Consider the following 144,179-nt stretch of genomic DNA (forward strand, 5'->3'; position numbering starts at 1 on the left):
GCCACTTGATTTCTTGATGTTAGTCATCCCTACTGGAGTGTGAATGAATCTCAAAGTAGTTTTAGTTTTCCTTTCTCTGGTGGATAATGATGTTGAACACTTAAAAATAATCACTTTAGTCATTTATGATTCTTCTTTGGGATTTCCCTGTTCAAATCTATAACTAATTTTTGGATTGCATTGTTAGTTTTTTTCATGTGTTGTTATTTGAGTCCTTTGTGTATTCTTGACTTTAATCTTCTGTTGGATGAATAGCTGGCAAAGATTTTTTGTTTCCTTCTGTAGGCTGCCTCTTCACTTGAATGAGTGTTTTGCTATACAGAAGTGTGTTTTAGTTTCATGAAGTCCCATTTGTACATTGTTAGCCTTATTGAGAGTGACCAGAGTCCTATCTAGAAAGCCTTCACATTTTCCTGTATCTGAAAGCTTTTCTCCACCACCCTTTCTTCCACTGGTTTCAGAGTTACAAGTTTAACAGTGAAATCTTTGATTCAGTGGAAGCTGCAGGTTTGTGTGTGTGTGTGTGTGTGTGTGTGTGTGTGTGTGTGTGTGTGCAAAATGAGAGAGAAAGATCTAGTTTCATTCTTCTGCTTGTGGACATCAGTCTCCTGTCACTAGCCTGGCCTTGAAATCTCTGCCTAGCTAAAGATGACCTTGAGCTTTGGATCCTCTACCTCTTCAGTACTGAGATTACACCACCATGCCCAGTTTTATGTGATACTGAGGAGAAAACCCAAGGTCTGTGTATGATACGTAAGCACTTTAATGCTTGTCTACACTCTCAGCCATTTATTTATTTATTTAAAAATTTCCCCCCAAGATAGAGCTGTGTAACAGCTCTGGCTCTCCTGGAACTCATTTTGTAGACCAGGCTGGCCCCAAACTCACAGAGATCTGCCTCTGCCTCCTAAGTGCTGGGATTAAAGGCATGAGCCGCCACCACCCAGCTTATTTTTTATTTTTTTAAGGAGAGAAGATTACATTATGTTAAAGATCTCCAGTTGGTACCCACAGATGATTTTGCTTGGCTCTCAGAGGGTTTTAAATATTCAACTTAGTCATCAGCCTTTAAAGCTTGGAAGGGTTCACAGATCTCCAGATACCATTTTGTGTTTATGGAAATCATAGGCCCCTCATTGCAGTACAGTTATCCCTATCTGATGCACATTCTTTTGGGGGTCCTGCATTCCCTTGGCCTTTCTTACCACCTTCCCACTTAGCTCATTGCCCTCAGCTGCCTGGATCACAGGGGCATGGAGATCTGCTTAACATAGGCTTGTTTCTGCATGAGGACAATGGGGCCTGGAAGGCTTACAACCTCTTTTCAGCCAGAGAGGAAGTAGACATATTGGCATTTGGCACACACACAGGTGGATAACAGTGAGGAAACTAGGAGATAGGTCTTGACTCTTTCTCCATCATTTTCTTCTTTGTCTTGTACCTTGCCCTCTCCCAGACCTACAGCAATCTATTCCCTCTTTTGATGACAATGACACAAAGGACAGCTATTATTTAGTGAGTGTTTAAGTCAGGCATCCCCAGCTACGTAATTATTCTGAGTTCTATATATTATCACTGTAATTTTCTTTAGAAGAGGAAGTTAATAGTTTGTGGCTACGTATTCATTATGCAGCAAGGCCAAGATCTGAACTCAGATCTACCTGCCACCAAATCCCCTGTTCAGAACCATCAGAGCCAGACAGGGGTCAGCTCCTTGTCCCATTAAGTAACCCTGATGTGTGGATGGGGAAAGATGAATCTTTTATCTGAAATGGATGCTCATTTCACATTCTGTAGGCACGAGACCCCAGTGAACAAACACATCATTAACTGGGATGCTTCAAGCAATGCCCTTACCGAGGAGTAGTGCCAGCCCTCTGGAGAGGTCAGGGGGCAGCATTGTTATGAGACAGGAAGCTCCAGCTGTCATGATGGATGAGGTGAGGAAGCGATATGGATCTCAATGTCAAGGAGAGGTGAGGAAATAGCTGGCCTGTGCCCTCTGCTGAGTCCCATGGCTGCTCCTCTTGGTGCAGTTTGATTCAGTGAGATCAGGCTGGCTGAAACATGACGCACTTGTATGATTTCAGGTTGACAGACACCATAGAGATCACTTGGACCCTTTGTTACAGGGGCAATCATTCCTCTGAAAGCCCCAATAGGCAGTTTCTACCCTATGCTTAGATGTCTAGAGATGGCCAACTCAGTGCTCCAGGAAACAAACCTTTTCACACTTTTCTATGTATATGTATATAGGTATGCCTTAGTGTCTATATGCAGGTACATGTGTGTGTGCTAGTGCATGTGCATGTATAGGCATGTATATGCACGTTGAGGTCATAGATCAACCTTGACTGTGGTTTCTCAGGTGCCACCCGTTTTGTTTTGGAAGACAGGGTCTCTTATTGGTCAAGAACTCTCCAAGTAAGCTAGACTGGCTGGCCATGGAGCCCCAGTGACCCAACTGTCACTGTCTCCTCAGTCCTGGGATTATACACTCATGACACTAGGTTGGATTTCTTCATTACGTGGGTTCTAGGGACCAAACGCAGGTCCTTATGCTTACAAAGCAGACACCATGCTAACTGAGCTGCCATTCTCAGCCCCTCTTTTCCATTTTTAAAGGAAGTTCTTTGGATCAGAATCAAACTCACCTACACATTTAATCTTCTTTTCATTGTGCTGCTTGTTAGACCCATGTGGACTGTCTCCCCTCTTCTGCAGATGTCAACCCTTCAAGTTGCATTGTGGTAAATGTCTTCACACCAGGTTGTCACTCCTTGGCCATAAATATCCACACTTGATTAACTGCCCTACATAAAAGAGTTTGCAGGTTCCTAGCCATCTGTGCTGATTTTTCTGTTTGCTCCTCCCACACACATCCATTTCTTCTTTCCTTTGCCCTTATCCCTACTCCAGGAGACTGACCCTCCAGGATGGTTCTCTTGAGTGCTTTTGCAGGTTGGTGCCATGTGGAGCTAAGTTAATACAGTTCAGGAAGGCATGCAGGAGGTAGGTAAACAAAGGGCGTGGGGGCTCTCTTTCCTCCTTTTCTTCTTTAGGGAGACCCTGTGTGACCACGCCCTCTATCTCTGTGGTCCCCGATGGACAGCCTAGTGGATATAAACATGGCTCATGGCTCTCCTTGGGTTCTCGTCATCCTTTTCCTGTGCTGACTGCCCTTTTGGCTCTGTGATGGCAAAGGTTTTCCTCTGTTGCTTTTCTCTAAGTGCCTCAGTTTTGGTTATCTGTCCTTTAACATGGCCTGTGCATCTACCAGTGGATTTTCTACCTTGGTTATCTGTCCTTTAACCTCATCTATGCATCTACCAGTGAATCTTCTACCTCAATTTCCTCGTTTTTACCACTGTCTCTGTTGTCTACTGTTGAATTTGTTCATGTGTTATTTTTATTTCTCAGCTCCCCAAGCCCTGAGCCAAGATCACTGCATTTGATGTTAGCCACTGGCTCACACAGCATGTTCTGGGCTTGTGGTACACTGGAACTGTTCTTTAATCTTCTTATGAGACCAGATGTCCGGCACATCTTTAGGGTATCACTTGGTTTAGGATAGCACTTGGTTTTAAGTGCTGCTTATGCATTAAATAACAACCATGTGCAAGTTTGTTTCCTTCTTTTGGTCTCAATTTTCAGCATCTGTAAAATGGTATAATAATTCAAAAATCATTATTATGAAGATCAAGTAATTCATATCATTATCATTTAGTGCTGAACACTTGGTAAACCTTTGGTAAATGTGGTCTTTATCATCAAAACATCATGCTTTACATCCCCACATGAGCTTTTTGATCTAAATGCCTCTTTTTTTTTGGGCTTTTTGCATTGTCCTAAAACCTGTACATGACTGAGGATGCTGCTGTTGCTGCTGCTGTAACCCTGATAGATATTGTCCTCTGAACCTTGATGCTTTAAGTGTGAGTCATAGACTCATGGCAGGAGTGTCACTGGAGAGTTTGTTTGGGATTTGGAGCTCCAGACCCTGTTCTGAACTTGCTGAGTCAGGGTCTGTGCGCTAACCTAGCAATTCCTGTGTGCTTTGATGTTTAAAGTCCCAAGATGGTAACATCTGCAGGCTCTGAATCACAGCTGTCAGCTGGCGTGGAGAGCCTTTCCCACCAATCACTCACTTTCAAGGTCACCAGAGCCTCTGGTATTGCAGCTCAGCTAAGTACCACTGTGTTTCCAAGTGTTCTGGGTGGGATGTGGGGAATGGTGGTTTTCCCTGCTGGGTTTGGAGAGGGATCAGCCATGTTTTGAACCTGTATCTGACTGTAAAGGTTTGCTGTGAGAACAAGGTCAGCTAACCTCCCTACAGCATTTGGAACAGGGTCGGACACAAAAAGTCCTATTTTCCTCCTTTCCATGGGCCCCAGGAACCCAATCTCTGAAGGAGAAGCCTTTGATGTTCCAGGAAGATTCACTTCAAACAGGAGTGGACGTTAGGGTTTCTTTGAAAGCTGATATCAGCATCAGTTCTGGGCATGATGGCACGCAGCTGTGATCTTTGAATTTGGGAGGATGAGGAAGGAGTGTTACTATGAGTTTGAGGCTAGTTTGGGCCATGTAGAGAAACAGGGTCTTCAGTCTCAAAAGCAAAAAGTAAACAAAAGTAAACAAACAAACGTCATCACCAGCAACAAAGCTACACTCATGTTTCATGGTGCCCTGAGTGCTTGGCCTCATCACTCTGACTGTACACTTCTGAATATAGGCTATGTTTGACCAGATAATTGTAAATGGAAGTATGGCATCATCAAGAAATAAAGATTATTGACATATAAATTTGAATTAGATACCACTGGCACACATTGTATAGACACAAATATTTCTAATACGGCTGATGTCCAGGTAAGGATAAGGCTGAGGCTATACCAATAATAGCAAGAGAGATGGCATTCTCTGCTCAGTAGCTGGACACTTCATCTCAGCCACTCAAAACCACATCAGATGACACTGGAGATCCAGCCCTTCCTTCCTCCAGAGGTGTAGATCTGGAGTCCAGCTGTCTAGTCAGATGCCAGGGGTGGCTTTGCAGCTGCCATAGCTCTTAAAAATATTATTATGTTTACTTGTCGTTTTATGCATGCATGCATATGGGTGTGTGTGGCATGGCGTACATGTGAAGGTCAGAAGACAACCTTCAGGAGTCTCTCTCTCTACCACGTGGACCCTGTAGGGGGAGAGAGTCAGACTCAGGACACCAGGTTTGGTAGCAAGTGCCTTTCTCAACTGGCTCATCTTGTGATCCACTACTGCGACTCTTGAGAAGTTACCCCACATTTCTCTGTGCCCCCATTTTCTCTGTGAAAAGCTTCAGGGAATCATGATGGTATGCAGATAATAATGGAATCTGAGAATAGATTTCTAACAGACCATGCCTGCTTCAGACTTCACACATTTAAAACCCATTCTCCCTCAGGACCAGCACTGCTGATATTGTAAGAACTAAGATCATATGGATAATGTATAAATCCTTTAGTTTATAAGCTTTAAAATGATGTGATATTTGCCCATCAAGGGGGTCAGTGGCAGATTAACATGATTTTACAGTTTGCAAATAAAATGAGATTTTAGGATTCTATCACAGTAAGGCAAATTTATTCAAAGTTTACTTGTCCCACATTGGGCACTTAGGGCTTTGAAAAATACATGCATCATGCAGGTGAAACACATTTCATATCTCCTTGTCTCCAATATCAGCAACTGTTTATTTGTTATTTATGAAGTATACTGTGGTATTTAATTTTTGCAACTCTTCAATGAGGTCAGTCTATCAGTAATTTATTTAAATGTGACAAATTACTCCCAAGCCCAGAAGCTTAAAACAGTACATACTTGTGATGTCATATTTTTTAGGGCTCAAGGATTTTAAAAATGAGGACCTGGATGATGTTTCCAGCTGTGAGAGTTTTGTAAGGGTGCAGTTACAGTTGGACTGTCATCTAAGGCTCAGACAAGGCTGGAAAGTTCTTCTGAAATCTCTTATGTAGTTTGTGGAAGGTCTCCACTTTTACTGGCTATCAACAGGAGACTTCTGTTCCTCACCACTTGGGCATCTCCATGTGACCATGGTAACCCACATCAGGATCCCCTGCCTAGGGAATGGTACCAACCACAATTGGTTGTGTCTTCCCATATCAATTACCTTAGTTAAGACACTCTCCTACAGACATGCCCATGGGCTAACTTATTGCATGCATTCCTCCATCGAGATTCTTTCACTTCCAGTGGGCTTGGACTGCATGTCATACCCCTTCTTAAGAGCAAGAATTCCACAGTGGACCTCAAGCTGGGGTATGTGTAGATGCTTCTTGATGTATGAGGCTGTGATGATCATTATTCATAGAAAATATTCTAAGAGGAAGTACATTTATTTCCACCTACCAGGCGTCTTCACTTTACAGCTCTGTACTGGAGCAGGCCCATTGGTTGCTTTGGGTCATGTGACTAATGCCTTAACACTGCTGCCCAGCAACATGAGACAGCATTATACTGCTTATCACTAGCCTGGGAAAAGACCCACACTTGAAGTCCCAAGTACCATTTCGACTGAGTGTTGATAGTTGTGCCACCATCTGTTGCCATGGGAACATGAGAACTGAAAAGCAGGAACTAGGACTTCAAATGAAGTATGTGGTCTTATAAGAGTAGCAGAGATTTCTGCAGTCTCAACTCTTATGGCACCTGTTGCCTTCTGTGAGGGTTATTTTTGAATGTCAATTTGACTGGATTAAGAAATACCCAGGGACTGAGCTGGAAAGACAACTTGGTAGTTAAAAACAGCGGCTGCTCATTCTGCTCATTCAGAGAACCTGGGTTCGATTCCAAGCACCCACATGGTGGCTTGAAACTGTCTGGAACTCTACTTCCAGGGAATATGATGCCTCTTCTGTGGGTACCAGATATGTATGTGTTGCATATACACACATGTAGGCAAAACACCCATACACATGAAAAGTTTAAAAAATGAATATCTAGGGTTTTAATGAAGTTCACCTATGGATGTGTCTTTAGGAGTGATTCTAGAGAGGACTACCTGAGGAGTGGGGTCCCATCCTTACTGAGTGATGGAGGTGTCATACATAGGCTACATGAAAAAAAATAAAAGGAGAAAGCAAGCTGAGGACTGATTCACCTGGCGGGTGCCGTAGACCAAGCTACGGTCATTATCATGTGTGCCGGCTAGTTCTGTCAACCTGACGCAGGCAGGAGTCATTTGGGAAGAGAGAGCCTCAGTTAGGAAAGTGCCCCCACCAGACTGGCCTGTGGTTCATTTTTTTTTTTGATTGATAATTGATGTAGGAGGGCCCAACTCATTGTGGGCCATGCCACTTCTGGGTTGGTGGTCTTGGGTTCTATAAGAAAGTGGGCTGAGAAAGCTATGAAGAGCCAACTAGTAAGCAGCAGCACTCCTCCACGGCCTCTGCTCCAGTTCCTGCCTCCAGGTTCTTGCCCTGAATTCTTGTCCTGGTTTCCTTCAATGATGACTTATGTAAGCTGTAAGGCAAAACAAACCCTTTCATCCTCAAGTTTCTTTTGGCCATAATAGAAATCCTAGCTAAGATGCCATGCCTTCTTACCATGATGGACTGTATCCCTCTGAACTGTGAGCCAAAATACCCCCTTAAGTTATGTATTCTCTCTCTCTCTCTCTCTCTCTCTCTCTCTCTCTCTCTCTCTCTCTCTCTCCCTCCTCCACTTCATATACATTTCCCCCCATGATTTCTTTTTCCCTCATTTATTTTTCTGGCAGACCAAATGGTCAACTTATAACCTCCGGGGTTGATTTCTGCCCGCTCTTTTGTTGGGCCCCACTGAGGATCAAGCAATTTGTCTTCACAGAGGGAGATCCTCCACGATGTTCATCAGAGGAGGCCACATGGAGTATTAGACAATCTGGGTGGGGTGTGACAACCAGGCAGAGCCTGTGGCAGACACTGGCTGTCTTTCATGTTCAAAAATGGAGAGCTTGGCTTTCCCTCTTCCTGAACTGTGTCCCTTTGTGGCGAGCTATGTCTCAGTTGCCTCTGAAGCGGCCCTTCTTTTATCTATAACATAGCACCCTCCTCTGTGAAAATGTTCCCATCCCTGACCCCCAATTCACCCCTTCCCACAATAGCATTCTTCCGAGTCCACTCCACCCATAGGATGGCCTCCAGCATGGGTCTCTCCTTGGTGGCTCCCAGAGGGGGCCTTCTTGTTTTAAGGTCTGCAGGGTCATGGAGAGACCAATGTCACCTCCTTCCCTGGAGGAAAATGAGCACCATGTCTGCTAACAAAGGGCTGTCCTTTCTGTTTGTACATCACACTGCCAGGCAGATATATCTCCCGTTCTCTTCTATTTCAAAGCCAAGTTTCGCCCGCTTTCTGCCTTTGATGCCCGGCTTTTCTCCAGTGCCGTGTTCCAAGTACAGCCATGGGGTGAAGGTCTCTGGAATCATGACTTCCTCATTGCCCTCCCTCCTGGTCATCACTCCCAGCCAGATCAGCCTGCTTGCTCTATTTTCATTGCCACCTTAGTCTCTGTCTCCTTCAGTACCTCCACAGTGTCACTGTGGCCTGTCAAATCGAAAGTGTCTGGGGGAGTTGAGGAGCTGGTTCAGTGGCTAAAGTGCTTGCTATATAAGCATGAGACCTCGAGTTCAGATCCCCAGCACCCACATAAAAAGGCAGGTGTGGTAGTGCCCATGCCTATAACCCCAGCACTTGGAGAGGAGGCAGAGGTAGGAAGATCACTGGGGCTTGCTGGTGGCCAGTCTAGCTAAAAATATGTGACTTCCAGGCTCACTGAGAGAGCCTGGCTCATGGAGAGAAGGCAGCGAGCAATACAGGAGGACAGCTGATGTCCCCTCCAGCCTTCAGATGCGTACATGAGCTGTGTCCATGCACACACATGCCAACATCAAGGAAGCTAGCTGAGCAGGAGCAGAAGCAAGCGTGCAAGGATGCCTTTATTCTCTCGCTGCTCTTGACCATGGATGTGGTGTGACTAACTGCTTGAGTTTCTGCATTGACTCCCCTCAGTAATGGACAGTAACTTGGTGGTGTCGGCTGAGCAAATCCTTTCTTCCCTTGGCTGCTTTTGGTCAGGGTATTTTATCACAGCAACAGAAATGAAACTAGAACGCATTTTGTTCTGAAAACCCTTTCTTGTTCCCAAATTTGTATTATAGCATCTCTCTTTTCCTTTTTTTTTTCGTTTTGTAGTACTAGGTTGAATCTTGGGCTCTCCTCTTGCTAGCTAGCTAGATATTCAGCCATTGAACTCTAGCCTCAGCCCTCTCTTTACTTTAAAAATCATTTATTTTTATTTTATGTTGTACGAGTGTTTTGCCTTCATATATGTTTGAGCACCAAATGCATGAAGCACTCATGGAGGCCAGAAGTAGGTGTCAGATTCCCTGGAACCTGAGTTACAGATAGCTGTGAGCCACCGTGTGGGTTCTGGGTAGTAAACCAGGTCCTCTGGCAAAGTAGCCAGTGCTCTTAACTGCTAAGCCATTTCTCCAGCTCTCTCTTTTTACTACTTAAGGCTGTGTTTTATTCAGTTGTCCAGGATAACCTGGAACTCTGTGTGATCCAAGTTGGCCTTGAACTTGTGACCCTTCTATCTCAGCCCCTATATGTGTCTGGATGGTAGATATGTGTCAGGGCTATCTGGCATTTGAGCTCCGTGCTTTACACCACTCCTATGTTGTGTCATTGGTCTCGCTATTATTTCTAGACATGGGACAATAGGTCTTATTTTGACATTTTCAGCCCTAACAAGGACGCTGATTATAGCTAATTTTTACTGATTGCATATTTGGTCATGAGTTTTGTGTTGGTAGGTCCATGCCTGCAACCCGTATTAGAACACAACCCTCTGAGGTAAGAACTGTGTTTGCTACACCTTGGGTGGAAGGACAGAGGCCTAGAGTGATATATAGTTCCCACAAGTCTCTTAGCTAGAAAGAGACACTGGGACTCACATAGCCAGTGTAGAACTGGGTCTTCTCAGGAGGTCTAGTTCCACCACAATTAGGTGCTGAATGACTGAATCTTTCCCTGAGCTTTAGAGATGCAGCAGCATTGACTCTGGGTTTGAGAAACATGTTGGGGAAGGGTAGGGAGAGAAGGCTCAGTCAGTAAATTGTTCGCCTCACAGTCATGAAGACCTGAGGTCAGATCCCAGTCACTAATGTAAAAGGCTGGACTTGGTGGCACATGGAATCCCTGTAGCCCCATAACACTGTAACATAGGTAGCACTGAAACCCCTGTGCTGAGAGCGCAGAGACAGGTGGATCTCAAGTACTTGCTGGCCCATCAGTCCAGCCAAGATGCTATGCTCCAGGTTCAGTGAGAGATCATGTCTGAAACAATAAGGGAGAGAAGTGATGGAGGAAAGCAACATGACACCAGCCTCTGGCCTTTACATATGTGTGACTGGGTGAGTACACAGCTCCCACACACAAAATGCATGGCCAAAGACAGAGGAGGAAGAGGAAACTTTAGAGGTGATGAGTACGGCTGAATAGAAAGACAGAAAAATGATGGGGCCACGTGAAGAGACAGGAGGCCCTCGCCCTGGGATGTAGTTTACCTTTCCTGCCTGCTGAGAATTCACAAACCTTCCTTCAACACAACCAGCAAAGCCAAGGTCACCTACAGAGGCAGTGCCTGCCTTCCTGAAGACATTTCAACCAGGAGGCCCAAGACAGCTGACGCTTAGTCGGGGCCAGACCATTTGTAGCCTTGAGTTTAACTGACTAACACTCCTCTCTCACCCCTGAACCTAAACAGAACTCCTCATAAACCACCATACAAAGTCATGTATGAACATTTTTTTTAAATAATAAGATAGACACAATGGCCAGCTCATGTATTTTTACTTAATTTTTGAACTCTGCTTTGTTGTAAATGGCATTCTCTGAGCACTGTAACCTACAGAACCACATTGCTGGTCTTTGTGAAGACATCTAAGCTCAGCTCCCTCTTGAGAAGTGATACCTGTGTTTTGGATGCATGCTCTATTTTTCCTAGATGCTCTCTCCAAATGCCTATGCTTTAGTGCACCTTATCTCTCATCTCCAGTTAATAAGCCTTTTAATTTTGCTTTGTCCTATCTTGTCTTTAAATTATTCCTGCAGAGAAGTCAAGGGCCTAGTTTTACCTAGTGGAGGTCCCTGAAGAAGACCTCAGGCTACTAGTGACAAAGGCTGATTCTCTTTACCACCGGTGACAGTGGATTTGTTCATAGCCTTGGTCATAATAATGCCATTCTAGAAATATGGTTGTTGTGGTTAGTGAGGGATTATCTAGCTTAGGTTGGCCTCTGAGCATGTTCGTGGGATTGCCTTAACTGATATGTGAAGACCCAGTCTGAAAGTGTGTAGCAATATTCTCAGGGCCTTCTCACAGGAATTCCCCTGCGTCATATTGCCTATTCCCAGCAGCTCTCTGAGACTGTGCAGGAAGAGTCCAAAACCCCTTCATGCTTGCATATTTTATTCCTCAAAGCCAGTACCACCTGGATGACACCGGGATCGGGCCCTGGACTGTATAAAAGTAGAGAGATGTATCTGGGCAGTAGGCAGACAAGTGTTCACCCTTTCTGTTCTGCGTGGTGGAATTGTGAGCTCTTGACTGTGGGTGTAACTAACTGTTCATCCCTGCCTTGACTTCCCCACAAAACCTGGAACTCTACACTGTAAACCCTTTCTTCCACAGAGTTGCTCTGTCAGGATGTTTTATCACAGGGACAGAAACAGAAGTAGGACAGCGGTGATCCCCAAATCCATCAAGTTGTATAGATGGATAGATAGCTTTTTAATGTCACCCATACTTCAGTAAAGAATTTAAACAGAAGTAGATGATCCAAATGGGAGATGAACAGGCATACACACCATCTCAGCAATGGCAGGACCTGGTTGGTCATCTTTAGAGCTCACGATCCAGCTTGACACCTGATGTCATGGCATTCTTGCACACCCCACTCCACAGGGCTGCTATGTTTCCCGAGGCTTTCCATTTCTAGCTTTTCAGAAGAGATGCCTCACTCAGTCCGTCAAAGCACTTCTCCAGCAAGGACCAAGAGGGGCATGCTCTGAGCATCCATAGGCTGTCTTCACTTGAGGTTCCCCATTCTTCTCGCCAATGGGCCTTTGGGGAAGCTGGTGCCATCCAGACCTTAGAGACAAGGATGTGGAAGCTCTTCAAAGAAAATTAACTTGTGTGAATACTGCCAGCCATCAGAGGACAGTATCTGTTTGTCTATAAGTTTGGATTCCTCTGATTGCCAAGTTGGTTTTCTGTTGTAGAGCAGTCATCAGGTTGTAGAGATTCTGATGCCCCCATTTCTGCAGGGGTGTAGCCTGAAGTTCTTACCACTCGCTACTTGTTTGCACTTGGAAATATGTTTATTAAATAATTATTTCTAGGTTTTCATACAATTGTATGTTGCATGTAGAGTGTATCCTCCCACTTTGCTGTTTACTCTCTGTGTTCTCTTCACCCTACTCTTCCCCTCTGCAGTTTTGTTTCTCTCTCTCTCTCTCTCTTTCTGTCTCTCTGTCTCTGTCTCTGTCTCTGTCTCTGTCTCTGTGTCTCTCTCTCTCTCTCACACACACACACACACACCTTTATGTGTCCATGTAAAAATCTAGGAACCACATACGAGACTGGCTTAACTCAATATGATTATCTCCTTTGTAGTTATTTTCCTACAAATGACATAACTTGCATTTTTATAGCTGAAAAAAATTAATCTACATGCCACATTTGTGTTATCTACCCTCTGTGGATGGACACCTAAGCTGGTTCCGCAACACTGTTATGAATCATGCTGCAGTAAACACTGATGTGCAGTGACCTGTGACATATTGACCAGGGTCTTTTGAGAAAGTGCCGAGGAGTGGCATAGCTGGGCCATATGGCAGACTGGATTTTATTTTTTATTAGCCTGCGTACTGATATAGTGGATAGACTAGTTTACCCCCTCTTCTCTGTATCCTCACCAACATTTATTATTTCCTTTTAAAAAAATGACTGTCATTTTAAGTGGTGTGAGATAGAATCTCAATGTAGTTTTGATTTGTATTTCTATACTGGTGAGTGAGGTCAAACTTTTTTTCATATTTACTAGCTATTTATATTTCATCTCTTGAGAACTGTTCATTTTATTAGCCCTTTTACTGATTTGCTCTGGGAGGTCTTTTTGTATGCTGTGAGAATGTGTTGCTACGATTGATTAGTAAAGAAGCTGCTCTGGCCTATGGTGAGTCAGGTTATATCCAGGCAGGAAATTCAAGAGAGAAACAGGAAGAAAAAAGGCACAGGAGAAGAGATGCCAGCCTGCTGCCGAAGGAGCAACATGCCAGCAGACCAGTAACGCCACAGCCAGGTGGCAATACATAGATTAATAGAAATGGGTTAATTTAAGATGAAATCTAGCTAGCAAGAATTCTTAGCCATTGGTCATACAGTTTGTAATTAATATTAAGCCTCTGAGTGATTATTTTATAAGCAGCTGCAGGTCTGGGGGTGAGAGAGATTTGTCCCTTCTGTGAGCCAGGTAGGACACAGGAAATCTTTCGACTACACTGACTGAGTTGTTTGATTTTTTTTTTTGAGACAGGGTTTCTCTGTGTAGCTTTGCACCTTTCCTGAAACTCACTTGGTAGCCCAGGCTGGCCTTGAACTCACAGAGATCCACCTGGCTCTGCCTCCCGAGTGCTGGGATTTAAGGCATGCACCACCACCACCCAGCTTTGATTTTGTTGTTTGTACATTATAGATATTAAACCTCTGTCAGATGTAAAAAATGACAGCCTAATTTATTTGGCATAGGAAATTTCAAGACAGCACAACATTGAGTCTGTGGAATGGTTATTAATGATAACTCTTATGCAGGTCTCCAATGAAAAAGAGTAAGGAAGAAATGTAAAATGTTAAATTTAGAGAGAAAAACAGCACATTATAGTCAAGGCATGTGTTGGGAGAGGCTAAAAGTGTGAGATTAGTGCCACCAAGGAAGGATGGGCCTCCTGGTCTGTACTGGGACAAGGGCAAGGGAACCCCTAGGACAAGAACCTGCTTGGTTAATCTCCCAACTTATGAAAGAAAAAATGCCTAAGGAGTTTCGTGCTCCCAAGAAGCAACTGCAAACAAAAGCTTTTGCTAACGTGGTGTGAGGGGGTCAAGGTCTATCCCAAGCTGGCAGCTGAATTTGGCAGTGCCATCCAGGTGGTGCTGGCTTTGAGGCATGAAATATGCAAACATGAAGAGGTTTCAGAGAGCCACTGAGGCCAGGGAGCATGATGCAGGGGAATTGCTGTGAGAAGAAGGCCCTGAGAGGCATTGAGTGAAGCTGATAAGTGGAATTTGGGTTACAGTGGAGATCCTAAGATGTTGGAGAAGCCCAAACAATGGACATTACCAAGCAGAGATGCAGACAGGCTGAGGAGCCAGCCTGAGAGAGGAGTGTGTTGCAGGCAGCAGAGCTAGAGGCAGAATTATCAAAGCCTTTTGAAATGAATATTCCAGACACCAAACATGGAGCTACAGGATTTAGTGTTTTTATTGCTGTGTTTTGGTTCAGTATTTCCCCACTGTGACTCAATTCCTCCCCTTCAGAGTGAGAACATGTATATTCTGTACAATTATATGTCAGAAAGATATAATTTGCTTTTGAATTTTATAAGGGTTTACAGTTAAGAGAGTACCTTAAGTCTTAAAAGAGATTTTGGACTTAGGAAAGATTTGAGGCTGTGATATGGGGACTTTTGAAGATATATTTTGCACGATGTGGCCAGATTATAGGGGCCAGGGAGGAGAATGTGGTGATTTGAATGGTCAGTGTCTCCCACAGACTCCCGTATTTGAACACCCTCAGTTGGTGGTGCTTTTTGGGAAGGTTATGGAATGTTTGGAATGTGTAGCCTTGCTGGGGGAAGTGTCACTGGGGGGGGAGATTTGAGGGTTTGTAGCCCCTCACTCACTTCTGCTTTACTTTCTGCTCTGTGTTCATGGCTGAAGACAGTATCTCTCAGTTCCCTACCTTTGCTTCCATGTTTCCTCACCCCCACCCCCACTCTGGAACCATAAACCAGTATAAACTGTTTGTCTGTAAGTTGCTTTGGGTCATGGTGTTTTATCGTAGCACCAAAATGTAACTAATAGAGATATATTTACAGCAAAGATTTTCCCCCATTCTTTAGCGCTTGATTCATGCTTTTCTTTGCTAAAAAATAAGCCTTTAGGTTTCATGAGGTTCCATTTGTCCACTGCTCACCTTATATCTTGAGTGACAGGAGTCTAGCAGACAGTTCTTGCCTGTGTCTGTATGGTGATGTGTCCCCCACTTCTTTCTCTAGCAGTTTCAGATTTTACTTTGAGGTCTTTGATTCTTTTAGAGTTGATTTGTGCACAAGGTGAGAGATAGGGATCTAGTTTCATTCTGGTACATTCGGACATCCAGTTTTTGCAGCATCATTTGTTGAAGAGGCTGACTTTTCTTCAGTTTGTATACCATTTCTTCTAGTTAGTTTTTCTGTTTCTCTGATAAAATATTCCAATGTCAACTTGGGGATGAAAGAGTTTATTTCATCTTACAGTTTATATTCCATCATTGAGAGAAGTCAGGGCAGGAACTCCAGCAAGAACTTGAAGCAGGAACCATGGAGCAAAACTGCTTGCTGGTTCATTCCAAGGCCCATACCTACCTAGCTTTCTTCTGCTTAGGGAATGATGTTGTTGGGTCTGGGAGTCGAACAAATATTGAGGATGAGGTCACCAATGTTAGATGAGCAGAAGCAACTCTGTTCCATCACTGTGAGTACCAGAACTTCGGCCACAGGCAGGTTGGATTCTGATACTGTGACCCAGAACAGAGGGAGTAGGTCCTTTTCAAAGCAAAAGCCACAAGGCATAAGGGTCAGGGATGATAAAAGAAAAATAATTTTACAATTTGAGGTTAAGTGCTGGGTGACAGTACATTCCAGGAATTTATAATTTGTGATAACAAAGTGTTTGTAGGGGTTTTTCTTATACAAGTCTGTGGTTATCTTAGCACAACTCTTAACACAATTGGGATCTTGTCTTAATTTTTAACCTACTGGTCTCCCTGTGACAGAGAATATAGGACAAGGGTCAAGCAATAGAAGAAGCTGAGTAGGTGGGCTAATATTCAGACTTACTCTGGGCCCACATTGGACTGGGCCTTCCTACATCTGAGAATAAACAAGACAGTTCCTCATAGACATGACCACAGGCCAGTCTGAGCCGGACAATCCCTCAAATGAGACTTCCTTCTTAGATAACTCTAGGCGGTGTTAAGTTGACAGCTAAAGCTAATTAGGACAGGGAAGTTACATCAGCCCATCCTGAAAGCACGGGCTCCACTTCAGTGTTTGGAGGTGGAAGAGTGAACTGAGTTGGGGAGATGTGGGTGGGTTCAGGGATACTGAAGAAGAGCTAATCAGAGATGTCTACATGGGCAAGTGAAGGTTCCAGTGTGGGCAGGGTGAATCTTTTTGATCTCCGAAGCTTTGTGAGCAACCTCAGAGTTATTTTCATGAAAAGACAAGGAGCTAGAAGGAATCCCAGAGTGCACTCAGTTGGGCTGTGAGAACATGCAAGTCTGGTTTGCAGGATTTTAGACTCAGTAACAGTGAATTCATGTTGGGAAAGGCATTTTTTCTTTATCCTTTTAAAAGCATCTTTCAATTTGGTACTGAACTTCACCTCATTAATGCTTGCTGCTCTCGGCTCCAAGCAGAGAGAGTAAGGAGACCAAGCTAGACTTTCTCAATGGCTTGTTTTTGCTGTGTATTTTTCTTTGCTCTTTCTAGTGAATTTGTATCAGAGATGTAATTGAAGTTTCCAATTTTGTGACTTGCCAAAAATCCCTTCTTTTACAATATGCATAATTAAGGATAAACGATTGGTTTCCTTTGTAAAAGGGGGCAGAAGTCATAGTAAATGTGATATGAGTATGACTAAACACTGGTCAGATGGGCAGGGATGGGTAAAAGTTGATTGATAAGAGTCTAATTCACGCTCTTTTTAAAGATTTGTTTTTAAATATTTCTCACGTGCACCTTATTCTCATCCAGACTCTGTGTTTGCCATGGGTGTGCAGGGAAGTATCTAGGGAAGACAGAAGAGTGTCTAAAGTTACAGGCAATAATGAGGTGCCTGATGTAGGTGCTGGGAGCTGAACTGGGGTCCTCTGAAAGAGCAGTACAGGCTTTTAACTGCTGAGCTGTCTCTTTAGTTCCATGGCTAGGGGGTTAAGGGGTTGGACTTATTTTTTGACAAGGTTGGAAATCAGAGTTATGTGGGAAACACTTGAGAAGCCCTTGCTGGTCTGTGCAGGGCTCTCAGCACAGTGAGAAAAATGTGGGGGGCTCCAGTATGGAGCATGTTGCTTAGGGGAGGAATGACAGCTGTAGCCCTGAGCTCCCCATGTGTAAAGGAGATGGAGAGATTCCCTGGAGCACTTTAGAAGAGCTTCCACTCACTACACTGGTGATGCTGCAGGAGCCTGCGGCAGCATGTTGTTAGCCTAGAACAGAGGAGGTGGAGGAGGGTGTCTCAGCGACACACACTGTAGTCTTTGCTCAGCTCCTGCAGAGCCTTTTCTTCTTCTAAGATAGATGCGGTCAAATGAATCTTTATGTACTACATATTGTGAAATCAAGTGCTCAGGAAGAAAGGAGCCATGCCTATGTTAAGGATTCTAGAATGCTGATGGACTGATTCCAACTTCACTGTAGAGAGACAGTGTGTTCCTGACCCAGAGTCAAATCACCTTGGGCTGTCTTTGGTCTCATTAATAACCAGTCATTGCCTCACTCTGTGACCTAGTAGCCCCCTGACTAGCAGGTAAAACCTTGTGGAATGTGTTGATAGATATCCACCTTCCCGAGACTCCGAAGCTAAGTTTGTCATCTAAGTTTGTCGCTTTACTAGACCCACCCACCTGATGATTCCATGGCTGTATTTGGAAAGTGTTTTCATTTCTGACTTTCTTTGCTCTGTTACTACAAAAACTTCATGAAACTGTTAGTCCATTGGAACATGGCATTTGAAGCACACTGAACCATGGTTCTTGGGCTATGGCCACTCTTGTTTGGCTCTAGACTATCCCATCTCTTACATCCTTTGTGGTAGGAGCTGTGTTTATTGGCATTCTTTATCCATGGTTGTTAAGGCTCAAACATCTGCAGTGTTGATGGCCCAATTATTCCAGTGTCACATCTGGCTGAATATGTGTCAGTTGTGGTTTTCTGTGTGTGTGTGTGTGTGTGTGTGTGTGTGTATGTGTGTGTGTGTGTGTGTGTGTGTGTGTGTGTGTGTGTAGACAAAATCTGGATATGTAGCCCTGGCTGGTCCCAAATTCACAGTAATCCCTCTTCCTCAGCCTCCAAAATTCCTTTTTTAGCATTTCTCCCATTAACCTCCCTGACATCACCCTGAACTATGTATCTTCCCAAGGAAGCTCCTTGCAGGCCTCTATCCCCCAGTCCTTTCTATAGTCCCTCTTTATGTAATACTGTTCCTTCCCCTGGCCATCTACACCCTACTGAGTGCTGCTGACCACCTCATCCATACTCTTTCAGGATTCCTCTAACTCTGTGTGGTTTCTTGGCCTCTGCATGGCTTGAGGACTCCAAAGCTTGATGACTGATACACCCTGAGCACATTATTCCCAGCAGCAGCCTGCCTTATCATAAGTGAGATGGATCATAGGTGCTCTACACAACCAATCTTGAACTCTTGAAGAGACCTAGCATATCTGAAGTGAAATTAGACATGGGAATGTCTTTCCATCACTGCCTGGGCTGTGGGAAACTGAGTTTGGCTATGATATTTTGACACAGCCATATCTGAATGGAATGGCAGAAGTCATAGAGCCAGCACATCTGCTTGACAAAGATCCAGCAGAGCTGAGCCACATGATGGCTGCCATGACACCTTTGGTTTTCATCTCCACCTGTTACATACTTGGGGCACTTTTAATACTTGTGCTATTTGGAGATGTTGGGTTGATGGAAAATTCCTTATGAATCATTTACGCCTTCTCCCAGGAATGCTGCTTCTAACATACTATTCCTCCTACACACACACAGTTTGAGGGAGATATCCTTATCTACTTGAAGGTCTTCTTATGCCTTTGGAGGTTGTGTCACATAAAGAACATAAAGAAGAAGCCAGAGGTCTCTTTATGAGGCTGTGAGACATTCTTGAAACATCTGTTCCTCTGCTTACACAGGAACAAGATATTCAAAACAAAGTAAATTTAAAAAGGTCAATAAGATTCAGTGAGCTAGAGGAATTGTCCACAGTTTAGATTACAAGCCTCTTCCCACTCACTGTACACTCAGACAATTATGTGGCATACAACTCTGCCCTACATAGAGACATTTTGATAAGTAAAGTGTGGAGTGGAAAGATGATAAAAGTATGAGATGTTAGGACCTCCCTTTCTTAGAAGTTAGCTCATGTAGAGCCACTATAATGCCATATGACCAAGGAACAACAGAATGCCAGGATTAGACATATAGACACATTCTATAAAGATATAAATGTGAACAGTGATTGTATTATGCCAGAATTTGAATAATTACTGCATCAGCTTTAGCCTGAGGATTTTTCCTGGGCACTCTGACCACTAAGAGTTAATAACACATTGCTTGGGACATGGCAAAATGCCCAGGGTGATTGAAGATTTTGTTTTGGTCTAATGTCCTTGAAGCAACCAAAACAACTAGCCTGAGCACAGGCTGTCATATGCCTCTAGATTCTCAAAAATTGGGTTATGGGTTTATGAGTAAGAATGATGACTCTGTTTATTAATGATGTCAAAACTTGAGGGAAAATGATTGGAAATGATAACTCTTTTCTGTCATAGTTTATTAATGATGACTAAAAGATGAGCAAAAGGAAGTGAAACAAATGTCCAAAACCAAAAATGATATGATCTATGTTTTGGAACATCATGAATGTATCCCTGCTAACTAAATTCTGTATAAATAAAGAAACACTCTGGCTGCTAGTCAGTCAGGCTGCAAGATTCTCCCGACCACCATGGCCTTCTCCCATGGGCTCAGTATACTCTTTGCAGGACCCATCCACCGCCGGGGAATGGCTCCCGGCAATATTTGGATTGGCCATGGAGCCCCTTCTGTAGTAGCTGTGGGTGGCCATGAGACAGCACCAAAGGGGAGGAACACCTGGGTGAGTTTTCATGCTTTGATGCAGGAAGCATGATGAGGCAGAGCAGGAATAGTCTCAAGCTTCAAGGACAATAGGAACTTGGCTCCCAACCCTTCGTGACTGGAAGAGCTGCCTTGTATAAACTGCTCCTACAGTGACACCATAAATTGCAGGACCATGGGCTTGACAGCCAGCCACAATGTGATTGAAAAGCTGACAGCAGCCCCTGTGGAACCTCTGTTGGCTCCTTGCTGCATGGCCCTCTCATCCATCATACTGGACAGAGGAGCCACACAAAGACTGTCACTTTCTCTTCCAGGGAGGACTCCAGTGGGACATTTAGATTCCAACTGTCCAGAGGCATTCACTTTCTGAGCATCACTAGGATTTGCCCAGGGTGTGTGTCACAGAGGACCTGACTGCTGATGTCACAGACAGGACCTCACTGAACTCCATTCATTCCCAGGAGCTCCTTCCTGAATGAGCAAGTTACAGTGTCTTCTTTATTCTTGTTCCACCCCACCCCCACCATATATTGAACATCGTTGTACCTCTCCTGCTGAGGTACATCCCCCATCAGCCTCTCTCCACTTGGTGACTATGAGCCTGTGATATCTGGGTTTAGCAATACTCATAGTCAGCTTGCTCCAGGAATTCCCTGTCTCTGCTTCCCCACCTCTGGCATTCTGGGAAGGGTGTCGCACCTGCCCAGCTTTATATGTGAGCACTGGGGATCTGAACTCAGGCCTTCATATTTGCTTGTAGAGCAATTGTTTCATCTGCTGAGTCAACTGCGTTTTCTCCTTGTTTTTATGAAGTCAACAGCATATCTTGGCTGCAACAGTGGCAAGACATCCCTGAGTCACTCTTTTTGGAGGTTGCCCCTGGTGGCCTTGTAGGGGGCATCATACTTGGTGGTGATCTGATCTATTTGCAACCATCAAACACGTTGTTGTAATTTTTCTTCTTTTCACGGCTTTGTAAACAACGCTGAGATGGATTTTCTTGTACATACCTCTTGGCATACTTCCCGGTAAATTTTTACCAAGAAACTGTTGAGTTGAAGGGAAGGTGACTTTTACTGTCTGATCACTGCTCTGGTGTTTCCTTGTAGGGTTTGAAGATTAACATTCAAACCTCTAGTGCAGGAGAGTCACTTTGCTCACAGGTCTCCTTCTTGTATTTTGGTTGTCTGGGAACACCTGTTTTCAAGGAAGTGGACTGAACACTATCATCTCCAAATCCCACTTTGAACTTGCTTCTTTACAAACCCTTTGGAATTATATATGCTCCAGTTATGAGGTCTGTGTTGTCTCCCCTCCCCTATCAGCTGTGAGCCTGGAAGCTCTAGCTGTTCGGATTGTTTAGTAAAGGTTTCTTACTTTAACATTATCTAAAAAGGAAAGGAAAGGGCAACCCTGTATATCTCCAGTTAATCAAAGCTGCCAAAGCTAAAATCTATGAGGAGGATATGAGAGAAAGGGAGAAGAAGCAGGAGGAGAAGAAGAAGAGGAAGAAGACGAGGAGGAGGAAGAGAGATCAGAATGAGATGACTCTTAAGGAATTTGCCTTATTTACAAGGGCTAGGCCCATTCTGGTCTCATTTCTTTATAAGCCCCTGAACAGAGGTTCAGGTCTTCTTGTTTGTGGTGCTTGTCTCTACAGTACACAGTCAAAAGCAATTGTCTTCTGGACTGAATGAAAAGAGAAAAAGGAAAAAGTGAACTGCATGCCAGCACTCCCAGGTCCCTGCTCCCTGATTGTCTCAGATGTGCGCAGCTGGCCCTACACTCCAGCCATCACACCCTCCCTGCCATGATGGACTGCACTCCTCTGCACAGACAATTCCTCATTGAAGTTGCTTTTTGTCTGGTTCCGGGTCATGGGGACAAGAAAAGTCACTGATACTGATGTCTTGCCCTATAGGACGATAAAACTATGTTAATAGTAACAAAACAGCCACAAGAACAGCCACAGGTGCCACTCACTGAGCCATCTTATGCAGATGGCATCTGGAGGCTCAGGACCGATTTATAAGGTGGGATATGGATGGATAAAGCAGACGACACTCAGGTTAGAGAGCTATTCAGGGTCACACACAAACTAAATCTGACTCTTGGATACAGTTCAATTCCCATGACAGCCAGTTAGACCAGGTGCAAGCTCCCTTAAAGCTGCCACCCGTCACTGAGTCCCTCACTGTTTGTCTGTCCTCCAGCCACAGGCTATTTTCTTCTTCTCATTGTTTTCAGGGTGCTACTATTTTGTCTCCCAGACTGGGTCATCATTGAGTTCCCTTCTCCATGGTTACAACGTTGCCTGCCCTCTTCTGCTAATTCTTCCTACTCCTCTCATTGTATAATAGTTTCTCTTCTGCTGCTGTGAAAAAAATATCTGACAAGAAATTTCAAGAAAGTATGGTTTGTTTTTGCTCACAGTTCCAGGCTACATACAGTTCATAATGGTGAGGAAGTCATGGTGGCAGACTCAGGCAGTGTCTAGTCATGTTGCATCTGCGTCCACGAAGCAGAGAGCAATGCATGGGGTCCTCAGCTCCCTTTCTACTTTTTATGCAGTCCAGGATCTCAGGCCATGGCATGGCACCACTCACAATCAAGGTGGGTCTTCTTAGCTTAAATATCTAGATAATCCTTCACAGACATGCCCAGAGGTTTGTTTCCATGGTGATTATAAATAATATCAAGTTGGCAATCAAGATTAGCCATCACAAGCTGTTACCTCCCAAGAGTTTTAAAATAGGGCCATGATTTCACTTATGCAGTTCCCATTCCCAAGAGGCTACATCCTTGCTCTTGAATCTGCACACGACCTCTCTGACTGAGCATCTGATGGAAGTGATGCTGTGTGGTGACTTCTGAGACAGGGTACAATTACCATGCAGTTGCCACCTTCATCATTGGGGCATCAGTGCTTCGAGCCCCGAGCTGTGGTCTAGGGAAGTCATCTTTGTGCAGAAGAGGCCATATGCAGGTGCTCTGGCCAGCAGCTGTGCTACTAACAGTATCTATGGCTGGCCATGTCTTCCCTGCCATGATGGACTATATTCCCTGGAATGTTAAGTCAAAATAAACTTTTCCTCCCTTTAAGGTGCTTCTGCTCAGATATTTGGTAACAGAAAAGATAGGAGTATGTGGAGTGCTTTTGGAAGGGCTGTGTAGAAGGCTTTTTTAAAGGACAGTCACTTTCTCTTTATTCCCATGCAAATAGGCACTTTTCCTGTTTTCTGCATGCAGCGTACACAGAAAATGTATTTTTTTTCCACTTGGAAAGTGGGTAACCCAGCACCTGCTTCTTACCCATCTGGTGTTATGTCTGCAGTATATATTATATTCTAAATCTCTTGGGTTGATTTGAGTAGAAATTGTAGTCTTTTTTGAAGATGGTTTCCGCATTAAGACAATATCATATTATGTGGAGAATCTTTACATTCATTGTTCTTAATTTCACATAAGTGGTTCTTCACCAGGGAAAATCAGGGGCTCACAGACAATATTCCTTTCCTTGAGATTGCTGGGAAGTTGCCCAGTGAGGCTCAATGAGAAGATGGAGTGCAGGTCAGGCTGCACGATGCTGAGATGGGAGGGGCTCCTATGAGTGAAAACTGCTCTTTTGATTGAACCCTAGACACAACACACAGCATTCTGGAGGTTTACACTGGCTTTTCATTAAATTTCTTGTGGCCTCCAATAGCAACAACAAATTGTTTTTGGTGTGTGTGAGCAAAATGATCTTATCATTTTGATTCATTGAATATCAATTCCAAGAACAACCTTGGATTTCAATCAACCTGACACCTTAGTTTACAGGTAATGTGAGATCCTCAAGGGAAAGGCTGACCAGGGTTACAGGGGACATTAGCACCCATCTGAGTTGGCTTCAACTGTTAACTTGGCACAGCCTAGAGTCATCTGAGAAGGATGTCCCGATATCAGTATTTGCCCATATCAGAGTACTCCATGGGCATATTTTTTGGGACTTGTCTTGATTGATGATTAATGTAGGAGGGCCCAGCCCACTATAGGCAGCACCATTCCCTAGGCAGGTGGTCCTGGGCTGTACAAGAAAGCTGAGCATGGGTCTGTGAGTGAGTAGGCAAGCAGTGTTCCTCTCCGGTTTTTGCTTCAAGTTCCTGCTCAGACTTTCTTCAGTGATGGACTGTGACCCAGAAGTGTAAGCCTATAAATTCTTACCTCCCATAAACTGCTTTTCGTTAGCAAGCGAAGAGAAAAAAGAGCAGTACCCGATTTGGGATTTGGAGCCAGGTCTGCTGACTCTTAGCTGCACGCCTTCTCTGTCATCAGCAGAGGGGTCAAGTTTGCTCCTTTTTACTCTTCAAGGCATTTTTAGAGGCATGCTTGCATTATGATCTTAAAGGGACACCTCCAGGGGGTTAAGGAGAGTGATTAGGATCTGAGCCCAGTAACCTTAACTGAAATTTTGCTTTCTGTACTACTGTGGGCAGTGAGGATTTTAGCCATGGCAATGACTGTCCCTGTTAGTCTCATACACTCAGCTTTTGCCCATCGTGGGCAGAATGCTTACAAAGACTTGGCGAATGGTGAGGCTTTATGAGCAATGTGGGACGTGAACATTGTCAGTGTCAATGAATTTGACAACTTAATGAGATAATCAGAGATACCAGTGTAGATACCAAAAGCCTAAAATGAAAGCTTTAACAATCAGGTCAGGACCATTTGGATCCTGACCCCTAGGGACCTATGGTGTCTTACACAGACATCTGGAGCCGACACCTAATGACCCACGGTGCCTAACACCATGGCTGTGCTCAAGAAAAATGACATAAGCTGTAAAATTTATTACTCAACAAGTTAATGGGAGATCTGCCTGTCCCTCAGACCCAGGCCCACACATGAGATCTGTGATGTAAGAGCTAATAACTTCCCACCTAACAACCATCAGAGAACTTCCAACCCCTTAGTGGTGCCAGCACATCTTGCAGAACTTGCTGGCTGCTTCTTTCCAGTTTATTCCAATAAATTCTGATTTGTGTCTTGGGTAAATTTGTCCTGGTGCCTGGGTCGCTGGCTTTCCCTGTTCTGTTTCCTGAGGCAGTCAGCTCCTTTAGTGGTTTTACTAACACTGTCAGCAGGGTTTCCTTTATGATCACACCAAGGCTTAAGTGAACAAGATGGCTGTGATGACCAAAAGGCACATACGCACCTTCTTATTTATTTATCATTTATCAATTATAAAACCAAGAAGTTACCCAGAAAAAAAAACAACCCTTTTTCAGTCTCAATGGCCAGGGCTGGGTCACCTGACTACTCTTGAGCAATTACTGGTAAGCTGAACTGACTACCTGCTCTCCTGAGACCCATTAAGATATACTTCTGGGACAGAAGTCTGCTGAGAAACATGGTCAGAATGTTGTAACCAGTCTGACTGGAGGAAGGAATATATTCTAAAGGGACACTTGTGCCTCTCTCTTTGGTCATCAGACTATTTAAATAATGGACTCCAAGAATTAGAATTTTCCTGGGACTCTCCTATTGGAAGAAGGAAGAGTTGAAGTTCTGGGGGCAGCCAGAGGAGGAACTTGTCTATGGGACAGACATCTATCTTGTCAGATGACCTGGTGGGAGAGACATGAAGCTAAGACAATGGTGGGCAGATGTATTAGTTACTTTTCTGTTGCTGTGATAAAACACCATGACCAACGCAACTTATGGAATGAGGCACTTATTTGGGCTTACAGTTCCAGAGTCCACGATAGCAGAGTGAAGGTATGGATGAAAGCTAAAAGCTCACACAGCTTAAGCCCTGAGCAGGAAGCAGAGAAAATGAACAGGAAATAATGCATGGCTCTAAAACCTCAAAGCTATCCCTCAATGACATGCTTCCTCCAGCAAGGCCACACCTCCTCAATCTATCCAAACGGTTCAACCAACTAGGACCAAGTTTTCAAATATCTGAGCCTATGGGGTGGGGCTTTCTCATTCAAAGCACTGCTGTTTCAGGCCACACCTTTCTAGGACTGTTTAGATAAGCTTATTCCTTGCCTTCTCTGTAACCATACCCTCATGTCAGCATGCCTGAAGATGGGTTTAGGGGGTCGTTAGATCTCTTTGCCCTCTCACCAATGTAGGCAGATTGACTAAATCTTCTTCTGTTTTTCACCATTTACTTGGCTGTCTTAATTGGATTATGGAGGATGGATGGTTGAATCTGGCTTCTCGGGGCATAGACTGTGACCCCAGTTGAAGTAACTTGTCCCAAGTTCATGGGCTGAAAAATGACAAAAGAGCTGGAACCTAGACCTCGACCTGCCAGACTCCACGGTCAGTGCAATTCAGCATTGCACAGACCACCTCCCTCCCTCCCTTACTTTTCACACTCTATCTCCCCTCCCAAATCCTAACCCCTCAGGTACCACTTGCCAGATTCTCAGGGAGTGTGCCTAAGTCTCTGGCTGGAGATTGTCGGATCCTTTCCCAGCCCGGTCAGTGTCAGCAATCAATCTGAATCTCCTGGGCGTGAAAACCAGCCGATTAGAGCTGTAAGTAGGTTTAACAACACAACACACAGGCAGCCCGAGCATGTCAGCAATTTTTCCCCTGGTGGCTGGGCATTAGCGAAAACGCTGAGAGAGGCACCCCTGTTCCATGACTGCTGAGGGAGAAATTCTCACCATGGCACATGATCTGATAAAATAGCACACTCATGTGTCAAGACTGGGAGGACCCAGGATGAGGAAAACAGGGCACAGAGATGGAAGAGGATGGCTTAGGGAGACATAATGCAATCATCACTAGGGCTGGTAAGATAGCTCAGCAGGTAAAGGTGCTTGCTTCCAAGCCTGATTACCCCAGTTCAATCTCTGATACCTACACAGTAGAACTAACACCTACAAGTTGTCCTCTGATCTCTATACATGCGCTATGGTAACCTGCCCCCCACAAATAAACAGATAAACATCATCATTGGAAATATAAGTAGACACCAGAGCAAGATTTATTCAATCCGATTTCTAAGACTCTTCCAAGTCAAATTCTTAATAGAATCCTCTTGTAGTTGGCTCCTTCTTGAGGTAACATCAGAACAAACAAAAAAACAACAGAGACCTCCTGCACTCTGTGCTCTTAGGCATCTCCTGACAACCTCCTAGGAGAAATGGCTATTGATATAACATTTGCATGAGCCAATTGCTTCATGGGAAATCTGACCAGCTCTCCATTCACAGATAGGAGGGTCACTTCTAGCAAAGCCCTGGTCTTCTGCAATTCCCTTCTTTTCCCTGTTGGCCTTTCTGGTTTGATTAGGCAGAACATATCCTAGTAGATTCTAAAGGTCTTAAGTCATGTGAACCTTGCAACTTCAAAGTTTAAAAAAATACTGTGGCTCCACTTGAGGAGAACAAGTCTACCCACAGATAGAGATGGGGTGGTTTGACTGTGGACTGTCACCCAAAAGCTCATGTGTTTGAACACTTGGTCCCCAACTGGAACCTTTAGGAAGTGGAATGTTGCTAGAGGAATTGGTTGTGTCACTGAGGGTGAGCTTGGAGATTTTCTAGCCTAACCATACTTCCTGTCTCTTCTCTGCTTCCTGACCATGCAATCAGTGGCCTCATGCTGGGCCACTGTGCCTTTGATGATGGATTGTATCTCTCAAACTGTGAGCCAGAATAAGCCCTTCCACCCTTAAGTTGCTTCTTGTCAGGTATTTGGTCATAGCAATGAGGATAGTAATTACTATAGCAGCCAAAGATTGCTTGTGACATTAACAGATGGCTTGGGATCTTCATATTTATTTTTGAAAAGATTTATTGCATTTTTACTAATGGGTATGAGCATTTCTTAGTTAACTTTGCACAAAACATCATGACCAAGGTAACTTATAAAAGAAAACATTTAATGGGGCCTACAGTTTCAGAGGGTGAGTCCGTGACCATCATGGCTGGGAGCATGACATCAGGCAGGCAGGCATGACACTTGAGTAGTAGTAGCTAAGGCAAAAGCACAAGAGAGAGAGAGAGAGAGAGAGAGAGAGAGAGAGAGAGAGAGAGAGAGAGAGAGAGAGAGAGAGAGAATGCTAACAGGGAATGGCATGGGCTTTTTGAAACCTAAAATCTTATCATCAGTGACAGACCTCATCTATCAGGGCCACACCTCCTAATCCTTCCCAAACAGTTCCACCATGTAGAAATCAAAATCTTTTCTTCCTTCTTTGTACTTGTAGCCTCAGACCTTCAACATGGCTATGATCTGAAGTGCTGGCTCCTGACATCAAGTTGAAGTTCAGGTAAGGGAATGAGAATGATGTGGCCACAGCCACACATGTCTTTTTGTTACTAGAGTTTTTAGGGTCAGAGGCTGGGCCCTGGCAGACCTAATAAGCCAGGTCAGCCACCTGTCACCAATATGTCAATTAAAGAAGGCATGTAATAGTGACAATTTAAAAGCAGAGAGAGGAGATTTATCCAATGTGGTCACATTGGCAACAGGAACAAATAAAGAGATCTGATATACTCCAAGTTCATCTCTGAGGTACTGATTAAGGCTGTAACAGTCAGGGTACAGTCCCGCCCATCACTGATCCATCATTGTCTTGGTATCACTCTCTCCTGAAAGTTGTTTTGGCACATTGCTAGATTTGTGGGAAATCCCTGCTTGGGAGACAAGCTTCCCCTCTGGCTGACACCAGGCTTCAGCCTTGTCCTTCTCCCTAAATGAGATTCTTGGGGAAAATTCCAGTTCCTTGGGGCCTATTTAAGTTTTTTATTTTTTATTTTCTGTTTCTGTGGTGAGATACCTTGACCAAAAGTGACTTAACAGAGGGAAGGTTTATATGACTTACAATTTCAGGTATAGGTCATTATTGTTGAGAAATCAGCATAAGAAATTGAAGCAGCTAGCCATGTCTGTAGCCAAGAGTGCAGAGAAAATGAATGCATACATACCTGTTAGTATTCAACTCATTCCCTACAGTTACATAGTCCATGATTCTCTGCCTAGGGAATGTTTGGGTCAATTAGCATAATAAAGATAACCCTCTACATTAATGTCCGCATGCCAACCTTATCTAGACAAATCCTCATTGAGACTCTCTTCCCAGGTGAGTCTAGATTATGTCAGGTTGACAAAACCAACTGTCACATTTTAACCATTTAAATAGCCAAAGGAAAGTGTTGTTGGTTGTTTTTACTCTTTTGAGGGGCCTGCCATCCAGCTCCTAAATAAATCACTCACAGAGGCTTATTCTCACTTATAAATGCCTGGCCTTAGCTTGGCTTGTTGCTATCCAGCTTTTCTTAAAATTATTTCATCTATCTTTGGCTTCAGGGCTTTTATATTTCTCTATTCCTGTATACCTTTTCTTTCCTTCTTACTCCATTGCTGGTTGTGTGGCTGGGTTGCTGGCCCCTGAAGTCCTCTTCCTTCCTCTCTCATTCCTATATCTTTTTCTCCCAGATTTCTTCTTCTTTTAATTCAGCTCTTTATTAGACCAAGCAGGTGTTTTAGACAGGCAAAGTAACACAGCTTCACAGAGTTAAACAAATGCAACATACACAAAAGTAACACACCTTAAAATAATATTCTACATCATTTCCCTCTTTTTGTCTAAATAAAAAGAAAGGCCTTAACTTTAACATAGTACAACTATATACAACAAAAACAATTATTAAGGGAGAATTAATTTACAATATTCAGTCCATTACATTTAGCAAATTTAGAGAAAGCACTCCACCATCCATCCATCTTCATGACTCCAAAGTTTAATATATAATTTACTTTCCATCATAATTAAGGAAAACTACAACTATAACTAGTTTTCAACTCCTTCAAAGACACCCAGAAGGATGTAATATTACCTGAGTATATAGGAAGTACATTGCAAGCAACTTCCAAGACTCTAGAAATGACAGAGACTTCTGACTGCTTGGACAGTTACTCAAAGTTCCTCTGCAATGTTGGGGCATCTATATTTAGCCTATAGGCCTAGAGTATCTGGTAGACTTTCAGTGAAGCAGGAAATTTGAAGGACTGTCCTGCCCTGTATTGGCAGAGTTCCTTTGTCACTTTCCTCTGTGTCCTGCAGAATATCTGGCAGACTCTTCTCTGAAGCAAGAATTTTGAAGTACTGTCATATTTTGTTTTGGCAATGTTCAATAGTCTTTTTCCTCTGTGTCCTGCATGTCCAGTCTGCCCAACATATTGCCAGTAGTCAAAGGCAAGAACAGTTTTCTTGCTCAGTGTCTAACCTTGCCACAATGAAAGCAAACTCCTATGAAGTTTCTTCAATGCCCATCATCTCTGAAATAAATTGGTGCTGTTAGGAGCAGATGTGTCTCCTTATCACGAAAAGCCCTAAGTTAACAAAAAATTTTAAATGCCATATTCTGTAGGTCTTTGAAGTGTTTGAAGACCATTTGTCTATCTACAATATACCTATTTAACCTAGAAACCATACCTAACATATTTACAAATTTGATTGTTATAAATGACTATTTATAAAAACTACTAGCCTATGTTTCTTCATTATCCTATATAATTTATAATAATAGCTTTTAAAAACTAGAATTTTATCTTATATTTTAAATGAACTGCATAGGTGTAATATCTCAAACAAAAATATAAACATACACACAATATGTTATAACAAAAATAACCTTAAATTTGTATCAATATACAAAATACTTAATAAGAGTAGAAACATATATGCAGTTTGTTATAACAAAAGTTACCTTGATTTTGTATCACTATACTATATTTTCCTAAATGATAACAAACATCCATAACTCATCAAATAACAAAAGACCACCCACCTCATCTCTTGGGAATGTGGTGTAGTATTCTCCAAACTGCTTTCTTCTGTCTGTTGATGAAGTATCTTTTGGGTCCCTGAGAAAATTTGAGATAATGACCAAGTCCTGGAAAGACCAGCAGTAACCTTTGCTGATAGACATCATCTGTCCAGTTTCAGGAGGTCTCTCTTGATCAAACCTAATTCATATTATTCCTGAAGGAATCCACAACCTCTCATCTCCTGTGGGAACAAAGCTCAAAAGCAGTTTTGATTTCCATTTGACAAATATATTTTTTGACTTCTTTTTTAAAGTTAATGCATTCTTAAAATATTTAGGCTGGTTTATCTCATCAGTCCCTCTTTCAATCCCATGTCTCTTAGCAGCCATTGTTTGCTTATTAACAATAAAAAAAATTTCAGAATCAACAGAGTAACATACAGGATCCAGACTCCCTGTGCATTTCTCATCTTACATGAAATTTTCTTTTTTAGTAACTTCTTTCTTTAAAGTCTTTATTTTTGAACTCTTCATTTTCCTATGACTATACCATTTTTCTTTTCTTTTTAAAAATTTTTAAAATTTTTAAAAGTATTTTTATTTTAAAATTAATTTAATTTTACATATCAGCCACGATTCCCCCATCCACCCTCCTCCCACCCCCAGCCTTCCCCCCCAATCCATCCCCTATTCCCACTTCCTCCAAGGCAAGGTCTCCCATGGGGAGTCAGCCCAGCCTTGTAGACCCAGCTAAGGCAAGTCCAGTCCCCTCCTCCCTATACCAAGGCTGAGCAAAGTGTCCCAGCATAGGACCTAGGTTCCAAAAATCCAGCTCATGCACTAAGGACAGGTCCTGGTCCCACTGCCTGGTGGCCTCCCAAATAGTTCAAGCTAATCAAATGTCTCAGTTATCCAGAGGGCCTGGTCCTATTCCATGGGGGCTCCTCAGCCATTGGTTCACAGTTCATGTGTCTCCACTAGTTTGGCTATTTATCCCTGTGCTTTTTCCAATCATGCTCTCGATATCTCTTGCCCATATAATCCCTTCTCTCTCTCGCTGATTGGACTCTTGGAGCTTCACCTGGGGTTTGGCCCTGGATCTCTGCATCTGCCTCCATCAGTCACTAGATGAGAGTTCCATCATGACAATTAGGGTGTTCGGCCATCCAATCACCAGAATAGGTCAGCTCGGGCATTCTCTCAACCATTGTCAGTAGTCTATCATGGAGGTATCTTTATGGATTTCTGGGGACCTCTCTAGCACTCTGCTTCTTCCTATTCCCATGGGGTCTTCATTTATCATGGTATCTCTTTCCTTGTTCTCCCACTCTGTTCCTGATCCAGCTAGGACCTCCCGCTCTCCTAAGTTCTCTTTCCCCCCGACCCTTGCCCTCCATTACCCCCTCTCACCTCCAGTTTGTTCATGTAGATCTCATCCTTTTCTCTGTCATTGGGTGATCTCTGTGTTTTTCTTAGGGTCCTCTTTACTATGTAGCCTCCCTGGAATCGTGAATTGCAGTCTGGTTATCCTTTGGTTTACATCTAGTATCCACTTATGAATGAGTACATACCATGTTTGTCTTTCTGAGTCTGGGTTACCTCACTTAGAATGATATTTTCTAGTTCCATCCATTTGCCTGCAAACCTCATGATGCCATTGTTTTTCTCTGCTGAGTAGTACTCCATTGTATATATATATATACACACACATTGTTAAATACTCTGTTGCCCATTTAGAGGTTTTTCTGTCTGGACCTCTTTTACTGCATCTTCTAGCCTGTTTTGACTGAAGGAGCAAAAATCTATTAAGCCTAAGCTAAGGCTTGGGACCTCTGACCTTTGGCTTTGGCAGCTGGCTTTGTCCATTTTTCCAGCTGTGAAAGCCAAGCTAAGGTGTATCTGACCAGGAACTGCATTCAAACTTTCTAGAGCTCTAAAATTCCAATGCTTGCACTATGGCAGGAATTTTTACTTAGTTTTTTGTTCGTATTTTATGTATTGGCTGCTCAAGGGCTCACCAGCAGGCAGAAACTCTTAAAGGAGTCTTGTATAATATTAGAGGGACCAGCCTTAATATTATACATCCCAGGGGCTCAAGAGAGAGAACTACTAATGGCAAGGACTATTTTCAGGAAATAGAATCTCAGCACACCGAGCTCTGTAGTCCACTTGTTTTAATTCCTCTGGCATAACATCCTGTGTACACAGCTTCAGTTCCATTCTCGTGCCTAGCTCCTATCTTGCCTGATTTCTCTCTGTTTATCTACTGCTCCCTCTAAGTTCTATCTTAATTCTCTTGTCTTAATTCTGCCTCATCTAGGTCCTTTTCACCTTGTTCTTACCCAGCTAGGACTTTCCCATTTGGCTCTTCCTCATCTTCCATCTCATTCCTCTAGTACTCTCTTCTAGCCCTTCAGTCTAGTTCTTCCCCATCTCAGTTTGTTCCTCTCAAGTTCTTACCCATCTAATTCTTCCATTCTCTTTTCTCTTCTCCATCCCCCTGTGCCCTGGAAGTCCTGGTATATATACACTTACAAGCAGTAGTCCCTTAGCAGTGCAAAGCCAGGCTTCCAGGGTCAAACGGAGGGGTGATAAGAATCACATAGGGAGGCAATAACCGTTAATTATCATTTGCAACCCCAAAGGGAAGTGACCAATGGGGAAATGAATTAACTAAAGGCTAGATTCAGGTAATATCTAAGAAGAGGGCTCTTATGTGCTCAACTATAATCTTAAACGTGATTGGTAGAAAATGTTAAGAATCTATAAGTTGCTAGATATAAATAAAATTTATTTATTTTAAATAATAATACTGTCTTCTTTTTTCCTGTGGCTCCTATCTGTCCAAGCTATCTGTCATTTTTATGCAGAGTGGGGGAAAGTGTGCTCAGTCACTAGGCAACCTATGTACAGCTAGATGCCTCTGGTGATAGTTAAAGGGAGATCTGGAACTGGAGGTAAGGTTTGGGAAAGGAGGAAGTAAAGCTTAATTGGCACATCTGCCAGGCTTCTCAAATGGGTAGTCTGTTCTTAGAGAGTACAGAGGTATCTCTGATAAGGTACTTTCCTCCATCTGGGGATGGACCTGGCCGGATGCTGCCAATGATGATAATTACAGGGAGGCTTGAACTGGGGTTCTGGCTGAGCATAGCTGTCAGTGCAGAAGGTTATCTAAATATTCCTAGAAGTGGTTAGGTAAGGAGTTAAAGGTCGAAAGTTAGTAAGGCTGTAAGAAAGGAGGGTCCGAGCTGAATTGTGTAAAGCTATTACTTAACATCCACCTGACCTAGGTGGTGTCTCCTTGTGGAATTTACCTTAAATCAGGAGACTTGCATATGGACTGTTATTACTGCTAGTCCTTGAAAGTGGCCAAGGGAGATATCTGATTCCAGAGAAAGCCTTTCCTGAGGTTGTTCTCCAAATACCTGGAATGTGTATGTCCAGAGAGTGATCAGTCCATACTGTAAGCCCTTCTCAGGGAAAAGTCAATTGGGAAAACTATGAAGGCACACATGATTTTCATAACAGAAGACAGCTGATATATAACAAGCCAAGTAACACCAAAAACACCTTGGGATTTGCCTTCCTCTGGAGTAATTCCCTGATCCCTCCAGGTAGTGATTTAGCCATAACCAGCTGAGTTCTTATGATATATTCCTGTGGCCTGCAGCAAAGGAGCTCTATCTCCCCCCCCACCTTTTTAAGCTTTCACAGGCACTATGGAAAACTGAGCACCACATTGGTACCACAAAATGTTGTTGGTTGTTTTTACTCTTTTGAGGGGCCCACCATCCAGCTCCCAAATAAATCACACACAGAGGCTTATTCTCACTTATAAATGCCTAGCCTTAGCTTGGCTTGTTGCTAGCCAGCTTTTCTCAACTTAAATTACCCCATCTATCTTTGGCCTCAGGGTTTTTATCTTTCTCTATTCCTGTATATCTTTTCTTTCCTTCTTACTCCATTGCTGGTTGTGTAGCTGGGTGGCGGGAACCCCAAAAGAACAAAAATAGAGAATGACACAGGGGTCTCTAGAATACTTTCTGTCCTGTAAGGATTTCTATATCTTTCCACAGAATTCCATAGATGGTTTCCATTTTGTCTCATTGGCCAGAGTTGTGTCAAGGACTACTCCTAGTTACAGTGGAGTCTGGGAAAATGAGTATTTGGTTTTCTGTGCTTCAATAGAGGGGCATGACAGGAAAAATGGGGTTAGCAATAAGTGTGTGTTATCCTACAAATGTGTCTGCTGCAGAGAGTGTTTCTATTTGACTGAGGTCACAGCCTGTGTCCCAACCACCCAAGTTCAGCCACCCATCCTCAACAGGCCAATTAAAGGAGCCACATTAATAGTGGAAAGCAGAAAAGGCAGATCAATTCAATATGGGAACATTGAGAACAGGGACAAAGAGATCCAGTAACCCCCCCCCCCCCCAGTCCATCTTCTGGGGGCCTGACATGAGGGTGGGATTTAAGTAGAAGGCAAGACATGTGCATAACTAAATGGTCCCAGCAAGGTGTGGACCTTGCCCACCACTGTCTCAGCCCCATGTCTCTCTTGCAAGGCCATTCCTCACAAGTTGTAAATCTTCCTCTTCTAGCTGTCCCGGGAGGTTCAGCCCTTTTTTCTTCAGTAAGAGATTCCTAGGGAAGTTCTTATTTCTTGGGGTCCATTGTTTTAGTAATCTGATGGCCAAAGAGAGGGGCATAGTGTCTCTTAGAACATCTTTCCCTCCAGGCAGGTTGCTGGAGTAGCAGAGGAGCCAAGATGGCAACTTGGGTTTGCTTGCTTCTTAAGTCCATGCTCTTAGCTCCCAAGAATGAGCTGATCCCGCTGCTTTTACTCTCTATCTCCACTGAAACCGGGCAACTTGAGGATGTCTGTTGGTAGTGACTGTGGGTTTCTTTGTGCACAAAACAAAGGGATGGTTTAAATGAGGTCTTCTCCCTGCCAGCCTGAGGTTGTATGACTTCATGTCTTCATCTGGCCGGTAGCATTTTAAGTCTCATTCAAAACCAAACCAACACAAAAATGACTATCTTGGGCAAGTGATACATTTCCCAAGATCCAAGTGCATAAAACAGGATTGATTTTTTTTTTTGGAGTTTGTTTTCACGGAAGGTGGTGTGCGTGTTTATGGGTGTCCCTTTGAGATGTCTGATTTGGTTTCAGATGGTGAATGGAGATTGATTTTTGTCTGCTGTGATCTGTAAATCTCAATTGTTGAGGCTCCTGCTCAAAGTCTCCTTCCTCCACTCCCTCCTTTTCAGCTTGCTTAGGAGCACATTCCACTGGAGCCTTTACATTTCAGGGTGTAATCTGATTTTCTTCTGCTTTTTGGCTAATAGTTGTTCCTCTTCTATAGTGAGAACTGGGTTGGGGGGGATATGATTTTTTTTGTGTCTGTCTCCAGGGATTGAGCTTTCTTTTCCAATAGGAGATTCATTGGGAAATTGTGTGTGTGTGTGTGTATAATATTTTATTTATTCCTTGAGAATTTCATACATACACAAAATGTATTCTAATCACACTCACCTCTTCCTCCCCCCCTCCACTTACTCCCAGGTTCTCCCTCTCATCTCCCTCCCAAGTTTACATGTCTTACTTTTGTCTTTTAATAGGAAACTCTCTACATGTTTTTTTTTTTTTGAAGAAGAAGAAAAGTGATACCACTGGGATTGGAAAATGTTAAGAACATCCTTTTTTTTTTAATAAAAAACTTACTTATTTTACATCCCAATTGCAATTTCTCCTCCCTCTTCTCCTCCCAGTCTCTCCCCCAACCTCCCCATCTGCCTCACTCATTCATTCCTCCTCCATTTCTTTATTTTTTAACATAATGGTTTTATGATTCTTTGGGACTTTACATCATGTACCCCAATCCCACCCTTATCCAGTCTCTCTGTATCTGCCCCTCACCCTTGTAGTGTCCCCCAAAGGAAAACATTAAGACAAATAATAAGAATAAAATAAGAAATAAAAGTAAAAATAGAAATAAGACTATTAATAGAAAACATAAAGAAACAAACAAACAAAAAGCAAACAAGCACACAACAAACAAAACCACTTCGCTCCTCCATCTTTCCCACCTCTCCACCATCTCTTCATTCATCTTGGTGACATTGGGAGCTGCAGTGTGTCACGCAGTAGACCATTTTCTCCAAACAGCTTTACTTGCAAACATTCATTGTGTAATGTGGTGTCGGTCAGGTCCAAGGCCTCTGGCTTCAGGTACACCATCAATACTGGACCCTCACCAAATCTCCTGTTGGATACTCTGCTGTTGGATGAATCATGGAGATCCTATGTCTATGGTTCTACAGGACCAGTCCCTTCACACACTCCAGCAGGTTACAGATGGGGTAGATGATAAAGAGTGCCAACTCAAAGCCCTGGACATGTGCCTGGGTGGTAGCTGAGTTGGTCAGTCCCGGGCTACTGGAACAAGCCACCTCAGGTGAGGGGTGGGGCCAGCTCTCCCATGCCGGGGTCATGGGATCCACTATCCCAGGACTGGCAGGGGATGAGCTCTATGGTGGGGGGTTGGCAGCTCTTTCTGGGCCAGTGAGGGGCAGGGTCAGCTCAGCACAGGCCTTGTACTTCAACATGTAGTTCAACATATAGTTCAACACATGGTTTGCATGGGCCCCTATGGTAATGTGGGCAATGGCCATCAACACAGACCCCAGGTGCAGCAGGACCCCTGATTCAGACATGGCCATCATTAGCAGCATGGGTCTGAATGTCACCATAGCCCCTGGTGGTAGCACAAGCCTCCCATATTGGCATGGGCATAGCAGCAGCATAGTCCCCAGACTCCCACATGACCCCAGGTAGCAGCCCAGCCCAAAAGTCACATGGCTTTTGATGGTAACAGGAGCCGTGGACATCAACATAGCCCCCCATAGACCTCACTGTGATAGGATCACAGACCCAGACATGGCCCTTGGCTGCAGGTCAGGCCCTGATGTCTCCATGGCCCTGGGTGGCAAACAGGTCACTTACATAGCCCATTCCTCACTACCCTTGTCTCTTCAGATCTGCCTCTCTCCACAGGACATGAACAATTTTGCCTTTCTCTCTCCCTCATATCCCACCATATATTTGCTCACCATAATGGAGCCTTGTGGTTCCAAGTGGGCCTGAGGATACTTCTACTTGACTAAGGCAGGAGGACCCAGGCAGGCTTGTGGGTATTCATCCCCTGCTTGGACCTAAGGGCACCAAATGGGCCATGGATTCTTCTACTCGCCTAGGGCCTCTTTTTTTTTTTTTTTTTTTTTTTTTTTTTTTTTTTTTTAGCATACTCAGTCCAATTAGGCACATGGTTTGGGGCCATCCATTGGGCATAGGAAGCTTTTAAGGCCACTTTCCTGAAGAAAATTGACTCTCCCTCTATGTTGGATAGTATTATGTCAACTTGATACAAATAGAAGTCATTGGAGAGGAGGGAACCTCAACTGAGAAAATGCCTCCATAGATCAAGTTGTGAGCAAACCTGTATGGCATTTTCTTAATTGGTGTTTGATGGTGGAAGGCCCAGCCCACTGTGGGTGGTGCCATCCCTGGACTGGTGGTCTTGGGTTCTATAAGAAAGCAGACTGAGCAAGCCATGAGGAGCAAGACAGTAATTAGCACTCTTCCATGGCCTTTGTATTAGCTCCCTGCCTCCAGGTTCATTCCATGTTTGAGTTCCCATCATGAATTCCTTCAGTGATGGGCTACAGTGTGGCAGTGTAAGCCGAATAAACCTTTTCCCCCAGCTTGCTTTTGGCCATGATGTTTCATCATAACATTAGTAACCTTAAATAAGATATCCTCCTACAGGGGGCTGGAGAGATGGCTCAGCAGTTAAGAGCACTGACTGCTCTTCCAGAGGTCCTGAGTTCAAATCCTAGCAACCACAGGGTGGCTCACGACCATCTGTAATGAGATATGGTGCCCTCTTCTGGCTGCCGGCAAACACGCAGCCAGAACACTGTATACATAATATAAATAAATAAATAAATAAATAAATAAATAAATAAATAAAATATTTTGCCGGGCGGTGGTGGCGCACGCCTTTAATCCCAGCACTCGGGAGGCAGAGCCAGGTGGATCTCTGTGAGTTTGAGGCCAGCCTGGGCTACAGAGTGAGTTCCAGGAAAGGCGCAAAGCTACACAGAGAAACCCTGTCTCGAAAAACAAAACAAAACAAAAAACAAACAAACAAACAAAAAGATATCCTCCTACAGTAACCATCAACTGCCATTAGCTCCTCAGCTAGGGGTGGGGGCTCCTGAGCTCCACACTTACCCATGTCAGGATGTTGACTGTCTTGATCTACTACAGGTCCTGTGCAGGCCACCACAGCTGCTGGGAGCTCTTGAGGGCAGCAGTCCTGTCACATTCTGTCACATCCAGAAGACACTGTTTCACAGAGGTCCTCCCCAAAGCTCTGGCTCTCATCATGTTTCTGTCCCATCTTCTGCAAAATTCCCTATGGTCCCAAGTCTTTTGTTAGCCATGGGACCGGAAGAAGACCCTCTGGGTCTCTAGGTTTGTTTCCTCATCTATGAAATGAGCGGGATGCGATGAACTGGGTCTCAGCATCCTCCAAACTCTCATGTTCCTGAATGTGACAATCTGTGAGAGCAAAATAAATTGGGCTTGATGAACATGACTTACTTCCTTTAAGCTATAAGATGATTCAATGCTCAGTGGAAGGGATAACAATATGGCTCAATGGGGAAAGATGCTTGCCACCAAGTCTGATAAACTGTATTCATGGTGGAAGGAGAAATGACCCCTGAGAGTTGCTCTCTGACCTCTGCACAAGCACACTCACATACTACCCTCCCTCCATGTCTTGTAAACACATATATATACACATACAATAATAATAATAATAATAATAATAATAATAAACAATGAAAAATATCAAAAGAAGAAAGAATTAAGAGAAACAGAAACTACTATTTTTATAAACATTCTTAAAATTCCAGACCATTTTTCCCCCTAAAAACAGCCCACTAGAATTTAGGCATTAAAAGGTAATACATTAGTAATCTTATCAAAACAAAGACCATAGTGATGTGGAGTGACCCTTGGCTCCTAGAGCAGTCTATGGGATGCCTCATGGCTGTTCTGGTGGGGTGAAGAGTGAGTGAGTCTTAACGACCGAGGGTTACTTCTGTTTTGTTCTCTTTTGCTTCTGAAGCTCATACATTGGAATCCCACTTCATTTCTCTAGTCTCCAGTTAGAAAATGTTAGCCCTCCTTTCAGGGAATGGACATGAGCCCTCTAACAGTTTGACAGTGTTTAGTACTGTGGCAGGAGATGTGGAGGAAAAGATGTGTGTGTGTGGGGGGTGGGGTCATAACTAACATTTGAGAGTAGGTGAGGTATTTCAGCAGGTAAGGGTGCTTGCTCTCAAGCCTCAAGACCTGAGTTCAATCTCCAGGACTTGCATGGTGGAAGGAGAGAACCAACTCCTGCAAATTCTTCTGCTTCCACACACGTGCTCAGGCATGTACACATGCACATGTGTGCACGTGCACACAATAAACAGTGAATGTCAGCTGTGTTAATCTCTCTGTTTTTAGTTTTACTGATTTTCATTTAGGGACAAGATGTTTTTATTTGAATTTTTTTCTTTCTTAGGGGCAGAAGTAATACCTACTCCATGGCTCCCAATTCTAAAGGTCTAAAGAATGTGCTTCTGTGGGACACCCTCATTCCCATCCCATGTCTGTCCTCAGGTTACTTATCAGAGGCAACAGAAACCCTACTGGCTCATTGATGATCCTAGCCAGATATGGTCCATGGATTCCCATTTCCCAATATGTGTTCTTTTTTGTGTATCTCTGTTGCTTCACTTGATGTACTGAGCATACCTATCCAGTATCTTTCTTCTCAGCAAAAAAAAAAAAAAAAAAAAAAACCCAGTAGCTTCTTTTTGATATTTTATAGTTTATTTAAATAATCTCTTCTTAATTAAAACATCAGTGAGATGATAATAGAATCACAGCATTTGTCATAAGTAGCAGAGAGCTGACATGGAACCTTAATCTAATTTGTGTGCTTTAGCCAGCAGCCTTTGCAAACTGTGCCACATCTGGGAAAGGAATGCTGGTACATACACTGTGTTATTCCCATTTCCACAGTGTACTTGTATGCACTTGTGTATGTAAATGTCCATGCATTTAATTTGTGTGTTTAAATTTGTGTGCATGTATATTTAGCTCTTTGCAATTTCATCACATGTATAGGTTCGTGTGTTCCTTTCTATAGACCCATGGGCTGGAGAGATGGCTCTGCAGTTAAGAATATGTACTTGTTTTGCAGAGGACCAAAATTCAGTTTCAACACTCACATGGTGCTTGCAACTGCCTGTCACCGCACCCCAGAGGATCTGTACTCCTCTTCTGGTCTCTACAGATACTGCACTCATGTGCACATGCCCACACACAGACGCACATGCATATAGGTAACCAGAAATAAAACCATTAAAAGAAAAGACCCATTTTCCTCTCCATTTCTAAACTTCTGTCATTTAAAATGCTCTGTGAGAATAGACCTGTATGGTGTGTTCCCTTGGGGGTTGGCTTTTCTCACTGAGTGTGATTCTCCGGATGCTCCTTCTGGGTAGTTTGTCCTTTCTCAGAACATACTTCTGTGACTGTGGCTCATGTCACCAGGCCTCTTCTAAGAACACCTCCCATTTGCACGTTGTTTTAGTTATCAGGAGCAAAGTCGCTACAAGTGTGTGGTGGTTTGCATCGGGAATGTTTCCCAAAGGCCCGTGTGTTTAAGGTGTGTTCCTTTGGGAGCTGATGTGGACTGTAACAGGTGAGGTCTGAGGCTGGAGAGGTGGCTCACCAGTTATGAGCACTTGCTGCTCTTATAGAGGACCTGAGTTTGGTTCCTAGTACCCACATTGGGTGGTTCACACTGCCTCTCATTCTAGCTCCAAGGGATCTTAGGCTCTCTTCTGGACTGCGTAGACATTGCACTCACATCATACATACACACAGACACAGACACAGACACACAGACACACACACACACCATAAAAATAAACCAAGAGGCCTGGCCTATGGGAGGCCTTCCCAGCATTAGGGGTGGCCTCTTGAAGGGGAACCCCTGTCATTTCTCTCTCTCCTAACCCTCACCATGATATGAGTTGCTCCACTCCCATGTTCTCTCAACATGCTGCCTCACCAGAGGTTCAAAGGCAATCTGCTGGATCAACCGTGGGCTGGAAACTTCAAGTCTGGGTGCCAAACTAAACCTCTCCACACCTCAGGCAGTTGCTATAGAGTGGGAAGCTGAGTGACACAGGGTGTTTGTGAATATAAGTTTACTGTGACAAATGCTGTGTGTGACTTCTGGCTTCTATGATGATTGTTTGTTTGGTTTTAGAGGAAACTACCTAGCTCTATCCATAGTAGCCACAGCGTGCTGCACTCCCACCAGCAATGTAGGAATGATTTCAGCTTTGAGTCTGTGCCAGCTGTTGGTGACGTCACCATTTCTGTTGTAGCTGTTCTGATTGTCATACAATGATGCAGAATTGTGATTTTAATTTTCATTTCCTTGGTGGGCATCTTGAATATCTTTTCATGGGCTACTGTCATCTGTCAATCTTTTTCATTGAAGTATCTGTCATATCTTTTGCCACATTCTAACAGGGTTGTTTTTAGCTGTTGGACTCACTTCGAGCAGCCTTCGTGTATGGTAGATGCTGGTCTGGAATTGGATGCATTTGTTATAGATGTTTCTTTCTAGTCTATAAATTGGCTCTTTTTAAGTCTGAGTAGCTGGGGCATCTCTATGGAGTGTTTAGTATGAATAAGGAGTGTTTGCCATGTATTTAACTATTCTTTGATTTTATTCATCAGCATTAGATAATTCTCAGCATATACATACTGTTTTCTGTAAGTTCATAACTTTGTTTTTGAGTGGTTATATATATATATATTAGCTTTTAAAAATTCTTTTCTCTTTCTTTTTTTCACAAATGTGTGAATACATGATGTATATGTATAGGCATGTACACACCACAGCACACATGTAGATGTCAGAGGACAACTTGTGGGAGTTGGTTCTCTCCTCCCATCATGTGGGTCTTGGGAATCAAACTCAGGTTGCCATGCTTGGCAGCGAGGATCTTACCTTCTGAGTCATCTTGCCTGTGTGATGCTGCTGTTTTTAACTTAAGTCTTGGCAGGTTTACTGTTTGTTTATTAAAATACATTTAATTTTTGTGCTTTCATCTTATTTCATGTGAGTTTACTGGCCTCACTGCAGAAGTAGTGCTAGTAATTATTTTTAACAGACACCCTGGGATTTCTGCAAAGGTAATAATGCACCTATTGTGAGGATAATTTTATTCCTGCTTCCTTAATCTCCTTGCCATTTGTTCTTTTCCTTGTCTTGGTGCCCTATCTAAAACTCTGCCCTGGCTGACTGAGAATGGCTAGAGTGGAGATCCATCCTCATTCTGGGTCTTAGGTGAAGAGCATCCCACCTTTCTCCATAAGTGCTCTGTTAGCAGGAGTCAGCCTCACTTCCTAGCAGACTGCGAGTTGACATCTCGCTGTAAGACCTTCCTAGAACTGACTGCTTCCTCCACTCCTTACTGATGCTTTTTAAAGCTTTTTCCAGTTTTCACTTATTCACAAATACATAGGTAAGAAAAAAAATCCCTAAAATATGACCTTCTCTATGCCATCTAGGCCCATTTCCTACGTGACTTAAGCATGGTTTTTGTGGTTTGAAACCAAATATGATAACAAATCCCAAGTGCATATTTCCAGTCTCATTTCTGCCCTGAATCCAGACCCACGTATTCATCTACCCACTTAACAGCTTGGGCATCAGACATACTTGCAAACTGAACACAGCCAAAGCTGGACTTTAATTTGCTTATATGCATGGCTTTAGCCTGTTCCTTTTAGTAGAGGACATTCCTGCCTTCCGGTGGCATAGGGCTGAACCTTGTACTCCTCCTTGCCATCCATCCCAGCCTTGCACATACAAATCTGAACTGCCAGCAAAGCCCATCTTTTCCCTGTTCCAAGAGCATTCCTGGTGCAGATGTCCAGACTGTTGCACTTGCCTCCTGTATCAGACGAGAGCAGAACCAGTAGTGTGTATGTGTGTGAGTGTGCATTTAAAGAGGACTCCTTAGATGACTTACGTGGTAGGGGCTGGTTAGTCCAATAATCCTTCCACATCCTGAGGGGTTAAAATACCAGTAGCTTCTCAGCCCCTACACATGGGTGGCTCAGCCTCCCAGTCTTGCACTGAAGCTGGCAGCTACCTGAAAAGTCACTGATACTCAGTTAATGTTGAAGCTGAAGAAGCCAGAGTCTGACGTGAGCACAGGATGGTTGTGGCTGCAGCAACAGGAAGTGTGATGGGGAGATGGCCAATGAGAAGAGAAGGCAGACAACGCCCTTTGACCTCATACCTCTTTATATCTGGAGTGATGAGGTGGCTCAGTGGGTAAGATAGCTTGCTGTGTAGTGTGAGCCTGATGAACTTAGTTTAGTTTCCAGACTATATAGTGGGAAGAATGAATGACTCCCTAAAGTCCTCTGACACACACACACACACACACACACACACACACACACACACACACAGGCTCATGCACACAAGTACATTTGGGCCACCTACTAGAAGGTGTTGCTCACTCTGAGGGAGTTACCCTCAAGTTGATTATCTGGGAACACCCTCACAGACACACCCTCACCTGAGTCTCCTAGCCCCTTCCAGATCGGATGAAGCTGACAATCCAGACTGACCATCACTCCTAACTACTTCCCTCACTGACTGTTGCCCTTTTAGTTCTAGCCCACATAGGGAACCACAATGGTTCACTGAGATGCTGTCATGCTTCCATGCTCATCTCTGCTCGCAACCGAGCTGCCCAGTGGCTCCCCCTCCCCCTTACAATGGCAGTCATATGCCTTCTTCTGGCTTTGGAACATTTTGCTGTAGCCACATGACCTCATTTCCTTAAGATGAATGTTCACTCTGGCCTCAAAGCACACACTGCCCTGTGACTGTCACACCTACTCCTGGCTGCCACAGAGCTCCTTCCTCTAGTCCTTTTGGGCTACTGTTTAATGTTAGCTGAGGCCATCATCCTACTTTGGAATTCTTCCTTCCCTTAAAGATGACTGGTTCTAGATTCTAGATTAACTTTTTAATTAGCTTATCAGATGCTTTTCCCAACAGAATGTCAGCAACCTGAGGGAGAAGACTTCTTTTTATTTTTTAGCCACAAGCATGGAAGACCAGAGGACAACTTTGTATGTCATCCTCAGAAATGCTATCTGTCTTCTTTGACACAAGGTTTCTCATTGGCTTTACTCTCACTACTTAGGCCAGGGTGGCTAGCCAGTGAGTGAATCTCAGAGATCTTCCTGTCTCAACCACCCCAGTTCTGGGACTATAAATACACCACTGTGCTTAGCATTTGACACGGGTTCTGGGGATCGAACTCTGCTCCTTGTTCTTGCAAGGCAGGTGCTTTGTCAACTGAACCAACCTCCTCCCAACTGCCTAGACTCTGCTTTTGATGTTGTATCCTCAGCATCTCCAGCATCCCCAGAATATCTCTGTGGGTGGTGACTGAGCTAATGGATATTATGTAGGTCAAATGCTATATAAGTCTAACATTTTCTAGACAGCATCACATCATGAAGAGGGTGTACTGGCTGTATAGAATCACATATTCTTGCATCCTAAGAGGGAACACCTTCATCTCGCACCTCAGTGGTTAAGGAGAGTTCATCCTGACTCTGAGTTTTACCCCAGTCAACCCCTGCACGCTTAGTTGGCCTCTGGGACAGATTTCAGAAGTACTCCCTGTAGTTCTGGTTGTTTTGACAATAGAACAACTTAAATAAGCAGGCATCCAAGGTTTGCATGTACACAGGATTTCTTAGACGGGATGAATCTGGTAAATTGCTGCCTTTTTTTTTTTTAATGCTGAAATGACAACAGAGAGACTCTGTCTTTCTCTGCAGACTTTCTGTTGCATTCTGCCTGGGAGAACCTGATGAATTTGCTTTTTAGGGAGGGCACTACTTGCTCAGCAGAGAGAATATCCTGGGCTTCCTGGACCTCTCAAAGATGTGCTTCTGAAGACTCACCCCTCAGGGATCAGAACAGGGACCAGAGCCTTGGTGCTTGCTGAATGCTCTGTTCCTTCTGCTGCACTCCAGAAGGTGTTGTGAAAAAGGGTTTAATGTCAAAATTTGTCTTTTATTTTTAATTATATGTCTGTATGCGACTATCTGCATGGGGGTGCAGGAGCCTGCTGATGCCAAGAGCGTTGGATCTCCCAGTGCTTGACTTGCAGGTGGCCATGCCACCTGACATGGGTGCTGGGATCTGAACTCAGGTCCTCTCCAGGAGCAGCACATGCTCCTAACCTCTGAGCTGTCTCTCCAGCCCAGTGAAAGATTTTTAAATGAAATATATTTTAACTTATTCTTTGACAATTTCATACATGTAAACAATGTATTTTGATCATATATACCCTAACCCTCTCTTCCCACTTCTCCCTCCAGGCACCCCAAACTCTTCCTTCCCATTCCTCTCAGGTACCCCAATACGTCCCTTCCCTTTTCATGTCTTTCTTTGTAGTCTACTAACTCCAGTTAGTGTTGCCTGCTGGAATACTGACTGAGCTTGTTAATTTGATCTTGTGCAGGTAACCATAGCTGCTGGTAGTTCATGAGTGCAGTGGGCATATCCTATCCGGAAGACAGCCATTTACAGCTCTCCTCATCATCCGGTTCTTGCATTCTTTCCACACTCTCTCTTGTAATGTTCCCCGAGCCTTGTGCGGGTGTTTTTATGGATGTTCCACTTAGGGCCAAGCACTCAGCGGTTGCTTACCCTCAGCACTTTGGGCATTGAGTCTCTGCACTCACTTCCCACTACAGAGAGAAGCGTCTCTTTCAGAGGCAGCAGGATTTAGTATGAACTTAGTGTCCATGCACTAAAACTCCTGCAACAAGTCAGTCCCACATAGCAGTGTCACACTTTGTACCACCTTGACCAGAGCTGCAGGGCTTAGGGCAGGAAGAGCATGGTGGTGGCCATGGCTGTGTTTTCCCCAGTGACTCACTTGGAACATCAGTATCTTAAGCAGGTTTCTTAGCAACGGGAAGCCTCTGAAAACCTCTTTGGAGACACCAGGTTGCAACTGTGCTCTGTGAATACTAAAGACGGAATGAAATGTGTGGCACTTGCTGACTTGTTTGAACCAATCATTCACTCTAAAGTGCCTCTGGAGTTTGGCCTTCCAGGGGACAGCTTCCAGGAAGTTTTCTGTCCAGGGTGATCCCCGGATGGATGATCACTTATTCCAGTCCTGAGGCTTGACTGTGCACGTTGTCAGAGCTTTCATCTTCAAAGAGAGGAGGGGGAGGCAGACATGCCACTTTGATGTTCAAGACCTGTGTATAAGAAAGACCACAGACATGAGGCCCATGGTTTCTGCAGGGCATGAGGGCAGTGTACCATCTCTATGAAGTCTGAATTCTTCCTGTCTGTGAGTTGTTTTATTTTCTAATGAGCTGTCCTTCTTACTCATCTTTTCCTGTCTGGCACAGCCACCAAGTTGCCCGTTTAGCTGGACCTATTCAGGTGACAGCGATAGAAAACAGGAGCCAGAGAGGAGCCAAAGTTCTGGAGTCTTCCCTTCACACTCTTATTCCTCACACCCAGCATTCCTGTCCCAGGAGAGGATCCTAGCCAGGCCCGCCCCCCCATACACTCACATACACTCACACACATACTCAAGCACACTCACACTCATACACACTCACATGTACATACTTATACACTCACATGCACACTTATACACTCACACATACACACTCACACTCATGCATTCACACATACACACTCACACACGTTTATAGGTTCTTGTCACCAGGAAAATAGAAGTTGACTCGAAAGTGAGTGTGTCACTGGTGAGAGAGAGAACTGGAGAGCATTTGGAAGGGAGGTAATGATTCTAGGATGAGAGTGTATCTCCAAGTTGAAGATCAGGGCTTGCTTCAAGGAGAAAGTGGCCACCTAGGATGTTCATTTGGGAGGAGCTCAAATTGGACATTGCTACTTGAGGTTTTTGATTATCAAATTTTAAGTACACATTTCTGTGGGGAGGGAAGGGTTTGTTTGGCTTACACTTCCGGGTTACAATTCATCATTGATGCAAGTCAGGGCAGGAGCCTGGAGACAGGAACCATGGAAAAATTCTGCTTGCTGGCTCCCTCTCTGGCTTTCTGGCTCATGCTTTAGCCAGCTGTATTATATATCCCAAGACCACCTGCCCAGGGAATTGTGCTGTCCATGGTGGACTGGGGTCTCCTACATCAATTACTAATCAAGAACCTCCCCACAGACATGCCCACAGGCCAATTTGAAATAGGATGATCACTCAATTGAGAGTCTTTTTGTAGGTGATTTTAGGCTGTGGTAAATTGACAGTTACTGCTAGCTAGGACAGCATCCTGCTGAATAATTCTATAGAACTACACTACTATCTTTCTTTTATGAGTTAGTACATGGAAGTGTACAGGAAGGAAATGCCTACTAATGATGAGTGAATCATGATAAAAACACAATAGGATGGTGTGTAGGTGAAAAGGACAGACTACCCTGGTATAGAGTGGAAATACATCAGTGAAAAATCAAGATCCCATTTTGTGTACCTACTATATTTTTGGAAAAAAACATAAAGTTAAATCTTTAATAGCTTATGTTGTACACTAATACTAGAACTTAGAATTGGAAGTAGTTTAAATAGCTAATAACAGTTATCTTAGAAGTGTAGAAAAATGTTATGTTCTGCATTTTTCAATGATGCCCCTTTTAAAGTAATAACAGTGCCTTCCCTTTCTGGCTAGAGAATAATGGCACTTGTGTGTGTGTGGTGTGTTTGTTCATGTTGACTTGTATGTGCATGCACATATGTATGGAGGCCAGAGGTTCAAGGTGAGTGTTAGTTTCTTCCTCCTTTGCTCTCCACCTTATATATCCAGGCAATGTCTCTCACTTGAACCCAGAGCTTACTAATTCAGCTTGTCTAATAGGACAGCTTGCTCTGGGGGTCCCCTGTCCCTGCTTCCTCCGAGCTTGGATTGGATTATGTGGGTACATGCCTGGCAGTTTTGGGGTACTAGAGATCCAAACTGGACCTCATGCTTCTGCCGCAAGCACTCCATTATTGAGCCATCGTCTCATTGCAGTATATTTTCAGAAATCTACTTTGAGTTTAGTGTATATAACTGAGTATCTTTCACACTCACAGGTACAGGCAGGGCTGGAAAGATGTACTTTTATTGGTTAAAAAATACAGAGGACCCAGGTTCTATTCTTAGAACCCATGTGGAAGTTCACAACTGTTTGTTTATAACTCAAGTTCCAGTGGATCCAATGTCCTCTACTGGCCTCTGTGGGCACTTCACACATGTAGTGCACAGACATGCATGCAGGCAAAACACCCATACAGGTAAAATAACAAAAATAAAATAAGGTAAAATAAAAACATGCATGGATCTGGGGAGGTGGCTCAGTGGGTAAGAGCACCAGCTGTGGCCAGCTTCTGGATCAGTGAGAAACTCTGCGTCAAGGGAATAAGGTATGGGGGGTGATAGAGGAAGATGTTCAGTATTACACTTGAGCTCCTGCAATGTGGTGTGCATGTACTCTTGGACACTCACATCTGTGCACTGTACACACAGACACAGACACACACACACACAGACACAGACACATACACACACAGACAGACAGACACACACACACACACACACACACACACACACAGACATGCACATTCCAAATAAACAAAAACCTTTGTTCATACTGACCACCCTACAGATCTTCTCTGGTTCCAAGGCCAATAGTTTGTTCCCATGACACTGGAAGGAACATGGTTCAGGATATGCTTTCTCAATGTGCCTACGTGGAGGCATAGGTGTTTGTTTATTTCTTATCTTTGAGAACAGAATCATCTTTGAGATTCTTTCCCAAGCGAATGTTCTAGCCCACTTAAAGAGGAAAAGTTTATTTATTACTATGAGCTTTTCTCTCTGTCTACCTCACACATTAGCTTCAGAGAAGACCTTTTCTTTCATTTCCTGTAAATGTGCTGACAGTGATTGAACCTGGGTGGTAGAAAGCTCCTCATCTTCATGTCCTCATATCTTCATTTTATAGCCTTGGGGCATTTTATTTAAGTTCCTGGGCTCAGTGTTTCCAACTTCACAGGAAGGGCATCGTTTCTATCCATTCTCATTATCAGGAGAAGGTTGGGCATGAATATGCCCAAATGTCGGCCTGGTTTTTATCCTCAGGGTATCACGAAAATCAAATGGCAAACCAATGTGGTCAGCGCAGAGCTGCATCCTAATTTTGGTACTGTTGGCTTTTGAGGCCAGGCAGTGCCTTGTTAGAGGCTAACCTACATACCACAGGATGCCTAGGATCTACTCACTCCACTCTGGGAGCATCAACCCCCACCCCAACTGTGCCAACCAGAAATGTCCCCAGATGTTGCCACATGTCCCTAGGGGACCAAACCAACTCCGACTGGTACACATGTAGACATCAGGGCTTGTTAATTATGTAGTTGCTTTGCCAGGAAACAAATGAAAAAGAGAAAAAAAAATCCCCAGATGGAATTCCAGAATGATGACTCTGGTGAGGAACAAAAAAAAAAAAAAAAGACATAAAAGGGGCATTGAGCCAAGTTCAGTGTCATTTATGGACAGTCACATTTCTCCTGGGAAAGATTGAGAGAGAGATACAGACAGACAGAGACAGAGACAGAGATGGATAGACAGACAGAGATGGACAGACAGACAGAGACAAAGAGACAAAGAGCTTTCTGAAGGCTCTTCCCGAAGACCCACAGAGTGAGTTTTATGGGTTTTGCTACTTTCTAGTTATACATAATGACAGGGAGGATCTCAAAGTGTCAAGGATGAGCTGACTCCTCAGAGTCTGAGGCACTCACATTTAGGGGAATGTATCATCCAGGTGCTGTGCTGATCTGAGTATGATGCTTATTATGTTTTTGCTTATCGCTTCCTTTTATCTTCGCCTGTGGAATATGCATTTTCCCAGCACTATTCTAACCGTGAGCCCCAGTAACAACACTACATTGTTCCCTGTGCTTTGTACTCGGGGCTGCAGTGAAGCTCTTAGAAAACCCCATACATTTTATTGTCGTCCCATGTTATAGATGAAAACGCTGAGATTGAAAAAGGCTTTAAATCCATCTCTCCCTGTCTCCAGAGCCCGTGTGCCTATCTGCCATTCCATACACCACCATCATGCAGAGAAGGAGCACACAGGACAGGAGCTGTTCATCTGTTCTATCTCAGCTGCTGGACTTGAGCTCAAACTCAAGGACATCATGCTGTGCTCAAGCCACTTTGCCTTGATTGTAAAGAATAAAGAACTAATGGTAGAATTTTCCAAACCAGGACTGATAGGGCTACAGGGAGGTAAGGGGGGCGGAATCCTGGATACGTCAGAAATATCAAACTCTCCAGGCAGAATGTTGACACCAGCTATTTATAAATGTGTGAGTGGAAATGGAGACATCATCTTTTTCCAATGCCTTGGGTTTATTTAAAGATTTACTTTAATTCTCTCTTTCTCTCTCTCTGTCTCTCTGTCTCTGTCTCTGTCTCTGTCTCTCTCTCTCTCTGTGTGTGTGTGTATGTGTGTGTGTGTGTGTGTGTGTGTGTGTGTGTGTGTGTTCTTGAGTACATGAGCACATGAGTGCAGACATTTGTGGAGGCCAGAAGAAGGCATCAGATCCCTTGGAACTGGAGTTAGAGGTGGTTGTGAACTTTCTGACATGAGTACTAGGAGCTGCACTCAGTTCTTCTGCAAGAGCAGGATGCAGCTACGGATCCACCTCTCCAGCCCCCAGTGTCTTGGATTCAAATCAATAAAAGCAAAGAAATGTTAGGTATTTTTTTTCACAGTCACACTCTGTGTCAGTAACAGACCAGGATGAGTCTGCATCCCACTAACAATGTGAGTCTACAATGTTTCCCAAAAGCTTGCATGTTGAAGGCTTGGTCCCCAGTGCAGCAGTGTTCAGAAATGATAGATGATTGGTTCATGAAGGTTCTGACTTCCTGAATGTATTGATCTATTAGTGGAATCATGGCTTAATGGGCTATTGGAGGTGGTGGGAATATCAAGAATGAGGTCCTGGTTGGAAGAAGCAGATCACTTGGAGTGTCCCCTGGAAAGAATGTCTTATCTCTAGTCCTTTTTTTCCCTCTTTCTTTGTTTCTGGACTGCATGAAGCAAATGGGGTTCTTCTGCCATTAGATAGTGTCATGATGTTCAGCCTTTCAACAGTCCCAGAAACAATGTTGCCATGGACTGAAGACTCTAAAACCAGGAGACCAAACAAATCTTCCTAAGTTGATGTTCCCCAAGTTGTTTTATCATCGCAACAGAAAAATAACTGATATAGGTTCTACCTTCTGGGCCAGCATCCCATCAATATATCCTTGGGTACCAAGCAGCTCTATAGAGCAGATCACAGTATCTACAGTCGTTACAAGGACTGTGCTCTGAAGACAGAGGGGAGACAACATCTACCACCTTCCTTCTCCTTGTGTGCAGAAGAATAATAGTTCCCATTTCACAATGTGGTTGTGAGGGTTGGGATGTGGCTCAGCTGGTAGAGCACTTATCTAGCTTGTATGAAACCCTGGGTTTCATCTGAAGCACAGAACACACTGGACATGGTGTACACACTTGTAATCCCAACAGCAAGGAGGAGGATCCAAAGTTCCAGGTTGTCCCCAGCTAAATATCCAGTATGAGATAAGTCAGGACTACATGAGATCCTGCCAACCCTCTTGAATATGGTTATGAAAATTACAAGGAGGCTGAAAGCCCACAGCACACACAGTGCCTGTTGTGTGGTAAGGATTCAACAGTGTTATGGACTGTTATCATTTTAATGAGCATTTTTAGAATTCTAGAAATATGTGTTTATATTTTTTTTCTGTGAATGGAACATGTATTTCAAATTTTTTATGTGCAATGAGATGTACTTCTCTGAACATAGTTTTAATGAGTTCTGAGAAATTTGTGCAGTCGCTCACCCACCAACACAGTCATGATGCAGGACAGCTTTGTCATCTCAAGAGCCTGCCCTTTTTGTGCTTCTAGTCAGTGGCTACAGTTACTCCAAGACCGGCCTGAAAGCTGCAGATCTGTGCTCAGCTTCCAATTTTGCCTTTTCCAGAATGTTACTTGTAGTCTTTTGAGTCTGTCTTTTTCACTTTGCTTAATGTGTGGGGCTGGCTTATTTACATAAACACACACACATACTACATATCAGTATTTCTTTTCACTGCTAAGTGATACTCCATTATACAGATAGATCACAATTAGTTTATTTGTCAGTGGGAAGGTGTCTGTGATGTTTTCATGGTGGCCTCGTTATGAATAAAGTTGCTTATGCATCTGTGTGGAAGACTTCAGATTTAGAGTGAATGTCAGTTATCATTTCTGTTGAGTGTATGCCTGAGCCTGGTTTCTGGGACTTATGGTGAGTATGTACTTCTCTGTGTAAGGAAATGCTGAACTGTTTTCAAAAACATGTTCTTCCTCCCAGCGTGGCAACTGACAGTTCTGTCTTCAGTGTAGGGGTTCTCTGCTTCTCCCCCTTTCTCTGTAACTCAGTGGTTGCTCTTTCTAATTTTAACCACAGCAGTAGGTGTGCCCCCTTAACTCACCATTGTCTCATTTTGAATCCCCCTAATGATCTCATTATTAAGAATTTGTGTCTTTCAGCTCCAGAGAAGCTAGGTAACAAGGAAGACCCTAAGAAGGATGCATAGATTGCTCTGGGAAGGGGAAATAGATGAGATCTCCATGAGTAAACTGGGGGTGAGGAGGGTAATGGAGGGTACGGAATGGGAGATGAGAACATAAGAGAACGGGATGGTTGAGCTGGAACAGGGATGGAGTGGGAGAGCAATTAAAGAGCTATCTTGATAGAGGGAAACATCATGGGGATAGGGAGAAACTGGGTGCTAGGGAAGTTCCCAGGAATCCACAAGGATGACCCCAGCTTAGACTACTAGCAATAGTGGAGAAGGTGCCTGAACTGGCTTACCCCAGTAATCAGATCAGTGAATACCCTAACTGTCATCATAGAGCCTTCATCCAGTAATTGATGGAAATAGATGCAGAGATCCACAGCCAAGCACCAGGCCAAGCTCTAGGAGTCCCGTTGAAGAGAGTGAAGAGAGATTCTATGAGCAAGGGGCATCAAGATCATGATAGAGAAACCTACAGAGACAACCAAACCAAGCCAGTGAGAATTCATGAATTTTAGACCAACAGCTGTGGAGCCCTCCATGGGACTGGACTAGGCCCTCTGCATAAGCAAAACAGTTGTGTAGCTTGATCTGCTTAAGGGGCCCCTGGCAGCAGGATCAGGATCCATCCCTGGTGATGAGCTGGCTTTTTGGAGCCCACTGTCTGTGGTGGGACACCTTGCACTTCCTTGATGCAGGGGGAGGGGCTTGGACCTGCCTCAACTGAGTGTACCAGGCTCTGCTGACTCCCCATGGGAGGCCTTACTTTGTTGGAGCAGGAATGGGGGGTGGGTTGGGGGTGAAGGCTGGGGGAACGGGAAGAGGGAAGGGGGGATCTGTGATTGGTATGTAAAATGAATAAAAAAATTTCTTAATAAAAAAATAAAAAATAAATAAACCTGCCTTACTAGGAGCCCCTCCCCCCAACCAAAAAGAATTTGTGTCTTTGATGAAGTCTCTCTGAATCTTTGGCCTGTTTGGACATCTGCTTGTTCATTCACTTAGTGTTGAGTTCTGAGTCTTTGCTATGTATTCTGGAGCCCTTTCTCAGATGAGTTCTGCTCACATTTTATCCCAGCCCGTGGTTTATCTTTCATTCTCTGAACAGAATCTCTTGCAATGCAGATGTCTACAATCTATATGAAGTCCAATTGATTGGGTTTTCTTTTTTAACTGGTATTTTTATTTCTTTCCTGAAATTTTCATATATATATGTAATGTGTCTTGGTCATATCTCCTAACCCCACCCCTCCAACTCTCTCTAAAACCCACACAACACACTTCCCTCTAACTACATATTTTCTTATTCATTAATCCATTGAGTTAAATTAATGCTGCATATTGGTGTGGAGTCATTCACTGGGGCATGGACAACCTACCAGGGGCCACCTTCCCTTAAATAAAGGTGACTCTTCCTCCACTCAACAGCCACCTGCAGATGTTCCAACCTGAAAACACAGCTTCTCCTGTGTATTCTGGAAGCATTTGTTTGAAGCTTAGCATCTTGGTCTGTCACATGCTTGAGTCAATTGTTGTCGTGTGAGGTGTGTGTAGAAGCTTCCTTTTTGTATCAGGATGCCCTATGTGGTGGCATGGTAGACACACATCTCTTTCCTCTGTGCAGTCTTCAGTGTGAAAAGCAACATGCTGCTTACAGTGGGTGTTGAGCAATGGACAATGTATTACCCACCCATGTCTTCGGACCGTTAATGATTTCTGCCACCATGATTGTGACCATAATTACAATTATCCGTCTCTCTGTCCATCGTCTTCCCCTTGATAAATGGCATCTACCATGTAGAAGTTACTCCATTAGGCAAGGAATTAACAGCATTACTGTCTCTGTCCTCAAGCAGCCCTGGCTAATTAAGAAGGGTGATTACAGAGGGGCACACATTTATAGCGATGACAACCCAGGTGCAATGTCTATTTGTCAGTCTGATGAGGAGTTAATTTCTTGGGTCGGAAAAGGGAGGAAACATGAAGCCTGACAGAGTCAATTCTCTTAATTTCATAGTTCACTTCAGATCCCAGGGACAAAATCAGGCTTAATTGAGCTGGAGACATCTCCGGGGACTCAGAAAGTGTCTTGTGAACAATCTTGCTGGTGGACCAAGTGCTTGAGGGCAGAGGGAAATTGTCCATTTGGAGTTCCACTCTTATTAGCAGTGAGTCTTCTCCTTCCTTTGAGCATCTCTAAACAGAACTTGTTAAATTTAGTAAACCTAGTTGGAGTCTTCAGGTTCCTATCACACCAAGCACTTTCCCTGTGTGGGACCATGGACAGCAGCACCTGGGGGTGAGTCCCTGCTCTGCTTCTCTCTCAATACACAGGGTCCAATTTCCTGTCTCCTTACCATATTTTATTGACCCAAGGGAATTGGACCTTCATGGGTTTAAAAAATAAAGCAAAAAAAAAAAAAAAAAAAAGGACACAAAGTTGGATGGATAGAGAAGTCAGGGGTGGGTCTCAGAGGAGTTGGGGTGTGGATATGATCAAAATATACTGCACAAGACTCTCAAAGGACTAATAAAATAAAAGACTAAATTTAAAAGAATGAAACAATAATATGAAAAAGGAAAAAGAACATTCAGCATTCACTGCTGTCTATTGTCATGGTTATGTAGTGAAGAGATCAAAATGATGACGATTTTCAGAGTGTCACACTATTATGGCCATATTATGGGTGGGCTGCTCCCCTGGCACTAATTAACAATGGCACATATGCAGCAGGTAGTTTTTCTGTTCTGGTACTTCCCTGGGCTTCAGAAGGAAAACAGTCCTTGTCTGTGTAGAGGCCATGAGTTCACATCACACCCACAGTCAAGAGCAAAGAGCAATGCCGATGCTCAGACTACTTTCTCCACTCCTCCTATACAATTAGATTCCCTGCCCAGAAAAGCAGTGTTTCCCACAGTGGAGAAGTCTTCCCACCTCAGTTAATGTCATCAAAAACAAATCCCCTAGACATGCCCACAGGCCAGTCTAACCTAGACAATCTCTCATGGAGAATCTGTCCCAAGTGATTCTAGATGGTGGTAAGTTGATCATTCAAGCTAACCATCATAGCAGCCTGGCCACCTCAGTTGGGACTTGTGGCATTGTATGATGGCGTGTAGATGCTGCAGGAAAGTTTAGGAAATTTTTTCTGACTATGCAAGGACCTCAAAATTCAAAATCCAAACAGTAATAAACAGAGGTATTGCTGGATGCTCTCGCCTGTGTTGTGCCACCGAAATGTGGGTCCTGAACACATGGCACACACACTGCATCGCAGGTGCTGGTGTCCCATGGAACATCAGAGCACTCTGCCTGAAACACATTGGCTCTGGCTCAAGACCATTGTATGTTATGAATAACAGTGTTTTTTATTGCACACACAAATTGTTCTACTCTTAAATAGCTTAATTATGGAAAACAAAAGCTCTTAGTATTTTCTGCCATTCTTCCCAGTGTGTCAAATCAGTTTCCCTCAAGATGGTATTATGTTAGAAGCCCTGGTTTTAAAAAAAATGCTCTTGGAGTTGCTGATTTGAATTTTAAAAAACCATTAAATGAATGCTGGCTTGGGATTAATGCAGAATTTCCAGTGATTTCTGAAACAGCCCTGAAGACACTTCTGCCATATTGTTCCACGTAGTTATGGATGATTGCAATATCAATGAACTCTGAGAAATATTGAAGATGTGTCATGTCCTGGGGAATCAAACATTCAGTCAGGATTTTATTCTTTGTGTACAAATAAACAAAGACAGTCATCTCATTAATATCCAAATACTAATATTGGTCTTAAATAAATGTTAAAATTATATGTGTGCCAAATAATCATTTTAGAATATATTTCTTTATGATTTATCACCAGTAAATGTTTGATTTGTGTGCTAATTAGCTTTACCTGTCAACTTGACACAATGTGAGGTTGTCTGAGAGAAACACTTGGACTGAGGGATTGCCCAGATCAGCTTGGCCTGTGGGCACGACTGCGGGGAACTGTCTGGATTAGTGACGTCGAAGGGCCAAGCTTGCTGTGAGCACCACCTTGGGCATGTGTGCCCGGGCTGTGTAAGAAATTGACTAAGCATCAGCCAGTGAGTGAACCAGGGAAAGTGCCAACAGCTGTGTTGCTCCATGGTTTCTTTTCAAGCTCTTCCTTGAGTTCCTGCCCCCACTTCCTGCAATGATGAACTATGACCTGGAAGAGCAAGCCAAATAAATTGCTCCTCTGCTAAGTTGCTTTTGGTCAGAGTGTTTCATTAGAGCAGCAGAGAGGGAACTAGAGTGATTCTTAACCTTTTCTTCCTACCTAAATACCTAAATACTGGCATTGCATAAGAGTTTCTTAGGTAGAGGGGGTTGAAAGTGGAAGAAGTTTAAGTAGCTCCTGTCTATATCTTTTTACTTTTATTTTGCTGTGGTGTGAGAGGTGATGAAACTGTGCTCCTCAGGGTTATTTGTGAAATAAGAGAAAAAAAAATCTGAGAAAAAGCAAAGATCTCTTTAGGTAAGGTACACTGGCTTTGGGCATGAACCATATGCTGGAATATCTAATGATGGATAACACCAACAGTTTACTTCATCACAAAAGTGCCTTTAAAAAGTGAGGTAATCAATGCAAATAAGAGAAACTGATAGCCAATTAAAATATATCACATTTTTATAGTGTGCTGGTTTGCTTTAATTGACAACTTGACAGAATCTAGACTTACCTGGGAGGAAGAACCTCTGGGCAAGTCAGTGGGAGATTGTCTGAACTGCTTTAATTAACATGGGGAGACACATCCACTGTGGGCGGTGCCATTCCCTGGACTGTATAGATGGAGGGAAAAAAAGCTGAACATTAGCATGTAGTCATTGTTCTCTGGCTGTGGATGCAATGTGACCACCTACTTCAAGCTCCTGCTGCCTGGTATCCCCACTACAGTGGACTGTACCCTTGAACAGCAAGGCAGAACAAACCCCTTCTCCCAGCCTCTGAGTATTTTGTCTCAGCACCAGGATAAGACATCAAGACATGTGTTCTTTTCACATTTTGTCATGCAGCTTACTTCTGAATCTCTAAGTCAGAGCAGGGATAGACAAGCTGGAATCTATGAGATGACTCCAGCTCAGAGACACAAAGTGGTTCACCCTGGGTCACTTAGCTGTTGGCATAATTATGGCTAAAGCACAGGCCTCCTTCCATTCTGCCTAAAAAACTTAGGAAAAATAAATAAAAGAGCCAGAGAGGGTACCTCCTTTGGAGAATCAGTTGCAGGGATCTGAAGTGACTGGGGAAAGCTTAACTTTGGGGGAAATTTGCTTCTAGATATGCTGGAGTTACCCATGAGTGCCCAGCATCAGTTCGCTTGGCCCTTACGATGGTTTAAAGTCTTATTTTTTCTTTGTGAGAATAAAGCCTTCATAGCTGCCATGTGGGGAAGTAGGTGAAATATCAAAAAGTGGATGGAGAGTGTGAATGGAAAGGAGAGTGTCATTGTTAGGCTTCTGTATTTGACGTAACGATTCCAGCATTTCACAGATCTGATGTTGCTTTTTATCTTTCATTTATTTATTGTTTGTTCAGCCAATATTTATTTCAGGATAGACAGTGTGCTGTAATTTCATAGACAGGGGCCAGGGACGTGGCTCAGTTGGTAGAGTGCTTGCTCACCAGGCACAGAGCCCAGAGTTCAGTCCTTACCATTGCATAAACTACGTCAATGGTGAACGCCTGTAATCCCAGCACTCCAGGAGGAGAGGCAGGAGGTCAGGAGTTCAAGGCCATCCTTTCCTACATAATGAATTTGAGGACAGCCTGGGCTACATAAGACCCTGTTTCAAAAAATAAAAGAATCCCATCTTCTTCAAATTGTTTACATACTAAGCAGTATGGTGATGGCCATCTCTACAACTTACATCATGAATTTTGTTCTACAACTGTAAACATAATTAAATTGTGTATTCATAATGGATGGATTTTATGATTATATAACATATTTTTAGTGGGACCTGTAATTTTATTTATTTATTTAAAAATTATATGTGTTTGTAGATGCATAAGAGTGTAGTTCCTCCAGAGGCCAGAGGGGGGTGTTGTATCTCCCAGAGCTGAAATTAGAGGTGACTATGAGCCACCCAACATGGGTGCTAGGGACGGAACTTAGTCTTCTGAAAGAACAGCAAGTGCTCTTAACTGCTGAGCTATCTCTCCAGCCCTGTAATTGTATTCATTTTAGTTAGCACACATCAATATACAAAATATTCATCTCACAGTGACACTTTCCCACCACTGTAAAACATACATCAATCACATTCAGCCCTCTCCTGCTTTCTCTCCCTCATCTCTCATAGAATACACTGTCTCTTTGAAAATAGTCCTCCTTATATGTTTTTTTTTTTTAACCTGGATTCTGCATTTGAAAGCAAACGTAATGTCTGTCTCTTTGAGCCTGACTTTCCCTCTTAAAGCTGATGATCACTATTTCCTTCTACTTTCCTTCCTTCTACTTTCCGGGGGTGGGGGTGGGGATGGCATGTCTTTGATCTTCTTTACAGTTGAGTAAAACTCCACTGCATTTCCTTAAAAAAAAAAATTATGGTGTGTGTGTGTGTGTGTGTGTGTGTGTGTGTGTGTGTGTGTATAGGTGCCTACACAGTCCAGAGAGCTTGTTGGATCCCCTGGAACTGGAGTTACAGACAGCTGTGAGCTGCCTGAACTAGGTGTGGGAACTGAACTTGGGTCTTCTGCAAGAGCAGCAAGCTCCCATGAATGTGGAGTCATCTCTCCAGCTCTGCCCCACACTGTGTTTTCTTTGTCCAGTTGTCTATTTCTGGGCACTTCCACAGTGTGGCTATTGTGAGAGTGCACAGTCAGTGTGTATGCAGGTTCTTCTAATGTGCACCACCACCGATTCCTTTGGGTATATTCCCAGGAGTGGGATAGCTGGGTCATAAGGTAGTTCTATTTTTAGTCTTTGGAAGAACTGCCACACTGATTTCCATTATGGTTTCTGCAATGTACAATCCCACCAGCTGTGTGCAAAGGTTCCTTCCTTGTGTCTTCATTAACACTTGTCAATTGGGGTTCTCTTTTATTACAGCCATTCTGACTAGGTGAATGGAATCTCAAAGTAGATTTTCATTGTGTTCTTTTAGACATGAGACTTATTTTTAATTATTTAATTTTATTTCTGTGTATACCTGTGTGCATGCTTGTCTGTGTGTGCACCACTTGCATGCAGTGCTGACAGAAGCCAGAAGATGGCTTTGGATAACCTGGAGCTGGAATTACAGGCAGTTGTGAGATTCCTGATGTGGGTGCTGGGAACCAAATCCGAGTCCTTTGCAAGAGCAGCAAGCCCTCTAACTTCTGAGGCACCTTCTCAGCCCCTTATAATTTGGTTTTACCTGTATATCTGAATATCCGTAAGAGCTAAAATTGCTAAACATTTTTTTTTTTTACATATTCACTAGTAATTTGTGTTTCTTCATTCAACAAGTATTTGTTTAACTCACCTGACCATTTATTGATGGGACTGTTTATTTTTGGTGTTTGATATTTTGTGTTCTTTCACACATTCTGGATATTAATATCATTCCACACGAATGGCCATACAGATTTTCTGCCATTTTATAGGCTGTCATTTCACTCCTTTATGATTATCTTATCTTTTTAATTGTATGTGTTTGCATCTGCCAATCCTTGATGTTATTTCCTTAGCTACTAGAGTTTGACTCAGAATGCTGTTGATTGCCTGTGTGTGCATGGCATCATTTCTCTTGTATTTTCTGTAGCAGATTCAAATATTCATAGTCTCTGACTTATTTTGAGTTGATAATTTTGGAAAGTGCTCCATCTTTCAATGTGTAGAATTTTCCCAGCATCATTTGATGAAGGGGCTCTTCTTTATCTTTCATACATTTTTGTCACCTTTGTTGAAAATTAGATGGTTGTAGTTGCATGAGGTTCTAATTTCCCTGGTCTGTATGCCTGTGTCACTATGGTTATGCAATATAATTTGAAGGTAGTTATTGTCATACCTCTAACTTTGCTCTTTCTGCTTGGATTGGAACTTGGGGTCTTTTGTGCTTCCATATGACTTTTGGGATTGGAGACAAAGGAAATCTGTGAGTATATCATACTTTGGATGAGAGACCTAACTATCAGGAGTCTTATTTTGAAGCAGAAAGTCTTCCCCTTACAGTGCAGGATACCAGCAGTGCAGCTGATTTTAAAAGCATGGAGAGTGGATTTCTGCCATGTGGATGAATTTAAGGTAAAATGATCATTGGAGATGACATGCAGATGAAGAAGTTCAATATTTTTATGAAAGGTCTCAGGTTATTACTTAGCTCTGTAGCTGAACTTGGGTCTCACGGAGAAAGCAAGTGCAGGCTGTGGACCACACTTGGGAAGAGGAGAAGACATTGAATGAGACTTTGCGTGCCTTTCAGGTGTTTATAGGGATTTTAAAAGTTCAGTGAACAAGATAAGGACACAGATGTGGAGTTTAAGAGGGAGATAGAGGCTGGAAACACAGGTTTGGGAGACCAGCAACATACAGGAGATGGAATCCGTTGGCTGAGTATTTTTTTTTTTTAAAAGGAGAGAGGGAAACTGTAGTTAGAAGACAAGGAGCCAGGGATAAAATCCTCATGGAAATCAGAATGCACCAGGTTGGCAGAAGAACAGAAGCTATGAAGGAAAGTCTAGGAGAGGTTACTGTGTGGAAAACTAGGGGTTTTCCAAACCAAACGCAGAGCAAGCATCATTTCAACATAATCAGGTGCTTGGCACAGCTCAGGCCTTAAAGTCTGATTTTAGGGATGGAATGACATTCATTGTCTAGACGTGGTGACAAACAGGTTGTCAATGCCTTTGACAAGAATGGATTAATTTAATGGAGGTACAAGGGTCAAACATCACATTGCAATGGACTAAAGCATAGAAGAGAAGGTGAGAGTGTAGAGTGGAGGAGGCTACTTCAGACAGCTCCCCGGCAAGTGTGTATGTGGAAAGCAGAATTGTATTTCTGTTTGAAATAAGACTGGAGAAACTTTCAATGTCCAGAGACTTCTGGGATGGATATTGGAGTGGGATGGGGAGGAAACACAAAAGCAAGGAATTAATGACTGTGTGTGGAAGAGAGGATGGGAAGGAAGAGGTTTCCATTGCCTCTGTGGCAACTGTGTATGTATGCTGATCTTGGACCTGAAGAAAAAAGCAGGAGAAAATTGTGTGTGTGTGTGTGTGTGTGTGTGTGTGTGTGTGTGTGTGTGTGCGTGCACACACATATTCATGTGTGCATGTGCACATATATGGGTACATGCACATGTGTTAAGACCAGACGTTGACACTGAGTGTTCTCCATTGTTACTCATCTTAATTTTTAAGGCAGGGTCTCTCACTGATGGATCTGGTTGGTCAATAAACCCCCAGAATCCTTCTGACTCTGTCTTCTTAGCACTGGGGCTACAGACATGTGCCAAACTGACAGGACTTGAATTAGGGTGTTCAGCGCCTGAGCTCAGATCCTCACACTTGAACGACAGGCTGGCTACATCTGAACCATCTCCTCAAGCCCCAGAAAAACTGTGCTGGGAAGAAACAGAGCAAGACAAGGAGGAAAACAACCACTCTGCAGCCTGGGGAGGGTCCTGATCACTCAGGACTGGTTGGTTCACCAGTCACCTGGGTGGCTTATCCTCTGCTCCACCTACTCCCAGATTCACCCGGGAGAAACCACAATGGTTACTCATCACAAGGGACACTAGATAGAGCCAGAGACCCACAAGCTCAGCTCCTGGTATCTACACCCCACCACCATTGTTCATTCTCCAACCTTTGATCCAAGTTTGTTAAAATCCCTGAAACTACCCTGGTCTCCCAAAGGCAGGGTAGTAACGGAAATTGCACTGAAGCCCCAAATCCCCAATGCCCAAGCTTAATCGAACGGACATATTTCATTAAACAAACGCCGCTGCCATCTGCCGTGCTCCAATTAGGAATGCATGAGGAACATATTTCTCAATTACGTTGGAGATTTCTGGGCCCAGAGGCCCTGGCAAGCAGCCTCTCCTTGGGTGTCACCGGGTGAGGAGACCAGCCTCCAGCTCGCTGTGGCTCCTACTCTGCCCACCTCTCTGGGCCCCTCCGCTAAAGCTGCTACTGAATTCTCTCCTGGGTTGAGGCAGAACGCGAGCAAATACCTTGCACTCCAGTTTAAAATCATTGCTGTGGTGAATTGATTGGCTCCTCTGTTATGGCAGCTGATGTGGGGCTATTTTATCTGAACCCCAGAACCATGCTGATAAGTAGGATCTCTGGTGTGTAGACACAGAACCCACGGCTGATTGATCCCTGGTGATTTACCAAGGCCCTAGCAGTTATGAGGCTCCTAAGCTGTCCGATGTCAGAACTCAAGTTCTTACCCACTGTGCTTTCTGAGTCATGTGGGAAGACAATGTGTAGTGGCAGGAGTGTTAGCCTCTTCTAAAATGCTCATGGTCTCATGTGGATGAGCTAAAGAATACTTCCATCAGTGTAGGCAGAGGCAAAAGAGTGAAGTTTGTTGGTAAGTAAAGGAAGCACCACCTGGGCTCCTGAGTCTGAGCATTGCTGTATGGATGTAGTCCCTATGCAGGGGGACTGTCCTGGAACTGTGGGCTGCAGAGAAAGATGCCACATCTGGTTATCCACTTGTCTTCACTCTCAAACTGCTTGACTACCAACCATTCAACCTCTGTCTACTGTACACCTCTGGATACTCTTTCCTCTGTCCCAAGTCTCTCATTACTTTGACAAACTTTTTGGTCCATTCTATTGTCCTTAAAGTCCTAGACCCCTGATCTCACGGCCTTGTCTTCACTGTTGGGGGTGTCTTTACCATCTGTTTTACAGGATAGAATAGAAGCGATCTTCCAGCTACCTATGTTTCTTATCAGCCTCTGCATGGTGCCAGCTCATCATGCCCTGCCACCTTAGTGAAATCATCAAATTAACTGTGAAGCCCTATTCAGCATGTTTGACAAAGCAGACGCTACTGAGAGCAGAAAGCCATTAGCTCAGCATGCTCCCTTCCTGTCCCAGCACCCACACAGGAATCTCCACCGAGACATGATAAGACATACAATGAGGCACAACACAAGTGCGTGAAGGCCTGGAGCCACTCATTCTAGACTTTCGAGTGCTGGATCTGACCTTCCTAGAGTACAAACTTGGGAAATATCCACCCTTTACTCTCTTTACCCACCAGTAAAGCATAGAATGACAGGAGGGCCAGCCACCCAGGGTGGATGGGGTTAAATGATGTCCTTTAGCATCAAGTATCAAGCACAAAGTGGGATTTGTTTAGATATGTGTGCACATATGTGTGCATGTATGTGGGGTAGTAGCCCTGAGGCTGATGTCGGTGTTTCCCTTAGTCTCCTTCAGCCTCAGTTTGAGTCAGAGTTTCTCACTGAACTTGGGGCTCCCTGGCCAGCGAACACTAAGGATTCCCCCTGGCTCTGCCTCCATGGGTCTGGGATTATAGCCAACATGGGTCTTCTGCACATTTTATATCCATGCTGGAGATTGAACTCAGGTTCTCCTGATTGCATAGTGGGCACTTTACCCACAGAGCCACATCCCCAGCCTCTGGGTGTCTTAAAGCAAGGCACATCACACTAGTTCTGGAGGCTGCAGGCACATTATAAGGTGACTGGCAGGGCCAAGCTGTCTGATGGCTCTGGAACAATTGTTCTCAACCTTGCTAATGCTGCCAGGGTCATGCTGTGGTGACCCTCCACCATAAAATTATCTTATTGCCACATCGTAACTGTAATTCTGCTACTGTCACGATCATAATGTAAATATCTAATGGTAGGGTATCTGATATGTGATCCCCAAAGAGGCCATGACCCACAGGTTGACAACTGCTGCTCTAGAGAGAGATTTTCTAGCTTCTTTTAGCTTGTCCTGCTTCTAGGAATCATTGCTAGACTTATAGACATTTCACAGGAGCCATGTGGTTGTCTTCTCCATGGCTGTGTTTACTATGTCAGCTCCCTTCTGTTGGTACCTTCCTCTATTTCCAATAGCCCTCTCCTGAGAATGCCAGGCCTGTTGAATGTGTCCTTATTCCAGTAGCATCATTTTCTTTCTTTTTTCAAATATATTTTAATTTATTCTGAGAATTTCATGCAGGTATACAATGCATTTTAATTACAGTCATCCCCTACAACCCCTCCCAGAGCTCCTTCCAGACACCCCCTACCATCACATCACCCTCTAAACTCTAGGTCTTTTTTAAAAATAATCTATTGAGTCTAATTAATGCTGCCCTTATGCGCATGGGTGTGGGGCTGTCCACTGGAGCATGGGAAAGCTACCTGTCATCATAGACGTGAAGAAAGCTGACTCTTCCTCCCTCTCTATCAATAGTCAATAGATCCCCAGGTAGGGGTGGAGTCTTGTGAGCCCCTCCCCCGTCTGTGCTGGAAGGTTGACCAGCTTGATCTTGTACAAGGAGTCACAGCTGCTGTCCAGTGGGGTCATTTTGATTGGAGCATCTCTATAAGTTTCTGATTAAAATTACATTCCAAGGCACTTTGGGTAGGATTTTAACTCCCAGCAGAGAACTTTAGCCAGCCTTGAGTACAGAGCCAATATTCAGCAAATACTTCCCCCCTTTCTTCCCCAGAAGTTTCCCTGTCAAAGCAAGCCTCGGTGGTAAAAAGCAAGACTGACAGTGTTGCCTTGGCAAGAGTTCATGTTCCAGTCAGCGGTGGCAGCAGGCAGCCTCTGTGTTCTTGGGAACATCATCAATATTGTGACACTCTGACATGTGTCAGCCATTGGGGTTCTCCAGGGCTCCTTTTCTGGGGACACTTCCGTGGATGGAAATTAGCCTCTCATCCCCAGCAGTCTGAGTGATGGGCTGCCTTGAGGTGATTGGGCAGAAGACCAGAGAGCCTGAGCTGTGAGGATTCAGCTTCCATCCCAGCCAGGTCCCTCTTTAGCAAAGAGGGAAACTGAGCCGCAGCAAGCAGTGCTTCTTGCTATGGCTTACCTGGTAAGTGAGAGGCAGAGCCTTGATCCCAGTCTGGGTACTGAGCTTCCTCACGTGCTCTTTTGCACACACAGAGGATCCCACCGTCACTGCCGCCAATGCCCTTATTCTGATTTTTTTTTTTTCTGTACAAAGCTCCTGACCTTTCTACTGAAGAATGGGAGAGGTACTCTGGGCCGTGCTGTCCACTAGAGATACAACTTGGGGCTCATAGGAACCTTTACACTTTCTAGTGGACACATTAAAAACATAAAGTATATGGGCTGTGGAGACGGCTCTGTTGGTAAAGTGCATGCCACACAAGCATGAGGACCTGAGTTTGGATCCTCAGCATCTATGTAAAAACTGGGTACCGCCGTACTTCCTGGGCTGGGAAGGCAGAGGAGGATCCATAGGACTTTCTGGCCAGCCAGTCTAGTTGAGTTAATAAGCCTTGGGTTCAAGGAGAGACCCTGTCTCAAAAGCCAAAATGGAGAGCCATTGAAGACCTCTAAATGTTATATGAGTAATGTTGGGGAGACAAAATTAATGTCTCTTCACCTTAGATAAGGCACTGACGACAGACAAAAGAAACAAACGTCCCCAAATCCAGCTTGGCAAACCAATGAAGTTATTGATGTTATTTCTAGGAACATGAGTGACACAATGGCATCATTGGAAGCCCACCCCTGTGTGGGTGATGACTCATGAGAGTGGTATCTCTAGGACTTGCAGGCAGTCAACATGTTGAGAGTCTCATCAGCAGTTGTTATTGCTCATGTAACCTTGGGGAAGGGCCTTCCAAGTGTCAGGAGCTTCAGAAAAATCATCGTGGTTGTTTACTTCCAGAGTTTTCTCCACCCTTCCTCCAGGAATGAGGAGCTTCCATTTGGAGGCAGTGGCTACATAATACAGATATCAGTCTGGCTTACATGCAAACACACATACACAGGTGCATACACTCCCATATACATACACGTGTGTGTGTGTGTGTGTGTGTGTGTGTGTGTGTGTGTGTGTGTGTGAGAGAGAGAGAGAGAGAGAGAGAGAGAGAGAGAGAGAGAGAGAGAGAGAGAGAGAGAGAATCAGCAGGCAAGGGTAGCTATACTTTGGCTCCCCTCAGTGTATCCAAGCTCTGGCTTGAGTGTGCAGTTTTAATGAGCCACATTGGGTCCTTGTCATCTTTGACATCTCCCACATAGTTTGCACATCCTAGTGCTTATTTACCACATTGCAGAGGCTTAGTGGCTGCACATATGCAGTGGGCTGCCACTGGGACAGCACACCTCTAGGCCAGCAGTCCCCAGCACCATCTGTCACACACAGAAGAATAGACCATCACTTTCACCTTCTAGAAAGTGACTGAAGTCTCAGGTTATGTCCATTCTGTCATGGAATTTTTGGTCAGAATTTTCTCTATCCTGTGAAACTAAATGATGACAATCAGATGAGAAATTTTGGGTGTTGTTTCCAAAGTATCTTTGTTTTGACAAAGTGAATAGCTAAGGAGTGCTGGACCAGTCTCTTCCTAAAATTGTCTGTGCTGCTGGGCACAGGGCTCGTGCCTGCAATCCCAGAATTCAGAGACAAGAAAGTTACTGTGAGTTCAAGTCTAGCCTGGGCTACATAGTGAGTTCCAGGCCCACCTGGGCTACAGAATAAACTCCTGTCTACAAAAGTAATAAACAAAAAAGAAGGGATATATCAAGCCAATATTATGTATAATAAACAATACACATACATGAGTACACACTTATATAGCTGGTCCGTCATCATTCATCTAAGATTCTAAAGTCAACTAGGATTAACTTCTCTCTAGTTTGGGGGACCAGGGAATGGATGCAAAAGCATCAGAAGAGACCCATTTGGCCAATTGGTTCTGAGGCTGGTGGAGGATGTGGCCCACATTGCCAAGTGCCTGTGGATAAATGCTCCTTCTAAGTGGAGCATTTGTAATGGGTGTTTTGTTTTCCTCTGGCTTCAAGAAAGACAGTGAAGGATGCTGGGAAATTGTTCTATGTCCTGTCCCTAGGCTGGTTAACTCCAATGCCTGCTGGCAGCTCCTAGAAGGAACCCTTGAGCTGACTGCAGCTCTTGGCTCTGCAAAGCACTTGTGTATGGATGAGCAATAGATCCCATTTTTCCTGAGAGGGTGCAGTCAAAATGAAAGCCCCAATTCCCTCCCTACTCAATGTACAGAATCCTGCCCCTCCTCACATCTTACCTCTTCTCTTCCATGCTATTCACTACTTATCAGTCTCTGCTTTGAATCCTCAAGTGTTCCATGCTTCTTCATACCTTGCAGGGTGGCTCACACATGTTATTCATTTTGACTGGGAATCTTTCTTCCTCTAGCTTATCTCTTAGGTTCAACTTAAATATCACTTCCTCAGGGAAGCCTTCCTTGATTCTCTTGGGCTTGGTTTGTCTCCTTCCATAAACTCCCCTAACCCTTTAGCTTCACAGCTTATAATCCAACTACATCTCGATAATTACCAGTGACAGGCTTTGATTGGCTCATGTCTCCATGGAATATAAGATTCAGGAGCGACGCTAGGTTATTCAAAGTTCTTTGCCTGGCATCTAACACTATGCCTGATGCTGCAGGCAATTAGCAAGTATTGGTTTATAATTCAGGAATGTTCTGCATGCCGATGGTGTTTCATTTTAGAGTAGTTACTGTGTGTACGGAGAAAAGGACAAGCCAAGTAATTTCATCCATTAAACATTTTATTTCCGTGTATGATGAGTGTCTGTGTTAATGTATATCACATGTGTGTGGGTGCCCATGGAATCTAGAAGGGAGTGTTGGATCCCCTGGAGCTGGAGTTACAGACAAGTGTGAGCTACTAACTCAGGTCCTCCTGAAGAGCAGTAAGTGCTCTTAACTGCTAAACCATCTCTTCAGCCTCCAGTCACTTCCTTTTAATCAGACATTAACTCTCAATGGTGTGATACTGCATTCTGTGACATATATTCCCTCTTTGTTTGGACGCTCCAGAACATTCTGTGTGTTCTCCTTCCTCAAGCAGCTCTAGCTGAGAAGCAGTCATGGGAGCCGGCTGCAGTGTTACAATGGAGATCTTGAGATGTGTTGCTGCCTAGTTACACCCCAGTGCTCGTTATCTGTGCGGCAGGAAGTCAGAAAAGCTTAAATCCAATGGGCTGGGCCAGCCCCTGCTTGCATATCTAATTGGTAGCTCCAACCTGAGGGCTAGGCTTGTCTGAACCAGAAGGTATGAGGCAGGCTAGCTGTAGATCCAGGATCTCCAGAGATCCCCTCTCAGGCTTTGGGCACTGGAGAAATCATGTCAGAAGCAATCATGTGGCTTATGACATGCTGGGTCCTCGAGAATAGAAACTTGTCAGAAGAATAGAGGTCACCTCTGCTCTGTCCAAGGTCACCATCCAATCACTAGAATAGAAACTGGCTCAGGACACAGTTCTTGCTGTTTCTAAACAACACTTAAATGTCCATTAGATGATGGATATTTTCCTTCTCTTTTAGTGAGTGTTATTTATTAAGCAGCGCTATTTACAAGAGAAGCCACAAGGCACAACAAAACCTAGTATAAAAGTTTATTAAGGGAAAGGAATAGAAAGAGTGTGCACAGGCCTATGGAATGACCAGGAAGAGAGAGAAGGAATAGGGGGAACCCGCTTAGCCCCCCCCCCAACATGCACATATAGACTTACGTAGCTGTGCCATGCATGCACATAGATTATGTGATCAGGCAGTGCACAGATTACGTAGGACATAAGGCCCTGGGATGACTAAGCATCTTGTCTGGCTACTGGATAGCGCATGTATGGTCACGTAGCTTGGGGAGTGGCTAGGAATCCTAACAGTGGGTATAGATAGTGGAGAGTCCAAACAAAAAACTATTCCTGCAAGAATGCACACATGGGTCTCTGGAACTTCAAGTTGGTGGCACTTTGTGCAGGGATGGAGGGATTGTCAACAGTCCTGCGTGTGAGTTTGAGACTTTGCCAAATCTCCTGGGACCTCCTTCCCTAGACAGGAAGAGTCCATTTTGAATACTTCAACAATGTATCTTTTTTTTTTTTTTTTTTTTTTTGAGACAGAACTCTCACCATGCAGCCCTGGTTGGCCTTGAACTCACAGCGATCCACCTGCCTCTGCCTCCTGAGTGCTGGCATTAAAGGTATACGCCACCATACCTGGCAACTGGACGCCACTTTAAGGCTCCAGTTACTTCTGATTTTGAAGTGCTTGATATACACGCAGTTTTCCACACATGGAGTGATGCCTCTGGTCATTCCTGTTACCAGCATGTTAAGGACAAGAATGTCCTGTGCTTTTGGTATCCAGTGTGTAGGACAAGCCCTTTGCTTAGTCATTCCCTGGGAAGAACCAGGCACTCTCGGACTTGCCTTTTCCATCTGTGATGTGGGAGTGGCAAGTCTCACACTGCAGCTCCCTGCGTTTCGAGTGGGCAACTTGATATCAGATGCTTTGAAAAACATAGGATTCACTTCCCTTTTTGCCCGTTTTTTATCTTTCTTCCTGCTTCCCCTCTCTTCCTTATGCCTTCTTTCTTGGCACCTGGCATGTTTCAGCAATAACTTAATTATAGAGGGCATATGTAATGGATGCTTGTCATGCCATTAGAGGATGCTAGGGGCGTAGTGGAGGATATAGGAATGCAAGTCCATAAATATAGGCCCAATGCTTCACAACATCAAGCAGTTACCATGTGAAGACTCTTCTAGGCACTTGTGTTAACTCACTTCATCTTGGTGTGTGGGTGTGGGTGCATATTTGGGGGCTATCAGTCAACCTCAGCTGTCATTTCTTGACTGTCTTTCATCTTGGTATTTTGGGTTGGGTTTTGGGTGTTTGTTTGCTTGTTTTGAGTCAGGGTCTCTCATTGGTCCGAAGTTCACCAAGTAGATGATGGTACTGGCTGACTGTCAAGCCCCAGAAGTCTGATTGTATTCACACTTACCCACACCATGCCTGACATTTCACTGGGTGTTGGGGGTCAAGCCTATGTCTTCATGCATATCCAGCAAGCACTTACTGACTGAGCCCTCTCCCCAGTCTCTCATCTCCTCTTACAACTTATGAGTGGGTACAACACTGAGGAGAATGTCTCTCCCTCTCCTAAGCCAATAGATCCTCAGTGAGGAGTGGGTCATCACAAGTCCCTCCCCACTCCATGATAGAACATTAATGGGCCTAATCGTATGCAGGTCTCAAGTAGATAAGACAGCTGCAGAGCAACTGTCTATCAAGGGCAACAGCTATTCTATGCTTGGAAGACAGCATGCCACAGCTCTAATGTCACAAAGGATAGAAACCTTGTCCTTTGTGGCCCTGTTTGTGTCTTTGGTGCTTAGATGTGTGCTTGTTTACGGTGCCTGAGAATGAATTGCAGTAGGATGGGAGATGGAGGATGATATACCATGCTGCTCCTCTCTTAGAAGCAACTCTAAGACCCGAAGTGACTCTAGATCATTTCTGTGACTCTCTTCCAGAAGTGGCTCTTCCCTCAGGGCACTATTACCCTTCCTTGCAGGGGTATTTGGAATCTGGTTGGTCTGGTCATAAATCAAGGAGAGAAGACTGGCTGACATTTGGTGGTAGGAGATGGTCTTAGTTACTGCTCTAGCACTGCAAAGAGAGCCCATGACCAAGGCAACTCAAAAAAGAAAGTATTTAGTTGGGGGCTTGCTAACAGTTTCAGAGGGTGAGTCCATGACTATTTTAGTAGGGAGCATGGCAGCAAACAGGTGGGCATGATGCTGGCTAAGAGCTTGCTTCTGATCCAAAAGTTGCAGGCAGAGAGAGTGAGTGAGACTGAGCCTGACATGGATTTTTAAAGCCTCAAAACCCACCCTCAGTGACGTACCTCCTCCAACAATGCCACATCTAATACTGCCCAGTTCCATCAACTGGGAACCAATCATTTAAATACATGAGTCTATGGGGGGGGTCATTCTCATTCAAACAACTACAGAGATAAGGAACATAGTTTTCTCATCATGTACGGGACAGTCCTGACTTGCACAACAAGTAAAGGTCCCATCCAGCATGACAGCCAGGCTCCCCAAACTACACTAAGAAATAGTGAATCTTTACAAGGAACAGCCTCCGAGGGCTTCGAGAGAACACTCCACTAGCCCCAGCCTTTTATCAAAGAGTGGGCTTAATGGAGTGTGGTCTTACTCTTCTGTGCACTGCTCTTGGTCACTGGGATGCTTAAACTAAGAGAAAGTTCATTGTCAACTGAGGGAAGCTTTCCTGTCTAGTCAGGATCTTGCATCAGACATCTCTTCTCATATATGAAACTTACTGCTATTTGCATGACAAGTGTCTTAATTGTGGTTTCACTTGAATCTAACAACTCTCCTCTGCAAGGTAATAATGCAACAGGGCAAAAAGTTTTATGTCAGTCTGTCTGTTCATCGGACAAAGCAGACTCAATAAACTCAATGACTCCCCAGGTTATGCAGCAAAAGAGAGAGAGAGAGAGAGAGAGAGAGAGAGAGAGAGAGAGAGAGAGAGAGAGAGAGAGAGAGAATGAATCTGTGTTTCTTGATCAATTTCCTTTCTCCAACTACATCCTCTTCAGTCCCCCGTGGTTTTGTGGATGGAACCATGATTATGATAACGATCACATTAACATAATAATGAGAGTGCCTGTGTGTAAACCATCTCAATTGGTCCTTCTCTCAAGCCTGTGGCATACCTTGGCTGTCACTTTCTCTTTGGAGATGGTGAAACTGATGCTTACAGAGATTCCTGACTCTCCAGGGTTATCATCAAAGAAGAATATGAAGGACTAAAGGTGACCACATCCTGTCCAGGACATCATATCTCAAAGGTGACAGTAAGCCAGGTGTGGTGGTCCAGAGAGTGGTGGGGAAAACATGTTGCCATTTGGCTTGAAGAAAGTGGGGTTCCTCTGTCTGCTCTCAGACCCAAGACCTCAAATTGATTTTTGTGTATGTCTCTGCTTCAACCAAATTGCAGAAGCTTAGTGCTATTGAAGCCATGTTCATACCCCTTGCTTTTCCTCAAGACTAAGGAAGAGAAGGAGGGAACCAACAGAACTGGGGTGGCAAAGAGAAAGAAGCCATGAATCCCCTGAATTTACTTAGTCATAAAGGAGGACAGCAACTTTTGTGTATCGACACCATCGAAGAAAATGTCTGTCCCGCCCCGTAGCAACCGTTAACTGCCAATAGGTCCCTAGGAAGGGAGGGCTGGGGCATCGCTCTTCCCTCTTCCTTTCATGACATTAATCTTGGGTAGGCCTCATGTGGATAATGACAGCTGCTGAGACATCAAGTGGGCAACAGCCAGATGTGGCAATGGTCTGAGGCAGCCGGTTGCTCCTTTTGTTATAAAATTACCCTTTATCCTTCATGGTTATCTTGCCCTAAAGTGAGAACTTCTCCTGATGAGACCTCCGTCCTTCTCAAATAAGGCCTTTCTGAGGATGGGCATTTGCAGGGATTATGGCTGCCTTCCCATTTTTAAGATAAAATTGTAGCTCCCAAGTCTTTTGTTTTTTGGTGGTTAGGGTTCCTCTACATTCTTCTAACATAAAATTGGAGTCCTCTTCACTGCTCTCTACAAATGTCTAGAGGCAGCTCTTAATCATGATCATTTCTCTTCAAGACAAATAGTAACACATTTTCCCAACCATTTCCTGGAGCACCACACCTGGCTTGCTGACACTCGTGTGTGTGTGTGTGTGTGTGTGTGTGTGTGTGTGTGTGTGTGTGAATAATGGAGGGCAAGGGATAGGGGATGAGAGCTTAGGGGAGTAGGAGATTCAAGCTGGAATGGGAACAGAGTGGGAGAGCAAGGAAAGAGATACCATGATAAATGAAGACACCATAGGAATAGGGAGAAGCAAAGTGCTAAGGAGGTTCCCAGGAATCCACAAGGATGATTCCACCATAGACTACTGGCAATAGTCGAGAGGGTGCCTGAGCTGACCTACTCTGGTGATTGGATGGCTGAATACCCTAACTGTCATCATAGAACACTCATCCAGTGACTGGGAAGCAGATGCAGAGATCCACGGCCAGGTCCCAGGCGGAGCTCCAGGAGTCCAATCGATGAGAGAGAGAGAAGGGATTCTATGAGCTAGAGATATCCAGACCATGATTGGAAAAAGTACAGAGACAACTAGCCAAACTAGTGGAAACACGTGAACTGTGGACCAATAGCTGAGGAGCCCCCATGGTACTGGACTAGGCCCTCTGGATAAGTGAGACAGTTGTTTAACTTGAACTATTTAGGGGGCCCCTAGGCAGTGGGATGGGGACTTGTCCCTAGTGCATGAGCTGGCTTTTTGGAGCCTAGTGCCTATGGTGGGACACTTTGTTCAGCCTTGGTGCAGGGAGGAGGGGCCTTGACCTGCCTCAACTGAATCTACCGGACTCTACTGACTCCCCATGGGAGACCTTGCCTTGGAGGAGGTGGGAATGGGGGGTGAGTGGGGGGAAGGCTGGAGGGCGGGAGGAGGGAAGACAGGGGAATCTGTGGTTGGTATGTAAACCGAATAGAAAATCCCTTGACAAAAACAAAAACAAAATAAAACAAAACAATCTCCCCCACACACAAAATCCTGGACAGGATAGGCATATTCTGAAGGAGGCAGACTGAAACTCAGTACAAAAACAAGGGCTGTATACAGGGGAAGGGTGGGCAATGAGGACGATGTGAAGAAACAGAACAGGAACTGATAAATATGAGTCAGAGGGGGGGGTGGGGATACTGTGTGATGGATGGAGCTCACATTCAAGAGGATCATTTTATGGGCAATATATTAGAAGGTTCAAAGAACATTTTCCGTAGTAGTAATGAAATATTTAAATCTATGTGCATGTGTTTAATGACAGCCCGAGGGTGCTCACACCATAGGGTGCCCTGAAGGGAGCCCAAACATCTTTCTGCAGTAGGAGGAATCTGACCACACACTCACGCTTCCAAGAGGCTTTTAAGGATTTTTTTCTGGTCAGTTGTTCATAGGAGTCTACATTGCTTAGTGGGAATGAGTGGAGAGTAAACAGAGCGTTCCTCTGTTCCTCTTCCCCAGACTAGCTTTATTTCTGTTGCTGTGATAAAATACCTTGACCAAAAGCAGCACAGGGGAGAGAGGGTTTGTTTGCCTTACACTTCCAGGTTACAGTCCCTTACGGATGGGAAGTCAAAGCAGGAACTTTAAGCACTACACCCATAGTCAAGAGCAGGGCAGTGAATGTGTCCCATGGTGCCTGCTTCAGGCTGGTTCTCAGCCAGCTTTCTCTGCTTTTCCACAGTCTAGGGCCCAGCTCAGGGGATGATGTCACCCACTACTGAAGACCTGCTTACATGGAGTTCAGGTCCCCGAGAGGATGTGTGGAGTTGGCAGGAGAGGGGAGGAGAAGGAGGTGATGGACACAATCTAAGGGTGAGTGGGGATGGCTGCCAGCACCGTTTGATTGAAAAAAGAATACAACCTCTTTATTCTACAGTTGCACATAGGATTAAACTGGTGAAAAGGGGGCATGTAAGCTAGGGTGTGGACTAAGACCAGGGGTTGAAGAATCTAGCATTGACCTTGACAATAGGCACCACTCATGTGTTAATGAAGGGGCCACAAGTTTCTCTTGCCAGAAATAAGGAGAATGACTCCTTTAGCAAGAAGGAATTTTCTTCAAGCCAGAGAGGGAGTAGGGACCCTTATCCAAATACCTGACCTTGGGGAAAGGACTTCTGCAGACCAGACACTATACTACAATTCAAGAGCAAGCACTGTTCCTCAAGGGGATAAGCACTGAGCTGTTCCCTAATTGTGTCCCTTTGTGTCTTAGTCTTACTGTATGGGCCTGTTCCCCTTGTACGATCCCCAAAGGGAACCGAACCATTCTGATTTCTCTATACTTACTAACTGAACTCTTGCCCTTCATGGTCTCAGGCTCTGGATCTGAACTGTAGGCATTTCATCTTTGGGATCAGGTGTGTCTAGTAAATCTCTCACTTTCCTGTTCTTGGTGTAATTAGGAGGGCACAATGGAATTCCTGGTTCTGAGATGGCAGGGATTTTTTTTTTCCCAAAGAATTATTTTGTTTAGAGAGGCTACCATGTTATTTATTAAGCAGCACTGTTTACTGTGTGAGAGAAGTCACAAGGCACAACAAAACCCACTATTAGAGTTTATTAAGGGAAGGGAATAGAAAAGATGTGTATAGGCCTACGGAATGACCATGCAGGATGAGAGAGAAGAAATAGATAGAACCTACTTTTATAGGTGCCCTTGCCTCCCTGCACATTCGCATATGGGCTTACATAGTAGCTACACCACACATGCACATAGATTACATGATCACACAATGCATGAATTACATAGGACATAAGGTCCTAGGATGACTAAGCATCTTGCCTGGCTATTGGACAGCATATGCACAGTCATGTAGCTGGAGGAGTGGCTAGGAATTCTAACATACCATTGTACACTCTTTCACCTTTACCAAAGCCCACACAAAATTTCTCAAAGGGAAAGGCATTAATACTGAAAAATCATTAAAAATGAAAGTAAAGATGTCCTGAAAAAGTGTGGTCGGTCTGCAATGTCGAAATGCTGGAACTTTGTCAAGCAGCAATTGTGGTGATATTGTGTTCCCCAATTTATTGTGAACCTCAACAAACCTATCTGGGGTCAGAGAACAGAACAGCCACTAGATAGACATAGAGGCCAGAAAATGATGGCACACACACCTTTAATCCTGGTATTCTGGAGGTAGAGATCCATCTGGATCTCTATGAGTTCAAAGCCACACTGGAAACAGCCAGGCATAGTGACACATGCCTTTAATTCCAGGAAGTGATGGCAGGAAGCAGAAAGGTATATAAGGCATGAGGACCAGGAACTAGAACTGGTTAAGCTTTTAGGTTTTTAATAGCAGTTCAGCTGAGATCCATTTGGACGAGGACTCAGAGGCTTCCAGTCTGAGGAAACAGGATCAGCTGAGGAATTGGCAGGGTGAGGTGGCTGTGGCTTGTTCTGCTTCTCTGATCTTCCAGCATTCACCCCAATATCAGGCTCAGGTTTGATTTTATTAATAAGATCTTTTAAGAGTCATGTTACAAGCAATGGTTGCCATGCAGTTCACTAAGCCACAATGGTCTGTGAAAAGTTTCTGCACCCCATAAGCCTCTCCACTGACACATCAATCTAAATCAGACCAAATCAAACTGAATTAGAAAAAGCCCCAGTTTAATGGGTAAAGCACTCCTGGATGATTTTCCAGCCCCCCAGAGATGAGATGGGGAAGAGAGACCGAAAAACCATGTGTCTGTTTTCTGGGGTGCAGTTTAAATACCCTATGGGAGTGGTTTTGAGCATCTCTGGGGTGGAGCAGTGTTTGGCAGGCTTGAGACAGGGCAGGGTTTGGGAAGAGAGATATGGGGGAGGGGAGTTGAGGTGGAGCTTCTACCAGAACATTCCAGACTCTTTGGGTACATGGGTGCCAGGGGCTGAGGTGGAGCTTCCACCGGAACAGTCTGGGTCTTACTACATCCACCTCTCACAGACACTCTCACAGGCCAACCTGACCTAGACAATCCCTCACTTGAGACTTTCTTCTCAAGTGATTCTAGGTTGTGTCAAATTGACAGTTGAACGTAGGCAGCACAGAGTTGAGCCAACACAGCATATCTCCCTCCTCCTCAGCTTTAGAGTCTGCTCCCTACAGGGAGTGTTGTGTTGTGCAGTGTTGGATGAGGAGGCAAATCCCAATTGCCTCTTCATAAAAGACCCAATATTTAAACAGTCACCAATTGGTTTAAGATTGTTTCAGCAGAATAAAGTTAAATTTTACCTCCCAGGCATGTTTATGTCCTCCCACGGTGCGGTTAAGAGAAGCACTTTGGAATCTGTTGGAGTTAGTTTAAGTTGGCCTAACCACGTAAGCCAGGCTCTTAGCTTTCTAGAAAGTTCTCCTCCTACATTAAGTGGGGCCAATTTGACCTCTGCTTTGGTTCTGGGATAGAATGTGAGAGGACCTACATGATTCTTGTAGCTTGGAAGGGTGATCTATCATTCTAGTTTGTCTATGACTATCTTAGAGTCGATACTAAAAAAATGCAACATCCGTGACATAGATGTTACACCCATGAAGTCACAGTAGGCATGGTTGTCTGTACAAGATAAGCCAGTTAGAAATTCCAGGATGGAGTGGGTAAGGAGTTCCTTAGGCCCTGCCCCTAGCTGAAGAGATGTTGGCAGTTGGTGGCTGCTGGGGAGAGAGAGTAGTTTTTCTTTGAGGGCATGACCTCCAGTAGATGGCCTATGCCTCAGTGGATGAATCCATACCCATGTGCAGATGGGCAGTACTAATTAGACTCAGTAGGTTAAACAAACAAACAAACAAATAAATAAATAACATATAGAATTGGTAGGGAGATGTGGTGTGAGATCCTGAGGAGGTTGGGAGTGAGGAGTAGATATTGTCTTAGTTAGGATTTCTATTTCTGTGAAGAGACACCATGAGCACAGCAACTCTTATAAAGGAAAATATTTAATTGGGGTGGTTTGCTTACAGGTCAGAGATTTATTCCATTGTCTTCACATCAGTAAGCATGGCAGCATGCAGATAGACTTGGTGCTAGAGCTGAGAGTCCTTACATCTTGACCCAAAGGCAACAGGAAGTGACCTGAGACTCTGGGAGTGTCTTGAGCATATATGAGACCTCAAAGCCTGACTCTGATACACTTCCTCCAACAACGCTATACCTACTCCAACAAGATCATACCTCCAATAGTGCCACTCCCTTTGGGGATCATTTTCTTTCAAACCCCACATTTTAATTCCTGACCCCCAAAAGCTTATAGCCATATTATAATGCAAAAATGCATCCAGTCCAACACCAAAAATCCCACAGTCTATAACAGTTTCAAACTTATTTAAAAGTCTAAAGTTCAAATTCTCTTCTGAGACTCATTCAGTCTCTTAACTGTAATCTCCTATAAAATAAAAATCAGAAAGCAGATCACATACTTCCAACATACATTGGCATAGGATATATATTACTATTCCAAAATAAAGGGAAGAGAGTATAGCAAGGAAATACTGGACCAAAACAAGACCAAAAACCAGCTGGACAAACTCCAAACTCTGCATCTCCATGTCTGATGTCAAAACGCTCTTTAGATCTCCAACTCCTGTCAGCTTTGTTGATTTTTGTTGATTGCAACATACTTCTTTCTCTTGGGCTGGTTCCACTCCCTGTTAGCAGCTTTCCTCCGCAGGCATCCCACAGCTTTGGAATCTCCAACATCTTAGGGTCTCCAAGGAAATCCAGGCTTTAACTTCACAGTTTCACACAATGGCCTCTCTAGGCCTCAATTCAGAGACACTCAATTCACTGACACATACATGCCTGGCCTCAGTGGCTTTCCTTAATTGTGTGGGGAGATTCCATAATGCCTTTCTTCTATACTTGACTCTAAAGCCAGAACCACGAGGTCCAACCTGCCAAGTTCTGCTGCTTGCTGGGGTTGGAACATATCCCCCTTGTTCAATAACATCTTCACCAGCTTTGTGCTTTCTATGATTATCTCCACTGCCTAAACTTGGCTGTCCTTGAACTTCTCCGTGGACCAGGCTGGCCTCAAGCTCAGGGATCCACCAGTCTCTGTCTTCTGAGTGCCTGGATTAAAGGCATGCAACACCACACTCGGCTCTAAGCTTTTTTTAAAATTCCTTTTCACAAGTTGGAAACTTAGCTGGGTGGGATCGTGCCCTGAGGTCACCAGTCCCTTTATTACATTTCTTTATTTGTTTATCTTCTTGAACACAGGATTTAACTCCATTCCATTTCCTGGTGCTCCTTTTTCTCTCAAATTTTACATTTTCTTGCTCCTTTTCTTTATAAATCTGTATAAGAGTGACCAGTAATAATTACACAACAGAATCAATACTAGGCTTTTTTGAGATTTCCTCTGCCAATGGAATTAATCCAAATCTCTTCACTTTTGCCTCAGGCAGACTCTTTGGATAAGGGCAAAAAGCAGTCACTTTCTTCATCGAAATATTTAAAGAATGATCTCTAGGCAGCATATCAAAATTCGTCTCCTCTGAAACCTCTTGAGTCAGTCCCCCACGGTTCAAGTCACTCTTAGCATCATTGTCTTCCATGCTCCTGTAGGTATGGCCAGTAAGCAGCGCTTTAAGCATTCCACTGCTTTCCTAACCCGAACTCCCAAAGTCCAAATTCCTCTAAACAAAAGCATGATCAGACCTATCACAGCAATAGTCCAGTCCCTGGTATCAACTTCTGTTTTAGTTAGGATTTCTATTGCTCTGAAGAGACACCATGATCACAGCAATGCTTATAAAGGAAAATATTTAATTGGGGTGGCAGCTTACAGTTTCAGAGGTTTAGTCCATATGGTCATGCCAGGAAGCAAGGCAGCATATAGGCAGACATGGTGTTGGAGCTGAGAGTCCTTACATCTTGATCCAAAGGCAACAAGAAGTGAACTGAGACTCTGGGTATGGCTTGAGCATATATGAGACCTCAATGTCTGACTCTGATACACTTCCTCCAACAAGATCACACCTACTCCAACAAGACCACACTTACTTCAACAAAGTCACACCTCCAAAAGCGCAACTCCCTTTGGGGGCCATTTTTTTTCAAACCACCACAGACACGTTAAAAATATATTGTGTACATGTATGAAATTTTCAAAGAATAAATAAAAAATATTGTTTTAAAAGACATGAAAGTAGAAGAGAAACTAATTGGGATGAGGAAGGGATCAATGTGAGTGGGAGAGGGACAAAAGAAAAATGAATCCCACATCTTAGAATACTCCTGAGCACTGAACTGTTAGAGCCTTGGGCAGTCACAGATCATGTCCACATGTAACACACATGTGACTAAGAACAACAGCAGCACACTGGCCTTGTGCTAACATGTCCAGAGACCTACTAGGCCTGGCTGTCCCTCTCTGACCTCTTTCTCTTCTATCACTAACAAGAAATTCTGGTATATCTGTAGTTCTGATCTATTGCATCATCTTATCCTGGGGGGTCTCAAGATTTTTTGTCTTGGTGGTTAGATCTGTTTGATACCTAACTTTGGCTCTAGCTCAATCTTCTCTGGCCTCAGTTTCCTCATTTATTGAAGGGAATAATTGACTCAGTCATAAAGATCAAATGAGACCATTGGTGTTTGTGTGCAAGTGAACTGAAGAACTCATCATTAAATAACAAATAACATCCTAAATTAGCTGTGAAGTCGAGGGAAGAAGCAGCCTCGGTATTTCTGAGGCTGAGCACAGTTTCAGGGTTTTACATGTCCTTCTTTGACAAATGAATGAATGGATGAATGAATGAATGCATGCATGGGTGGATGAGTGACTGAGCCAATGAATGAACCAGTTGCTAGGTTGTCAGGTGCATGCAGAGGAGAGGAGGGGATTGGATCTCTGAAGCCAGAGGCAATGGCTCCTTCCTTGACCAAGAACAAGTGAGCCTCTCCACAGCCTGCCTTGTCACAGCAGAGGCAAAGATGGAGTGTACAGAGGGTTAACACTGGATTAATGGGCCATGAACGTTTTATTTCTCTGCTGGCTGAACACAGTAAATATCAGTTGTAATGTAGTACTCTTTCTCTTTGGGAGAAAAGTAAGAGACACAAAGAAGAGGAAACTGACCTGTTAGCATTGAAAGAGAAGAATGTGGGAGAGAGAGTGAGTGGTGTACACACACATTCACAAACACATGTGTACATATATACAAACATACATGTACTCACATATATACACTATATATGTGTACATCCATATACACATATACACATGTGCATGCACAAATATACACATGTACACACACACACATGTACATACACAGTGGCACTTCCTTTGACATGGTGTTTACATGGTAGATAGTTTCAATTTTTTCTGAATGATAGATACCATCAAAGAAGAGTCTACCTGAAAGCACAGGAGCTGTCCCCTGGCAGCCATATGTGTGCACACGCATATTAAGCTTGCCTTGTAGTAGCATGCAGATCAGACCCACTTGGGAGTTGCTGTGGACTGAGTAGGGAAGAGGTTCTATTGTTGTAAAAGTTTTCAGTTTATTTGTTGGAGGTAGCTTGCTTGGATCAAAGGTGCTTTGAGAAAGTCTTAAACACATTGAAAATAGTGATGGTTAATATTGATTCTCAACTTGGCAGGCTCTGAAGTTGCCAAGAAGACAAACCTCTGGGCATGTCTATGAGAGAGTTTTAGCCAGGGTAGATTGAGTTGGGAAGGTCTAGCCTAAGTATGGGCATCACTAGTCTGCTGTGGGATGGTCTGTATGTCAAGTGTGTTGCTGATGATCAATAAACAAATCACTGATTGGCCAGTGGCCAGGCAGGAAGTATAGGCAGGACAAGGAGGAGAATAAAGCTGGGAAGTGGAAGGCTGAGTTAGAGAGACACTGCCAGCTGCCATGATGAGAAACAGCATGTGAAGATGCCGGTAAGCCACGAGCCATGTGGCAAGGTATAGATTAATGGAAATGGATTAATTTAAGCTGTAAGAACAGTTAGCAAGAAGCCTGCCATGGCCATACAGTTTGTAACCAATGTAAGTCTCTGTGTTTACTTGGTCGGGTCTGAGCGGCTGTGGGACTGGCAGGTGAGAGAGATTTGCCCTGACTGTGGGCCAGGCAGGAAAACTCTAGCTACACTAGTCCATGGCCTGTGGTCACTGACTGAATGAAAAAGGAGAGAGTGAGGCGAGCATTGTGTTTCATGACAGTGGGCACAATATGACCAGGTGCCTCATCCCTAGCCACCTTAACTTCTCTGACATGATGATGGACTGTGTCACCCCAAACTAGGAGCCCAAATAAATTCAGTCTCCCTCAAGTTGCTTATTGTTGATTATTTGGTCACAGCAATGAAAAACTTAACTAATATATCCAAGCATCATAGAACTCATTAAAAAACATCAAAATTTCCGGTATCCTTGGACTCATAGGGTGGCCCAGAATCCCCAGCAGGGATTCAGTTGTGTTGTCCTTTTTTTCATTATTAATTTATTTAGTAGGTGGTTTGAAAGAAAATGGCCCTCAAAGGGAGTGGCACTATTAGGAGGTGTGACCTTGTTGAAGGAAGTGAGTCACTGTGGAGGTCTCCTTTGTTTAAGCTTCACTCAATGTGACACTCAGACCACTTCCTGTTGCCTGTAAGCTAAGATGTAGGACACTTGCCTACTTCTCCAGCACCATGTCTATCTGCATATCACCATGTCACACCATGATGATAATGGACTAAATCTCTGAACTATAAGCAAACCTCCCAAATTAAATGTTTTTTCCTTTATAAGAGTTGTTGTGGTCATGGTATCTCTTTCCAGCAATAGAAACCCTAACTAAGACAGTGGGTATGTGGTTGTGTGTTTTTTTTTTTGTGTGTGTGTATGTGATGTATGTGTGTACTGATACATACACAGAGAAACCAGAGGAGGATGTCAAGTACCCTGTCCAGCTTTTATGTGGATGCTGAGATCTGAACTCAGGACCTCAAGTTTTTACAACAAGCTCTCTTACAGATCTGTGTTCAGCCCCTTGCTATTTTTGTGTGTGAAAGTCTCTTCAGCTGCCTATGGCCCCTCCTCTCCATCCCACATTCTCTTGGCCTTTGGGTTTGTCTTTTATTCTAGGACAGATAAGGCTGAGATAGTTCTTTTGGATTCCAGAAAGGGATCTTCAGGGAACTCTGAGGTCAACTATCCCCCAAAATTGCTTTCAAAGCGAACTTCATGTGAAGCCCAGTAGATAAAGGACATAGAGAGAACTTGCTTTGTTTTAAAGGGGCCCAGGACTTCAGTGGCTCTGTAGTTATAGTAACCTACTCCAGCATTGCTTCAGTGGCCCTAAAGACACCTCTGGGGGAAGTTCCTGAACTATATGGGCAAGTTCAAAGTTTCTGTGTATCAGTGAGAAGTTCTTCAGGGACATGAGAAAGAAACCCAGCTCAAGCTAGCTCTGATGAAGAAGTGATTGACAGGCTCCTGTGACACTGGGTATGGCCTGCAATGGGACTGCATCTAGACACCTGAATGACTCTGTCAGCAGTCTGCAATCACCTCTGCCTTCTGAGTGTATTTCAGTCTCAAGAGGATCTTTCTTGAGTAGGAGACAGACAGCCATCAGTGAGCTCAGGCTTACACCATCTCTATGGTGGGTGGGGCAATTGGGCATGAAGACATCTTCTTCATGGTTCCACCAAAGCCCTGAGATTGACTTCACTGGACCTTTTTGTGGGAATGACTAACCTGGAGTCCATTATTCTGTTACGGATAAAGGAGCCCGCTCATTGGTCAGTGTCTGACAATGATTCCCAGGACTCAGAAGCACACGGACTGGATGGTCCCTTGGGGAGACATTACAGAGAAGGAGGTGGGACACAGACAGTTGCACAGAGGAACAGACCTTGCACACGGCACAGCTGACACACAAATCCAGAGCTTCCACCTCCTTCTGGGGCCTCTCCCCTTTAGTCCTGGTACTACTTCTTTTTATCTCCTTTTCTATGATCCTGTCTGATGTATTGTGGGTAATGGTAATTGTAGCTGACAATAAATCAATCTCAGAAGTGTATAATTTTGGTGATGAAAGGGTCCTAAACGGGTTTATCATTCAAATGAGGAAATAGGCCAAGAGAGACCCAGGCATCCAAGGTCAGCTGACAAGTTACATCACACTCTGGAACTGGCCTTAAATCTCTGATCTCATTTGACAGTGGCTGAGATCTTCTGACAGGCTGGACTTGGGTGGCATTCTTTCAAACGTTTCCTCATCTGTGAGATCATCTTATCCCTGAAGGAGCCCAAGAATAGGAGGTTGAAAAATATTTAGCCATGTCTAGAAACAAGGGCCAAGTCAGAAAGGGTAAGATATCTGCCCAGCCAGTGTTCTGCACCATGTGGGCCAGAGCCTGAGCTAGAATTCATCCACCAGGCTCTACACTCTTTCTCCATATTAAATTTGAATTAAATGATGGATTTATGGCCCAAGATCTTCTTTACAAGGAAGGATTGTGTGCAGGTTGATACGGTAGTCAGTGGCTAGGTTTGTAAATCTGAGACACATATTGTATTTGTCCCATGTCAGAGACAAGTGCAGCGACAATAGAGCCTTGTTTCAAAATATAAGTGGCAAATTTCAGAGAAGATGTGTAAATATGGAAGATAAGTGAAATTTGGAGCTTTATATAGGGGAGATCTTATAGAATAAAACGGAGAAAAACTCTTTTGCCTGCTCCTCCTCCTCCTCTTTTCCATCTTTCTCCTTCCTCTCCCATTCTACTGTTCTTCTTCTTCTCCTCCTCATCTTCTTTATTTCTATCTTATATTCCCATCCCTCCCTCTACTCTCTTACTCTCTTTCCCGTTTTTTGAGACAGGCTCTCACAGTGTCGTCTAGGCTTCCCTCAACCTTGTGATATTGTGGTCCTCCTGCCTCAGTCTACCGTATCCTGGGTTTGTAGGCACACACCACCTTGGTAGCTAATTCTTTTATTAATAGATGGAGACACTGGAGCTCCAAATGTTTCTATAATTTGCCTCTGATCCTGCTGCAGGTTGGGGACAGAGACAAGGTAAGAATGAAAATCTCCCGCCCCCCATGGCACTGAGGATGGGAAGGTGGTGTGCTGGAACACGTGCCGTTTGTTGGTCGTCTGTTTCATGGTGCTGTGAGGACACGTGGTGTACCAGCTTCTGGAGGAACTGAAAGGAGCTTGGATGTCACCCAGATGTGGAAAGAGGTGGTGTTGACCCTGAGTAACTCTGCTGCTCCAGTCTTCCTGAGGGCATCTGAAGGCAGCCCTGTTGAACTCTTCAGATCTTGGTTATTTCCCTCCTTAACAAAGTGTCTGGGCTCTTGATAGGCAAGGGAGTCCAGCCACAACTTCGTGGGACTGTTTTGCTTTAGGGTGCATATTTTCCACATATGAAAATGGTATGAGTTGTGTTGTTTTTGCCATCTCCTGTGTTGCAGGCTGGCCTTGAACTCCTGATCCTCCTGCCTCTACCTCCCAAGTACTCAAATGACAGGCATGTGCACACCTGACTTCATTTTCAGCTCCTTAAGTAACCAATGGATTTTAATTTAAAGCTTCAATTAAATTTTATCCCAAAACTTATTTAAATACAAAGACTTATAAAAACATTTTATGAATAATAATGCAGATTATGGCAAGAGCACATGGATGAGACAACAAGGAATGAATGAAATGGAAGAATTAATGCTTCAAGGACCTGTCTGTCACTGTCCCTCAGGATGTGTGGAACTGTCCCTCCTCGACTTCAGAAGAATATTGATTAGACTCCCTCCACCCAAATTAGCCCTGTGACCTTGAGCTGGATGCAGCCTAGCTCTGAGTCTCAAAGACTCAAGAAATTAAGGAAAGGAAATAAAATACTTCTTTTGCAAAGTTGCCGTGAAGGTGAAGGAGTAGAAATGACCGGTACCAGGTACCTGTGAGCCGTGTGTGTGTGTGTGTGTGTGTGTGTGTGTGTGTGTACACATGAATGTGAGTGAAAGGACATGTGTGTGGAAACCAGAGGACAACCTTGAGTGTTGTCCTCAAGAATGCTGTCCACCTTTGCTTTTTGAGACAGGGTCTGTCACCGAATCTCACTTCGCCATTAGGCTAGGCTGGCTGACCACTGAGCCCCAGGGACCCACCTGCCTCTCCCTCCGCAGTGGGAGTGCCGCCATGCCGCTGACTGTTTATGTTGGTTCCGGGGATTGAACTCGGGTTCCCCAGCTTACAGAGCAAGCACTTCACTAACTGAGGCTTCTCCCAGCTCCACAAATGCTCTTTGGATAATTATGACCACAGGAAGAAAATGACAGGAAAGATGGCACACACATAAAAAAGTCTCAATGGAAGTCTCCCATTTTAGTGTTGCCTGTGCTGGCCAGGTAGTCATCACAGCTGGCTAAGTGCATCCTTGCTCTGAGACATTTGCTTTCACTTAGGGAAAAGGTAAGCTGTAATCCTCGGGGCTACTTTATTACCAGAGGAGAGATGGCATGTTTGCTTGATGGAAAAGCAGCCTTCAGGGCATGCTGGCAGGAGGATTCATTTGTTATTCCTGCGTAGGAGGCCTTGGCTTCTGGGTTGTTAAAGACCAAACAAAAACATCCCTTAAAAAATAAACTGTCGTCTGGGGAAGCTTGAGATGTAACCCTAAGGTTCAGCCCTAAGAGGAAATCTCCATTAAGCTTTCTAGGGCTCACCCTAGTGGGCTGCAGTACACTGACTGGATTCTTCAGTGTTGCTGTGGAGATGCTGTTTGTCTTGATTTGGGAGTTTCTTGGCTCTCACTTCAGGTTTGCACTGGAGGCAGGTGTCCCCCCCTCCCACCCGCAGAGCTGGTTCACAGTGACTGGCTGAACCCCAACCATGCAGAAGAGGGGTTGTTATTCTTGTCATTGCACAGTGAGGTCCTGCGGTAGGCCGAAAGGACAGCAGAGAAAGACATTTTTCTTAGTATAAGCTCGACAGCAGTGAAATACCCAGCTTTCTGAGGTACTAGCTGCCCTTCCACCCTGAGAATACTCGGTGAAGAGGTGACTCTGTTTCGAGAGAGTAAGGGGTGGGCTTGGGGGCCTTAGACATCAAGTGGAAGTAGGCTTTCACTAATTGAATTCATTCTCTTATCCTTTCATTCAGCTGTTAACACAAAAACATAACTCTTACCTCAAAGACACTAAGAGTTAGGGTAATTTATTTATTTATTTTGTTGTGGTTGTTGTTTTTCCAAATACAAGTGACAATGGCCCAGGAACGCAGTCTTAGGAGCCCTAATTTCTATGTTCCAAGGTAGTAACAGTTTGATAAGGTTTTTACAGTAACAGAACAAGGGAAGTTGTTGAAGGCATTAAACTCCCCCACCCTCACAACTAAATTTGGGTTCCAGTTCTCTGATAAGGACAAACAAGTGTCTCTCCCAACAAAGGGCCGTTTATCCACAATGCCCTTACATTCAGGGTTGAGGGCGAGAACAAACACTGAGGGTCTAAGTCAGCCTCACAGTGTCTCAAGGACAAATCCAGCAGCCCCCTTCTGAGTCACATCTGGGCTTGCCCAAGCTGCGCAAGTATGCCCCCAAATGACAAAAATTAAACCTCAGCGAATTAAAAATATACAAGTGTTAACTGCTGCTTGCTTAACCAATCATATTTGAGATAACCTCACTGTCCCTAAAACTCCCCTTAGCTACAGTTAAAAGGAGCCTACACACTCCTCTTGGGGTCATCGCCATTTTGTACAGGTGAACGACCCCACCTGTATGCTGGAATATTAATAAACGCTCTTTGCTCTTACATACTATTTGAATCTGGGGTCTTCCTTCAGTGTTTCCTTGGACTCTACAGTTGTAAATCAAGGCACTTTTCAAATACAACAGCAAAAGATATCTGGTAGGAGGGCTACAGCAAAGCAGAGAAGTCTCAGCTATAGGCATCAGATGCTCTCTAAAACATTACTAGACTCCTGGTTGGTGGAAACTAGAGATTTTAATTGCTGTTGTTGTTGATTTTATTTTTACATTCCAAAGGATTTACCTATTGGTCACAAAGATGTTAGGTCACATACAGAAGAGGATCATGCATAGCTATTAAGGAAGGCTTAACATGCCCAATGGTAATTTGGCTCTACACTTGCAGCATTCCAATCTCTCCACATCCTTGAAGTTCTAATCTGTAAATCAGTCTTGCAGATGGTCCAGTGGAAGCTGCAGTTATTTACAGAAACTTTTGTTCACATCTGTTCCCTTGAGCGTTAATACTGTGTCTGACCCAGACTGTGACTATGAAGACAGAGGCTAGAGGGCCATTCTCAAGGGTTCACATTTGTCCCTTGTGTGAGCTGCAGTGGATCTGAAGACATTTGATGACATAGCCCTCATAGACAAAAGGCTTATTGTGTTCAAGATGAAGTTGCCCGGTTCCTTTCCTGTATTATTGTGTATTTGGCATAGACCTACTGTAAAGAAGGGTGGCACCATTCCACAGGCTGGTGTCTTGAACTGGATGACCCTTGTTTGGTTTATAATCTATTGTCCCACAGCTGGAAGTATGTACTTAAGCAGTCGGTATAATGGCCTTCTGGAAAGGTACTTCTTCTCAGTTATAGATGCTGGCTTCTTGAGTCCCCAGATGGTGAGAAGAAAGAAAGAAAGCTCTCTCCAGTCTTTTCTGAAGGGCACTAATTCCATTCTGGGTGATTCCACCCTCAAACCCCACTAACTCTTAAACCTCCTTCAAATAAAGTCATATTATGAATTTGAGTCACATATGAATTTAGGATAGATACAAATATTCAATGCATTGAGTATGGCAGGCACATGTATCTGGCTTTATGGTATAAAGCACTGCCCTCTTGCTTTAAAAACAAATTACTCAATTTTCATCCTTCCAAGAACTCTATATAACTGACTGTTGTTCCATGTTGTGTCTTTTTAAAAGACATGCTGCAGTCTTGACCTTTGGTCTTGGAAAGAAGGTCTTTATAGAGATGCTGAAATGAAGTTTTACTAGAATGGAGTGGCCCATCAATCAACAGCTGTCCTACAAAGAAAGAGAAATCTGGTGATGAGTAAATAGAGGGAAGGCCATGTGAAGATTGGTGAAAGTTGTGGATCCTTGTGTAATCAAAGGGATGCCAGCAACTGCCAGTGATGACAAAGACTGAGAAAAGGCAAGAAAGGACCCTTCCCAAGAGCCTTTGCAGGAGGAAGCACATCCCTGCTCATACCTTATGTCTGGACTTGTAGTTTCCAGAACTTTAAGAGAACTAATCTGTGTGTCTTAGACCAGAATGTTTGTGATCATTTGGTATGTTTAACCCAGCACACAGGTATATGCCACCTGCCACCTCCTCCTGTACTGTTCCTGTTTTTTTCTTGTTTCTTTTGGGAGCAAGTGCCTCTCTAGGAGGTATGATGCTGGTTAGTTTTATTTGTTTTGTCAACTTGGCTCAAATTAATTTCACTGAAGAAGAGGGAATCTCAGTTGAGGAAAAGCCTCCATCAGATTGGCCCAGTGGGCAAGTCTGTGGGAGCATTTTCTTGATTAATGATAGGTGTGGGAGGGCCAAGCTTGCTGTGGGCAGTGCCACCCCTGGGCATGTCGTCCTGGAAGGTATAATAAAGATAGGGGAACACAAGCCTAAAAGTAAGCCAGTAAGAAACATTCATCCATAGCTGCTGCTTCAGTTCCTGCCTCTGGGTTCCTGCTTTGAGTTTCTGCCCTGACTTCCCTTAAGGTGGACTGTGGTATAGATGCATAAAACAATCCTTTCTCCTCCACTTGCTTTGGACAAGGTATTTATCACAGCAATAGAATAAAGAAAATGAGGACATGGATTTAGTAGAAGACTGTTAGAGCTTTAATTTGAATGTGCCTTTTTGTTTGTTTGTTTGTTGTTTTCTGCCTGATTTTAGCATCTTGTCTGACCTGGAACTGACTACTTAATCTTGGCTGGTCTTGAAGCTTCTGTGCTCTGCGGGACTTTGCTTACCAAGTGCTGGGATTACAGGTGTGATCCGAGTCTAGATTTGCCTGTTTCTCATGGCTAATGACACTGCACGCATTTTGTTGCTTTTTTTGTTGCTGCTGTTGTATCCACGCTTTCCTTGGTGATGTATCTGTTCAGGTTTGTTGTTCACCACTGTCAATGTTTGAGTTTATTTTTGTTGGAATTTGAACACTGTATACTCTGGATACTCCCTCATCAGACTTGATTTATACAAATATTTCCTGTAGTCTGTGGTTTCTGTTTTCAGTCTCCCAACCCTCTCGTAGAGAAAATTTAAATATTAATAGCATGATTGATTAACTTTTTCTTCTATGAATCGCTCATTCTGTGTTGTATCTAAGACTCCTTTGCCTTGTTCAAGACACGCTGACTTCCAGAAGACTTTTACATTTGTTGGTGGTTTGTGGGTTGTCTTCTGAAGAAATCAGAAGCTAACATCCTGCCCTCCCTGTAGTCCAGCACTTCTAGTGTGCTTTTCACAGAATCATGGTTTTGATGTCTCCCTGATAAAAAGTGAACAACTTCTGCTATTGATCTTGCTTGTCTGCTGCCAATTAAGCCTTCGATTTATGTGCATTTAAATAACATTTGTATTTTACCTTCATTTTAAAGCATGCCTTCATTGGCTGTGGAACTGTGGATGAGCAGTGTTCCTGTCGTTGGCACTGGGTGCCACTCCCTAGGCTGCTGCATCTGTTTTCCCTGGCAGGGAAGCAGCCACAATCATTTGGTGCCCCCTGTTTGCCTTGCACACACTCTCCCTGGCTGCTTTTAAGATGTTTTTTCTTGATGTGAGCAGTTTGACTCTGATGCACGCTTTTCTTTATGTTTATGCTATGTGGGAGCTCTGCTGTGATTTTTGTATCTCTGAAATGACCTATTCACCACCTTTGGAACATTGCCAGTCACCTTTTCCCATTATGTTCTCCCCATTGTTTTCCTCTCATCTCCTTACAAGGTGCCCAGTTCAAAGGTGCTGGGCCTCCTAGTTCCCCTGGATCAGTCAAGTGCAGGAGTGCTTGATCACCCTGGGGCATTGAGATGCTGGGGTGCTTGATCCCCACAGATTCTGCATATTTTTCCCAGCATGCTTCTCGCTTTCTTCTGACATGATCATTTCTCTTCATCTCCTTCAAGTCTGTTATTCTTTGTGCATATGGTTACCATAAATTCTATCTAATTAATCTTACATACCTCATATGATGGGCATCCTGCTGGAGTTGCTCTTGGCTCTTTTTGTAGATTTTTCTGTAGACCCCCCCCCCCCTTCTTTCTTCACAAAGAGTCTTTCTGACTCCTCCTCTTCATATTTTTGAATACAGAGATGGGAGCAGCTTTGGAGTTCTTGTTTACTGATGACACTGGGGACATTGTGGGGTCTCCTCACCTTCTTCCTCTGACTTTTGTAGTGTTGGTATCATGGATGTCATGCTCTAGATGCTTTCTGGGTTGACTTCTCCTTCCTCCAGGGTTTGCTCTACAGGCAGCTAAGTTGTTGATTGTTCATGTTCCCTGTGGGAAGAGTAGATTCCTATTACTGTCAAGATGGGTTTTGCATTTAGTCCTGAGAAGAATGCCTTGGTCCTGATGAAGCTCCTCTTGAGGTGTAGCCAAGCCTTTGACATTGTCACATAATGTCACCTACAAAGTTCATGCTTGGTAAATATGTCATTGAGTTATTTTTTAAAGAATCTCACAGAGGGAGGGACCTGGAAGGCGGGGATGGGGATAGGAATAGGAGGGATCAGGTGGAAGGAGGATGGAGGAAGAGAGTACTGGGAGAGACAACTGGAATCTGGGGCCATCTCTGGGATGACCTAGAAACTAGAGCAATGAAAGCTCCCAGGAATATATGAGGGGGATCCTAGCTAAGACTCCTAGCAATAAGGGATATGGAGCTTGAACCAGCCATCTTCTGTAACCAATCATCTCCTGTAACCAGGCAAAACTTCTGGTGGAGGGTCTGGGACACCAGCCTAGCCACAATCCCTTCGATCTTCAATTTGTCCTGCCTACAAGATATGCTGGGGTAAAGATGACACAGAAATTGTGGGAGTGACCAACTGATGACTGACACAGCTGGAGACCCATTCCCTGAGAGGGAGCTCCCCACTGAGGGCCAGGACCTAGAAGTGGAATACCCCAGAGACCTAAGATAGAACCAAACATGAATGGCAGAAAAAAGGCAATGAAGTGACTCCTAATGATATGCTGCTACACTCATAGATTGGTGCCTAGCCCAACTGTCATCAGAGAGGCTTCACCCAGCAACTGATGGAAACACATGAAGAGACCCACAGTCAAACATTAGGCAGAGCTTGGAGAATGCTGCAGAAGAGGGAGAGGAAGGACTGTAGGTCCCAGTAGTGTCAAGGGCACCACAAGAAAACCCACAGAACCAGCTAACCTGGCCTCATAGGGACTCACAGAGACTGACCTGACAACCACGTAGCCTTTATGGGACTGATCCAGGCCCTCTGCATATATGTTACAGTTGTGTTACTTGGTCTTCATGTGGGACTCCTAGCAGTGAGAGTGGGGAATGTCTCTGACTCTGTTGTCTGATTTTGAGACCTATTCCTCCTGCAGGATTGCTTCATCCAACCTTGGAGGAGGAGGTGCCTGGTCTCACTGCTGCTTGATATACCATGGCTGGCTGATATCCACGGGATGCCCATCTGTATCTGAGGAGAAATAGTGGAGGAGGAGTGGATGTGATGAGGAGGGGGGAAGGAAGGGGAGGCCTGGGAAGAAAGGATGGAGGGGAAGCTTTAGTTAGGATGTAAAAACAAGAAAAAAAATAATTTGGTAGCTATTAGGTAATAAAGTAATGAAAATGGGGGAAAAGAATCTCGCAGTGTTTCATATAAGTTTATGATTTTGTGTTGGGTTACTTTCATAGGTCTATCCTTGGCTACATACAACCCATGGGCCATAGGCTGGATGTACCTGAAGTTGCAACATGATCTTCTGGAGTAATAACGTCATGTTAATAATGACTCTCAAGCTTTCCAGTATGGTGGATGTCTTATTTAGGGTTTCTATTTCTGTGAAGAGATACCATGACCATGACGACTCTTATAAAGGAAAACTTTTAATTGGGGCTGGCTTACAGTTTCCGAGGTCTAGTCCATTATCCTCATGGTGGGAAGCATGGCGATATGCAGGCAGACATGGTGCTGGAGAATGAGCTGAGAGTTCTATAACTGGATTGGCAGGCAGCAGGAAGTGAACTGTTACACTAGGCCTGACTTGAGCATTCTGAGACCTCAAAGCTTACTCTTAGTGACACACCTTCTCCAACAAAGCCACACCTGCTCCAACAAGACCACATCTCTTAATAGTGCCGTTCCCTATGAGCCTATGGGAGCCATTTTTATTCAAACCACCACAGTGGGATTAGGCCCTAATTATTGTCTTTTAAGATTGGGCCTGAGTGTATAACTCAGTTCTTAGAGTGCTTGCCTAGCATGTAAGAAGCTCTGGGTTCAAGCCCCAGCACCTGACAGTACATGTCAATAATCCTAGCACTTGGGAGGTGGGTGAAGGAGGACTAAGAGTTTAAGTTCATCCTTTGGTATATAGTGAGTTTGAAGCAAGCCTGGGCTATAGGAGAACTTGTCTCTATATAAACAAAGGAATGGAAGACTTAATTTAAGTTCTAGCCATCAGCTTTCCTCAGGGACTCATTGTGTGGCTCCCTTACATGTCCCATTCAAGAGCTGGTCAAATATTTAAGGGGCACACGTTTTCAAGTTCTTGGTATCATCCTGGTAGCTTCTCTCCTTCCTGAGTTTTCTTTGTCAGTTGTTTCCACTATAGTAGCACTGAAATCCTTGAATCTCCTTAGCCCACACAACAGCAGCATTGTCCTTGGACTCTATCCAGGCTGCACCATGTGGATGAGAAAAAATGCCTTCAGGAAAACAGCAAAACAAACACAGGCCTTACCTCACACAGCTTCCTTCCTTCACAGGTAGAATGGACAGTGTTTCCAGGGTGTCCGGCTTGGATCACTCTCAGCGCCAACTGCCTGAAAATACCATGTTTCATAAATTATTTCATCCCTGGGTTGTAATTATCATCTGGGCCTAAGCCAGTCCAATTCAAGCGCCTCTGCTATTACTGGGAATTAGTGTTTCTTTTCATTCTATGTCACTATATTTTCTGCCTAACAAAATAGTAATTAGCAGGTGTGGCTCCCACTGTGTTCCTAGTGCAGGAAACAAAGTGAAGAGCATTCAGTCGATATCCTCAAGCTTGCCCAGCCTGTCAATGGCACAAAGGATGCCTTCAAGCTTGTCAATCTAGCTATAAATCCACAGCACTGGAAATTATAGGAATATTATTCTGGGCAGCAAATAAAACACCATGTTATCTCCAATTTAGTGTGACAAAGAATAAAACCATCATGTGACTGGCCTATGTGTTAGCTTAAAGACTTCATGCCCATCTGGTTCATTTATAGGCTGTATTAAGTCTTTTGTCCTTTCATTCGAGGTAGGATGGCATACTGAGAACACGAGGCAGCATTTGGGGACCTGTGGGTGGTGACCTGTGGGTGGTGACCTGTGTTTTATATCCATTTACCAGAAAAGCCATGGGTGGGAAGGGGGAGAAAGAAAGAGGGGAGGGGGCCGCTTCAGTGTTCCTCCTTCGTTTGTGAAGACGTTAATCCATTTGGTGGTGATGGACTAATGATCTATAAGCCCTCACTACCTCAAATAGCCTCATTTCCAAATACCATCACATTGAAGGTGGGCATGCAGTATGTAATTTACGGTTCAGTCTGTAACATGAGACACTGTGCAGTCTCCAATATCCATACAGTAGCTGAAGTGACTGGGGTCACACAGAGCCTGGAGGGCTTTGCAAGCTTCCTCCCTTGCCCAGGGATTCCAGGGAATAGATGAGGCTGAATGGATAGAAAGGACCTTTCTTTTCTTTGCCTGTGAAGTAGTCAGCACACTTGTCTGAGAATTACTATTGCTTATGGGAATAATTTTGCACGTTCTATCGACTCTGAAATACCCTGACTCTTGCCTAAAATGTCCATCTTTAATAGGAATCTGCTTGAGGAATGTCTGGCTGTTAACAGGCCTTTAGCTTGGCTAGGGGAAAATCATTTCGAATTTTAGTTTGGATTAGCGGATGCATTCCTCTCATGAAAAAGTATAAACAAGCATGGATAAAGAGTTGTCACTGAATGGCCTTCACTATGTCACTAGCTCGAGTCTGTTTCCTTGACTTTCAAGTGGAATGAATGAAGCAAAATGTTAAGATCTGATATGAAAGATGAGAGAAGATGTAGCTGAAGTTCTATTAAAAGATTCTGGCACGTCACGAAATAACAATACAAGATGGCAGCTAGAGCTGGTGGTGGTGCTGGTGCTGATGGTGATGACCATAGTGATGATGGTGATGGTGCAGGCGGTGATGATGGTGATGCAATGGTGATGGTGATAATACTGTTGATGGTGATAGTGATAACAATGGTGATAATGGTGATGGTGGTGATGATGGTGATGCAATGGTGATGGTGATAATACTGTTGATGGTGATAGTGATAATAATGGTGATGGTGATAATGGTGATGGTGATAATGGCAGTAGTTATAATGGTCATGATATGGTGGTGATGGGGATGATAATGATGGACAAGAAAAGCTACGATTTGGTGCTGTTGTGAGGAGGACAGAAGACCTCCTCCACAGCCAGGTGCTAGTGTGACTACATTGGGATGATGGGTTCCATGAGAAAGCAGGACACACAGAAAAGAGGTTCAGATTTGGGGCACACTGCATGCCATTTGAATGTATGAATTAAAAATTAGTAAATACTATATTAAGAAATCAGTCCATACAATGGGATAAAATATTCACAAATCATATATCTGATAATGGGTTACTATGCCAGATACATAAAATCTTCTTACAACCAGTTACAAAATAACATAGCAAATTAAAAAGTGGGCAAAAGACTTGAATAAACACTTCTGTAAGAAAGATGAAGAAATAGCCAATAAGCATGTGCAAAGACAATCCAATATCATGAATCATTAGGAAAATACAAATTGAAACATGAGATAACATTTTACATCCACTGGTATGGCTATTATCCCACTTATATGAAATACCTAGAATTTGGAAATCATATTCACCGGAAGTAGATGGAAGTTACCAGGCTTAGGGAGGTAGGAGAATGAGTTGTATGTAGCCTACGAGTGTGGCAGCTTGTTCAGGATGAGAAAAGTTCTGGAAATGGACTGTAGTATTGCTGGCATGATATTGGGAATGCAATTATGGTTGCTGAGTTGTGCTTAGAAAGATGGTTAAAATGGAAAGTTACCTGCTAAGAATATGCTAAGAGAGTGGAGTTGAACAAGCTCTATGCAGTTTTGCCCAGGAGTGATGTGGAATTAGGAAGAACTTGGATTCCATGTAGAAGATGGACTAACCAGAAGCTAAGGGAGCAGCTCTATGGTAGCCAGGAAGAGAGCAGAGAACCCAACACGCAACCTCCATGTCTCTGGTGGACCCATGAAGTCTGGTATCTAAGAGATCATAGTGCTATTAATAAACCAATAAGGTGGTTAGGGGATTTCTCAGTCTGTAAAATGCTTGCTATGTAAGTGATAGGAACTGTGTTCAGTGCCCAGAACCTACATAAGAAAATCCAGCATGATAGTGCCTGCCTGTAATCCAAGGCCTGGGGCTTCGGGGTGAAGATCGGAGGATCTCTGGGCTTGCTGGTCAGCCAGTCTAGTTGAATCAGTGAGCTTCAAGTCCAATAGGAGCTTCTGTCTCAAAAATAATTCAGAGAGAAATTGAAGAAGATGCCTGATGTTGACCTCTGGTCTCTATAGGCATACACACATACATGTACCTATCAACACACACACACACACACACACACACACACACACACACACACACACACACACACACACACACAGTCTTTGGGGGTGATTTAAGATTCCAAGAGCTGTATTAATTGGTTTAAAACCGTGGAGAACCGCGGTAGGTGGCATTCAGCCCTGGCTGGGGCGTGTCTGGGAGGCCCTGCCTGGGGTAGTGATGGGCAACATGGTTTGTGCTGACATGCCTGTCAAATCCGACGGGCTTCCGATCTCGTGAGCTACTGACGACACTCCTCGTGAATGTGGAGTTGCCAAGGCTAAAGGGTTTATCAGAGCTCCCCGTGAAAGCTGCTCTAGCTGGATTAGCTGCTAACATGGGCTGAGGCTGTGAGTGGGATTAACCTCAATTGCTGTGAATTAGTTCCTCTCCTTGATCCTTTTGCCTGTATCTTGCCTAGTGCAAAGCCAGGTGGGACTGGAATACAATGGCCGGGTCTATGTTCCCGGGCTTTAAAGAATCCCGAGAAGAAATCCTCCCTCAGAGATTTAGTTCAATGGCTAGGGAGCCAGCCCTTGCAACCTAACCCCTTCATCATCATTCAACCTTTTAGTCTGAATTCCCTGAAGATCTGAGGGAAGACTAGAGGCTAGAAAGGGTGACATCCTATGATAGCGTGTGGTCCTCTGAGCAAATCGGTCTCCTCATTCGTTGGGTCAGCTTGTAAAATTATCACAGCTGGGCTTGGTGACTGCTGGGGCTCCCTCATAGAAAAGGGGAAGGTCATTGGACCCTCACCTGAGATTCTAGCCTCTTCTCCCAGCCAATTATTTGTATACAATTCTGCCCTATTTGCATGGGTGGCCTCAGCATATAAAAAAGTGTTAGAGTATATAGATTGGGCAAGGCTAACAGGAGTTCTATTTCTGTGACCATTAGGCATTATCATCCACACCAGTGCAGACCTTCAGGGTTCTGCTTTGGGGTCACCTATGCTCCTGCCTGCAATCCCTTACACATGCGCTGTAAGTAAGCTGAATAACCTTGCTGGTTCCCCAGGATGAACTTGGATGGAATTATACTTTGGTTTGTCATTAGGACCTTATGGGAGGGGGAAACCCATTATTTGTCTCCCCAGGGAAGAAATTCTCTCAACATTTCAATTAGTCACAAAGTGAAGTCAACACTCCGGGGTTGTTTTTATTAGCTTGGTTGACAGTAACTTGGTAAGGTCTATTTCTGGGGGGTTGTCCGAGTTCCCTGGTCTCATCATTGCACTCTCGGCTAGGAATGGCTAGTGGAGCCTCTCCATTTTCTCTGGACTTTCTCTTCTACTTCCCGCCTGCTCTGATTCCTCCCACACCGAGTATTAGTAAGGGATTAGGACTAAGCTCTGAGTACACACAAATGAATGAACCACTCGCGGCTGAGCCTTAATTAACATTTCCAAACTGAATTGAACGTGAACATATACTCTCTTGTTCATAGGACCTTCTGCTTGGCATTGAGGTCTGGCCATAAAATAGCCCCATTCTCTTCTTCTTCTAGCTATCCCCGGAGAATCTACTCATCCAAAGACACTTGTCAGACCTCTGTTTTTAAAAAAATCATGTTGAATATTCTTTAATTCACACACACACACACACACACACACACACACACACACACACACACACACCATTTATTTAGTCTGGGGGGCGGGGCATGCATGTAACAGTGCACCTGTGGAGGTCAGAAGGCCAAAGGGCAACTTTTCGGAGTCAGTTCACCTCTTCCACCCTGTGAGATCCAGGGATAGAATTCAAATCATCAGGCTTGGTGGTAAGTGCCTTTATCCACTGAGCCATCTCTCTGGTCTTCACCAGGCCTCTCGACTAAATCTGGTCTTCAGAGTCTAATTCCCAGAGTCTGACAGGCTTGTGTATGAAATCTCCTTTGTCTTTCCCGTTATCTTGACCCTTCAACTTCTATTCCTTCCCGGGAAATTTTTCAAGCATTTCTTTAGATCCCACCACTATCTCTAGGGTATCTTGTAGTTGCCCACAGGATCTGTGTTCCCACCTCCTTTTCTCTACTCCTTTAAAGATTGGGTATGTGCACAGTAGGCCTCATCATCTACTCCTGAGAAGTGCCAATGCACTAGACTAGCGTTTCTCAACCCATGGGTCATGACCCCCTTGGGGTCAAATGACTCTTTCACAGGGGCTTCATATCAGATATCCTTCATACCAGATATTTACATGAAGACTCATTACAACAGCAAAATTACAGTTATGAAGTAGCAATGAAAATAATGTTATGATTGGGGGTCACCACAACATGAGAAACTGTGTAACAGGGTCACAGCATTAGGAATGTTGAGAACCACTGCACTAGACTGTCTCTAAGTGTTTGTTTTTGTCTGCTGCAGTATTGATGGGGACACATTACTTTTCTCCCATGTTGCCACGCACGGAGTGATGACTGCTGCAGCTTGTCAGGCGATCCCCAGTGTTGCATGAATCGGTTTTGAAGAGTCTTCCTGCTATTCCTCCAGGTTTTTAATTGGCACACAGACACTTCCAGCCTGGATCAGTCTGTGGGTAGAATTGAGGCTCAGCCCAAACCTGCAGGTTATGAGCTAATATTTGGGAAAGAGTGGAATGAATTTAAGCTTGAGGTTAAATCATCACAGTAAATGCAAAATTGTCGTTGCTTTACCCTTGATATACTTATCTCCCAGGGATTGTCTGTCAAGGACAACATCCCTAGTGTCCAGTACAGAATCTGGTACATAGTAGGTCCTTCAATACTCATTAAGTGGGTGAGCTCACCCTTCCTCTGCCTAGGGTTAAGACTCACCAGTTACTGTAGTTAGAGTTAATTCTGTCTTAGGTTTGTGTTGTTTCCATCTGGCTTTGAGTGGGAACAGACACCATGTGTGAAAATGCTAAGGGCTGAGTCAGTGGCTTGATTAGGGACTAAATACCCAGTTAAGCACCATAGTAGGCAAGCTGGTCCAAGTGGAACCAAACTACTGAGCTCAGGCCCATTGTTGCTGATCCCCGAACCCTAGCACTTGGGAACGGGAAGGTCCAGGTAGTTCAAGGCCCAGAACATACTATCTGGTTTAAGCTTGGATACCAGGCAGCCTTCGGCACACTCAAACCACCTACAGTAAGATGCCTAAGGTAGTTTTTAGCTGAACTTTAGATAAAAGGGTTTCTGACTATTGAATCTATTGATGTCTATACTTCACAGTTTGAAAATGAATGGCCCAATGTCAAGCCTTATATTTGGGGTTGTCCTATAGTGGTTGCTGGATAATGTGAGGGTTGATGGGTTGTGGTTTTAAGTGGCTTCATGCCTGCATTTTCCTTTCTGTCCTAGACCTAATGTTACCTGCTAGCCTCTCTGTGTGGTCCTCTGCTGCAACCTCCAACTTGAGCTCCCCTTGTTCTCTGTCTCATTGCCCATCTCCAGCTTTCCTTTTTCCTCTCCTGGGTTTTCAGCAGTCACCTTGCTGCCTTCTTGCTGAGACAGCACAACTCCAAAAGATTAATAACTTGGAAATTTGATCTGAGTCTGGTGATGGATGAGAAGGAGTAGCTTAGGGAGGAGAGGAGAACAGCAAGAGGCCTTGGAGAGATGATCACTGGAGACTCTGCCCGAAGTTGGACAAGTTTTCTCCCTACCTGTATATCTGCAGTGGCAAAAAATGTACTCTCTCCTGGGGTCCCTTTCAAATACAGACTGTTATCTTTGCACCACCATAAGTGAACAGCTTAGGGATGGGAACGTAACTCAGTTCGTGGAGTGCTTGCCTAACATGTACAAAGCACCGAGTTCCATCCCAGCACTCAGGAGGTGGAGGCAGGAGGATTGGAAGTTCAGGGTTGTCCTCAGCTACATAGCAGGTTGGAAGCCAGCCTAAAGTACTTGCAATAAAATTTTAAACAAGTGTACAGTATAGTGTCCTAGATTCTTGTCTCTTCTTTGAGGCCAAAGAGACAGAATGTGATCTTGGATGGGTTAAAATTAGCTGCCGTGTGTTGTCCAAGGTTTTAGTTGCTCAGATTCCCCACCTACTAAATGGGAAGGATTGTCTCAGTGAGGATGAAGGAGGAGATGAATTTGTTAAGGCTTCTTAACGTAGAGGTTTTATTTAAGGGCAAGAATCATTTTCATGGCTTCTATCACAGGTAACTTTTGATCTTAGAAGAGAGATTTCAGCCTGGTTTGGATGCATGAATAATAGCGCTGCAGGCACCAGGGGCTGGGGAGAAGCTTTCTCTTTGATGGGTGGATATTTTCCAGGGATTTTTTTTGATGGAAATAAGCTCATCTTCATGTATAAAAATTTACCTTTTTGACTAAATATACCCATACTTATTCACATATGTCTACAAGCATCTAGCTACCAGTGCACACATCCACGAGAGGGAATAATTTGAGTGTAGACTCTGACCTTTCCTACGGTGTTCCAGAACTATGAATTGTATTTATTTTCTTATGACCTCTGCGTTATTGGTATTACATAAAAGTTATATATGGCAATAAAATTTTTAAAAATAAATAGAATTTGAACTGGCAAGATGGCTCAGAGCATGAAGTCATTTGCATGAAGGTCTGATGACCTGAGTTCAATCCCTAGATCCCACAAGGTGGCAGGAGAGAACTGACTTTGGAGCAGTGACCTCTACCCTCTGTCTTTACCTATACAATGGCAAGCACACACACACACACACACACACACACACACACACACACACACAGACAGAGACAGAGACAGAGACAGACAGACAGAGACAGACAGACATATATACAGAAAGACACACACACAGATTAATAAATGATAAATTACAGCTGGTTCCTTGAACCTACTGTGACAAAGTTATTTCAGTGACCTGACATCTTGGGTGAGTGACACACTTGGGTGAGTGTCACAGGCTATGAGATGCCTTTTATGTTTCTCATCCACTGTCTGGCATAAATGACCTTTCCTAGAAATTTCGTTCAGAAAAAATCTGGCACTATATACAAATTGCTGTAGGAGATCACATTGGAGATCCTCTGTTCTTACCTAAGCATACTATAACTATAATAAACTCACATTATAGCCTTGGGAAGGGATTGACAGACAGGGTGCTATTCTGGAGGGTAACTAGGGTATTGTCCAGTGTGGGGTAAGGAGATGAGTATGTATGTGTGTGTCTACCTGTCTGTCTGTACTTGAGATACATAATTCTTCCATTAGGGTGAGATTCTTTGTATGCATTTTTCTTGGAGTGTGACTCATGCCATATGAAGGAGGATAGTCCTGTTGTGCAGTTCTGTGATTAATGTGAGCCACTGCACATATCATTTCCATTTGTACAAACCCTGCCATGCAAATAAGGGCCATGCACATCAGGGCCGTGCAGATCAGGTTACACAAATAAGGAGAATCCTGGTTGGTCAAAGGTCAGTCCTGGTCAAAAGGCTTGGATCTGCAGTTCCGTGGTGTCAGGTCACAACACTCTGAGGCCACCACTTGAGGTTTCTGGACCAGGCTTGTGAAAAGTCTCCAATAGCAACTGGCTCCAATTCTTGCCTCTTAATAATGGCTTTCCCTCCACATTAAGTACTGTGAATGATGAAGCGGCAAAGAAGCTAGTCCCCAGATAAACAGGGTATTAGGTGCGCTCCATGAGGACAGTCAAAGCAGGCAGTGTGGGAGAGACCTCGAGCTGGGGGAATGTGGAGTGGGATAGGGCACCTGGAAAGTGTGACACTAATGCTGAAGTGACAAGAAAGGAGAGCCAAGCAGAGATTTCAGATGACAGGAGCCCAAAGGAGGTCAGTGTGGCTAGAGCCTGGTGATCATGAGGAAGGACAGGAGTGAAGTAGACTGAGGGAAATTGTGCAGGACATTTCCTGCCATTCAGTTCTAAGTGTCAGGAATCTGCTCATTTTTAACAGAATGGTAGCAAGATTTTATTTTTATTTTTATTTTTTTTAAAGATCAATGGCTTGTTCTAGATATTTCTCAACAGTGGATTATAGGGTGAGGATGATAGTAACTCAGGAGCTATCATAGATGCTTCCAGCCAGCAGTCCAGGTAGAGAGCACATGGACTCAAATGTTTATAATAAATGCATGTGAACAGGAGAGGAGAAAGTGAAGGCATGCTTTACACGTATATTTAATGTGTGGTGTGTGTGTGTGTGTGTGTGTGTGTGTGTGTGTGTGTGTGTGTGTGTTTGCACATGAGTGTAGTTGTCCAAGAGTCCAGAAGAGGGCATCTGATCTTCTGGAGTTGGAGTTACAGGTGGTGGTGAGCTTCCTGACCTTAGTCCTGGAAATTGAACTCTGGTCTTCTGTAAGAGCAGCAAGTGCTCTTAACTGCTGAGCCATCTCTCCAGCCCCAGATTTTTTTTTTTTGTTGTTGTTGGGTGTGTGTGTGTGTGCAGGTATAAGCACATGTGTGGAGGTTGGAGGACAGCCTCAGGCATTAGTTCTCAAGCATCTTCCACCTTTTATCTGAGGGAAGGTCTCTCATCGGCTTGGAGCTTCACCATAAAGGCCAGGGTAGCTGCTATGAATCCTCCTGTCTCTACCTTCCATTATGCAGGGTTGGGAGTTCAGACATGCACCAACACACCCAGACTTTCACTTGGGCTCTGGGAACCCAAAGTCAGGTCCTCATGTTGGTGAAGAAGACACTTTAACCAATGGAGCCTTCTCTCTAGCATCCATGAGACATGTTTTAAATAAAATCTATCAGACATACCGTCAAACAGGATGTAGAGTGTGTGGAGAAAGCAATTGCTGATCTCACATTTTACTGTGTTCACACATTCACCTCTACATGTGGCCTGTGGCATCTGGAGGTCAGATCCTGGATCTTTAAATATTCCTTGTAGGTACCACAGTGGGGTGCACTGAGCACAGCCTTCTTGGTGAATGAACAAATGCATGCATGTGCATCCAAGTGGGAGCTCAGTTATCTGAAATAAAGTAACCCTCTTTCCCACTTAAAGTTAAATATCACTATACTTTTTGGAATGTTCAGGCTCCCAGCTTCCATCAGCCCGAAGCCCAAGGATGCCATCAGAAAGCATCCCAGGTCCCTAACAGAGATTTCTCCTCTTTGCTGTAAGCTGCACTGTTGATAGAGTTAACTGAAGTATTTTTAAAAGTCTGTTGATTTATGGCTTTCTTTTGTTCTGTTACTATAAATGCTTCCCAAGACAGTTACCATGTTGGAATGTGGTATTTGGGACAACCTGAATTTGTGTTCCTAAGCCATGTCATTTATATTTGACTCCAGAATAAATTGTCTTTTATTCCTCTTATAAAGAACTTACCATATTTATATTTGATATGCTTTATTTTTTTCACCATAACCAAGTTTAGTAAGAGTATGATAGCAAGCTGGCTGATATTTATATTAAAGCTATCTCACAAGTCACAAATAATGACTTGAAAGTCTCAAAACAGTGACAACTTCACTCCCCCATGAAAGGTTCCACTCACTTCATCCTCTCCTTGTCTTTTAACCTCCTAAACCTTGTCTTTCCCAGCAACCTAGCTTCTAGCTTCCAGTTGTAATTGGCTACAATTGATTGTTCATCAAGAAATGAGGGCCAAGGAATAAGACTGGAAATCTGAAGTACAGGTTCTCTCGGGTCAGGTTTCTGTAAGGACTCCTTGGCCCAAGGAGCCAGGGTCATGGAACAGGGGCAGGTATGGATGGAGAAGGGTTTAAATTGGAGTTGCTTTTTTCATAGTCTGTGGAAAGCTGCTGATTCATCTTCTAAACTGGGCCAAATCAAAAGAAAGGCTGAAGCAACTTTCCTGGGCATTTGCTCCCAGGGCAGTGAGTGGCTGGTCTTCCTCCTGTTGTTTGCATCCTCTCGGTGGACCACAAAGACCCCAGTGATTGCCAGGTTCCCTGCCAGTCAACCTGAAGTGTATTCTTAATCATTTAAAACATCATACATCTCCCCTGGAGATACTGATGCTCTGGAGCTCTACTAGATGAACCCTTAGTCCACTCCAGTGCCGGCATTTTATGACATTTCCATTCTTGACCTCTTGAATATGAATTCACGGAGTCATAGCTGCCTCTCCAGGTGAAAGCCTGGCACATACAAATTCAGTCCAAAGGCTTTCCTGCTGGAGTTTGTTGCTGTCCGTGGTGCTGAAACTGCATCCCTCAGAGAACTTTAGCCTACTGAGACTTTGCAGCTGGCAGCACACTGGGGGTCAGCCAAAGCCCTTTTCAGGTGTCCTTCATCCAAGCAGTCATTCAAAAACCCATCCATCAAACTCTCTTCCTGGATGAAGGTCTAGGCCCAGAGGAAGGAAAAGCACTTGTCTTGTGTCAGCTATTGGGTGGCAGATCTGAGATGAGGCAAACCAGGGATCTTAGTTCTGCATCCCACTTTCAAATCTTTATACTAGGCAAAAAGTTCCCTTTGTTTTAAGGTGCTAAAGGGGGCAGGATGGAGAGGGAAGAGAATGTGGGAGTATGCCTAATGTACAATATGCTTGTACGAAAATTCCTTACGTAACATAGTAGCAGGTATCATGAATATGCACAATGAAAATAAAAAATAATTTAAAAAAAATCCATATGTCACAATTTTCCTGCACTGTTATCCTCTTCTGAGTAGCAGAAAGGATGCGTCAGACCTGCCTCAGTGAGCAAGCAGCAGCTTTCTGGTCTACAATTACTGCAAGCATGGAAGCTTGGAGAACTGGAAAGGACATATTAATGTACATTGGTAGCCTTAGAAATATCAGAGTAAGGAGGTATAGAATGACCTGGACCAGCAGGTTGTTCTTTAGTAGCAGGGCCCTAAGTTGAGAGGCTAGGAGATGAGAAGACAAAAAGACAGGAAGCTAAGAAAGACACGGGGATCACCCAATGACAGAGAAATGGAATGAGATCTACATCAACAGCCTAGACGAGTGGGGGTAGTGAAGGGCGAGGGTCGAGGGAAAGAGAGCTTGGGGGAGCAGGAGATCCCAGCTGGATCAACAACAGAGAGGGAGAACAAGGAATAGGAGACCATGGTAAATGAAGACCACATGAGAATAGGAAGAAGCAAAGTGCTAGAGAGGCCCACAGAAATCCACAAAGATACCCCCACAACAGACTGCTGGCAATGGTCGAGAGACAGCCCGAACTGACCTACTCTGGTGATGGGATGGCCAAACACCCTAATTGTCGTGCTAGAAACCTCATCCAACTACTGATGGATCTGGATGCAGAGATCCATGACTAGGCCCCGGGTAGATCTCTGCGAGTCCAATTAGCGAGAATGAGGAGGGTTTATATGAGCGAGAACTGTTGAGACCAAGGTTGGATAAAGCACAGGGACAAATAGCCAAACGAACGGAAACACATGAAATATGAACCAATGGCTGAGGGGTCACCAACTGGATCAGGCCCTCTGAGTGGGTGAGACAGTTGATTGGCCTGATCTGTTTGGGAGGCATCCAGGCAGTGGCACCGGGTCCTGTGCTCATTGCATGAGTTGGCTGTTTGAAACCTGGGGCCTATGCAGGGTCGCTTGGCTTGGCCTGGGAAGAGGGGACTGGACCTACCTGGACTGAGTTTACCAGGTTGATCTCAGTCTGCAGGGAAGGCTTTGCCCTGGAGGAGATGGGAATGGGGGGCGGCCTGGGGGGTGGAAGTTGAGGGGGGTGGGATGGGGGAGAACAAGAGAATCCGTGGCTCATATGTAGAACTGAATTGTATTGCAAAATAAAAATTAAAAAAAAAGAAATGAAAAAAAAGACAGGAAGCTGGGGTCAGGAGGTCTTGTGGGACCTAATGACTTATGCTAAGCAAGCTTATTAAGAACTACAGCATCTTATATACTGTTTGTGGGGGAAAATGAGACAGAGTCAGCAGAAAACTATTATACAATGGGACAAAGTCATCAAGAAGCTAATCAAACAATGTTGCACAAGGAGACACAGGATACCTCAACAAGATGGAGCATGCATCGGCCTTGAGACTGATAATCATAGCCCCTTAGGGTGAGGAGAGTTGAATTCTCCGGATCTGAACTCAGGATATGTACCTCCCCAAGGTCCTGGTCCCAGGCCATTACTGGCTCTGTCAGACAGACCCTTGACTTAGAGAAGGAGTTATGTTCTACACATCAGGGCCTCAGGGAAAACCTCAGATGGGCATAGCCCTCAACAGCAGAGAAGCATCTGTCTGAGGCTAGCTGCTCCAGATGGGGATATACATGGGCACGTATTCTGTGGGATAGCAAAGGCATGACATACTCCATCAATGCTCTTCTCTAAGTTAGTGCCATTTCACACTAAAGGAAGAGACTATACTCAACCTGGAAGCCCAGAGACTTGTCACTTTGTATTACCTTCAAAAACCTGCCTGCATGTTGCCTGATGAGTACCCTTCATTAATTTCATCTAAACAGCAAATGGGAAAGAAAAAGAAATATAATATAATTAAAAATATAAGTGTGTGCTTCTTATTTTGTGGGGGAATATTTGGAAAACTGTTTCCTCTCACGTTTTTTAATCATTGCCTTTGGCCAGGCGTGGTGGTGCATGTCTATACTTCTAACACTTGGAAGACTGAGGCAGGAGAGTTACCAGTGTGAGACTAGCCTGGGCTACTGAGACCTTCCCTTAAAAACAAACAAAACAAGTAAATATTCATTACCTCTGAATATGTTAAAGCATGAATTGGTTTGCTAAAATTTCCCTTACAAAAATATTTTGACCTTAAAAATTTTAACTTGAATGTTTAAGTTTCTCACTAATTTTCCTGTATGGTGGATGCAGTCCAGGGCCACATTCATGTTGGGTGAGCACTCTATTACTCAGCTCCACTTCCAGCCCCCAAATGAGGCATTTTAGAACACAAAAGCTGTGACTTAAGTTATAATATAAGTCTAAATGATGAATTGTCAGCTAGGTGGCCAATGGAAATTGCATCCATATTGTGTTGTGTTGATTTTGCCAGCTGTAGAATGGGTATGTAATGCCACCTCAGCAAGATAATGACAAGTGTTAAAATCAGCAAAGCATGTTATGTGACCAATGTAGAGCCTCTCAGATAGGAAGAGGCTGCTCAGTGCTCACCACTGCTGTGCTCAGTGGGTGCTACTGGCATTCAAACTAGAATAAACATTATCATAGCAGAGGGCAATGAAGAGTAAGAGAGCAAACAATAGCACCATTGTGAAATTTGCCATGTGTGCGTCATATTGAACTTAGCAGAAGCCCTTCTAGACTCTTGGGGAGAGACACTGGGTGTAGGTTATCAACAGGGCCTCTCTGTTTTCTGAATTTTTAAAACCACTCACTCGAAAGGATGCGATACCTGCCTTGGCATCTCGGGCTGCTGTTTTGTTATATGGTTTCTTGATAAGCTCTATGTCAGCCACCTGTCCCATCCTCAAGGAATTTTGAGCCATTTGTTTCCCCAAGGAATGGAGAGAATACCCAGGCACACAGGGAAGGGGACATCGCTGTATAGTTTCCAGCTCAGGCACTAAGCTTCCTACAGACCTCCTGGGGCTGATGGTATCTTCAGTGTATGTGAGAGAAAATGGCTCTGGAGACAGACATGAATAAGAGGGTAGTTAGAGAAATAATGGCGAACACCGAGGAGCAGAAAATTATATAATAAAGGCTCTAATTTTATTGCTGCATGTGTTAGGAAGCACCTTCAAATTGTGCTTTTTTTGTGGTAAATACCAAGAACCAAAGGCACCTGAGAAAGACCTCACTCTTAAATCCCTGCCTGGATTTCAAAAGGATCGACAGCTGGATTCATTCAAACTACAACTTTTCTTCTCAGCCTTACCCAAATTTAACTACAAACCTTCATGCTCTAGAATTCTTCATTTAACAAGTAAAACCTGAGCAAAAATCAACTCTAAGATAATTCACCGTAATTTCTGAGAATACAGTCTCAGTATCTCAAATGCTGGTGGGTGATGGCATCCATCTTGTCAACACCCAAAGCAACAATCCCTAGTCAAAAAAGAAAGGTAATTGGTTGTCAGCCTTGGTTTTCAGGTGCTCAGAACATCAGTGTATAAACCTGTGTCTGGGTTGATAATGAGGACTGAGGGAAAGACACTCTTAATGTCAACCCCAGGCGGAGTCTAACAGCCAATACCATGGGAACTTGTTCACAATTATTCTGAATGCCATATATATACACAATTTCTCTGCCTCCCAGTAATTCTGAATTACATTTGTGTGTGTGTGTGTGTGTGTGTGTGTGTGTGTGTGTGTGTGCGTGCGCGCGCGCGCGCACATGTGTGTTTGTGTTTGCACAAATGCATGCATGTGTGGAGGTCAGAGGATAACTTGCTGGAGTTGGTTCTTTCCTTCCATTTTGTGGGTCAAAGGATTGGACTCAGGTCCTCAGCCTTGGTGACAAGTACCTTTACCTGCTGAGTCATCTCATTGTCCTGATTTTGAAAGGTTGATATTAATATGACCCCTATTTTAACTTGAGGGATTAAACGGCTGGTCTGTGTACTACATAGCTCCTAAGTTCTGAAGCCATATTGGAGGTCAGGTTAGCTTGTTTCTAGAATTTACTCACTTCCTACTTCTTAATGGATGTCCTTTCCTTCCTTTGATGTATCCAAATCCCACTTGCTTTTAAAGTTCCCCTAATCCTCAACTCCTGTTTGAAATCTTTTCTAACCTTTCCATACTGGAATGCTCAGCTTTCTATTATGGACTGTAATAAAAAGCAATTTGATTCTTTAACCTTCACAAGCTAGTGCCTGCATAGGATAGAGCATACTTCAATCTTTCCTGCTAATAAACTTGCATGTTTAAATATAACTTGATTATTTAGAATCATGGAATACTGGCAATGGGAAAGGCAGGAGGATGAACAGACAGCACTTGGTAGTTTCTGGGGGTGGGGTTTACTTTGAGCAGCTCACCACCCGGACTGATGAATACGCATTTATTTACTTAATCCAAACCAGATATGGCTTACGTGAAGTAGGGACACTTCTGCACATCTTACAAATGAGAAAACGGAGACACAAAGAAAGCAGCTAATTTTCCTGTGGCAAAAGCTGTAGCTTTACAGTTGCATAAATCCACAAAGCTTTGAAGTGGAATGATTTTGCCCTCTTGGAAAGGAAAACAAAACCAAACAACTTATTTGGCAGCAAAGCCTGAGCTGACTTGAGCTCTGGTGTCTGCCCCTCCCACCTCAACAGTTTAGAATGATCGATTTCACCAAATGCTCATATTCATGTTTTCCTCTAGAAATGTTCATAGCTTTAATTATTGAGCACAGCCCTAGATCTTACTAGACCAGGAACGTGCTGAGTAATGTCATATATGGCGTTCCTAACCCTATCTTCCATCCCCACCTTATCCCAAATCTCAGACTTGGGTATAGTTGGTGTTTTTACTCTTTGGCACTTCTGGGGGGCCTGCCAGCCAAACAAATACAAATAAATACACGGAGACTTAATTCTTTTTTTTTTTTTTTAATGTATCTCAGCCTTAGCTTGTCTTGTTTCTTGCCAACTTTTCTTAACTTAAATTATCCCATCTATCTTTCACCTCTGGGCTTTTTACCTTTCTCTATTTCTGTATACCTTTCTTTACTTCTTACTCTGTGTCTTGCTATGTAGCTGGGTGGCTGGCCCCTCAAGTCCTCTCATTTTCCTTTCGCTCCTAGATCTCCTCCCAGATTCCTCCTTCTTTTTATTCTCTCTACCTGGGAGAATACCCGCCTATCTTTTCTCCTGCCTTGCTATTGGCCATTCAGCTCTTGATTAGACCAATCAGTTGTTTTAGACAGGTACAGCAACACAGCTTCACAGAGTTAAACAAATGCAACATAAAAGAATGCAGCACATTTTTGCATTATTAAATAAATATTCCACAGCATAAACAAATGTAACACATCTTTAACTAATATTCTACAACACTTGGGTACAAATTTGAGCCCAAAGCCTTTTTGCAGAGGGTTAGTAGGAAAAGCCTGTTGGGCTTTTACATATCAGAATCACAGCAAAGGCACAGGTTTGTTCAATGCTATAATAAAAGCCAAAACTCAGGAAGCAGGGTCTCACAAGAATGAGTGGTGCTCAAAGTGTGCTTTTTGTATCCCCCACCTTCCCAAGCAGGATAAATTTTCTGTGCCCATGCCTCATCTCCCAACTGCAATCTTAACTCTTTATGACTAGAAGAAGAACTTGAGATGCCAGGTGATTCTTTCAGGCCCACTGTGAACTAGTAGCCAAGAGCACCTGAGCCTTTGGGACCCAGGGGCCTGAATGTGACTCACAGGTACCGTACTTACTGTACTGTGGCTATTGGCCTCTTTTAAGCACAGACATGGTAGAAACATAGTCAAATGTCCAGAGGGGATCTTGAATGGGAATTGTAGTACCACAAAACAAAACAAAGAAAAACAAAACAAAAAATGAGATTTTATAATATATTTGTATATATTTATATATTATATTTATAATATATTATATATAATATAAAATATATATAACATGTTTTTATAGTATATTGGGTACTGTGAATTTACCCTACAAACCATTTTTTCTTGTGTTCCCTCGATATTAGTGGAAATTTTTGTGATTATTAAATTAGCAGAAATTATTATTGTGAACACCTCTGTGAAGACCCTTCCTGACATTGGGAAGGATGAGCCCTGCAGGGACCACTTTGTTTGGGTGCCAGTAGTCAACCTTGACCTTGAATTAGTGAGGGAAGCATAAGAATGGAAGTAATGACACTCCCATCCCAACCTGAGGGAGGCTGGGAGTCAGGCTTGAAAAGCACGGTTTTGAGGTTGTGTGGATAGAGGAAATCCCCACAGATAAGGTATCTACAGAAGGTTCTTGGGGGAACTGAGGTCTGGCTATTGGCGAGTGCCACAACTGTCCAGCTATTTAAAGAATGAGATACCTCCATTCTTGTGTAGATCTTACTGAGAATGACTTGTGCTCATGCCCGCCAGGCCAGTGTATTTTTTGTTTTGTACTAGATAGAACATGCTGGACGAGGGAGATGCTCAGGGGGTAAAGTGCTTGCTGCACAAGCATGGGGACCTGAGTTTAATTCTCAGCACCCATGTAAAAAGGATGGCTGTTGTAGTGTGTGCTTGCAACCCCAGTAGAGACAGGGTGATCTCTGGGCTTGATGGCCAGTTAGGGTGGTCTTCTAGGCAAGTTCCAGGCCAAGATACCCTGTCTCAATAATAATAATAATAATAATAATAATAATAATAATAATAATAATAATGTGGAAGACCCCTGAGGAACCACACCCATGATTGTTCTCTGTCCTTGGCATACACCAACACACATGTGCAGCATAGGTCCACTCCCCCAGGTCCAGCTGCCCCTCTGGGTCCTGAGGATTTCTCATTGGTGTTCCCAGGTGGTTTGGTTCACAATGTGGCTCTGAACAGCATCCCCAAGCTTCTTAACTTACTAACTTGCAGTAGAACCTTGGCTGCCTCTGCTTCCCAGGTTTCTCATTTGTGAACCTGGAGATTACTTTGCCCATTTCTACATTCTCTCCCTGCCCTGATGCTGATGTTCTATGATCATTGGTTCCAAAAGCAAGGCAACATGTGGTTCTCAATTGCTCCTTAAAGGGACAGATTTTTTGTTGTTGTTGTTTTAATTTCCAAAGATAGGCATCGTGCTGAACAAAAGACAGAACAAAGCATGAGTAATTGATCTAAAACAAAACAAAATAGAACTAGAGCAGCCATGTGGAGAAGGCTGCTTTAAAACATTTCATTGTTATAGTAAAATATGTATAACAAGGAGTCTACCCTCTGAACACAGTTTTTTTTTTAAAAAAAAAGATTTTTTTTTTTGTATTTTTAATTAAGTGTGCTTGTGTGTATATGTATGGGGGTCTGGGCAGAGGAATGTGCAGCCTCCAGTAGAAGGAGCCAGATTCCCTGGAGCTGAAGTTAGAGATGGTTGTCAGTCCTACTGTGTGGGTGCTGGGAACTAAACTGGGGGTCCTCTGGGAGAGCCACGGGTGCTCTTGACTACTGAGCCATCTCTCCAGCCCCCTCTGTGCATATCTCAGCTGAGCAACACTGCATCAATACCCAGAGGCTCAATGCTGCACATCAGCTCTCTAGAACTCTTACTTGGATGTACCTTCTGAGCGGAACTCAACCCCTATGGCATTTTTTAGTCTTGTTCCAGGGAATTTGATTGTTTTAAATGCACATAGAAATGAAATCATGTCTTATTTGTTGGCCTTAGATTGCCATATTTCACCTAGCATCATATCCTTAAAGATCAACCCATTATAGGACATGTCTATGACTACTTTTAATTGTTGAATATTACCTCATTGAAGCACATCTTCTTTATCCATTCCTCCAGCAATGGACATCTGTGTTTATCTATGTTGCTTCTGCTTCTCAGTGGTTATTGAGGGTAAGATTGCAATGGATATGAGAGTACAGATATCTTTCTGATTCTGTTTGCAATTCTATAGGTTAAATATTCAGAATTGAGTTTGGTGGGTCCAATATAGTTGTTCTATTTTTAAAAAAATTAAAATGTAATAATATTAATTCCTTGAGAATTTCATGCACGCATACTATGGATTTTGATCATATCTACCCCTTTACTTCTCTTCCCTAACTCCTCCCAGATCTACCTCTTGCCTCCCCAGCCCTTGCCAACATAATGTTCTCTTTTTAAAAATTTATAACACAGCAAGTCTAATTTTTGCTTTCTATATACTTATGGGTGTAGAGCCATCACTAGAATGTGGTTGACCTACCAGGGGCCATACTCTTAAAGAAAACCAACTCTCCCTCTCAGCTAAGCCATTGGCTGCCATTAACTTCTCATTTAGAATGCTGACTGGCTTGATCTCATATAGATCTTGTGCAAGAAGCCAGTTATTGTGAGTTCCTGAGGGCTCTGGTCCCATAATGACTCCAGTCCTCCTCAACCTCAATGTCTTACAACCTTTCCTCCCCATCTTCTACAATGATTTCTCTGCACCTTGTGGAGAGGGGATTCAACACAGATGTCTCATTTATAGCGAGCATTCCACTGACACTTACTCTCAGGATTTTGACTAGTTCTGAGTTTCTGCATTGACCTCTATCCACTGCAAAGGGAAAATCTCTGATGAGGTCTGAGAATTGCACTAATTTATGGATATAAAGATACGAATTTTGAGGGCAGTTGGATGCCATATCCATTTTTTTTTTTTTTTTGCAAATTATCATTACTCTGTTTTAACGTTTCGAAGGAACTTGCAGTTTTCCACAGTGGCTTCACTATTTTACATTCCCTCCGAGGCCCAAGGTTCCATTTCATCACCACGCTCATAGTCACTAGTTGTTTCCTAGTTTTCATTTTAAATAATGTCCCTTTTTGTAGGTATGAAGTTACCCTATCTCTTTGGGATTTTTTACATTAATTTTCCTGGTGATCAGTTGTGTTGAAGACCTTATCCTATTCCTCTTGCTGATTATTACATCTTCTTAGGAGAAATGTCTATGGAAACCTTTTGGCCCACATTTTCAAAACTAAGAGATATTATTTAGTTTCTTATGCATTTTGAAAATTAATTTCTTCATGTCGAGAAACTGCTTTTGTGAGACTTTTGAAATGTGTAGTCATCTGTTTCTCCAATTATTCATCTACTCATCCAACCACTCTGAGCAGAATAATGAACTTATGAAGTCAGCCTGGGTTACAAACTGAGACTGTTTCTCAAACAGGCAAGAAAAAAATAATTAAGTTATGATAATTATTATGATTGTAATCATAATTAAATTTAAATTAATTAATATAGCCATGGTAAACCCTAACAGTTTACAAAGGACTTCTGCATGGAATGCTGCAGTAATCTCTAGGGACAATGGCTTATCCCTGGTATGAGGCACTTGAAGGTGGCACACTTTAAAATAAAGTTTTAGTTTGCTAATAGGGGTAGAGGTGCTTATCTTCAGTAGCTGTTTGTCTCTTTAACACATTTTCCTAAAATGTGCAACTTCATTTTAATAGAGTCCATGGAACTGGAGGAAGTAGTTGCCTCCATTTCCTTGGGTGGCACCCAAGGCCTAGAGAAATGTCATGAGTGGACCAAGAAGAAATGAAAATTTTACTGCTGGAATGATTTGTAATCTGAGCAGGAACTTGTTCTCTTTCTTCCCCCCTTCCCCTCCTTCCATTTTCCCCCTCCTCCTTCTCCTCCTCCTCCTCCTCCTCCTCCTCCTCCTCCTTTGTGATACTGATACTAGGTATTAAACCTAGGTCTCTGTGCATGCTAAACAAGTAATCTACATCTGAGCTACGTTTTCAGTTTTCAATTATCTCCTCCTCCTCCTCTTCCTCCTTTTGTAGTACTGGGAATTGAACCTAGGCCATCAAACACGCTAGATAAGTTCTCTACCACTGAGCTATATCCACAGTCCTGGGTTTTCTGATGGAGTCTCTTTCTCTACACTCTGAGCCCCCATGCTCCCAGTGACCCCACATCTTCACAGGCAGAAGATTCTCCTGCTTCCTTCATCCCAGAACATTACCGCCATTGGCTCCTCACCACCTTCTCTTCTGCAGTACCTCAGACTGGAATTTTAAAGAGAGAGAAAGAAAAAACCATGTCATTCTTTCTGTCCTAACCCCATTCTGTCACTCCTGCTTCCATGCTGGTGAAATACACTCTTGGCTGGGGGAGGAGAATTTGCAAGCTGCCAACCCAGAGACGGTCTTGACATTGGAGTGATGCATTCTACCAGCTTCTGGAAGGAGAAATTATCCCCCAGCTTGGGCTACCCTCCAGAAATCCACTGTGGTATTTGTCTGTTCCCCTAAGTTCATTTCATAATGAGTTCTGTATGAGTACGTTTTGTAGATACCACAGATGTATACATTGGAGTGTAATAAACATACAGTCATCATAGTTTAGCCAGTGAGTATAGCTGAACCATCCTGCAATAGGCAAACAGAAATATAATAAACTAGGAATGACTTGTTTGGAATCATTACACACTTATATCTATTGAAGGACAGCTCAGGACTCGGGACTTTGGTCTGGTTCCCTGTAGAACATGTACAACCATCAGTCACTTCCTTTAAAAAATAGATTTCAAATGTATTCTTTGAGAATTTCATACACCTAGACAATGTAGCCTAATCATATCCACCCATCCCTTCCTTTGCAACTTCTCCCCAATGTTCTTCATCTCTCTCTCTCTCTCAAGTTTGTTTCCCACTACCACCAAGTTCTACTAGTGCTGCCAGTGTGTGCTTGGGTGTAGCCAACCCCCTGGAGCATGGGTAACCTTCCATGGACTACAACCCTGATGAAAACTGACTTTCTCTTCTGCATCAGCCATCACAGGATCAAGCTACTCAAAATCTGATAGTTGGGAGAGGACCTTAGGAAGCCCCACCCCTATCAGAATAGTCGGCAGACATTTCCCACCCATCTAACTGCCCTTTCTGAAGACATTTAAACAGCAACAATGCATGTGTGTCTTCTCCATTTGATTTAGAAGAACTAGAACTTCATAACCCTTATTTCTGTTTTATTTGCTGTTCTGTTCTGCTGGCCTAGGAGCTCCTGTCAGCAAGGAACTGGTCCATCATGTTCAATGTTCAGCATGGGGTCTGGTATTCAGAGTTCCCAACACATATGCGTTGACTGGATGCAGAAAAGGAAATACATTAATGATAAATTAGTTAAAAAAAAAACCTGGTACAGTAACAGTCCTCCCTTAGAGCAAGCTATCCTTCCATGTTTTATATTTTGTAACACACTGTATATTTTTTAATTAAATTTTTGGAGAATTTCATACATGAGTACTGTATTACATTATTTATATCCCTCCCTCAAACTCTTTCCAACTTTTCCCATGTCCCCTCCATTCCCTCTCAAACTCATGACCTCTTCTTTAATTATTATTGTTACGTGTGTGTGTGTGTGTGTGATTTACTGATACCATAGATACATTTTTCATTTATTTTACATGCAAAGGCAAAAGCTCTTCTTGCTTTGAAGATGAAAAAAATACAACATGATTGAAAATCATATGATATAGTCAAGGTTAGAGCAAGAGCAAGATTGGTCCAAAGCTGGTTCAGGCCTGTGACAGCTGCCTGTGCCAGGGAGATCAGTGGTTCTCACAGATAACTTCCTAACTCTCTCAAGCTCCTTATGTCCCTTTTAAAACTGTTTTACATACACTCTGCCCCTCTTCCTTTCCACCCATTGGGCAGACTCTTGGCTGGTTGTCCATGTGAAGGGCAGGTATACAGTGCTTGACTGTGTCCTGGTCATAGGGGGATTCTGAGTATCAGAGACCATAATTATACAGCTGCCTGAGTCAACTGAGTCATCTTAGGATACACAGTCCAGGCTCTACCCTTCTTTCTGCCCTCATCCTCAGATGCTGACTATCCCAGGAAGCTCCAGCTTTGTGATGCTAATTTCTTGTTTGGATACTTTTTCCCAACCTGGGCCATTTTCAGTCTGGATGGACTCCCTGGAGCAGTAGGCCTTGGGGTGTCTGCCTGATGCTACTGGGGCAGGAAGACAGGCCATCTACCAGAGAGCCATCATCTCTCCTGGATCAGGTCAGTGCACATGTCTATCTGATTGATGCTTTTCCCTCTAAGTTACCTGCCTGCACTCTTCCTTACCACAGAGGGTAAGGAAATGTAGAATTTGAAATTCAATAGATACCAGTCAGATAGGATGCTCTACTTCTAACTAGATTTGCTTCCAGTTAGAGAAGTGATAGACACTAAAGGAATCTCAGGCTTTACATTCCTTGCTGGACTGAAGAGTGAATGGAAGTCTAGAAGAAAAGCAACCCGTGCAAGTCTCCAGAGCAGGCCCTTTTGAAAGTCAACCATGAAGCTGACAAATGTTTAGTAACAGAGCACACCAGGGAAGGTGGGTAAGGGGTTCTAGAAACTGCTTCTGTCCCATGTCAGCCTGAAGTAGGGACCAGGACTGTGCCCTGTAAACTCCCTCCTCCTGATAGAGTCTACTGTTGGTTTTCTGGCGCAACATTTGTACTGGTGTGGGTCATGATGGGTAGAGAGAGCAGTGTGGCCCTGCTGAAAAATGACTGTTGCAAATTGCTGTGGGCGTGTGGAGGTAGGTGAAAGGAGGGCGAGGAAGGTGACAGCCGAGGAGGAGGAGGTGCTGGAGGAAGTGATTGAGGACTGTGGGTGGAGGAAGTGGTGAAGGAGGTGATTGATGGTGGAGGAGGTGGTAGAAGAGATGATGGTAGAGATGATGATGTAAGTGGTGATGATGGAGATGATGGGAGAGGTGGTGGAGGTGGTAGTAGATGTGGAGATGATGGAAGAGGTGGTGGAGGTGGTGGTGATGGTGGAGATGATGGGAGAGGTGGTGGAGAAGATGGTGGAAGGGAAGTGGCATATGAATCAGCAGCATTTATATTTAACAGGGTTCCTTACTTCAAGCAACAGGAATCACTGGGGGCCTATCGGTTAGTTTTCTGGGGTTGCTATAACATAACATATCACAGACAGGGTGCATTGTGTTGCATGAACTTAATTTTCAAAGTTCTTGAAGTTGGAGCCAAGACCAATCATCAGAGTTGATTTTATTCTGAGGTCTTCCCCCTTGGCTTGCAGAGGCCACCTTCTCATGGTAGTGTCCTTGCTTGGTCTGTCCTCTTTATGTGCATTCTACTGTCCTTAGCCCAGGCTCTCATGTGAGCAAGCATTATACCACTGAGCTACATCTCCAGCTTCCTCATGTCTCTGTGCATCCAAGGGTATTCTTATTAAGACAAAGTCAGACTGAATCCAGGCTCACACCAATGAGCTCATTCAACTTAATCAACTTTTAAAAGACCTTTATCTCTAAACATGGCCAGAATCTGAGACACTGGGGGTTAGGACTTCAGCATATGAATTTTAGGTCTCAACACTGTCCTGTGATAACACAGTTAACAAAAGGTTCATGGAGCAGTTTAATTCATGAATATCTTAGTTAAGGTTTCTATTGTTGTAAAGGGACACCATGATCACAGCAACTCTTACAAAGGAAAACATTTCATTGAGGTGGTAGTTTACAGTTTTAAAGGTTTAGTTCATTATCATCATGGCAGGGAGCACAGTGGCCAGAAGTATGGTGGTGTGCAAGTAGACATAATGCTGGAAAATTCTACATCTTTCTCCAAAGGCAACAGTAGGTGAACTGTCTGGATATGGCTTGAGCATATATGAGCCCTCAATGCCCACCTCCACAGTGGCACACTTCCTCCAACAAGACCACATGAACTTCAACAAGGCCACACTTCCTAATAGTGCCACTCCCTTTGGGGTCCATTTTCTTTCAAACCCCCACAGTGGGAAAACTACAAGTGGTGGAAGTGGAAAGGTTGAGGAAGCAAGTGGGCAACACAAAGTCTGGGGGACCAGTCCAGGTCTCCAACCAGGGATTGCACCGTACTTCTGCTTTCTGGCTGATCGCTTACCTTCAGGGCTCATAGGTTTTCCTGACATTGAGTGAAATCTCAGTCTTTTTTTTTTTTTTATCAACTACAGAAATGCAGGCTGATGGCCGATCAAGAATACGATGTTGAGGTCTAAATTTAATGCGTTCTTTCTACTTTGTGACAGATGTGGAGAGAATACTGACGGAGGCAAGCAACTAAATCCGTTTAGATTACTATATACTAATATAGTATATATACTATATACACCTTAATGTACCAGCCACATGACTGTCATTTTTATAAGTGTTTTCTGTATATCCTTAATCTTTACTGTAGCTTGGGAGGTAAGTGATACCATTGTGTTCACTGTGTGGATGAGGAGGCTGGGACAAACGTTAAAGAGATGTCCCCAAGTTACTCAGTCAGGAAATAACAGAGCAGATCACTGGGCCCAAACCATGGAGTTCACTGTGTCACACAGCTAAGCAGACTGTAGATGTTTCTAGTCTGAAGATGTTTTAAGTTGCTGTATGGAAATGTGTTTATTCTGTGTGGTCATCAGAGTATCTCTGGTACTGTTGACTGGGAGATTCAGAACCATCCTCTGGATGTCATGGTGACACACACTTTTAACTCAGAAGCCTAAAGCAGGAGGATTGTCAGTTTGTACCCAGCTTGATCTATATAGTGAAGCCTTTTCTCAAAACAACAAGGGGTAGGAATGTAGCTTGGTGGTAGAACACTTGCGTAGCATGTAAAAGATCCTGGCTTTGATCCTCAAGACTGCAACAAAAGGTTTCGAAAGAGAGGAAAGAAAGTCACGTCCAACTCAGTAATATAAAAACTTTGAGTTCAAGCAAGGCCTTGAGTCACTGTGGTGACATGGCTGACTGCCCATACCTAGTGGCCATTTTTCATTCTTCTTCACTGTTATTTATTTGGACAGCGGTGTTCCCAACCCCAAGGCACAATTCACAGTCAAATGGCAGCATCTGTGAAGAGTTGAGTGATGGGCACATAACCCTGCTCTTACCACTGAGACTGAGGACAAGTTTCCGGGTCTCAGGTGAAGGTTTTCCACCTTGGGGAATAGAGAGAACACAGAAGGAGAATACCGTTCATGTGCAACTCTTTTTTATCTTGCTGTAGTATATTCATCGAGTGGAAAAGATGCTTGAACCAATGAAGAAAGTCATCACTGATGTCTAACAAGATGAAAAAACTTAGAGTCCTTAGTCTGTTATGAGCGACAAGCTGACACCAGTACCACCTCCCTCTAGGCTTCCTATGACATGAACTGTTAAAAATTTTGTGCCTAAACAGTCTATCACTGTGATATAAATACTTTGCATCCAGCTGCCCAGGGAGGTCAGGAGCACACTGTCCTTGGAGATGGACCAGCAAAGGCTGGGTCTCATTTACGGGAAAACTAGCAAAGACTGGGGAGTTTGCTAGAGGACACCTTAGGTCATTTCTAATCCTGATATTTTACCTTCCTGTCACTACTCAACCCCAGTACAAATCACTCTGTGTGATTCCATAGTCTATGTGTATTAAGTGAGGCTGGCAGCCAGAGCTGACAATTTTTATGAGTCACTGTAATGTCAAGCTTTGGGGAAAGTGTGATGTCACAGTTCTCCCAATGACACAGCATCAGGGGACATCCATAAATAGACACGTGGAAGCCCTTGCCACTGGCGTTCTGCTGTTCTCTGAAATAGTCCCATTTCTCTTAGCCCAGACATCATCAGGCTGCTGGAGATTTGGAGAACCAAAATAGAATAAATGTCTGGTCAACTTTCTAGAATTCCCCATCTTCTTTGGAAAGGTTCTGGGGACATACAAGGTGACACTCACCCAAAAGGACATCAAGAAAGTGACAGAGATTTAGCTGGGCCACAATGATCCACTCACAAAAGACGGCTCTGAGCAGTGTCTTAAGCCAGATTTCTCCTTTAGCTTCTCATATCTGAGGTTACAGATTACTGGGGACCGTGTCTGTTTCCTCTCTGACTTCTGCTGTTGATTGTTGCTGGATGGAAGAGCCAAGCCCTCTAGAGCCACTCAGGTCTTCTCTGAACATGAGGAGGCTGAGAACCTCTGACATCTCGGCTTGGAAACACCTTTAATACCAGTAATGGCAGCAGCACATGGTATTTATTGGGATTTTAAGGACTCTGTAGATAATATCACCTATGTTTCCCCCACAAACTCCAAACCAATTAAAAGACAGATATAGAAATCAGAATAATGGATATGAAGATGTCAGCTCCATTACCGATACAATAGAATGGAGGATTTAGCTGTGAATGAGGCAATATTGGATGTCTTAATATCGTATCTTAGAAAACAACTTCCCCAGGCATCCTTTGAGCTTGTTGTGGGACTGAATGTGAATAGATATACAGATATTCACTTCAGAGAGGGCACCAATGGCAGACCAAAGGAGCATTTCAGCCCAAATGTATCATGGTGAACCAGTGTGTTTAACTGGGGTTTATTGCAGGAGCATGGGTGAGGGGTTATTTGCAAGAGTATGGATGACTCAAACCAGCTACGTCACTGAAAAGTCCTACCCCATCATGTGTGATGACCTCATAGAAACTGTGTCTTGGTGCCTTGCTTTCAGTTAACTTCCTATCCCCTGTGTGACCTAGCACTTCCCAAGACCACATGCGGTTGGCAATCTAGAGAGAGGACCAGCTGGAATCACAGGAGAGAGAGGGTCTGTAGTTCTACCTTCCTCTTTGTTCTAGGGAGTGTGAACAGAGCCGTCACCACTGCTAGAGAGTGAGGGCTAAGGCTGTCTCTCTGCTCCTTTGTTTTCCATGACTATGGACCCAGGCCATTTCTGCTCTGTGACGGCAATAGGATGGTCAGGTCATGTCTGGAAGAAAAGCTGCAGTGACATCATGAACACTGTGAATTCCTGGCTTCATGGTATCATGATTCTATCCACCCTCTTCCCTATTCCAATTCCTCCTTGATTCTTTTCCTTGTGTCCCCTTCCCAGACTTCATGTCTCCTTTTAATTTTTAAAAATATTTTTTTAGATTTCACGTATTTGAGGAAACGTGAAATGTTTCTCTTTCTGGGGAGTCTGGTTTATTTTGCTTAACATAATGATTTCAAGTTCCTATCACTAAACAAATGAAATATAGTATAACTCACAATTGAGTATTATCCATAAGGAAAATAATCATGCTCTTTCCAAGAAAATGACTGGAACTGGAAAGCAATGAACCATTGATGAGGATGTAAATTAGAGAGTGCAAATTAGCATAGCCAACGTGACAAATAATATGGAGGTTAATCTGGACTCTAAGACTGGGGCCTGGGGCTGAATCTCAGTGGCACAGCACTTGCCTGGCATACCTGAGTCCTTGTGTATGATTTCCAGAACCTTAATAAACAAACAAACAAACAAACAAACAAACAAACATAAAACCTCAACATAAAATTATGTTGTGACCCAGCCATGTCATGTCTGGATACCAAAGGAAAAGGAGTTGACACATAGAAACAATATCTGCCTGCCCATGTTTGTTGATAGGTTAATTCCAATAACTATTAAAGAGAATTGGTCTGAGTATCCATCAGTGCCTGAACTACAAAGGAATTTGATTTGTCATTTGTACTGTGTGTGTCTCAGTTATGAAAAATAAAATATTGTCATTTGCAGAAAAGTGTTAAACAAATCATCACTTTAAGCAAAATAAGCCAGACAGAGAAACATACATATGTCTTGTGTTCTTTTAAGAAGGTAGAAATTGGAAAAAGTCAAATTGAGTGTAAACAGTGTATAGTTGGAACTGAAGAGGGTAATGACGGGAGAGGGAAATATGATTCATGTACGTCATCATGTGGAGATACATCATAGTGAACACAGCTAATAAGTGAAGTTAATATGGGTTAATAAATTTCTTGGCTTACCAGCTTTCCAAAATGATGCAGATCTTTGAGGGCAAAGGAGTCTTTCTTGTTCTAGTGAGCTTGACCCAAGGACTAAGGTGATGGACAAGCAAAGGTCATTGAAAGTCAACCAGAAACGGCTCTCAATGCCATTATCTTACATACATGATAGCTAAAGACCCGGGTACAGATGAGTGAGCAGAGTGAAAGTAAGCTTTATTATGAAAAGAGCAGGAGGGACCAAGACTTGTAGTAGGAGAAGACCCCAAGAGGTCACCACTGGACCGCATATCCACAGGCTTTTTATAGAACTTAACAGCAGAAAATGGACAAAGACAGGGATAAATTTGATTAAGATTGGCTAATTCCCTGGGAACATCATGCACTGAGCCAACAGAGGCCTGCATGCTCCAGGCATTTCCTCCTGACCCAATCCAGAAGATCACACACTGCTCCTCCAAATAGGTAGGGTCATCACACACCACAGTCATCCATGTTCATTCTTTCTTGACTTGGTTAGGTCTGCTAGCACTCAGCCTTCAGGCTGTCCACTAGCCACCAACCTTGGCTGAGTCTGTTAGCTATGAATTAAACCATACTGTCTTTGTTTTCACATTTGTATGATCAACTTGGAGTTCATCACATACCTTATCCTTATTGACTATGGGGAGCTGACTCGTACCACAGCTACCAAGATGTAAGTGCGGTTTCCTTGGTTACCTCATAGTCAGCTCATTGACCACAGGATAGTCTGGGCTGTTCTGACTTCTGAAATGGGGGATCCTTACCCACAGTGCAATCTGTTGCCACCAGATGTAAGCCTATGTGAAAGGGTAACTGGGTCTTGCATCTGTTTTTCAGAAGGATGGGAACCAGTCAGAGACAGCCAAAACTGGCTTTGTTGATTTCCTAGAGCTCCTCCTTCCTTTCTTATCTGTTCATTTCTGGCTTTATCATACCCATATGCAAACACTCTTTTACCAGCCACTCCATTTTAACTCTAGCACTGCTTTTAATCCTAATATCTGTTTTCACTATAACAAAAGAATAATGCTTAAAGACAATAGGTCAAGAAAACACTTCTTTGGGTAATACAGAGATGCAAGAAGATGCTGAGAGCTGACATCTCCCTCACGTTTTTTTCTGAGATGTGTAGTGTTTGGAGATAGTGGTTATTTTTGTGGCTAAAATAGCTTTCTAGTCTCTTAAAGACTCATTTATTTAAAGAACTTCAATATTAGAAGAATTTCAATGTTGAGACATTTAGCTTTGCTCTTCAGAGTTACTATTTTAAATAAAATATGATTAGAACAACCACAACTTAGGAAAAGAAAATAAGTCAAGACAAACATGGAACCTGGAGAGATGGCTGAGCTTAAGAGTGCTTGCTGTTCTTGCAGAGGACCCAAGTTCCCAGCACCCATGTCCAGCAGTTATAATCACTTGCAACTCCAGCTCCAGGGAATTGAATTGAATGCCCTTTTCTGGACTCCATGGATATCTGCACACACACACACACACACACACACACACACACACACACACACACAGAGACAGAGAGACAGAGAGACAGAGACAGACAGACAGAGAGAGAGAGAGAGAGAGAGAGAGAGAGAGAGAGAGAGAGAGAGAGAATTAAAAATAAGGTTTATAAATTAAAAGTAAAAAAGACTGTATGGAAATTAAATGAAGATGAAGATGTCAAGCATGTGTGTACCTAGGGATATTGTGAATGCTTCAATGTATGCATTATTTCCTCTCCACAAATACTTGTGAGTAGCTATATTATCTTCATTTTATACATGAAGGATTGGAGAACAAAAGCCCAGAGAGAGTGAGTGGCATGTTCAGCATCTCACAGCCCAGAGGCAAGATTTGAACCTGGGTCATCTAACTTCAGATTCTATTGTCTTAGCCAAGTCTGATGGCACACACCTATAAGTCTAGCACTCTGGAAGTGTGGCAAGAGGATCATGAGTTCAAGATCAACCTGTGCCACATAGTGAGACTCTATCTCAAAAACAAACTAACAAAGAATATTTTGTCTTGGCCACAGAGTAGGGCCTTACAAAATAGTCTCTGCTTTCAAACAGCTTGTAGAAAATGGTACATGCTCATTGAGAGAAGAGATACATGGATGACAGGTAAATGAGATGACATCAATGGACACCACTGCATTGCATTGTGTATCACATGATGCTGTCTGGACTAGAGTTAGAGTTATAAAGTAAGGTCACAGGGGTGGTTGGGGAGATGGGGCTTCTGGGAGGTAGGATTTGATAGGCCTGTTCTGATAGGTGGAATGTGATGGGATGATTCTGATTGAAGGACTGAGATAGAATCGTTCTGATTGGTGGAATATGATATGACAGTTCTGAAAGGTAGGCTGTGACAGGACTAACTATAATTCTTTTCTTTGCAAGACTCCTTACCTGATGGAGTAGCACTGATTAAAACTACTGCTAAAAAGAAAATATGTACCATACAAAGAAGATATATCCTTTTCTTGTTTGGGACAACCAAAAGGATGATGTTGTAGAGATAGACACAGTTGTAAGGTGATGAATTGATCCTTATCCTCCTGCCTCTGCATCCTGAGTGCTGATGTTAGAGACATGTGCTTCCAATGTCTTGCAGTGTTTTTAGACTTGCCCCCCTTTTTTCCAAAGTAAAACTTGCTTTTAGGGAACATAAAGTAGCATATGAGCACACATACACATATAAACATATAACATTAAAAAATTAATAATGAATTAACTAATAATGCTTTTAACTTCTGCCTTCCCAAGTACAAGGATTTGTCTTAGAAGCCTGGAGGAGCACAGAGAGATAGGAAAGGAACATTAGGATACCAGAGGAAAGGGGTCACCCCCAAATAGCCTCCCACCATCTCAGAGGGGCCAGCCTCAACCTTTAGCTGCTTGGTCAGCACATGAAGGCATGCTGTATCTAAGACCTCCTTAGCAAGGCCATGTGGAGGATCTGTCCCATTTTATCTTCAGAGGTAGTGGGAATTAGTCGAGGGAGGAGAACTGGAGAGCAGAGCAGACACAGTCATAATTTTCTCATGCCTGCTTGGCTTCAGTACAGGGAGTGGGAGGCTCATTAGAGGAAGTGGGGCAGACAGTGTGGGAGTGGATTGGCTGCACTGCCAGCTGAGGGCAGGAGATGAAGAATCTGCTGGTCATGGGTGGTGATGGTTGGACTGGGAAAAACAGTACTTGGAGGTAAATTGGCACGTCAGTGGAAACTGCACCCCAGATCCAACAGGTGGAGAAAACTTCGATTCCCCCAAATTTTAGAGGAGTCTGTGGTACTGGCAGTGAGTGGCACAGCTCAGGGCCACAGAAGTTCTGTGATCAAGGTGATATAAAAGGACAGATGCCGCTGGTAGGTATCATGCCAACTCTCATTCTTCCACGATAGTCAGAAGGCCAAGCAGCTCATAGGGGTAGAAGGGATGTGACCCTGGACCAGAGAAGGCATGTGATGCCATTGCTGGATCCATCACACTTCAACAGTATGAATAACCCTCACCTTTTTTCTCTACTTTCTTGATGGCCTCAGTCCATCTTGGTGGAGTCACAAGAAACCATATGAAAAAATTAAAAAATATATTTGTATTCAAGATGAATACTACCTGAACACCACTTAAAATGACTGCTTAGGTAACAACAGATTGGATTTAAATTCTATTGGTTATTTAGTCATTTCCTGTAGGACTGGTTCTCTCCTCCTATCATACAAGTCCTGAGAATTAAACTCAGGTCATCACACTTGGCAGCAAGCACGTTTATCTGTTGAGCAATCTTGCTGGCCAGCCCCTTAGTTCATTCCCCCCCCCCACACTCAGATGAGGGTTGTGGATGAACAGAAATCCTGTTACAGACCAAATTTGTTTTCCATCCTCATCTAAGCTGAGGTGTTACAGAATCCTGTGATCCAATTATGTATAATGTTGTCATTAAGAAACTCTGACTGAGACTAACCAATCCAAAGGCTGAATTTTCAAAATGTTTCAGTGACATTAACCTTTGACTGGAACAAGATAATATATGTAAGAGTTCCCGGCACACATTAGGTGCTAGGTGAATATTAATTATTGGAATGTTGTCTGGGGTCAATGTCAGGGAAGATAACAGCTACGTGCCTGCAAACTCAGCTCTTGGCTTAGCATTTAGCAGATGAACATAGGGCACTGTGGGCCTTGTGAGCATCAATGCTTTCCCTCTGTGTGGCTGGGTGAGGGACTGTGGTCCACACTGGTCCTGCATGAAGATCATCTGGATGGCTTGTTTAAAAGTGTGGACGATTTCTCCTCTGTCTCCCCTTGTGGTTATGATTCAGTATTTCTGGGAAGATGCCAAGCAATCTTTTGAAAACCATTACAAATCTGTTCAGATGGCATCGGTAATACCAAGGGGCACAGGCAGATCTCTTCATCTCTTCACTTCCTTGTTTAGTTGTGGCTGCCTCTCCAGACACAGGGGTTTGGGGCTTGGGTTTTCCCTGCATGAAGTTCTGTGTCTGCTCAGCTCTCGGTCTGCTTCTGTCAACTCCCTTAATCCCGAAGCAAAGCAAATTTACAGGATGATGAAGATCTCGTGTGGGGCCAGGTCAAAGACAAACAGTGCCGTCCCTTTCCCCTCAGCGGGGCAGAGTCTCGTGAAAGCCAAGTGAAAAGAAAAACACCCTCTCACTGGGCAAAGCCATTTTCTTGTTTTTCTCTTTTATATCAGTTTTCTGGTCCCAGGGGTCCATTGCTCTTACTGACTCCCAGACAGGATTTTTACTGCAGCTGAACACAGACTACACACAGAGCAGCAAGGACCTGCATGCAAATGCTGCTGGGAAATCTTTTCTTTGGGGACCTCACTTTGTTTCTTGTTCTGCACCATCTTTGGGGGTACCATCACCTTAGTGTGGCCCACTCACCACTTTTTGAGTCATCATTTTCTGTCCATCCTCTGACCACATGATGGCTGAAGCTGGCAAATGGCCAGGGTGCTGAACAAAACTGTTCCAGTAAAATATGGCTGATTAGCATAGAAATCTCCATAAGCCTTTCTATTCTAATTTTGCTGTTAGACTTTTGGCCCCTCCCGAGGTCATGCTAGCCTAGTTAAGATACTTGGAGAAGTACCATCGTTCCAGCTCATTGCATTTACATTAAAATATATTGTCCTTCAGCTGACACTCTAACCAGCAACCCATCCTCTGCACCTTGGTGCTGAGCCCCAACTTCGAGACATCATCTGTTATTCGAGTTGGAATCTGGAAGCTTTATGACAGTGTATGATGGGTGTCAAGGCATCAAGGCCCCTCAAGCTCTGGCTGTGTGCACTTCATTCAGGATGAAGCAACAAGATTTGATTATTGAAGAGTGAAGGATGTTAACTGCTGGGTCCTTACGGTAATGCATTTCACAGAGAGTATGGCTTTAATATGATATGAATGTCAGAGTCAAGCTGCTGGGTTGAACTCTGTTCCACCGCATTTGGTGTTTAGGGATCTGGGTAGGTCACGGGTATGTGTCCACCAGATAGGGGCAGAGCAGACATTACACACCTCTGTGGGTTATCATGAAGCTTTGAAGGGGATCCTCCCTGCAGAATGGCATATTCTGTCATCATTGTGGATATTGTTAATTATTATGGTTAGCGTGTTCAGTATTAACTAGCTTACTGAATGGCGGTTAACCCATTATCAAGCTCAGTCACGTGATTCCTAAGTGACTATAAAAAGAGCTATGCAAGTGCAAGAAGCACAGTAAGCAGAAGGTACTGCTGTCTGTCCCTGAAGGATTATCTTCCTCACAGGCAACCTGGAAGTTAGTGAGTTGACTAGTAAGCCACCCGTTACTGTGGCTCCTCACGCTTGTATGACAAGTGTTCTACTGACTGAGCCATCTCCCCACCAGTTCCCAAAGTAGGTGCCTTAGTCATCCCTGACTCCCCACTTCCTCTGAGTACCTGGTTTTGCCTGGGCAGCTTCAGTCAGGGCTCAGTAAACACCAGGGGAAGTTGAGTTGCCCTGCTGATTATGTGGGGGTTGTGGGGGAGGAGTGGGAGTAAACTTGTGATGGTATCTGGAATGTGAACCAGTATAGACTTTGGGTACCATGTCATGGTACCTGGGATTTGAACCAGTGTGGACTTCAGTGTCTAGGCAATTAGCTAAAGCCCAACTGAGAAGTAACACCCTTTGTCCACAGACAGAATGTGGTACAGTCTGGGAAAATCAGAGGTGATTTTAGGTGTAAATTGTGGTGACTGAAATTGGGTCAAGAAGAATGATGATGATTTCATTCTGTCTGATTATTTCAATGGGGCTCATTGTTAGGGGGGGTTCTCTAGTAGTCGCTCCTGAAACACCCCGCACACACACCATGGGTAAAACTTAGAACCTCATACATGCTAAGCTATTATATCATTAAGCCTATTCTCTCTCTTTGTCTATCTCTCTGTGGCTCTGTCTCTGTCTCTGTCTCTCTCTCTTATTTGGGGACAGGGTCTCACACAGTCACCCAGGTTAGCCTTGAATTCATTCTGTAGCCTAGGCTAGATAAGAACTTGTGGTCATCCTGCCTCTACTTTCTGGGATAATGGGCTTGAGACCTCACCCTGGTTCAGGGTAAGCGCTCATTGATGATTCTGGACAAATATAAGTGGAGGTCACAGCGAACAGACTTTTTACAAAAGTAGCTCATGCGGTGCCTAGGTACACTAAGAACCATTAGATAGAGGAAGTGATAAGCGGTAAGTCTGGGACACACTGAGCCAGTGTGACTGCCTGGGCCACTGGCAAGTCAAACAGGAAAAGCCTACAAGGGATACTGCAGACTCAGCAAAATCAGCACAATAAACCTGTGGTCCAATTACATCAGCTCAAGAGGAATTTGGGGATTATCAACTCTCTGCCTGATACATGATGGGAGTCGGGGACACAGAGATAAAAACCTCAGATCCCCTCAAAAGCAGTTTATAGTCTGGCCTGTGGGGGACCCATCATGCGGAGTTCAATCCATTTGGAAGCTCTGTTGACTGATGGGCTCTGGTGCCTGCAGGAAGGCAGAGTTCAGGCTGAGCAGAGTCTGTGGGGAGGAACTTCCCACCAGCTCCCAGCAGGAGGCTTTGGAAGGCAGTTGCCTCCACAGAAGGGGATCCGGAAGTCACATGTTCATGAGTCTAGAGAGAAGGTGCAGGGTAGGATGGGGGGCCTGGATTCGCTTTGAGAAAGTTTGTTCATATTAAAGCCGATTTTCCTGACAGAGAGTTGAGCTGGCTTGGTGCATAAGGTACTGCTTGCCAAGCCAAATAGCTTAGACTCTTCTGTTATGGGCAACAGGGAGTCACCAAAATTTCTCCAGCAGGAGAAGAAGCAAGAGCTCCATTTGTGTTTGAGAAACTTGCCCAGGGACCTCTGGGCCAAAGAGATACCACATGGAGTCTAGTTGCATTTAGCCATATACAAAAACATGCATATATACACACAAAGACAACATGCATCTAGGTTTATATCTGTATGGTGTTTATATGTATTTTTCTCTACAAATATTCCTGCCAGGTGTTTGTCTAGCTTCTGCTTGCAAGCCTATTGTAGCAAGGGAGGTCATTAGTCTCCAAATGAGCTCTGATTGTAGCATCTTGGAAAAGACAGACTTGAGAGATGAAGAATTAAAAAGGGGGTGGATGGTTGCAGTGATCCAGGCAAAGAGCTGAGGTGAGCTGGAATTGGATCTCTGGGATGATGGGGGTGTCCCTAACATGCCAGAAGTGACTGTCTTCACACTGGAACAGACCTACTGTGCAGACAACTCCCCAGCCACACAAACGGCTCATTTTCCTTAAAGAGGACAAAACAATGCTGACACCCAGTGGTAGGATCCGATCACCCACAGCCCTGAGAGCCAGGATCCCAAGGGATGGAAGACCAAGTACCTGACCAGGCAGTCCAAGTGTCCCAGGATCTTCAGTGGAAAGGGCAAGTCTAAATTCAGCCAGAAGTGGCCGGCCGTGTGATATGTTTGGCACCACATAAAGGATGGTTTCCAGGGAGTTTGACGCAGACAAAAGAGCTAAATTAAACCTGCAGGTGAGGCTGGCATTGTATGGAAGTCAGCGCCCTCCAAACAGAAGCAGAAGCAATTACCCTTTTGGCTCCCCGGAGAACACCTCTCCCCAGCACCAGTAGGAAAATGGAGTCTTTGAAGGTCAGTTTCCCAGTCAGTTCTGTACGGCTGTGTCACCAGAGGGCAGGTTTCTTGCTTCAGATGGAAATGCACTCAGCCTCCATTCGGACAGTCAGGCCACCATCAGAGCGACGAGGAATAGATGGATGAAAATGGAAAAACGGTTCCAGAGCAGGGAAGTGAGTTTCTTCAGGTCTCTAAACTAATCCTTCCTGTTTGATAGTCTTAAGGGCTGGAATTCTAGCAGCTACCTTGGGCCACATGACAAGGGCCTCATTAGGGAAACGAAAGGAGTTTGGGCCATGAACACATTCTGCAGGGTGGCTCTTGTCATTTAAAAACTTATCTATGTGTGTGGGTGTTTTGCCTGCGTTACATGTGTGCGTGATGTCTGTGGAGGCCAGAAGAGGGAACTGGATCCTCAGGATTTGGAGCTACAGGTATTTGTGAACTGCCATGTGGGTGCTGAGAATTGAACCAGGTCCTCTGGAAGAGCAGCCAGTGCTCTTAACGGCTGAGTCATCTCTCCAGGCCCATGCCTGTCATTTCTAAGAATCTCTCATCCATGCCCCAAACCTCATTTATTATCAGTAGGTTGACACTGCCATCTGAAAACAGGATAGCATTGCTTGACCATCTCAGATGTTTGTGAACGATGGGCATGATATACTTAAGGGAGGAAGGACTTATTTGGCTTATGGTTTCAGAGGGAAGGGAAGGCATGGCAGGATGGGACAGGAGGTAAGAAGAAAGAAAAAGGACAAGACGAAGTGGTCAGGGATTATATATGTTGTGTGATTCTTTTCCTGGGGGAAAAGTAAATAAATGTTTGCTTACCTGAGATAGGGCCCAGTGAAAAGACAAAGAAAAAAAAGCAAAACAAAACAAAAAAACAAGAAAAACAGACACCATCACAACCAACTTGGCAAAGCAATGAGTTCCTTGGGATTACTTACAGAACGTTGGTAACTCCAAGGCAGCTGCATCACTGAATAGCCTGCCTCAGCAAGAGCGACAACTCATTTAAGCCCAGCCCTGGCGCTCCCTGCTCACCTTGCAGGCAGCTCCACAGACTGGAGAGCCTCTTCTCTTCAGCAACTCTCTACTCTTTTTACTGTTTATGTGTGTGTGTGTGTGTGTGTGGGGGGTGTTGCAAATTTTTTAAGATTTAAGAACTTCCTGAGACTTGTAAATTGTTCACTTCCCAGGTCTGCAGGCGCCTCCCTCTAGAGGGAAAATGTTTCAAATGTTTCAATTTGGAGGATGTTGCCACACAACTGTAGGTGAGGCCCAGTAGCCAGCAAACCCTAGGAACCTTCTGTCTCCATTTCCCCAGCACTGAAGTTCCAAGCATGCTACTCTGCCTGGCTTTTTTAAAATGTAGGTTCTGGTGAGTGAACTAGGGTCCTCACGCTTGCTGACTGAGCCATCTCGTAGCCGGATCCACTTGTGAGCAATTTCTCCACTCCTCCCTGCCTTTGCTTTCACCACACTTGTAAACATGTCTGACATCCCTCCCATGTTTCTCTTTCCTCTTTATCAGAGTGCCAGTTTCTGCTTGCCCTGCTTTATGGCTCCTTGTCCTTTCCTCAAAGACATGCTATTGTACCGCACTTTGTCATTTTCTCCTGAGCCCTTATCAGCATCTGCTTGTTTGCGAGGAGACTGGGGACATGCTCTGTCTTGTACATGGTTGTTGACTAATGTATTGAGAAAAGAACAAGGACTGTGTCTGTTTGCTTCGCCACAAACACTGCAAGTAGTTGGAGCCGGGCCTGGTACAAGTAGGTGTTTAGTCAGTGTATGCAGATAAATGACTGTGAACCCAGGCATACACCAGATGTCCAAACCGTGCTTCAATAGGACCTGTGTCTGGTGAAGGATACATAGGGAGAAATATTGCTCAGTGTTGCCTGGCACTCAGCAGCCCATGCCCTGTTGCTTGTAATCTGGGGTTTTAGAAGCCAACCTTGATTATCCACCAAGGACTCAGAAAGGCAGTCCAGGCTTGGACAAAGAAAAGTACTATTCGCTTTCTACCTAGCTCGTGAAGGGAGAGAGACATTTGAGCTGGAGAGCATCATCTGATGCTGTTCTGGTTTTCACAGTCCTCATCAGCACTTTTCTCTCACAAACAGTACCTCAGGAGTGATGGAGGCTTCTTACCCACATCATAGGTCCTTAGATGAGCCCCACTACACATTTAACATACACCAGCAACTGAATGATTTGTTCAGGCACTGAGTGGACTAGAGAGTCTTTGTGGGGTTCATTCCCAGCCCCCACATCTGTCTCTTTCTCTTTCATTTTCCCCTTCCTTCTCTATCTCTTTCCCTTCTTTCCATCTTGTTGGCTCAGCAAAACAAAGCCCTGTAACAGCCTCATATTGGTGCTGCTGATCAGCTGGGGGTGGCCCTAGTGCCTCCCCAGGGGCCCTGACTCCTTGGTCTTGTAGCTCTGAGCTTTGCTTTTTAGGGCCCGAAGGTGTCTGCAGATAGAGGAAGGATAGATTGCTCAAGAAGGTTCTGGTACTTCGCTTTTATACATTAAGTATAAGATCTCTTTAAAATGTAAATTATACAACATTTTACTTGTTTAAATCTGTCAGTGGCTTCAATGTGCCTCAGAAGAAAACCCCAGCTTCTGGCCCTGACCTTTAGGATCCTGTGTAAAGGAAACTTGTCTACATCTCTGATCTCATTTCTCATCCTTTTCTCCCTGTTCCCTCACTCTGCCTCAAGCCCACAGGCAGAATTTGTCTTTTATTTTCTCTTGTTCTTAAAATATTAAACCTTTATCTGCCTTGGGCTTCTGTGTTTTTAATCCCCTCTACTGGGGTGCCCCTACAAACATCATGGCTGTCTTTTTTTTTTTCTAGATATGGCAAGCTCAAACCTTATGTACTGTTTCCTTGCTCTTTTCTCAAAGGGTTTTTGGGTATCTGAAATCATATGTATTTATTTATTTATAGAAATGAGAACCTGTAGGTGTAATTTTCTGTCCTGCCTATCAGCTCCCAAATAACCACACAGAGACTTATTATTAATTATAAATGCTTGGCCGATAGCTTAGGCTTGTTACTAACTAGACCTTATAACTTAAATTACCATGTAGCTCAGTACCTTTTTCAACATAGCATATTCATCTTGCTTTTACTCGAATCTCCTGGTAAATTTCTTAGTATATATGGATTATATACTACAAAGTTGAGAAAGTAGAGGCTCTGAGATTATTTATTATTTATTTGTTTTAGTTGTATTAGTTAGTTTTTTGTTCCTGTGATAAAACATTCAGTACAAAGAAAGCAAGAGTTGATTTTGGTTTACAGGTTCAGAGGGATAGCATCCATCATAGTAAGAAAGCATGGGAACAGGAAGATGGCAAGTGTAGGAAGATGGCTGATCACGTTTCATCCACACACAGGAAAGAGAGAGAGAGAGAGAGAGAGAGAGAGAGAGAGAGAGAGAGCAAGAATGAAAGAAAGGAGAAAGGGTGGGCTACAAATCCTCAAAGCCCACGCCCCAATGATGGACTTCCTCCAGAAAGACTTCATCTCTTAAAGGTTCCACAACTTCCCCAGACAGTGTCACCAACTGGGGACCAAGTCTATGACCTTGGTAACTGGACTGTACCACTGAAATCAGAATTTCAGTATGGACAGAATAGGATGCTATCTGGGCATCTCATCATTACAAATGTGTCGATATGTTCTGTGACTTTCCTTCTGAGGGTCCCAACCTCTCAAACACTGTGGTGGCAAAGTGAGTACTCTGCTCTCAGTCAACCCACTGAATCATGTTATGTTGATGTCCTTCTTATGGGTGACCCGTCCCGCGGGCCATGTTATTTGATGAGACCCGAGGAGGCACCTCCTGAAAGATCAATGGGGGTGAGAGAGAAAGGAGACCAGGCGCGTAAAGGAAGACAAAGTCAGTCTGAGTTGCGTCAAGGTCTCGTTTATTGCAAGGGGAATCAGGTTTATATATGCTAGGAGCTAGGAGAAGTAGATAGGGGTATGGAAAGTTACTAGGAGGAAGTTAGGGTAAGGTAGGGTTCAGGAAAAGGTCTCTTTGTTCCAGGGCCTGATCAACGGACCATACAGCAAACCATTATGTTTCAGGGAGTAGATCAAAAGGTACATACTGTGGTCTTGTTGAAAAATGGTTGCTATTGAAACTGTTAACGGAAGATTGGGTACACAGCTTTTTCCCATGAGAATCAGTTAGGCTACTTGGCTCCTGACATATGGGGACATAGACTCTGTCTCTGTACAGTATTTCCCTCAGAGTTCACAATCTATCCATTGAACCCTACAACAGGACCAGCCTTCTTGACTTGTTGAAGAGGCTCACCCTCTTGTCCCCCCTCCCCTCCCAGCTGCACAGCCTCAGCTTCTCCTTGGTAGGGCTTAGCTTCCTTTCTCTGCAAAGGACGACAGTGCCGCTGGGGCTTCTCTCAGAGATCTGTGAGCCAGACATGACTTTGTGGAGTTTCTAAACCCCTCACATCTGCTTTCATTGGGTCCCATCTCCCAGACGGAACAATAAGAAAAGCCACACAGAAGAGAAGCCCTTGCTCCTGGGACTGGTGTGTGTGTGTGTGTGTGTGTGTGTGTGTGTGTGTGTGTGTGTGTGACATTCTCTGTTCTGTCTGAGACAATGCTGTGAGCATTGCTCATGGCTCTTGTTCCTCCCTCACGGCCTGAAGTTATAAGCATGGTGAAGGCTGATAAAAAGATGGGTTTCTCTTTGCCCATCCCTTCTTTGCTGATGTGCTTGTCCCTTGTGGATTTCTTAGAGAACAATGGACTTGGGAACTAAGGAGAAAAGCTAGGGAGTATTGGAGTCTTGGCTAGGGGGTGTGGAGGTCAATTCTGATGAACTGTCTGGGACTCACCTATTGTGAGGCGGGTGTGTGTGTGGGTGCTTACAGATGAAAGAACACATCTCCTCCCTGGAAAAATTAAATAGCATCGGGGACACCAGCTGAACTCTGCACAAACACCAGCTGTATTTATTTGTTGTGTGACTTTGGATGGCCACTGCAGATATCTGAGCTATCAGATGGGACACAGCTTGTTTGAGGCTTAACTACACTTTAAGGTTTTGTGTGTGCCCTGGGTCCTCAACACACCAGTTTGGATTACTTGGTTTGGACTAAGGGCTTTTTTTTTTTTTTTTTTATTAAATCTCTTAAAGGTTCACATTTACAACATTTGAATCTCTATCCTGGGCATCTGTCTGAACCTGCTTGTTGAAAACAAAGGTTCCATGAATAGACATGGAGGGACTGTGTCTAGGAGTGTAAAGGTTTCTAGAACACTTATAAAAAACTTATTTTTCTTTGTGTATATGGTTGTATGCTTGCGTATGTATACCGGTGCCTGTAGAGGCCAGAAAAAGGAGCTCAGATCCCATAGAGCTGGAGTTGCAGGTTTTTATGGCCTAACATGGATACTAGGAACCAAACTCTGCTCCTCTGCAAGACCAGCAAGAGCTCTTAACCACTGAGCCATCTTTCCTGTCCCGAGAATGCTTTCTTATGCACTATTTCATTTCATCTTTGTGGCAACCTGATGAGGTAGGATTGACATTTTCTATTTGCATGATGAAACCAGGTAGCAGGGAGGGTAGTTATAGTTCAGATGACATTGACTGGCCCCCTCCCCTGAACTTATTATTTTTTTAATGACATATTCTCCTGTAGCTCAGGCTGGCCTTGAACTAACTATAGCTGAGGATGACCTCCAGCTTCTGATCAGCCTGCCTCCACCTTCCTAGTGCCAGGATTGCACATGTACCCCTTCATCTGGTTTATGCATTACTGGGGATCCCTCCTGGAACTTTTGATTTTTAAACTTCATTCTGGCTTACACTCTAAACCACTAAGACAACTTGATGGCTTGGATCTCGTTTTTGTTTGTTTGTTTGTTTGCTTTTTAGTTTTTAAGAGTTATTTTGTTTTGTGTATATAAGTATTTTTTTCTTGCATGTATGCCTTGCCTGGTACCTGAGGAGGTGAGAAGAGAGTATTGGATTCCATGGACCTAGAGTTACAGATGGTTGTGAATCACCATGTGGATGTTGGGAACCATCTTGTTGGCGCAAGAGTAGCCAGGGCTCAGTTTTAAACATGGTTCTGCTGCTTGTTTGGTTGTAAGTCTGTGTTACTGTGTAGGTGACCCTTGACCTCTCCAAACTCATTCCTGCCTTTGAACAGTAAGAACATGACCCTGTCCAGTTGTTGTCCCTTAAGTGAAGTGACCTGTGTTGATACTTAGCAAAGTGCCCAGAACATACCAAGCACTCCACAGGTGCTGGGTGTTGCTTTTACTCCCAAGGGGTAGATGGCTGAAAAAGATGACTAGAATATAATGCTAATGGGTGTTAGGCTTTAGACATTTCCTGGAGGGAGTGATGAGCAGCTGATACCTTCAGGTAAGCTGAGTTTATCCCTGTTGAAAAAAACATGGAGCACTCTGGGGGAAGGGATGGACAGCATGCTCACAGTCCAGGGGGCCAAGACCACTGGCTGGAGAGCAACTTTGAGCCTAAGAAGTGAGGCCAGGGTCTCACCTACTTTTTGCTTCTTTCTCTCCCCCCAAGCTGTGACCCCATCTCCTTAGCCTGCTTCTTTCTGCATAGCTGTGATTTGCTAGGGGCAATGGATGCTGGAGAGAAAGTCGCTTTTACCCGGTGGCTTACTTATGGAATTGCTGATGCAGGTCCCCCATGGAAAAACCTGAAGCCATGTTCTATTTAGAGACAGTTCAGGCTTACACAGCAGATCCTGAGGGCGTGGTGTGGCTCTATTTATTAAGGGGACATTTGCATAGGACTAAATGGCTTCTTTACTCCATTCCTGGTGCAGGTCTTTCCAAGGCAGGACATTTGTACAGCAGAGGGGAGGTAGGGAGTGAGCAGCAGATGACTCAGACATGCTTGCATGGGCACCTGGAGACACACTTCCTGAATTACTCCATCATTGTGTGACACTATTCCTAAAGAGATGTGAAAGAGTATTTTCTCATTGCAAATAGGGAAATTATGGCAGACCAAAGCACTGAAACTACTAGAGTTCAACTTGGTAAACCATGAGTGTTTTGGGGGTTACTAACAGGAGCAGAAATGACCCAAAGACAGCTGCATCACCAAAGCCCACCCCAACATGGGTGACATTTCACCAAAGCTGACAATCTGGAGCATACCTTGCAGCCTGCAGGCAGTCTGACAGGCTGAAGAGTGTCTCTTCCAGGTAGCTCAGTTGGCCATGGGTGGTCTGAGCCTCTTCAGGCAGCTGGGTTGGTCTCTGCTTCTCCCAGGCAGTGAAGCCTTATGTGGGTAGCTTGTTTGAGAGTCTTCTAGGTAACTGAACTGGTCTAAAAGTGTCTCTCCATCGTTACTGCTTGTATATGCTTAGGTAAGGAGGGGTCTAGTGAATCCTGTCAGCTTCAGGGACTTCCTGAAGCTATTGAGCAGTTCACAACCCGAGTTTAAGAAATTTCTGTCCAGGATGCACCATTTTATCTGAAGGAAAATATGACACAACAATTATGTCTCAGGGAATTATGAAAATTCCTGTCTTGTCTCAGGTTTCAGGAATAATAGGACATAGGAAATGGCAGGGGCTGGTGAGATGAGGGTATTGGAAGGATACTAATGATGGGATTGTGAAGAGGTCAGTTATGGGAAACATGTGTCTTGTCTCCCTGTGCTTCTTTTGTGAGCCTGTGGCAGACATTACTGATGGTAGCACACTGCTCTTAGAGCTCAGAGGGGGGCTCTGGGGCTCTGAATTCTTCTACACAGGATGTTCTGGAAACTCACTGCTGAGTGTGTGGGGCGGGCCCTAGTCACAGACCATGCTGACTGCTCTCACTGTCTTTTGATGTGTTGACATCATGCCCCAGCCTACAATCCTTCAATCCATCAACACCTCAGCAGAGCCTTCTATGTTCTCCACAACTTGAGCCCAGATCAGACAGAAAGAACAATGGCCACCTGCCCCATTGTTACGCTTCCTCGGCTCCTTTCCATTCATCCGCCAAGCTTTGCTCCCTCTGAAAGTGGCCAGCACTAACCTATTGATCTTTTCTCCAGGAACAGGTCTAATATTTATGATTTGAGACATATCACTTATTAGAGGGTTTAATGGTGATAAAGTGATACCTAGCCAGAATTACTTTCTGCTCCAATGCCAGTGTCCACTGGGGGGAGACAAGGAACACTTGAGAGTTGACCTTTAATGTGCATTGAACCTTTTCACCTGCAAACAAAGCTTAGCTGGTGTCTCAGTCTTGGAACCAAACTGATCAAATTCTTTAGCTTAAGGTGGTTTAGAAGAAGGAAGTGGAATAGGGAGAGACATGGAGAACTCCCCCCACCCCCATTTTTCTCCCTAGGGACCTTCATAGACCCCTCATTCCTTCCCATTCCTTCCTTCCCTCCCCTTTCTACCCCATCTTTACATGTTCTTCCCCCCTAAACTATCTATCAGACATTATCTCTTTAATTCATTAGTTGAATTAATTAATTGACTATGTAACAGACACCTGTTTTGTCTAATGTTGTTTTCAGACTTAGAAATAAAACCTAAGACAATTGTCTTCATGGCTTGTTTTCAGATTGGGGAGACAAACAAGACAGAAGGACTATACAAACACAGCTTCCTTTGTCTTGTCCACTGACTGTGTAGCCAGCCCATCATCCTAGCAGTCATCATGGCTTACTCTATCCCTGTGTGGGTTGGCCTCCTCTTAGCACACTTGGTGGAAGTGGCAGGTGCCGCTAGGTTGTCTCTCCAGCATAGCTTTGGCCTTCCTAATGTTATGAAATATTTTCCTATTTGCCCAGAGCAGCAGCAATGTTTGGCTTTACTGCAGAACTCAGTGGTCCCAGGTGAGTAGTATCTTGACTCTTCTACTACTTTCCAGAAGGTAACCCTGGTTCTATTTTTCTACCCTTGTAAACCTTATTAGGCCAGTGGTAGTACCTACTCTGGAGGATATCCTGAGGGTTAAATAAAGGAAATAGTGGAATGGTTGTTTACTGAGCATGGCTCACTGCTGATGGGAAATGGGTCTGTGGGTATTCTAAGTGCCCTTGAGATTCTCCTTACCACAGGCTCTGTTGGGTATAATGTCCTGGGTTCCCTAAAAAAAATTTGATGCACTAACTCTGGAAATATAGATGGGCAAATCAAGAGACTTATTTTCAATGTGTGTAGATGGAGGTGGAGTTTTTCTGTCCCAACTGCCCAGTTCCAAATAAACACACAAAAGCTTATATTAATTACAGAATGCTCGGCTGATAGCTCAGGCTTATCACTAACTAGTTCTTACATTGAAATTAACCCATTTCTATTAATCTATGTATTGACATGTGGTCTGTGGTTTTACTGGTACTCTGACATCTTGCTTCTTGGGCAGCTCAATTGCATCTCTCCCGACTATACCCTTCCTCATCTCAGTCCTCAGCTTGATTGTTCCACCTAACTTTATCCTACCTTGCCATAAGCCAAACAGTTTTATTATTAACCAATGAGAGTAATACATATTCACAGCGAACACAAGGATAGTCCCACAGCAAATGGGTACTGATCCATTTGTATGCTTGTACTTACTGTTTTGTTTAGACCATGCCTTGTCCTAAAAAAAAAGGTTTGAAGTCAGCTCATTAGCATGCAAAGCTTATAGCAAAGTCAAGTAAATTTTAAAACAGAGAAAGTCATGTCAAAAGAAAATGAGAGACAAGGTCAGAAAATTTAGAGATGAAGCTACTTCATATTTTAGCCTGGATGGAGGTGACTGTAGATGTGGTTTTAAGTTTCTGAGGAGCAAAGAGTGAAAACAAGATCTGCTGCATGGTTTGTTGTGTTCGGAGGGAAAAACAATCAGGCGGCTGCTGAGCGGGATTAAGATCCCTTTGTCGGGGATTGAAAGGGATTTTCTGGTGGCTATTGAAGGTAATAGACAGCGGTCTTTACAGTTTAAACGGGATCTTCAAATTACCTCAAGACTCTTCCTTTCCAAGACAGTGTGCTTTCGCCAGCCCTCTTTCCTTGAATGGAGGATGTCTGGTATTAAAACACAAGTCCATAGTGGCTTCCTCCACGCTTTCCCTCTGCTGTCTTTCTGAGTGGAGCCAGGTTCCATGCTGTAAGGAAAGCTAAGCACCTCTGTGGGGGTGGGGACAGAGACTTGAGCTTTGTGACTGAGCCCTCCTGCCACCAGCCTTGTGACTCACCATCTTGCTTTGCTTTGTTTTACTTTTTCCGAGACAGGATCGCTTCTGTAGCCTAGGCTGGCCATGATCTTCTGGCAATTCTCCTGCATCAGCCTCACAAGTGTTGGCTTATGAACTTGAAACACTGTGCCTAGCATGAAGCACCACTTTGAAGTAGAGACACCAGTTTCCACCAGGTGTTCAGGTGACAGCAGCTGTGCCTGGGCATCTTGACTCCAGAGTTCTGTGAGAGAGATCACAGGTCACATAACTGAGTGCTTCTGGATTCTTTCTCTTCAGAAGCTGCACTTTTGCTTTAGGGTGCTAAATTTGGGATGATTTGTTACACAGTACTAGATGACTAATACATCCTCCATACCTCCCTAACAGTGAGAATGAGGTAGGTTTTCACAGGGACACATGTCAAATATCCCTCTGTTCATGATGAGTGTAGATTTATGCAAAGTGAACTGGCTTCAGAAAACAAAGATGTTTCCTTAGAGGTTAGAGTTTCATGGAGAGGGGTCAGATACAGCTCGTTAGCTGCAAGGTATGGAGTGATGGTTCCACAGAATGAAGGCATGAATCACAAAAGTCGTATGCAGCAGGAGCTTAGCAAGGAGCACAGAATGTTGCTGAAGTGTTTTGGGAGACATGACAAGCATTTGGAAAGGGCCTTAGGATAGTCTACCAGGATCCCTTTGGTCTCAGCTGTAGACCACTAGATGTGAACTTCCTGCAGAGGTGACACAGGCCCGGGTGGGAAACCTTCATTTGGGTTGTGTTCCAGAATCATCAGTAGTGACATTTCACCACTGAAGGCATTGACACCTTAATCTTTGTGCCTTAAATATGGACCGTGTCTCATCAGCGCCCATGTTTGTATATTTGATACCCAGATAGAGGCATTGCTTTGGGAGGTTAGATGCTAGTTGGGGGAGGTTATATGCTAGTTGGGGGAGGTTATATGCTAGTTGGGGGAGGTTATATGCTAGTTGGGGGAGGTTATATGCTAGTTGGGGGAGGTTAGATGCTAGTTGGGAGAGGTTAGATGCTAGTTGTGGGAGGT

At 43.8% G+C, this 144,179-nt stretch overlaps 2 long non-coding RNA genes across 2 annotated transcripts; one reads left to right on the forward strand and one right to left on the reverse strand.

The window, feature by feature from the left end:
- Nucleotides 1-3,391: 3,391 nt before the first annotated feature.
- Nucleotides 3,392-6,581, reverse strand: LOC131916036 (uncharacterized). Its single transcript, XR_009380494.1, has 2 exons — nt 6,406-6,581; nt 3,392-3,657 (listed from the first exon to the last, which is right to left on the reverse strand). It is a non-coding gene; the product is annotated as an uncharacterized LOC131916036 (long non-coding RNA).
- A 16,082-nt stretch (nt 6,582-22,663) lies between these two features.
- On the forward strand, nt 22,664-94,287 carry LOC131916037 (uncharacterized). Its single transcript, XR_009380495.1, has 3 exons — nt 22,664-22,839; nt 28,442-28,504; nt 94,076-94,287. It is a non-coding gene; the product is annotated as an uncharacterized LOC131916037 (long non-coding RNA).
- The last annotated feature ends 49,892 nt before the right edge of the window (nt 94,288-144,179 follow it).

The sequence above is a fragment of the Peromyscus eremicus genome, chromosome 8a (genome assembly GCF_949786415.1).
Source record: "Peromyscus eremicus chromosome 8a, PerEre_H2_v1, whole genome shotgun sequence".
Classification (NCBI taxonomy): Eukaryota; Metazoa; Chordata; class Mammalia; order Rodentia; family Cricetidae; genus Peromyscus; species Peromyscus eremicus.